Consider the following 144,179-nt stretch of genomic DNA (forward strand, 5'->3'; position numbering starts at 1 on the left):
ATAAATTCCGCAACAATTTAAGATATTATGTCGATTTTTGTGAGATATTGTTTTGTTAATATCGATTTGTAATATATTATGTTGAATTGTCGTATATAAATTTGTAAGATATTATGTGTTTTCTAGTGTCGATTACTGGAATATTGTTTTGGTTGTTAATATCGATTTGTAATATATTATGTTGAATTGCCGTATATCAATTTGTAAGACATTATGCTGAAATGTCGTATACCGATTTGTAATATATTATGTTGAATTGTTGTATATCGATTTGTAAGATTATATGTGTTTTCTAGTATCGATTTGTGAGATATGATGTTTTTGTTAACATCGATTTATGTATAAGTGTAGCAGACAAATGCCACTAAACAAATTGTTGTAATGATAGGCATTCAAAAATAAAAATCAAACAAGCATTTAGCGTTTTATAGCGTGAAAATGCCACTAATTTGCTTTTATGAGCTGTGTTCCTATCGCGATTTACATAATGATATATAAAAGTCTAACGATTTGCACAAACATTGATCGTATAATTTTACCGTAATTTGTACTCATGCACAATGCAATTTTTATTCAGATGTGGCCGACATAGACGTCATTGTGTAAATTGTTATACCATTGTGATTTAGACAATGACGTCTGTCTTTTAGACAATGAGCTTTGTCTAATTGAAAGACACATACCATCGTGATTTACATAATGATGTATGAAGGCTACGTTCTATCGCGATTTGCTTTTACGGGCTATGCCTATGCCAACGATATTTTCTAATCCCTTTTACGGGCTATGTCTATGTCAACGAAGGGCGAACATTACAATCCTTTGTTCACTGCATACATTGCTAATCCCTTTTGTGATTTTCAGTCACGTAGGGTGAGCATCACAACGATTTATAAACAGTACAAGTCTCTAATCGCTTATTGGATTTTCATTGACAAAGGGCGAACATTACAAGCCTTTATACAACGCATACATCACTAATCCCTTTTGTGATTTGTAAGATATTATGTGTTTTCGAGTATCAATTTGTGAGATATGGTTTTGTTTGTCAATATCGATTTGTAAGCTATTATGTTGAATTTTCATATATCGATTTGTATTATATTATACTCAATTGATGTATATCGATGTGTAAGATATTATATGTTTTCTAGTGTTGATTTTTATCATATTTGTAGTATGATTTTTATTGTAGAATTACAACAAAGAATTATAATATTACAACACAAAATTATCTATTTACAATAAAGAATTATAGAATTACAACAAAGAATTAGCGATTTACAACAAAGAATTATAGAATGCTAAATATTACAAGGATTTGTAAGATATGAAAGTTAAATGCTATAATTATTTTGAAGTTGAAGAATCCACACGCCATTCTTGTGTTGTGTTGCTCGCTTTTGAATTGAACAAAGCCTGTCATAAAATAGAACAATATCAAACACTACATTAAGTTCAACAAGAAATGATAACATCCTCCCAAAATTGTTACATACCAAAAGATTTGTCATACTCATGTCATTGTTTCACTCAAACAGGTCGGGTGGATTGCAGGTTCTAACATTGTAGTGCACGTCTGTATGATATTGTTGCATGTTGAAAATTATACAAGATATTGATATGTTGCACGTAATACAATTTATATGGAAAGCAATATACTGTATTACATACCTGTTCATGCGAAGAGGTTGGTTGTTTCTTAGACATTTTCTTGCCAACCAATTCTAGTGCACCATTTATCCTCCAACGACTACGATCAGAGGCAAGTTTCCTTTTGATACCCTTTGCTAGGTGAATATTTTCATCATAATCTACAACATTTATTGTTGACTTATTGAAGATGATGTTTACGCTTTGGCATAACTTCTCACAAGGGTCAGGGGAAGCGTGATTTTCACCTATGTTGTTCGATCTCATTTTCTTAGATTGGTCTTCACGAGCTACAACAGACTCATGGTAAATTAACTACACTTTTTCAAATAATTTTCTTGACACATTTCTCATACATGCATAGGCTTCTTCGCTTTTCGATGTCAAATCTGCAACATGCATAAGTGACCTACATAGTTGTTGGTAATGGGAGGCTATCTGGCACTTCTCATCAATACTAGATGGACTGACTTTATTTGTCTCTATCAGTTCAATCTTTACTTGTCTCGTCCATCTTCGCATTATATATGACTCAGATATTTTTTGTATCTTCTCTTGATCAAGTGCCTTTAATGCATGACGACATAAAATACCTTTGAATTCAAACATTTTGCACGTACATTCAACTGTTATGTTGTCAACATTGTACGTAACATGTGCTTCTTGCCATTTTTTGATACTCTTCGTCATCCTATACAATATGGTATTTGTGCATATTTTCATATTACATATGTCCTTCTATGTTGCAATTCATGACCTGTATAACCTCCTTCTTAGTCCATTCAAATACAGTTAGTTATACAGATCTGCAGGTCGCGTCAATATTTTCATGCCCAAAGTTATAGGGTGGGTGTTGAAGTATTTCACATCTTGTTCAAGCTCATTCTATCTAAGACCATCTATAAATAATTCATATTGTTCCATGAAATGAAACATTATTAAACATAAATACAATATTTTTTTCAGTGTGGCATACATAGATTCAGCTTTTTGTGTGTTTATCATACCTACACAAAAGTATTGTCTTCCATAAGCCAATGCCCACTTCTCTTTGTCTGCATATAAATATTATAACCACACACAGTCTTCAAGGTCGTACATCTGAATCATTTGCTTCCAATCAGACATAAAGGTGACCTCATCTATGCTCTCAAGTACACATTGTCTAAACTTTTTATCAAACTCTGTCTTCTGATTAAAAATGTGTTATATGTTCTTTGCTGCATTTTGAAAGATATGCTACAAACATAGGCGATGATGTGCATATGGCCATACATGAGACACTGTAGCTGCAATTACATGATCACCATCTGTAAGTACAACTTCAGGGTGCTTCCCATTCATTGTTTGTGTAAATACTCTGAACAACCACTCAAAGGTTTTCTTGGTCTGGTCATACAAAAAAATGTTGCCTAATATGCAACTCTGTGAGTGATGGTTTACTCCAACAAACTGCGCAAATGGCCATTGTTCTGTATTAATCTTCACTATCCTATCAAAAACAAGTGCATCATTGAAGCATTCATAATCCACTCTTGACTTTGAATCCGCCCAAAACATATTCACAGCATACCCATCTTCGTCCAGTTACATTGCACTAAAGAAACCAGGGTTAATATTTGTTTTTTTCTGTAGGTAATCAACCAAAGAACATATTCTCTCATTCTTCATGTTTTCTGACATCTTCTTTTTTAAGTGGTTTCTTAGATCCATAGGTGTGAATGGTACATTCTTGCGACCACCATCTACGTACGCGTAGAAATGATATGTCTTCCTTGGTGCAATGTTGGCGGTATCAGCTATTTCAGCAATTGCAGCATGCGCTTCAGTTACTTTATGATGTAACCTTAACATAGGAGTCATAAATGAAGCGGTTAAATCATGGTTATGATCACTGATTAAAGTACGAACTACATATTTCCCATTCAAAAGTCTTTTTAACACCATTCTCGCTGGACAGTCGCATCTTGAATCTGGCTTGCTTCTTGTTGGATTTTCACTTTACTTCTTTCAACCTTGCTTAGAACAAACATATGTCTTTCTCACCACGACACCCTGTGCATTTTTTGCCCAAGAATACCTTTTAACACTGAAGCCAAGTTTTAAGGCATAATCATTGTAAAATTTGTATGCAGCTTCCTCATTATTAAACTGCATTCCCTCTACAGGAACAGAGTCAAGTGTACTATCATATAAACTTGAGGTGTCTACGCCTTTGTTAAGTGCACTGTCATGATCGTCTACCTCATTATCGACTTGTATTTCGTCTTCTGGAATATTCAAGTCAAGAGTGAATCCAATGCCTGCACTCTTCTTATCATGTGCATCATTAGTGCACATATTCAATTCTTCAGGTGCGTCAATAGTACTGATGTTCATTGCTTCATGACTTCCCAATGATTGAGATATGTCATCTTCACTGCAACTAGCTGATATGCTGAACACTGTCATGTACAAAATATCAATTTGTGTTAGCCAGCGCATACGTTTACTATGATTTATTCAAGATGCATATAACAACAACTACTGATTAGTTAAGCATAATAGCTTACAAATCGATATTAACAAACAACACCATATCTAACAAATTGATACTCAAAAACACATAATATCTTACAAATCGATATACGACAATTCAGTATAATATATTACAAATCGATAGTAACAAACAAAACAATATCTCACAAATCGACAGTAAAAAACACATAATATCTTACAAATCGATATACGATAATTCAGCATAATATATTACAAATCGATATTAACAAAAAAAAAACAATATCTCACAAATTGACAATAGAAAACACATAATATCTTACAAATCGATATACGACAATTCAGTATAATGTATTATAAATCGATATTAACAAACAAAACAATATCTCACAAATTGTCACTATAAAACACATAATAGCTTACAAATCGATATATGGCAATTGAGCATAATATTACAAATCGATATCAACAAACAAAATAATAATTCACAAATCGACACTAGAAAACACATAATATCTTACAAATCGATATACGGTAATTCAACATAATATATTACAAATTAAATAATATCTCACAAATCGATATACGTGTTACTACAACCACAATTTGTGTTATATTGCATATACTGACTAAATAGACGATACCAAATGGGGTAGAGGCCCTTGCTCGCATCTGTAACCAAGCATTCTTGTCAACAGGTCCCAGCGTCTTACAAATGTCTTCAAGTTTCCAACCGTTGAAATCATAAAATCTACCTAGAATAACAGAACAATGCCTTAATGACACTCACGATGACATATGTTCTTCAACAATAGCATGATGACATGGAAAGGTACTCACAACGCTTTAATGGCAGTTGTTGGAATGTTTGTGCTTCATTGTTTTTTTTTCATACTGCCTAACGAAAATGAAGAAGAGAAGACTGTAAAAAGAGATGGCCAACAAATCTCTCTTTAACGCCCACCAATGATCGAACCAATTGTTCGATTTATAGTTTTCTCCACGAGGTAGGAACGAACCAAAAAAAGTTTTCTATCTAAAACAAGGCAAGAACGAGAAGGTGGCCATGTGTTGTAGCACAAGCTAAAAATAAAGACGGAACGTGCAAATCTATATACGGGGAGCGGGAGGACATTTTCGTTCAACGCATATCTATCTTACGGAAGGACATTTTCATCAAAAGCATATATACCTTTTTTATATGTTATTTTATTATAAAGTCATTGTGGGCAACATTGGCATATGAATTATCATGGGTCCCAAGATATTCCTTCGTACACATAGGAACACTTGAATTTGTGTTTCGGGGAGAACACACAACACCCTCCCATGCCCAACTCTCTCTCTCTCTCTCTCTCTCTCTCTCTCTCTCTCTCTCTCTCCTATGTAGCGACCAGAGGGGCGGTGCTCTCTCTTCTCTCTCAGTGGTGGATGGTGAAGGGTTGCCGGCCAGATCGAGGGACGAGCTTTTTCTGGGTGGTGTCCGACAGAGGGGTGGAGGCGAGGCCGCCGACCCTTTCTGTGTTGTTCTTCTTATTCTTTTCATTCAGTTTCTTCTTTCTTTTTTCTTGTTGATTAGGGCTTTTTTTTTCTTTGATTTTTTTTTTCTTCTTCTCTTCTTATTCTTCTTCTTCTCTTCTTCGCTTTTTTTTTTTCTTCTTGATTAGGGCTTTCAAGAATCTCCATTGAAGCCCGTTTGGAAGAAGAATTTCATCAGACGGGTTCTTATGGCATGCTCATTGTGTTATTATTTCAAGTCTGGTCATGCCAATTGTTTGTGCCTTCACTTTCAGGTGCTTTTGGTATTATCCAATCTAAATTGTTTTGTTCATCATTTATTGGTCAGAATCAGACTTTATCAGCAACCACAAAAGTGGTAGTTTGTCTTCTATTGGTTGTTTCATCACATGATGACATATGTCAAATACTGTGTTAGTTTTTGATGATTTGCATGGATAAATATATTATTTTTGTGGTTCTTTTGAACTTATACAAGGATTTGTGGATTCTATTCTGTTTTGTTGGTTGTTCGGTTCTTTGTTTTCATGGATGGCATAAGAGTAGGGCTTGAAGATGGAACCACTACTTGACTTTACAGGGGGACCTTTACAGGGTCCCCGGTTAATGGCCATCCTCAGACTCAGAGACAATGAATTAAAAAATACTTTGGATCACCCCTTCACGATGTACTCAGAGACACTGAATTAAGAGATGCGAGAAGTTGGTGCTTTCTTTAGAAGGCAGCAAGCTATTTTTTGTGTGTGACACTTGTGAATTGATTATTTGTCTGCAAAAGATGGTTATTGACAATGGTGGCTCTTTACAATGCGACGTAGTAAAGGTTTTCCATTTATACATCAAAAAACATCATTTTAGTTGGCATGTTCAACATGAAATTCAGATGAAACTCATATTCCATTCATTTTGTTTATGCGAAAGTTTTTTTTTTATATATGCTTTGTATCATAAATATTCATCAATTGAAGAGGTTAATGTTTACTCTTTTGCGTCTAAACTTGTGCCCATTCCTATCAAAACGTTGCTAGATTTTGAACCTGCTTAGAGCCTGCAACTTTTTGCAATTTGTATATTAGGACTAGCTTTGCTGGTTTCTGTTACTCGATCTGAAAATCAAAGTATATTAAACTAAAGCCTACATCTTGAATTTGATTGTTGAATCCGTTAAGAATCTTAAATTTGATTGTTGGATCTGTAAAGTTGCATTGTTTGAATCATGTCTAGGGCACTTGCCTATCAAATAATGATAGTTGCAGCAACATGTTTTTTCTTTACATAGATGAGAATTTTATTTTTCTACTAATTTTTTTCAGCATCTCACTTAAAGTATGTGATTTAGTGTTGAAGAATAATCAACTCCAACCTAAGTAGATCTAATAATTTCAGCTTGGTTGTGAAGGCCTCTATGATCTTATTAGTGTGATACTGTTGTCTAATATAAGCTTATACATAAGAGGGTTTGCTTATGGTCTGAAACTTATAAGTATGATTTTAAACATATGTTTGTATTTGGATTCATATCTGATATCAATTATAACATCAAGATATCAAAAAAAAATCTTGTGTAGTTGTTTTACATACGCTAAAGCATACTTTTCATCAAAAAGCATCATTTTAGATTCATATTTGGGGTAAAAAATCATATTCAAGGCAAAAAATCCATCAATTTAGTCATGCTTCTGTAATTGGATCCATATATGTGCCAAAAATCCATAATAAACTCATCAAAACATATAAAATGGTGAATGGATCGGGTCATACGATCCAAAATGAAGTAATCTAATCCATTATCCATGACTGTCCATGTTATCAAGCAACGGATATTTGAAACACAACATCTGAGTACGATCCAAGCAAACGTTGAACTTGGTACAGTTGTTATGGAACGAACAAAACAATGTTTTGTTCCATCTTTTTTGTTCATTTTGTCCAAACCTAGACAAACTGTCAAACATTCCCTTAAGGTCCCCTTGCCAAATGGGGAGTACACCCAGCTTCGACCTTCCAGCAAGGGACGCCACCCATGGGTTTTGAACTTGTACGCCCTGTCAACTTGGTGGTGACATTCACAAGTCGCCCCTACCTTTCACCCCTTTCACAATAACTTTGTAAGCAGCATTTTTACCTGTCCAGGACTGGGTTGTCAGACATTTAAAAGGTTTGGGTTCAGGTACTGATTGTATCGTGGATTTGGGTTTTAGTCGGTTCGGGTATAGATTGCATAGAACTGTTTGCACCAGGTATCAAAAACAGGTCAGGTGCAAACAGATTTGGTTTTATATCCTTCACAATAACTTTGTAAACAGCGTTTTACATAATATATGCACACGGTAATGATGTAACAAGCCTTAACGAAAATTACCATAAATGTATCAAGTGTTGCTGAACATAATCCTTGGAATTCTTTGGTGGACATCGGGTCACCCCAGCCTAGCTTGACCAAGCCTTGTTATGGCTTGACAGACCTGACCCGGGCTCACGTTCGCAAAAGACTACCAGACTCTTGTAAGGTTTGAGATGCGCCCAGGACTTATTGGGATGACAGTCCAAATAATCAATGGGTCAGGTTTGGTTGGACCTCCAGCCTGATTCTAACATCGTATGGAGATCATGCAACAACAGCCAATCTATGGATCAGATTCATTCTTATCTGTGATCAGACTTTGTGTGTTTGAGACAACATTTTCAGTACGTGTGTTGAACAAGTTCTCTCTTTCCCATCAAATTCGTAGAGTTCAAACCATCTACGGATCCAATATATACGAAAAGAGATACCAATCCAACACATCATCGGATTAGGGGTGCATATCAGATCCACGATAAAATCAGAATCCAACCAATTGTCAACTCTTTGATCAAAAGCAAGAAAATGGAACTGATAAAAATTTAATATTAGTAAACTAATAAAAAGGATAACCTACTAAAAAATTAAATTTGAAAATTGGTAGGGGTGCGCCAGGCCCATGTAGCAGTGCAACGCAAGGGCGACGCTCGAGGGACCCAGTAGCAAGCTACTGTGGGTGGCACCCTCCCCCAAAAGAAATTAATTTAATATCGTGTGGTCACATGGACCATATTAAACTGATAAGAACAGATACTACACTTGATCTTAGCCAAAAGGCCGAGAAAGGTATGAGTGTTTTTACCCCTCTCAACCCCATTTTGTACACCCTTCACCTCACTCACTTTGCTTTCCTCAGCGATATGGGACTAAAAACGAGGCTTCATTTTCTACCACCAAGCACTGACACCCACCCACCCATGGTTTTCCTCGCTTCGGAAACGATTGCTCATCATAAAAAACATGATGATGATATGTGCGTGTAAAACAAGCATCTATCAATATCATCAGGATCGCAGACAATTGCCAAGGAGACAAAAAAAATGATGTTGTACCAGTGACTATTGATGATGATGGCCTTGAACCAAGGCCCCATGGTGCGATTCACGATGATGACAACGGTGTGCTCATATTTCAGACGTCCCAAGATGGTGAGCCATCTCAACAGCGGTCCCAAGATAGTGAGCAACTTGACCCAACGTCTCAAATAGGCGAGCAACTTGCTATACAACAAGACCAAGTCGAGCATTATTTTCATCTTGTTAATTTAACACATCCTGTGTTAAGTCCAAGGCACCAACATAGTCACATATAAAAATCGAACAAGAACAAAATAAATTTGGTTATTTTTATATTTCATAATTTTTCAATAAAAGAGTTAAATTTTTGTTAAAATCTAACAATAATGGTTACCAATTTAGAGAAAGTACATGAAAAGTAAGTGAAAGCGTGAGAGAAAATACATGAAAAACATGAAAAAAAAAAACATGAGAAAAACATATAAGAAACAAATACCATGTGTGTGAGAAGCATAGAAGAAATAAGAGAGAATCAAGATTCCCATGAAGTTTTGGAAGTGAGGACTATCAGGCTTTCGAAGCCTGAGAGGTGCACTTTCCACCTACCTAAGAAGCTTCTGGTAACTCTTATGAATTTGCCAAAAAAAAAAAAGAGTTAAAGTTTTCATTAGGGGTTTAAAACCTAGCAAATTATCACTTTAAGATCAAAACCTAGAGATCTAAGGGATTTGAACACACTTTTAGTGCTTGAAGAACCCCATCCCCATTAAGGATACAATTGACAACTCCAGGCTCAGATTAACCTTTTTTCTGTAACATATCCATAGGAAAAAATGTTACTAGTTTTATCCAGTCAGCTATATTTCATGATGGTAGTATTGAAACAAAATATTTTTTTGTTGATACATGTGATTCGTTGGACATAGACCCAAAATTTTCCTTCCTAAGTTTTCTCCTTTGATCCCTTAACCATTTTTTCTCACTCATGGTGGTATCAAGATACTTATATGTTTTTTCAGGAAAATGGATACTTCTATAAAAGATTTTCAGTTCAATAATTTTTTTTTTACTCAAGCTACGTGAAGCATGCAACCAACCTAGTCTAAACTATAATGTTGGCAATCTTTTGGAAATATTACAATTTTATCTCAATATCTTCAAAACCCTACACAATCCCGAAAAGAAATAATACTATTTTTAAAATATCAATATTTTTTGAAAAAATTATGTTTTATTGTCATGATACTGTACATTATTAACATTATATATATATATATATATATATAATGTTTATTCTATGTTGTATTTACATATATATATTCTTGAATTTGAAATATACTGGTATTTTTTTGTAAAACAAGTTTACTAAGATATTGAAAGTTATTCCTTGATGAGAAAATCCGTAGCCATGATTTGTGACTATGATCTCTTGGTTGACATCAGATAAAATTGGAACGTTTTGTGACTATGATCTGAACTAATTTAGTCTTACATGTAAAAGAAAAATAACACCTTCAACCTATTGTGAGTTAAGAAAATAAAATGATTTAATGGGTGTTTTCTGCCATGTGAAAATATAAAAAATCCAATATTTTTTGTTTGGCTCATTCCAACACGATTTTGCAATTGGCAGCATGTTAAAATAAGAACTTGTTGATGCTCGTTTGGTAGGAGCAACTTGTGAACATGACCAAGCCGAAGGAATGTCAAGAGTTTGAAGCCTATGGGTGCACGTTCCTTTTGTACTCCTTGTTGGGCAAGGAGGATTTGGAGTTTTCGAATCAATGAGCTTGTAACCAATGGGCAGGAGAGTTGGTGCCATGTGTTGAGAGGTTTCAAGTTCGAATTCTAATGGTATATGATTGTATAACTGGCAGGGGTATACCTAACTCCAGCTTTCTCTGTCAAAAGAAAAGAAAAAGCTTAAAATTATGATTTTTTTTTGGAGAAAATATTGACTGCTCTCTAGGGCACGGTACCCTCTAGCTGAATTTCATAGGTGTGAGCTTTATCTGGCCCATTTAACTCTGGGACAGTGTTCACGATTCACGTGATTTATTTTTTAGGAAATGCACTTTATTGTGTGATTTGATGTAAAAACATAGTTTTCTTAATAACAAATTTGTGATGCATTATATACTGTTGAAATTTGTAGCCCTTAAAAAATCATCTTCTACAACATGGTCTGTAAAATATGTTTCTAACTAAACGAATAATATTAGATCATATAGATCATCATGTTGTTAGGGCTTGATGTACACAAAAATCAAGAAAACGTGAAAGAAACGGGTGGCTTATTGATGTAAATCCATCGTTGGATTTAAGAAGAAGCTACCCAACTATGATTATCTCTACTAATTACCTAAGAAAGGCATGAAATGGAGGGAAAATGCAGGAAATAAAGAGGAAAACAGGAAACTAAAGGAAAAGAGAATAATTGATTTATCTCATTCAATTGTTCATCTATAGAGATCCCTCATCTATAAATAGATGAGATTTCACCTAAATCTAATTAAAGCAAATTACTCAATTTGATAAACTACTAAAAATATAAGATTTATCCTAAAGATATGGATCCAATATAGTGATCCAAACACAATAACCAAAATAAAAATTAATCCAAATTAATCCTTATGCACTCGGGTCTTCTGCTCCGCTCTTGCATCATTCTCCTCGGGTTGGAGAAGACTTGCCGGTTCGTTCAGACTCTATGGCCAAACTTTTAAGAAAAGTCATTTTTTATGGTTTGCACCAAAAAAATCTGCTTAATAGATATATCACGTCTTAGTTGTATAGGTCAAACAAGTTCTCTCATGATCGGAGCCCAATGATTGAATCGCTACTTCCATTCGACCGGTAAGATCCTCTAGGAAAAGTAAATTTGCTTCTTTCTATGCTAATTCAATGGTGACTGAAGATGGAATCGCATCTGAACCGTTGACCTATGCCCTGACTGACCATTGGTCATATACTTTAGGGGCCTCTGGTGTCGGTACCCTGTGGCAATTGGTTAAATAGGATTACTTAGGTTGTTCTCTTGCTCTTTGAGTTAATCAAGGAATAAGGCAGCAAAGCAATTGTTAAAGAAAGAATACAACTGAGGGAGCAAAGCAAACGAGCGGTACAAATTTAACTTTGTAGCGAACCATTGCCTAAGTGAGAGAGGTTGGGTCCAGACTCTCTCACGTTAGTGCATATACACAATGTATTTCATGTATCTATGTTAAGAAAATATGTCCATGACCCGTCACACATTATCCGATATGAGGATACAAATATTTGAGAATATCTGTCTATGCAAGAAAGACCAATAAAAAACATGGATTAAAGAGATCATGTACTTAGAACGAAGACCATTTTTCTTATCAAAGTAAGATGACAACATCATGGGATCAAGAATTGTACATGAGAACCTGAATCAAGTATAGAGAGAAATACCCCAAGTTGTTCTAGTAAGACCTAGAATCAGAATTTTGCGGCCGAAATTCTTTTAAGAGGAGGTAGATTGTAATAACCGCACTTTTTATACCCTTTTTATGATAAAATAAATAAAGAAATGCTTCTTAGTTAAATTTTATAAACCATGTTCCGTACAAGGAACAAAAGGGTTAAGGAAAAAATTGAAATTTTAAATATCTATTTTTTAAGTTTTGAAATTGTGGTTGTATTTGTATCAAAAAATCGAGAAAGGTGATCTTTATTTTGTTAAAAAACATAGTTGAAATGGATTTAGGACTTGTCTGGCAAAGTTCAGGGGTAAAATGATCATTTTGAGAAGTTTAGGGTCATTTTTTACCTAAGGATCATAATGGTCTAGTTCAGTGTTGACCGACTTAGGGGCATACATGTCATTACATTTGACTTAGGGACATGTTAAAAAATCTTTATTTTTGTTAGGAAGTAACTAAACTAAATAAACTAGTTGAGACTTAGTTACCTTAACTAGAGTGAGATCTAGTTAAAGTAACTAAGTATCCTAACTATATTTAGTACAGTTTGGATCTGGATGGGGTCACATGAGACCTAACCCAAACCCAAAACCCACCATTCATAAGCCATAACATGGACTTAAAGTGTTTGACTTTAACACTTGGTGAATAAGACTTACCAAGATTTCAACACTTGTCATCTCACTCCTCTACTCTCCCCGTCTATAAGTACTACCCATCCCCTTTATTTTCCCTCACTAAGCCCATACAAGCTCTCTCACTCTCCTTCTCTAGTCCTCTCTCACTTTCTCTTAAAATATCTCACTCCCTCTCTTGTTGTTTCTCTTAGCCACTAATTTTAGCCACCTCTAGTGGCTGCCATTTCTACCAACCACCACATCCAAGTGGTTGTCATTACCCTTTCTACCTTCTTGCACAACAATCTCAGTGCACAAACCCAAGTGTTAGCAGGAGCTTTAAGGAAACCGCAAGCAATCACCCTCATTTACGCTTATTCAAGGTAGATTTTTATAATGAATGCTCATAAAATTGCATGTTATTTTACAAACTGAGTTTCTAAATTTTCATTTATGCAAAATAGTTAGACTTTGCCTTGCTTGGAGGTCGACTCATGCACTGAGTTGACTCCCTGCTTGCAACAAGGGTCGACCCCTGCTTCTTTCTTTCTTTATCACCTATAGGGATAAGTCGACTCCCCTAGTTTTTGTTAGCTTCTAGCAAGGTCGGTCCTTACTCTGCAAAGAGTCGACCCTTGCATTCCCTCCTGGTTTTGACAGGGTTAACCCATGCTCTACAGGAGTCAAACCTTGAAATTATGGCAAGGGTCAACCCTTGCAGTTGTGACATCTGGAGGGTCAACTTTCACCACAACAAAGCAGTAGATTAGCGACAACCATATTCCGTTGCTAACAGGCTTAGCGACGACGAGGCGACGGTATGCTTACGTCACGAATTTTTCGACGCTAACTGACGACGGAATAAATCCGTCACCAGGTTCGTCGCTAATTGCGATGGACTAACGAGCGCTTTATTCCGTCGGTACTAAACGACGACCTCGGCTTGGCGATGGATTTACGTCCATCGCTAAGACGTCGCTAGATATATATACATACCGACGGATGTTTCCGTCGCAAAAACGAAAAAAAATTAAAAAAAAAATATTTGAAAATTAAATATCAAGAACGGTACAATTTATATTTCCTGTACAATTTATATTTTATGTAAATAAAAAACAAACTACACTAAAAAATTCCATATAAAAGGAATCTACAACAATTAATTGTTCCACCTTAAAATTAACAAGTTTAATTATTTATAATTCAACAATTATAATTAGGAAACATAAAAAAATAGAACTTTTTCAACATAGTTCTCTAATCATTGCCAAGATTTTGTGCGTCTTCTTGTTCATTGCCTTTATCTGTCCCTTCAGCATCGCTACGCTGATTATCGCTAGCAGCCTACACAAGAAAAGAACAGTCAATATTGATAAACAAAATATAATGAAATAAATTACACACTATATGTGATTCTATTATGTGCTCATGTGTGTTCTAAGGCAATAAAAAAACTCTATATGTGATTCTATCATGCTCACTAAAATAGTTCATTCGAATAACTCATAGGTCACACCCCTACATCGTCTCTAGGGCAACCCTGAGGTCTACCACTTCAAGGCTCATATGTGTGTAATATGTTTACCATTTTCAATTACCAGATATACCCTGTCACCTGACCTGGCTTAGCTGTGAGCCTGTGTATGCATGCATTTCATGGCTTATTACAATAATACACTCTCCGACTCACACATCATAATGCATGAAATTTAAACCCACATAACACGAACCACACACTTATGCAGCCAACTCATTTATGCATTGCACCCACATGGTTCATCAACGTGCCTAAACTCTCCGACCAAACAGGGTTGGCACTGCTCAAGGAGGGTTGTTTGAGAATGGATGATGAAAATTTGGGGTGTTTAAAGTTAACTAACCTAGGTTAAGTAAGTAATATATATATAGGGGTGGCAAAACTTGACACGACCCGCCAACCCGCCTCTTAGGCGGGTTCGGGTTTGGCTTAAACCATCCCATTTAATAAACGGGTCGACCCGCCTAACCCATTTATTAAACGGGTCGAGTTCGTGTTAGGGGTATACCAACCCTCCAACCCGTTTAATAAACAGGTTAGGTCGGTGGGTCGACCCGCCAACTCGTTTACCCGACCCAACTCGTTTATTAAAAGGGTTGGCAGGTCATGTCGGGTTACCCGTTAAATAAACGGGCCGGGTTCATGTTTGTCAAAGCCGACCCGTTTAATAAACGGGTCGGGTTTGGGTTGAGGTATGTTGACCCGCTAACCCGACCCGATTGCCACCCCTATATATATATATATATATATATATATATATATATATATATATATATATATATATATATATATATATATATAGAGAGAGAGAGAGAGAGAGAGAGAGAGAGAGAGAAATAAATAAATACATTCTTAAAGAAAAATTAGAAAAGTAAAAAGAAAGGAGGTAGGAGTTCTAAATCAAGGATTGAGATTAAATCTCAACACCTTAAACTAGGATAGGTTCTATAAAAGAGAAGGAGGGGCTCACGCCCCCCCCCCCTATTTAGAAATTTTTCCTCTTTTTCTCTTTTCTTCCTCCTCCTTCTTTCTTCTTCATCTTCTCCCTATTTTCTTGATTTTTTCCCTCCTTTACATCACAAAGAGGCACATTGGAGGGGGTTGAGCATTGGGCTTCAACCATCACATGAAAAGGAGGAGGCGATTCAAATAGAAAATTGGGGTTTTCGGTGAGCAAAATTGTTTTTATCGAAAAAAGTTAGGGATTTTAATTATTTGCCCATAGATTAGAACTCGTATGCATGAGTTTATTCTAAATAGATGTACCCTGTACTGAACCACCCATGTGAAGATTTAGTGTTGGATTTATTATATTTAGAAGAGAGACGGTTTTTGGATCAAAAACTCTTTCAAAAATCGATTTCTACTAAATCAGTTTTTAGGGAGTTTTAAATATATTTGAGTATGGTACACATATTTGTGTATACACTCTGAGTCAAACGTGTGTGTGTATATGTCGTTGCACTATATCTGAATATGGGCAAATCGGGCATAGTCAATTAGCCCGGATTCGCGGCATGACGAAAACCCTTCATGGATCCTAAAATATGCTAATTAAGCAGGGACTGGTCATATTTTCTAGTGGGGGTCAGTTCAATCCCTAGAAAAAAAATTGATTTAAGTGCCTAAGATTTTGTGCCAACTGGGTTTTCTCATAAACAAAATTGGTTTTTGAATGCAATAGGGAGATATGTAATTGATTTTTTTGTATAAAATTCAGTTAGTGTACTTGATTTAATTCTCTTATCCATGTTGTATGTTGTGAGTGTAGAAAAAATGAAAATAGGTCATGTTACTGTAAAAAAATATAGATATATACATGAAATTAAGAAAAATACCAAAAACTTTCTTTATAAAATAGTATTCAGAAAGGCAGATTGATTTTCTAGTTTAATGGCTGTGAAAATGAGATTTGTCTGTAAAAAAATATGTATTATTATGATTTGAGATCTTTAAAATAATGGATGAAGTTTTGTTATTGAGAATCTATAATCTATTCGGTAAATCATTTGTATCTCTCTCATCCAGAGGAGTTTTTATGAATGGTTTGTTGTGTTGAAAATCTAATAAAATTTCACACAATCTATGAAATTTTGGGCTATGTTCTTAGATTGTGCACTCAACATTGATAGTCAGATTAGAAAAATATACATGAATACTAAACAGACCATATCTTCCTCATACGAAATAATTTTTATGAATGATTTGTGGCATCAAAAAACTGACAGAATTTTCTATAATCGGTTAGAAATTTAGCTTTGGCTGTATAATATACATATTTTTGTGATAGTCATAAGAGTCAGATAGTTTAGGGGTCCAATGGATCTCGGTGTGACTAAGAATCAGGTTATGAATGTATGCAATACCTCGTCTATATTCAAATGTGATTTTTATTTTAAAATAAATGATATTGCATGTGTAATGCTATATTGATTTTATGTAGTGATTGAATGTCCAATTAGGGCCACAATTTGAATAAGGTGATTATTGCACTATTTAGCTTTTGTCGCCAATTGCTATTGAACTGAACGAATTATGCATGGAATGTGATTAAATACGGATGTCTCTATTTATTTATGATCATTGTTTATTCATGAATGAATGTTAAAGTCAAAATTGTATAACAATGCATTGATGCATGACTATTAATTTACATTTGAACCATGTGCATCCTCAAGCCTGAAAGGGGCCCAAATATTTTAATTTGATTCAAATTATGAGTTGCATGAAATCAATGAATTAAAAAGGTTAACCATGTAACACTAAATATTGATGCTTAATAGGAAAGAGTAAGTAGTACTTCTGACTTTGTGGATATTGTTTGTGAGCACAAAATGTTGCACCTCCCCAACTACGAAGATAAGGGAACCCTTTACATTAGACTACATCGTGGATGATAGAAACTCATGAGTGAAAGTCTGATAAATCAGAATAAAGGGGTTGGGAGTGGTCTCTCGATACAGTCATCCCTCACCCGAGACTAGTGAATGGTGCTCGGTTAGGCCAAAGCCACAATTGTATGAATTCTATGTCATGACCCTGATCTAGGTTACTGCTTATGTTAGTATCCACAGGGCTACGAAGTGAAACCTAAATTGATTGCGCATTTAGTTAGTCATAGTATACATCATTTTAAAAAAAAAATCTAATTAAGGATAATAAATTCATTCATGCATAAATGGATGATCGCTCTGTAAGGGTAAGTGCATGCATTATTAACTGCTTATGCATGTTTAAATATTTATAAATATGTAATTGCTTCTAATTGAAAGAATTATGCAAGTGTGAATGATTGAAAATCATGTAAAGCATTGCATTGTATGTATCCTTTAAGTATTGATTGATATCTGCATATGTGAGCATGAGATTATGCCTGTGCATGTTTATTTTAATTTATACAAATTGAATAGTATTTTTCTATTGAGTACTTGTTAAGTTTGATCCTATTATGAAAACTTTTTTCAGGTAATGAATAGATGACCAATGCGATGGGACCCGAGTCAATTTTTTTCACTTATGCTAGTGTTTTGTATTGTGAATATTTACGTTTCTTTTATGGACTTTGAATAAGACTCAGATATTATTGATTAAAATTTTACAACTTTTATTAAATATAGAGTTTAATTTTAAATTGAGATGTGAATGATGTAATGAATTTGTAACTCGATCAAAACTTTTATCCAATTTCAAATTTTCACTATGATTTATAAAAATAATTTAAAAAAAAATCATGATTTGGGGGATAAAAAATTGGGGTGTTACATGGTTGGCCTTGTAACAACCCCAACTAACCCTCATAAAAATAGTGGATTTTTTTTTTTACAGTTGCAAAAACCAACCCAAGGATCCAGGGCCTCACAAATTTAATATACCAAACCACAAACCAAACTGTGCATTGAATTAATAGTTTAGACATAAAAATCATCTATCTTAGTAGAGCCACTCTACCAAGAACCAGAAACCAATCATAAGGCTCACAGTCACCCACCAACTAGTTAGGACTTCATTGAGCATCTGTTCCTGTAAAACAATTTTAAGAAAATGGGTAAGAACCAAAGTCCTTTGTATGAATTTTGGTAAAAATCCAAATAATAAAGAAATAACATAAACTAAATTCATGCATAAATTTAAGAGAAATATCACAACAATAATTAGAGCAACATGTGCTCCTGGCTTACACGGCCCGCAGTGGTTAACATTTGACCACCAACTCATCTCAAAAGTAATTTATTCATCTTTGCAAAATTTCAGTGAACATGTAACACACTCATTGTTTCAAAACAAGTTCATAATGCACATTCAAACACATAAATTAATGCACATGAAACCAAACACATACGCATGCCAATCGATACTCGCAAAACACATTAACATAATCAATTCCCTGCATAAATAATCAAACATGCATATGATTATATTTATGCAAACATCAAATAAATTTCAGATTCATGCGTATGATATGCACAACTGTAACTCAAACAAATCAAAATCATGTTTATATATTATTTCAGAAAAATGCATACATCAATCTTAAACATGTACATGGTCAAATTCATATACTAAATAAAATATACAAAAAAATTTATCAAGCCCACAATCGGGGCTGATCTAAATTCACAAATCGAATAATCATCTATTTGGTAGATCTGGACCAGATTTGCCTAATGCGTACACTCGATAGTTTTGATCCATAACAGTGCACCCAAACTTGGCAAAACTAATCAGATTTGCATATAAACAAAATTTGGCAAGTCTGATTAGAATTGCATACATGCCAAACTCGACAAGTCTGATCAGATTTGCTTACACAAAAAAAATTGGCAAGTCTGATAAGATTCGTACACAAATAAAACTTGACAAGTCTGATTAGATTTGTACACAAATAAAACTTGGCAAGTCTGATCAGATTTGCACACATGCAAAACTCGACAAGTCTGATCAGATTTGCTTATAGATAAAAATCAACAAGTCTGATCAGATTTGCACACAAATAAAACTTGGCAAGTCTGATCAGATTTACACACATATAAAATTTGGCAAGTTTGATCAAATTACACACATACAAAACTTGGCAAATTCTAAAATAAGAAAATATTTTCAGCAACAGGAATAATAAAAATAAAAAAATTTAGCATAACAAAACATGATCAGTTGTATGTGTGTGAGCTCGATCAATTGAATATTATCTGAAGTTATATATATATATATATAGTGTATTTCCATACTTAGTTGAATTCATAAACTGTTGAAATTTTGGCTGTGTTGTATATATATCGGTAAAACACCCAATGTTAGGTTATGATATTTGAGTCTGGGCTTAGCCTAGGTCTCACTGACAAGACCTAAATGAGCCAAATAAGGAATGATAAATTTTTTTTTATCTTTAAATTCAAGCAAAAATTAAGTAATTTTTGAGTTAAATGTAGGCAAAATTTGGAGGCAAAAATCAAATTATATATTGTTAGATGCGCCTCGAAATTCTGAGTTCAATGGTATTTGATTTTTCTACATTTGGGTTACGGTTGGCCCAAAAATCACATTTTTTAAAAAAAGGCTCACTTCGATAAGATCGGGTCTACATTGGATCAGACTGGATCCAATCCATATGGTTCAAATTAATATGGATCTAGACTCAGTCCAAGACCCATATTAATTGGGATCTTGTCTAGCTTAAGACCTAAATAGATTTTGGATATGGATTTAGATATTGGATCTAAATCCAAATCAAAAATCTAAATCCAATAAAAATAAAGCTTTAGAATTAAAATACAAGTTTAAATTAAGGGAATGTAAGGTTTAAAAGATTGCCAGTGGGATAAAGTACCCTTTTGAGTTTTTTGAGAATTTAATAAATAATAAATAATTATTATTTAATTATTTTAATATTAAAATTAATAAATTTCAAATTTAATGGAAAAAGAGCAACTAGGGTTTCTAGAGGGGGCGCCACCCTCTAGAAGAATACAAGGTTACTATGTGATAAAAAAGATGTAAAATAAACAAAAAGGTAAAAAGTAAGGAAAAAGGAAAGGAGTTTAAAAAGTCAAACTCAAATTTAATGAGATTATGAAAGAGAGTTGGAGATAGCCTCCCATATGGGAAGCTCTATCTCCAACCCCTATTAGAAAACCTTAGAAGGGGGGGGGGGGGGTGCACCACCCTCTAGGGGTCCCCATTATATAAACTCAAAAGAGAGAGAGAGAGAAAAAACCGTGGAGGAGGAGGGGAGGAAAGGAAAAGAAGAAAAAGGAAGGAGAAGATCCATCTCCTTCTTTAGTCATCCAACGTTTTCTCCAATCTTTTCGAACTCCAAACAAGATATGAGTTCTTTCTCATAATTTGAATGGGGAAGAAATAACACAAATTAGTTTCATGTGATGTTTTTGGTGAAAAAAGATTAAATGAGTAAGGTAAACAAAAGAGGAAAAAAATGTTCCTGTGGGTTCAAATCATATTTGTTTTGGACTTGACCAAGAATAGTTTTTTGGAGGTTTGTGTACAAATTTGTTTTTCTTTTCTAGGAATTTAATCTTATTATTTTCTTAATACACGTTGGGTCTGGAATGGATTTATTAAACACGAAGTTTTAAGTACACGTTAAATCTGAAATTTAATACCTAGAACTGAGTTATTGTTAAGTATGTTTTGAATCTGAAATTAATTCACTCAATTTGAGTTTTTGTTAAACATGTATATATATATATATATATATATATATGTGTGTGTGTGTGTGTGTGTGTGTGTGTGTGTGTGTGTAAAGTTAAAGGGGCTTTATTGAGCCCAGCCGTCTGCAGGTCGGCTGGGCAAATTTGTAAATCGTTGAGCCCAACTGACCTGCAATCGATTGGGCAGATTCTTAAGCTGATAAACCAAGTCAATTGTATCAACTCGGCATAATCAGGAAAAAAAAAAGAGCTGGTGCAATTCTGGGTAGTTGCGTAAACTGTTATAACCCATTCGACTATATCGGCTGAGCAGAATCATGTTTAGAAAAAAAAAAGACAGTGAGCCCAGTCGACTGTCTCGGTTGAGCAGTTACTTGTCTGTCAAAGTCCAGCTGACTGTCGATTGGGCAGAATCAAATAGACAAAAAAAAACTAAACATATATGTATATTCAGATTAAACATATGTTTTGATTTACATGTTATTTCCAGATTTACCATTTTATATAGCTCCAGATTTTCATATGTAAAATGCTCATGTTTATGTCCAAATTCATATATAAGAAAAGTTTAGATTTTACACATGTTAAATATTTAGATTCATACATGTGTAATATTCAGATTTATGTGTCTATTCATGTTCAAATTTTGTATTTTTATTATTGGATTATTATGCAAGTTTGCATATGAGCATCGGGAATACTATCATGTGACTACCAGTGTTGTCCTGTGTGCGGGCAGTATGGCTTGGACTCTAGGGGTCCCCATTATATAAACTCAAAAGAGAGAGAGAGAGAGAGAGAAAACCGTGGAGGAGGAGGGGAGGAAAGGAAAAGAAGAAGAAGGAAGGAGAAGATCCATCTCCTTCTTTAGTCATCCAACGTTTTCTCCAATCTTTCCGAACTCCAAACAAGATATGAGTTCTTTCTCATAATTTGAATGGGGAAGAAATAACACAAATTAGTTTCATGTGATGTTTTTGGTGAAAAAAGATTAAATGAGTAAGGTAAACAAAAGAGGAAAAAAATGTTCCTGTGGGTTCAAATCATATTTGTTTTGGACTTGACCAAGAATAGTTTTTTGGAGGTTTGTGTACAAATTTGTTTTTCTTTTCTAGGAATTTAATCTTATTATCTTCTTAATACACGTTGGGTCTGGAATGAATTTATTAAACACGAACTTTTAAGTACACGTTAAATCTGAAATTTATCACCTAGAACTGAGTTATTGTTAAGTATGTTTTGAATATGAAATTAATTCACTCAATTTGAGTTTTTGTTAAACATGTATACATATATAAAGTTAAAGGGGCTTTATTGAGCCCAGACGTTTGCAGGTCGGCTGGGCAAATTTGTAAATTGTTGAGCCCAACTGACCTGCAATCGATTGGGCAGATTCTTAAGCTGATAAACCAAGTCAATTGTATCAACTCGGCAGAATCAGGAAAAAAATAAAAAAGCTGGTGCAATTTTGGGTAGTTACGTAAACTGTTATAGCCCATTCGATTGTATCGGCTGAGCAGAATCATGTTTAGAAAAAAAAAAGATAGTGAGCCCAGTCGACTGTCTCGGCTGAGCAGTTACTTGTCTGTCAAAGTCCAGCGGACTGTCGATTGGGCAGAATCAAATAGACAAAAAAAAAAACTAAACATATATGTATGTTCAGATTACACATATGTTTTGATTTACATGTTATTTCCATATTTACCATTTTATATAGCTCCAGATTTTCATATGTAAAACGCTCATGTTTATGTCCAAATTCACATATAAGAAAAGTTTAGATTTTACACATGTTAAATATTTAGATTCATACATGTGTAATATTCTGATTTATGTGTCTATTCATGTTCAAATTATGTATTTTTATTATTGGATTATTATGCAAGTTTGCATATGAGCATCGGGAATACTATCATGTGACTACCAGTGTTGTCCTGTGTGCGGGCAGTATGGCTTGGACTCTAGGGGTCCCCATTATATAAACTCAAAAGAGAGAGAGAGAGAGAGAAAACCGTGGAGGAGGAGGGGAGGAAAGGAAAAGAAGAAGAAGAAAGGAGATGATCCATCTCCTTCTTTAGTCATCCAACGTTTTCTCCAATCTTTTCGAACTCCAAACAAGATATGAGTTTTTTCTCATAATTCGAATGGGGAAGAAATAACATAAATTAGTTTCATGTGATGTTTTTGGTGAAAAAAGATTAAATGAGTAAGGTAAACAAAAGAGGGAAAAATTGTTGTTGTGGGTTCAAATTATATTTGTTTTGGACTTGACCAAGAATAGTTTTTTGGAGGTTTGTGTACAAATTTGTTTTTCTTTTATGGGAATTTAATCTTATTATCTTCTTAATACACGTTGGGTCTGGAATGGATTTATTAAACACGAAGTTTTAAGTACACGTTAAATCTGAAATTTAATACCTAGAACTGAGTTATTGTTAAGTATGTTTTGAATATGAAATTAATTCACTCAATTTGAGTTTTTGTTAAACATGTATACATATATAAAGTCAAAGGGGCTTTATTGAGCCCAGACGTCTGCAGGTCGGCTGGGCAAATTTGTAAATTATTGAGCCCAAGTGACCTGCAATCGATTGGGCAAATTCTTAAGCTGATAAACCAAGTCAATTGTATCAACTTGGCAGAATCAAGAAAAAAAATAAAGAGCTGGTGCAATTATGGGTAGTTGTGTAAACTGTTATAGCCCATTCGACTGTATCGGCTTAGCAGAATCATGTTTAGAAAAAAAAAAAGACAGTGAGCCCAGTTGACTGTCTCGGCTGGGCAGGTACTTGTCTGTCAAAGTCCAGCTGACTGTCGATTGGGCAGAATCAAATAGACAAAAAAAAAACTAAACATATATGTATGTTCAGATTACACATATGTTTTGATTTACATGTTATTTCTAGATTTACCATTTTATATAGCTCTAGATTTTCATATGTAAAATGCTCATGTTTATGTCCAAATTCACATATATGAAAAGTTTAGATTTTATACGTGTTAAATATTTAGATTCATACATGTGTAATATTCAGATTTATGTGTCTATTCATGTCCAGATTATGTATTCTTATTATTGGATTATTATGCAAGTTTGTATATGAGCATCGGGAATACTATCATGTGACTACCAGTGTTGTCCCGTGTGCGAGTAGTATGGCTTGGACTCGATGGGTATGTGTTGTATCCCGAGCTTGCCCAAAGTGACAGAAAGAATTATGAACTTCACATGCTTATAAAATTTAATGTTATTTATATACATATATATGTAATGAACACGTGAATCCTGAAATTTACGTCATTGTTGTACTTGCATGATCACATGCATGTTGCATATTATGCATGAGATGAATCATGAAAGTAAATATCTATTTTGCAAGCATGTGCTCATATGCATATGTGAAATGGTTATACATGTACATTCTTATTATGTTTGCGTGAATGTGTATTTGTGAACATGAATGGATAATGGTGTGATCACATGTTCATATTGGTTTTTGCATAAGGTGCATTAGTGGTCAAATGTGAACCATTGTAGGTCGTGTGGGCCACGAGCATGTGTTACTCTATGTTTTGTTATATGCATCACAAAAATCAACTTGATATTTATTGAATTCCTAAACAAATTACACTATTGAATATTGTAACGAGCTACGGTCCAGTGTTGTGTTTTGCATGTTGATTTGCAAAATGAATATTTTTGTTGGGTTTTGCATGCTGATTTGCAAAATGAATAATGTATAAAGAGTTTGTCGTTTGATAAAAAGATAAAATGAACAAAATAGTATAATTAATGTTTTTTTCTGGATGTTCCTTCTATAGTGTGAGAATCCTATATAACAATTTTGGGGAACCACGAGGATACTAAAACTTCGTGTGCGATTGTGCCTCTGAGCTCAACTAGGTGGTTTACCTCCCGCCACAGTTTTAAAGAGATTCTGCCACTTTGCATGAGGGTAGTGTGTAAACACAATTGTTGTTACTGGTATACCAAGAAAGTAACAATAATGGATGTTGATTTTTCTAGTGTCCCGACATTAGATGCTGAATTCTAATGTTCTGATGGATGGTGCTAATTTTTTATATCGGTCGAGGGTCAAGTGTAGAATCTAGTAATAAAATACAAAATTATATGTTAAGCTATAACTGAGAACCTAACTTGAACTCAGGAATTTGTTGTGCTCATTTTTTAGTATCCGTGGATTTTAATGGAAAGTGAAATTAAAACTGTGTGTATATAATAAGGACATGCATATAAAAGAAAACTCTAATAAAAGATAATAGGTTACTCATACATATTCCTGTTCTGCATTAGATCGTGCATCTTTACTTGTTCTCTTAACTGTGATATAGCATTGTTGCATAATAAATGTTCGCTAATGTATGAATTGTGACTTGAATACTAAAATTTGTTGTAGTTGTATTCCTCTAAAAATGTTGCATGAGTTTGATTTATGTTCTTCTTACTTATTTGAATTATTAGAGAAATTCGTACGCAGAATCTATGATTCTGACACTGCATACTTAATGTTTTTCATAGCCTCTGAAGCTCAGTGATGAGACCAACTGCTATTCAGAACTACAAGGACTGTGTGACTGCTTTGATATCTTATTTTAAGACAGAGTGGCTTTGTTTTATTTTATTGATATTCATTTGCTTATTGTTTTCAGACTTTAATCATTGATGAATAAAGTTATTTGGTTGGAATGATGGTGGTGTAAGATCTCTTGTGGCTTCAGAATGTGTTGTGTTTGTAAGGCTTCGGGTCTCTAGGTTTGTTTTTTGCAATTGTTTTAAAATAAATAAATAAATAAATAATTAAATAAATTTCTACTTTTCAACGGGGATGAGTTGAGGTCGTTACAATATATATATATATATATATATATATAGCTACGTATATTCGTTAAGCTAAAATCGATAAAAAATGAATATATATCTATATATACATATATATACTTTGTATGCATAAGCACAAAAACATCATGCACATGTATTACATGCATATACAGTTAAAAAAAAATCAAGAAAATCGACATCTAAAGAATTAAATCATACATATTTTTAAGATTTGATACTCTAGGAAAATTGTCAATGTCAAGAAATAATCATATATATGTATATATATGAAATTGTCACTTTATATATATATATTCTTTTGAATTATTTATTTTTCATCTAAAACTTATATATAAAAATCAGATTTATACATATTTCTTCTCATCAAAACATAGAAAGAAACCCGTACCTTGGTCGTAGCATAGAAAAATATTAGAAAAAATGATGCATGTATGAAAAAACTTATTTTGTCTTCCTTTTCTTCTCGTTCTTTTCTTTTCTCTTTTTTTTCTTCCTCTCTCCCCTCACACAATTTCTGAGGTTTCTTCCTTTCTTTTTTCTCTAGCTTACTCTCTCTAACTCTCACTCTCTAGAACATGAGTTCTAGAGAGAGGGAGAGATCAACCCCTCTTATATTGGTTTTTTATATTGTATTTTATTATTTTTAATTTGACTTAATCGAGAAGGGGGTGACATTCCCTCTGGATGGCATAATTAAGTAGAGTTCTACTTCATATATAACTCTACATTATCCTCTAGATTATCTTTTTATTTATTTAATTAATTTAATTATTTCATTCAATTTAATATCTAAACAATATTCCAAAGGGTGTTGCCCCCATCTGAAAGTCTCTGTGGCGTAGAGTTCTACCTCATCCTCTTTTAAATTAAAGTTACTTTTAAAGTTTTAAATAGACCATGGATAGATTTTAGATCCATATCAGAATTTAAGATTCAAATCCATATGGATCTTACTTGAACCAGATTCTAGTTAATATGGATCATAGATTGAGTCTAGATCAATATTAACTTGGATTAAACAGAGTAGATCTAGTCCGATCCAATTGAAAGAAAGTAAAAAATAGTGGCGGGTCATTTTTGAAAAATGCAATTTTCGGGCCAACCATAATCTGTTTTCGAAAAAACCGGCTGCCAACACGATAAGTATATTGAGGCACATCTAACGGTGTACAAACTTGATTTTTGCCTTCAAATTTTGCCTAAATTTAACTTGTATTTTGCTTGATCTTCACTTGAATTTAAATGTTAAAAATGAAAATTTTCTCAAACTATAATTAGCTCAATTAGATTTTGTCAGTGGCATCTGGGCCACACCCCGACTAAGCTAACGTCACCTATAAAAAGCTATATTTTCTCATAATTTTATTACTTTAATTAAATATATAATTAAAAAATTATAAAAAAACACACAATATTACATGCCTTCCTCCGATCATATATATCTTGCGACAAAGAAGAAGAGGGAGCAAATGGGGTGAGAGGATAGTCGGGGACGTCGGCAGGTGGGTAAGTGCTCCTCCAGCCTAACGTGGCCCGTGATCGATCGACGATCATGTGATGGCCAATTTCATCGCCCTGCATGCTGGATCTTGGTATAGGGAAGGCAGGTAGCCGACCAGAAACCATGAGTCACTCTAGCGTGGCACGAGCAAGGTGTGACTGACGAACATTTGATGGGTCGCAGTAGGGATGAAGACCGACAAACTGAAATGAGGGAATGTCGGTGATGGTTGTTGAAAGTGTTATCCACCTGGTCAAAGGGCAGTTGTGACTGTGATCAGGGGTCAGCATGGTCATGCGCGATCCACGATCGTCTGATGGGTGACCATTGTAACTTGGTGTCGTGATGAGTCATGTAGCCATGCAATATTGTTTGTTGCCAACCAAAGTCGTTTTCAATCTGAAGAATATGTGAAAACGTGATACGTCCGGTCCAGATCAAAATTTGCTTCCAGTTGAATACTTGAAGATATTGAAAATCCAACACGATTGTCCCTCAATTGGAATTGAGGTGATAATTTCTTGCTCTGCTACCAAATTGATGCAAACTCGTTGTCGAATTTAAGAAGAAGCTACAAAACTACGATTATCTCTATTAATTACTTAAGAAAAACGCAAAATAAAGGAAAAAATGCAGGAAATAAAGTGAAAAACAAGAAACTAAATGAAAAGAGAATTAATTGATTTATCTCAGCTGTTCATCTAGAGAGACCCCTCGTCTATAATATCTGAGATTTTACCTAATTCTAATTAAAATAAATTATTTAATATGTTAAACTTCTAAACAGATAAAATTTATCCTAAAGATATGGATCCGATATAGTGATCCAAACACAATAACCAAAATAAAAATTTTAAATGAAAATAAATCCAAATTAATCCTTATGAACCGACTGCTCCGCTCATGCATACAGTCGAGGGTACCCAATATTTTCTCTTCGTTTTCTCCTTTGCTCAAGTACAACGACTGTAAAGACAAGGTTTTCATGTTTTGTTTGGTACTTGCATCAATAAATTCAAGGAGATTAATCATCGATCGACTCCTAATTATGGAAGATTTAGAAAATCGGCCTCCTTCCCGCGTGCACGAGTCACCCTCCCCCGAATAAATTGCCAGAGGACTTCGAGCAATTGCTGCACACCAAACCCCGAGAGCCCAAATAAATTAGAGTTCCTTCTCAGCATGTCTTTGCAGTAATTTCACTGGGCGCTGCTATTTCTACTAATCACGCGTTCCTTTTCAGCATCCGTTTCTTGGAGCCCGCTTAAACCCCCCCTTCTTCGGTCACTCCAAAACCCCTCTTTAGGTCTCGGAGAACTCGCTTATCCTCTCCAATCCCGTCGAGTTTGGCTTGTTTTCGACATACCCATCTTTTGGTTTTGTGGGTTTTCGGGTTTTGTCGGGGTAATTGAAGGTGGTGTCTCTTGGTCCGCAGGAATGTGAAGAGTTGGAGGAATCATGGGTGCCACCGTTCCTTATTTCCCCCCTTGGATTCCTGAGGACGATCTTTTGCTGAAGAATGCGGTTGAGGTAACGCCATGCATTTGAATTCTTAGTTTGTTTGTTGTTATGAGTGTTATATGGTCTTTGTGGCGATGAAGATGTTTGATTTTTGTAGCTTTTGGTTGGTTTCTACTTTGCCTTACAACTCTGGGTGTTCTTGGAGTTCGTTCTTGCGCGGTTATGGGAATCAATTCATTGTTTTGGAATCGTGCCATGCGTGTGTATTGTGGTTGTTTCGAGTTTTTGTTACTGTGGTTATGGTGATGAAGATGATTATTTTTGTTCCTTCATGTATCATTCCTGTTTTCCTAACAGTTTTTGCTGTTTTGGAACTTCTTTCTGGCATGCTCATACCATCAAGAGTTTGTGTTATTATTTGAGTTCTAATACGCGGATTAGTTTCAACCTACTATACTCTTTTGTATGCTTAGTAGTTTGGTGCACCCTAGGAGTCTTCTAATATTAGTACTGGGTTTTTATGATGGAAGCATGGAATTGCTGAAGATGCAAATGGAATTCGTGACTTATTCAGCAAGGTGGAAGAGGGCGAAATTGGTTTCTCTCTACGTGAAGCTTTGGGGATGACGTGCGATTTGTGTTTGGTATTCAAGGTGGTTGTTTCGTTAGGTTCACATTGTTCGCTGGAGGAGCATAATGGATGGTTTTCCTTTTCAGTTGTTACTTCAAAGAGGAGTCTATGACCTCTCTCACTGTGCTTATGTTGCAGCAAGTGCAAAATTTTGGTGTATGCAAAGGGCATTACAGATGAAGCTGAATGATTGAGATGGGTGGTTCACATTCATGCAAATAGAATACTGTTTTGAGATAAACATTGTTTCTGTCTCCAAAGTTCTTCTTTTCTACTATCCATAATTAAGAAGAATTTCATTATTTTGCAAGATTTAGAAAGCTTCACATGCTCGTTAGGTGTTTGGATGCACTCACTTGCCCAGAGAAGACGGACATGCTGGGATGTTGTACTGTACTTGAAAGTGCAATATCTCATCCCCTCCTTCCTTTGTGCATGAGTTGATGCTGCCTGACACCCCCTTAAGATTTACTCTATTCTCTATTGTTAAAAAATAAAAACCCTTAAATGTGGGTGAAGTTTTTATGACAATTTTGTCCTTGATTCCATTCTGAAAGGCCACGTTACCTACTAGAATCCTAGCTTCTCTGGTCGTTATTTATTCCAATATAAAACCTTCTGCTGCTGATAGTTTTATACACATCTACAGGGACCTTGTTTGTGTCACTAAGGTTGGCTACTTAGCTTAGAAATGTGTATCTTTTTGGCCATATTTCTTTTCTTTAAAACTGATGAAATTGATAAAGGTGGTCGTTAACATCGGGATCCTTGTCAACATGTACGTTTTGATTGAAGTTTTACACCCCTATGTGAAACCTTTGCATGCCTTACATTGCTGGAAAGTGTTGACTGGGCTTCTAAAGAAAGATGTGTTTAATTTTTAAGCGACTCTTTTTTGGCTTTTTGAACCCTGAAATTCTTGAGTCTTTCTAACTTATCTGCATTGGATGCCACAATGTGCACGGGGAACCTTCAACAAATTGTTTGTTGATGTAGAAGTGTCTAATAATTTTCCATATCTTAGTTATTTGAATTAATCATAACTTCGTAAGGGCACATTTTCATGTTTAATGTATATGTTATTTTTAGTATTTTTGAATATTTATTCTATGCACATATAGGAGAATTTGATCATAGCTGCTGCCGTGTGCATGTAACAAGCCATGCTTTGTGATTAGCTGAACTTGTTTTCTTTCAAATCTATTACCATCACTGTTTATTTTTTTCCTTTTTGTTGGATAAAACCCTTCATTTTTTTTACTTTATCAGTTTATGTCTTATTATTTGAATGTTCTAATTAGTTTTTTGCCAGTATTGGAACATAAATTAAGCATTTGTAGTGTGCAAAGCATCGATTTAATCATAATTTGAGTGGTTCTCTACATTCACAAATTTGACAATTCCTATGTCACATGGATATGGATGTGGGAGCGGGGCATGATTTGGATTCACTTGGTGCAATTCAGTAATGAAAGTAGATTGAAATCAAGATTTTATGTAATTGATGACAGATTTTAAAAGAAAAAGAATTCAACTGAATATGAAATAAGTACATAAGATCATGAAAGAAAATAGATAAAGTTAATGGCACAATGTTGACTGTGTGAAACTGGTTCAACTGTGCCCATGAAGTGTCGTGCCATGTCCATGAAGTGTTGTATTGTGTCAATATGGGATACACATGCTAAGTGAAGTGTCCGTGTGACATAGGACAATTCATAGAATAATATTTTTTTATTTAAGTTAGATATCCACCTTTGTTTGAATGTGAGAATATAACTTAAAAAGGCCATCTCTCTCATTAAACTGGGTCTTGAGAAAGAGTTATTTCCATAATGAGGGGAAAAGAACAATGAAGGATTGATGTGTGGAAATGTGCTAATGGTTTCCTCTCAAGTTTAGTAGGTAGAGACCTGGTTCTAATTTGCTCTTCTTAAAAGCTCATTTAGTGGCAAATTGGGAATCACTGTTTAATGAAGAATCCTGACATTTAGAAGAACCCATGAATTCAGTTTATGAATCCTGTAAAATATTCTGGCATGTCCAAAGGAATGTGTTGTCTCTTTTATCGATACATCTCTGGCACAATTCACACCACTTGTTTCGCATAATCTAATAGCTTAAATCATCACCCATGAGATAAGTTTGTAATATTTCATGTTATTTGATTTTTTCTGTGCTTTATCTTGTGTGTAGTTTTGCCTTTCATTCTTTGGCTTTCACTTTCTTTCCTGTTTGATGCTTCTGGTAAGGAGTTATACGATCTTTCCTTTTCGCAGGCTGGTGCATCCCTAGAGTCACTTGCAAAGGGTGCTGTGCAGTTTTCTCGTAGATTTTCTATCAAAGAACTTCGTGATCGCTGGCATGCTCTTCTTTATGACCCTGAAATTTCAGCAGAAGCTGCTGCTCGCATGGTAAAACTGGAACTATCTGCTTCCAATGTTCCAAAGTCCAACAAATTGTGTAAATTTAAAGGACAAGAACTTATTCCTGAGAAAAGGAAAGTGGACAATGTTCGTAATCACTATTATGCTATGAGAAAGCGAATATGCAATGAGTCTGTTGATTTTGTTGATCCAAGTTATCATATTCCACAAGATGGTCATGTAGGATTTATGGGGAATGAAGGCAATCAGTGCCAGGAACAGATAATCAAACTTGGTGGTGGGAAGTGCATGGAAGGTGCACCTATTGGTGATAATTTTAGGGTCACAGAAGCAGGTTTTGTTATTGGAAGTCAAGATTTTCCTCAGCTGGAGTGTGTTGGTTCTGTTGTGCATGGGTTTCATACAACTGATGCTACTTCCCTTACCAATGATATTCATGATGGAATTATGACAAGTGGTTGTTTATATGGATTTGCAGGAGATAATATATCCTCCATTCAGGTTGAAAATGCTGTTGGAATTGGCATCACACCATTTACTCAAGAAAACTTAGAAAAAGATCTCTCTCAAATTCTTGTTGAGAATCCAGTTAACTTCCAGAATAGATTGGAAATTCAAGAAACAAGCATGCAACAATCAATGCAAATGAGTGACATATTTACTGATCATGATTTAGAGATAAAATCTTTACCAGTGTATGATGCTATGGATAGGAAAAATGGCATTGTTCTTCCTGGCTTTGGAGAAGATCAAGCATTCAGTTCAACAGCTGCAAACTGTAAGTCTCCATTTGAAGACTCAAGGTACTCCACTCCTCAACATAGTGAACCTATTTGGAGAATGATTGGAGTACTTTCGCCATCATCGATGCCAAGTGAAGGAAATTGTGGAGACAGAGAACAAAATAGGGACACTTTCTTGAAATCCTCTGTAGGTGGTATGAAGAAAATCAGCTCACCAGAACTTGTTGGTATGATCACGGAGTTTAATGATGCAGTAGTGACTTCTGGTGCCGTAAATGATTCATTTTCTATTTCCCAAAGCGAGTTCATGGATCTTTCAAACTCTCTTTTGAATTATGTCAATGAAGAAGATCTACTCTACATGAATGTGGATGAAAAAGACACAGACGGGGCTTGCCTTGATGGCCCTAGCTCAATGTTGCTTAATTGTCCTAGAGATGTACATCAAGATGATTCATCAAGATTGATTGAACCTACAGAATCAACATCAAAAACCTGTCTTCAGGCTGTTGATAGAGGATGTTCTAGAGAAGAAGGTGCTAACCAACTATTTGATTCTGGTCCTGCTGGCCAACCTCATGTTTATGATTCAGAAGTTAACATCTCATGTATTTCCACCCACAATTTTTGTTTACCTGAAAGTCTGGGGACTACGAACTGTGTACTCAACACAGAGGATCCTGAGATACCATGTAACAATGATATCTTTCCTTCAAAATCTGTTTTACAACCATGTTTCCCCAAAGTTATCCCACATAATCCCGATCAAACTGCTACCTCAAATTCCTATTGTGATAAAGAGATGCGCAACCATCAAATAGTGAGTGAATCAAGTTTAGCTATTATTCAGGCAGACACTGAAACTCCTGGTCAGTTGCGCACGGGTCCTTATGTTCCTGGAGCCTCTACTCTGTTAGAAATTGGTTCAAAGGATGTAGGCCATGGTGAAAGGGTAAAAATTGAGAATCCTGGATCTGATTTGCCATCTGGAAGCTCCATGTATGCAGGTGTTGGAGCAGAGGACTCCAAGGTTTGCAACATAGCATCTTCAACTTCAAAAACTGCCAAGGGTCTTAGTTTACTGGAACAGACCACGACACCTCAATCAGGAAAAGGTGACTTTTGCTATTCTATAGACACATTTCCTCTGGAGGACTCTGCTACTCATGGTAAAAGCTATCCATTTAATATGGTTAATGGCTCAAAGCATGAATCAGACTCACCATTTGCAGTTGCAAAACATGAAACCCAGTTAGCTCTTGTGGTGCAAGGTACTGGAGACATTCCTGTGAATAATACAAGTGAAATGGATTGTTTAGAACAAGTAGCCAAATTTTCAACTTCTGACAAGGAGGAGCAACCTTGTGAGAGTGAAGATGATGTGCCATATTTTTCAGACATTGAAACAATGGTGAGACTAATGCTTGATTGCTGCTTATATGTGAGGGACTTTATGTGATGGTTCGATCCCTTTTCTCCAGGAATATTATCGGATTGTTTTTGCGAAACCTGTTATCATCATTTCATTTTTTCTCATTTGCCTCTCTTTTTTACTGCAGATATTAGATATGGACTTGCCCCCAAGTGATCACGATGTATTCTTCGCTCAAGAAGGTCTGCTATAACTTATTTATAATTATTTATGTTTTTTTCCTGTTCTTCTAACTATTCATTTACTTTTCAATTCGAAATTACATAATTATTTGTAATCATGATTGGAAATAATTTTTTTTACAAAAACACCTAACTTTTGACCTATTTACAAAGACATGCGTAATTAACAAAATAATGCTCAAAGACCTGCCTTTCCTAACTCAGGTGGGTTTACAATGGTCAGTCCTTGGTTAGGCTCAATGAAATTACATTATGACCCTCTTGTATTTCCCTTACCATGAAAATAGTTTTAGTGAACCCCCATTTTCAAACTGAAGGTTCCCCTCTCCCCACCTTTGGAACTTGCCTAATGTATGTTGGAATCCAGCCAAAGTAATATGTTTCACCTCTTTCTCTCTCCATCCATTCTTCTACTCTTTCATCTGTCCTCATTTGTCTTCCACTCTCCTTTATTTTACTCCTCTATCCGTCCTCTCTCCCTCCAATCCTCTTCCAATCTTTTATCTTCTACTCCTCCATGTGTCCTCTCTGTAATGAAATAAGAACAAAAGCAAACAAGAGCCTCTTATGGGCTTACAAGAACACAACCAACTCACAATGAACACCTTATGGATCAATCCACACCACCCACACAAGGGTCAAGAGAGTAAAAATAAATGCTTTTGTATTACACGAATGCTTAAGAAAGCATTGGAGGATAGAAGGGGAGAACCCCTATTTATAACAAGTGAGGGAGAGTGGGGGCAGCCCAACTAGCTGTTGGGCTAGGCCCCCCCCAATGGTCACATTTGTGACCGTTGGGGGTAGCTCCAACAGCTAGTTGGAGCCTGTTGGAGCTGTCCCATCGACACTTAATTTCAAGGCAAAAAATAAGATACAAAAGGAATAAAAATAAAAGGACAAAGTCAGCCCCTAATGGGCTGACTACTATTACAATGTAAAAAGACCAAAATACCCCTGATGGGTATTTCAGTTTACATACATTTAAATACACATATATATTTATTAATACATATATATATATATACATATAAATACATATATATTCGGTACATAATCTTAGCCCTCTCTCCCTCCATTCCTCTTCCAATCTCCATCCTTGTACTCCTCCATGTGTTCTCCCTCCTCCATTCCTCTTCAAATTTGATTCTACTGTACATAAGATTTTAACTGATATGTCTTGAGGAACGATTCTGCATCACATCCGACCCATGTGGAAACCCACTTCGGGATTCATGCTTTGCTAGAAGGGATCAACTGCATGGTAAGTTTCTGAGAGAGAGAGAGATTCATTTCAACACAAACTCACCATTAAGAACACCTTTCATTTTTCATAGTACAAAACATAGGGTAGGGTAATTATGTAATTTCTCAAGTCTAACCATGGTAAACCCAATTGAGTTAAGGGAGTGGGTCTTTGAGAATTATTTTGTTAACTAGACATAAATCAAAAGTTAGGCAGTTTTTTATAATTTTTTCTTGGAAATACTATCTAACTGTTAAAATATAGTTTGCGTATGGATCTGGATCCAGATCTATACGCATGTTAAATGAAACACATGCACAATACAATTTCATTAATGGCATTCTTGTAATACCTCTGAAATTAAAAGACTCATTGTATATCTGTTCTTTTTTATAAAGCCTAGGGTTTGGAGGTCGAGCCTGAGTGCACCGCCCCAGCCATTGTGCATCTCCTTCTCTCTCTCTCTACTTTCCTGTGCAAGTTGAACCACACACACACCCATACGAAATCTCATATGGTATCAGAGCTGCAGGTTGCGGAATCCTATCAGAGGCGTGTTCAGTGAGATATAAAGAAACATGTTTTGGTTCATCTTTCCCCTTTTTTATTCTCCTCTCCGAACCCTTCTATGCAACTCATTCTTTTCTGCTAGTTCTCGTTCATCATCTGTCTATCTTCTTAACGTGATACCAATCCCATCTTCGTCTCGGTCCCAGAACTAAACAGGTTCGTAAACTTCTGCTACTCATTTTTTTTTTCTTGATCCTCGTTCATCAACAACTGTCAGCCACATTGCAGCCATCATTTCTTGATTCTCGTTCATCAACGACTGTCAGCCACATCAACGACTGCAACCATCAATGACTGTCAGCCACATTGCAGCCATCATTTCTTAATTCTCGTTCATCAACTCTTAACGTTTGTCACTCTTTCCTCGACATCAACGACTGCAACCACATTGCAGTCATCATTTCTAAGTGTTCTCCTCTCTGATTGCAGTCCGTTTGATTCATTTTTTATTATAGTCTCCTCTTTGATTGCAAACAATCTCTTTGATTCCAGAAATTTTTCCTTTCCTTTATTGCTATTTTAGTGTTCCTTGTGCAACGCCTATAGGCAAATTATAACAGTTTACAATCTCGATTTTGAATCTGCAAAAAAAAAAAGGAATTCTCTTTCAAGATATTGGTAGCACAAGTACATACCTTGTTGAAGTTCTAGTGATTGATTAAGTGATCTCAAACCTGTTTGTTTCTTTCCATTCGTTTTGTTTGCTTATTCATTGTCCTATTGATATGGATTACTCCTCGTCATCCATATCAATGCTATGAGATGGTCAAAACAAAGTTTGCTTGTGATATTGTGCATTTACAATATGATGGTGGAGGAGAGTATTCATCGAACGAGTTTATTGCCTTTCTTCGGGATAAAGGAATAAGTCGACAGGGTTCTTGCCTTCATACTCCTCAACAAAATGGGGTTGCAGAGAGGAAACACATGCATATTGTCGAGAGCGCGATGAGCATGTTACATGATAGCAGTGTGCCCGTTAGTCTCTGGACAGAAGTTTTTCACACATCTGTTCATATCATAAATCGTCTTCCTATGACACTTCTGGATCGAAAATCTCCCTATTATATTTTATTTGGGCAGCATCCCTCTTACGATGAGCCGTGTGTTTTTGGTTGTGTATGTTATGTACATATTGATTCATCTCTGCGAAATAAGTTTCAGGACAAGGCCGTCAAGTGCAGATTTGTTGGGTATGCAGATGAATACAAAGGTTATCGATGTTATGACACTACTACAAAACGTATTAGGACCTCCAGAAATGTTGTTTTTGATGAACAAAATTTTCAGAACAATGACTCTGCGGCGTTGCCATCTCGAGAATTAGAGGTATATGATCCATGGATGAGCGCAAATCTTTTTGCTAATACAGGAGAAACATGTCAGACATATTGTCCTTCCTTCGGCTTGAGTAGGGAGTTGAATGACTCACAGATGCATGTTGAATTATCTCCAGTTGAGCCACTCCCAGTAGAACGCTTCTCTGGACAGATATACACTAGATAGGACAAAAATACAGAGCCGAGGAATGTGAAAAGCATCGCCAATGATCCGGCTCAAAGGCCGTCACACATTAGGCATCCTATTCAACGATGGATGAGTTATGAGACCTTTTCCCTTGATTTCCATTTGTTTATGTCTCATCTCACAAAACAGGATGAACCCACTTGTTTTAATCAAGCTCTTCAATCCCGTCATTGGTCTGAAGCTATGAATGAAGAAATGAAAGCACTTCATGAATGCCAGACTTGGGAAATAGTTCCTCGGCCAGAAGGAAAGAATGTAGTTGACTCAAAATGGGTTTATAAAACAAAGTATAAGCCTGAAGGAAGTATTGACAGATATAAGGCGCGACTTGTTGCTCGAGGATTCACACAACAATATGGTGAGGACTACGATGAAACTTTTAGTCCGGTAGTCAAAATGGGTACTATTCGTGTCATCATATCCCTAGCAGTCGATCGGGGATGCAACCTTAGCCAGATGAATGTTAAAAATGCATTTTTGCATGAAACTTTAAAGGAAAAAATTTATATGGAGCAACCTCCTGGTTATGCCGAGAAGGATCCTACTGCTTGGGTGTGCAAACTAAAGAAATCTCTGTATGGGTTGAAACATGCGTCCCGTTCTTGGTTTGAAAGTTTCTCTATGCAAATTCAAAGTTATGGTTTTAGAAGATGCTCTTTGGATCACTCACTTTTTATTTACCAAAAGACATACATTGTTATACTTCTTATATATGTTGATGACATTGTGATCACTGGGAGGTCAGATAATCATGTGCAAGCCGTGAAACAGTTTTTAATGAAAACTTTCAAGATAAAAGATTTAGGGGAGTTGAGGTACTTTCTTGGTGTGGAAGTTGACAAACAACAAGACACATTGACACTCATGCAACAAAAATACACTTTTGACCTTCTGGAAAGAGCCAGAATGACGAATTGCAAACCAGTCATCACTCCTAATGTATTACATCAAAGACTGAGCTCTGACGATGGTGATCTTTGTGTCAACCCTACAACATATAGAAGTCTCGTGGGGATGTTACAATACTTGACCTTTACCATACCTGATATAGTTTATGCTGTCAATCAGGTATCCCGATTTATGCATGCTCCAACGGAGGGTCATATGGAAGCTGTGAAGCGCATTCTACGCTATTTAAAAGGAACTATAGGAGACAGACTTGTTTATTGCAAGAACGATAATCTGCATAGAGGACATGAACTCATCACTTATACAGATGCAGGTTGGGCAGGGGATCCAGATGAGAGACGATCTGTCTCTGGATATTGTGTATATATTGGACACAATTTAGTATCCTGGAGCAGCAAAAAACAAAAGGCAGTGGCACGATCGAATACAGAGGCTGAATACAGGTCGATGGCTGCAGGCACGACAGAAGCTACATGGATTAGACACTTATTGAGTGATCTTGGGGAGACAATCATTCGATCATTTCTTCTATGTGACAATAAAAGCGCAATAAACATTGCATGTAATCCTATCCAGCATAGCAGAACGAAGCACATTGAGATTGATCAACATTTTATACGGCAAAAAGTCGAGATGAAGGAGATAGAACTACGTCATGTTCGAACAGAAGATCAAGTGGCAGACCTGTTTACCAAGGGGTTAACAGGACGTCAATTTTGGCTATTGAAGAGCAAGTTGTACATGCTCCAAAATCACGTACAACTTGAGGGAGGGTGTTAAAATATAGTTTGCGTATGGATCTGGATCCAGATCCATACGCATGTTAAATGAAACATATGCACAATACAATTTCATTAATGGCATTCTTGTAATACCTCTGAAATTAAAAGACTCATTGTATATTTGTTCTTTTTTATAAGGCTTAGGGTTTGGAGGTCGAGCCTGAGTGCACCGCCCCAGCCACTGTGCATCTCCTTCTCTCTCTCTCTCTACTTTCCTGTGCAAGCTGAACCACACACACACCCATACGAAATCTCATACTAACAACATATGACTGTGCCCCTTAACTATTTACGTTATCTGGCTTATAGACACCAAATTATATCACAAAATTATGTGATTATGGGGAAACACATTACTTACACATGTTTTTCTGAATCAAGGTGGTTGCATAATTTAGCATTTTTGTGAGGATTATTGTCACAAATATTGTTCTTGGAATATTCTCAGCAAGGGAATATTATTTTTGTGAGGACTATTGTCACAAACTCTTTGCTTACACATACTCTCACATGGTGTCCTGCAAACGTTGGCTTTGATACCACTTTGTTATGGATCTTGCTACTAGGGTCGGATTCAACTTGAGATCAATGTGATCACGGGTTAATTCTACAGTCAATTTGGGGATATGATCCAACAAAAAGGAATCCAAATTTGGGATGATGGGGGAAACTGCAGAAGGAAATCTGGCTAAAAAGGGATCTAGGTCCGGTTGAGGTTATAGAGATGATGGAACAGAGAGGGAAAGTGGTTGGAGAGAGAAGGGAGGCACCAATCCTAAGTAGGACCTTATTAGAGAGAGAGAGAGAGAGAGAGAGAGAGAGAGAGAGAGAGAGAGAGATTGGCATAGGGTATCACGTATCAGGCGAAACTTGTTTCGGAAATCTTAAATACAAGTATCAAATGTTTAAGAAACTCATCTCAATTTCTTGAGAAATACATACCATCTCCGGGGTAGTGGTGCCGTGACAAATATTATCTCCATGTGTGTTATTCTTTCACCTATCCATACAATTTTTTCTCTCTCTCTGATTTTTGTCAAGTGTTACAAAATATCTGCACATTCGCACCCTTGAAGTGTACCTTGGTACATATAAGGTTTACATATTACCTGCATCATAAAAGAATGCTTTTATTAGTGTTTAAAATTTCGAATTTTTCTTTTCTATTTAATTCAGAACTTAGGTATCAATATGGGAACAACAGGCAGGAAATCATGAGATTGGAAAAGGCTGCCACTTCCTATATTCAAAGGGCTGCTACTCAACGGGGTGCCTTTGCTGTTTTTTATGGACGTCATATGAAGCATTATATTAGGAAACCAGAGGTAATTTTTTTTTCACTTTTCCAAACATTTTATTATTTTGCTAGGTTCACGTGGTTTACTCTGCTTTCAGAAATATTTAGTATTGATATATAAGTGTGTCTTACATGTCATTTATCATGTCTAAAAATTTGATTAGACTTTGTTCTGCAGTCTTTCCATAGTCTCATTGTGTGTGCCTTGTATATGCCTATGCCTTGTGGTGGATGTTAACAGCGTCACCAACCTGAATTTTTTTTAACAAATTTTGAGGTTTGACTATACCATTGTCTTGGATAGCACCAAGGATATTTTAGATTTACAGAAGTTAAAATTGAATTTTGCATTGATTAAAACATATTGTTTGAGAGAAGGAATCTTATGTATATTCTTATCAATTTTGTCAACAACCATGGCTTATAACAATAGCAGGCTAGGACTTGCATTAAGGGAACAAGCACTTGCTGCAATGGATTGGGTTGGGCTGTGTTCATGTTGGACCTCCAAGGGTTGTAAGACCTAGAGAAAAGGTAGGCTCGACCAAGTCCAGTAGAATCTTTCTGGCTCGAGCCTAGGCCCTGTTCCAATTGGACATGGGTGAAAAAGCCACACTTGATATCATATCACGTGTTAATCTTATCATTGGATGCCCTGCTCTTCCAGAATGGAAGATTCTTGAGCCCCTTGTGGAAGTGAGGCCACAACCGGAAATAGTCTGAGGGTCCAGCTAATCACAGAAGATTGGCGTACCTTGACGGTAACAGGAGGAATAAATAAATAGTCAAGCTTTTTTGGACATCAGGCTTTTTTAGTATTAAATCGTTATGTGCAAAATAGCCCATGCATTTGAGTCCCTTCGAACCATTCCTCTAGCATAATATGGAGTGAAATTCACCAACCATGTGACCTACTTAATTAATGGCAATGTCAAGATACAATAACACTTACCTAATTTCTATGATCAACAAAATTGACAGCATCGCCTCGTGATCCTAAAAACATTACTTCCTAGATTGGATGTTTATGTGAGGCCAATTTCCATTAACCATGATGGTATGACTAAAGGCTGGCTGGCATTGATGGTGTCTTAAAGGGTTATCCCTTGTGGACAAACTATGATTAAAGCAGCATACACAACTGCAAAGGAAGATGTCAGTGAAGGGCAAAGACTAAATCTCTTACATAATCTTCTTACACATATAAGTGTCAACCTCTTTGCTAAGATCCTTCTTTACAAAGTGGACCAAAATGCCCTTATTCAAGACATTATTTGGCATGGAATAGAAAGCCAAGTTAAAAATACCCCTAAAAATAAAAAAACAACACAACTGCCTCAATGCTATATCTAAGCTATGTCACATAGATGCGGATGCGGGTGTGGATATGGGTGCGGTGATGCAACACTTTAAAAAACTTGGTTGCGAGGAGGGTATATATATATATACTTTAATAGTTTAAAGTTAGCATTACTAATAAAATAAAAACAATTATCATATCATAAAACAATTATCATATCATCAATTCATCATGCATAAATTCACACAATAAATCGAATTAACTACAAAGTACAAGTCAAGTCAACCAAATTGCATACCAATCAAACAAGTCAAGCAGAAAAGAAGCAAATAAATTAAGCAAAAAATAAGCAAATTATACTAAAAAAAGAAGCAAACAATGGTTAATTGCATACCAAAAGTATGTCATACACAATGTATATGATGATGAGGTAATGATCTTAATAATTTTCTTCTTCTTCATCAATTTCATCATAAGAATAGAAGAGCAGACTTAGTTACGTGAATGTTTGCAGTGTTGAAATCATGCTTCCCCTCCAAGTCACACTCATTTGAGTTTACATATCAAAATTTGGATGATACTTGTCTGTATTACAATTAAAATTTAAAAATGTTAAATACATGCATATTTAAATGAAGTAACTATGAAATAATCAAATAACTAAGAGAGAAATTAAAAAATAGTATCTGTATTAATTGGTCCATGAAAGTAATCGAAGATTTGAATGAACAAAGACTAAATCCTCTGCACGTTTGCTGGTGAGCTTGTTTTTCTTGATATGGATTTGGGCATATGTGTTCCAATTTCTTTCACAACATGATGATGTGGTAGGCTGAGATAACAATCTCAATAAAAGATGTTGGAGAAAAGGTGTTTCTGATCCATATGTTGACCACCATGTGATAGAATCTGTATCCTTCTCTTCTCTTGCTAGTAATGCTTGTGCATATAACCTTTTAGAGAAAAAAATTTCAGACTCTTGTGTGACTTGCTTTATAATATGCGATTGTCGATGAAGTCTTGCCGTACTCATATTTTTATGCCTTGATAGCTCTGAGTCAAAATTTGGAGAGACATGATCAATACCACCTTCCTTCCACTTCTTTGCATAATATTTGAGATTGAGAGAATGTGCCATGAAATGCAAATGAGTGTTGCTCTTATCCTATCTTTTATCTAACATTAAATGTATATAATTAAAAAATTCAGAATCATCCGGTGTAGGATCTTTTTCTTCATACTTGAAAACCGCAACGTGAATTCTTTCAATTATATTATCCCATATTTCACAAACTTTGTGAAGCATAGGCTCGTCCTTGTCAACTTCTTTCATCATTTCTCAAATAGGTTACGTAAATTCAAAAAAGTACAAGACTATCCCAAAATTCATCATTAATAATGCATTTCTTAATTTCTTGGGCCTTGATAACATTATCAATTATCATCAATCACCATGTTAGTCAAAGCATTTTTGACTTCCTTGATTCTTTTCACCATTACAAATGTTCCCTTGCGACTTACATTGTAAAGTTGTGCTTAGAGTCTGTTTTGCTTTTGTTGAGTCTGTTGTAAGCTGCCCGGTTCAGGTGAATCAATACCCCGAAGGGGCAACCCGTATGCTTGAACTGTAATAGCCCTTGGGAAAAATTGTGAATGAATTAAATGCGTTGAACTTTCTTTTGTTCATCCTCGTTGTGATTGCTTCTTGTGATTGCAATTCTTCTTCCTCTATTCTCTCTTGCTTTCTTGCACTTTGATTACAAGCTTTAACGACTGACAAGTGAGCTGACAAGTAGGCTTGCAGCGGTAAGGAAGAACCGTCGCGCCATGCTTGCCCATTGAAGGAAATAGGCCTGTGACAAGTGGTACCAGAGCCCATTCTCGTGCTGGGAAAGGGACTCCGAAGTCTGTGTCGACAGACACGTCGACAAACTGCGATTTGTGAGCAAGACATCGTGGTGCCTTATCAAAATCTGCGCAACACCAAAGGAAAGACAGTTGCCGAAGCTGAGGAGATGAGTTCACCTCAGGGCCAAGAAGAGATGACTGCAACTGTCAACAAGCTGGTGAAAGATGTGACTTCGCACGAGGAATCAATTTCGTGCGCAGTTGAATCATTCGGTGGACTGAATGATATGGTGGCGAGCCTGCAAGAGCAGGTGAACTTACAGATGGGGCAGATCACTTCGTTGACGACAACAGTGGCTGACATGCAGACTGAAGTAGGGGAGTTTCAGTTGAAAAACTGCACATTGCAACGGCTAGTGACCTTAAATGGCGAAAATGGTGAGAGGCCATCAAGGATTGATGTGCCAAGACCCGCAAAGTTCAATGGTTCTCGAGACAGAAAGGCCATTGAGAACTTTTTGTTCCAAGTAGAAGACTATTTGGATATTCAAAATGTGACACTTGAAGATCTCCGGATTAAGGCTGCAACAACGTTATTGGATGGGGATGCTATCGCTTGATGGAGGCGAAAGCGCAACGACATGGAGAGGGGTTAATGCATGATAGACACCTTTGACGACTTCAAAATAGAGTTGCGCAACTACTTTATGTCAAGGAATGCGCAGAGGCAGGCATACCGGATGGTTCATGAGCTTAAACATACTGGTTCGTTACAAGACTATGTCAGAACGTTCCGGAAGCTTATGCTGGAGTTGCCTAACATGCTAGAAGAGGATAAACTCAACTGGTTTATTGTGGGATTTCAACCATCGGCACAGTCTGAAGTGGAAAGGAGCAACTGTGAACACCCCAAATTTTTCAAAAAATTTGTAAAAATAACCTTTTTGCCCCTGGTTGTATTTTATGAGAAAAACAAAGCTAAATTTTGATCATTCTTCAGATTTTCTGAATTAAAATCCATATAAATCAACTCCGGATCCGAATCCAGTACTTCAAATCCATACTTCCTCAAAATCCGGATCCAAATACATTTTTTGAAGAAATTTTCTCAAAATAGCTTTTTAATTCTCGGAAAAATTCCTTTTTGTAAATATTTTTATAAAAACGCAAAAAAATTAGTTTTAATCTTTGGTTTCTCGTAAAAATTTTAGGATTTTTCTAAAAATACAAAAAATAGAAAAATAACATAAAAACCAAAAAAATCGAGAAAAGCTACAAAGAAAAACGGATGATTTTCAAGCTTTTGAAGCCATTTTTACCAAAAACCTCATTCCTTAACCATTTTTCAGGAAATTCTTAAAAGGGGAACCACCTTTTTGAAAACTTGGAAAAACTTTAACGAACTCTTCCCGCGCCTTCTTCCTTCTCCTCTCCATCGTCCGATTTGCAACAGTGGGCCTGTTCCTCCATCCTCCATCTCCAACGACTCTCGTTCACGAACCTTCTCCTTCATCTATAAAAAAAGAGGAACAAGGGAAAGAGGGGATCATCCGACATCAATCTTCTTCCTTGCTAATCATCCTTTTGTTTTTCATTGACTCTTTGCTGGCATCCATTTTCCCTTGCGAATACTGATCTTCATCACTGAGTTTTTCTCTGCAAAAAGCCATTATAATCCATTCTTTTTGTGCCGATCATCCATCCCTCTCTTAGCATTGCATACAACAATCCACCATTTCTCCCCTTTTACTCTCCTCTTCCGGAATCCCTGCAAGCAAGGTGAAGCCACCAGATTTCTCTCTGGTTCCCTTTGAAGAAGAATCAACCTCTTCCGGAATCCCTGCAAGCAAAGTAAGAGTCATCAGACTCCTCATTGGTTCCCTCTGAAGAAGAATCGACCCCTTCCTTCCTTCAGAAACTCTTGCGAACGAAGAATCGGTTCGGCTTTCTCCTTCAAAATTTCAGCAACCCTCAAATCACAGGAGTCAATCTCACCTGGCAGTAACATACAATAGCCGCCGACATTCCTCCTTCTCAGTAACAAGCAATTAAATCCCCTATAATTACAGGTGAGCAGCCGTCTATCTCCCTTCTCCTACTTTTTTTTTATCATTTCCCTTTATTATCCTCTAGTATTTCTCTGTTTTGGTTTCCTTCTACTCTTCTTCATCTCCATCATTCGCATTATAAAAGCACCAATGGTGAGGTCGACCTGCATTTAGCAGGAACGACCCACCTGCTGCTACATTAACATGGGAATAATCTCATTCCAGACATCCCTAGTAGCCCCTTTTTTTTTTTTGCGTTTTCATGATAACAGATGCCTCGCTTGGTTTGGTTTGAATATACATATGTATCATCTTGCTTAAACCTTTATCTCAGATAAATGGTTCAGTCATTCAGCGTTCTTATAGTTATATTTTATCCTACATTTTTATGGATTTTTGCTCCTTTTCCTGAAGTATTGCTCTTCATTCTCTTGTATATACTTATCATTTTTTTTTTATATAGTGGATCATACTATCAATAATTTGCAGTTCTTTTACAAAAGGTTCTCTGTTTTACCTTGGATTCATGATATTTCAGAGGCTTTCGGTTCAGCTTATTTATTTTAATTGTCTTCTTTAAAATTTAGTTGATCCAGACATTTAAGGATCTCTCCAGCTTCACTTAATTCAGGTCATTACGTTCCATAGTCTGGATCATTGACTGTTTTTTTGTGCGATGCCTGTGTTTCATCGCCCCACCCCCATCCGTGTCTGATGCCCACAGCTTCTTCTTTTTTTTTTTCACTTTTTCACAGAACTCTATTTCTATAGCAGTTTTCATAACATGCTATCTTCATAAAAACTCACGTCCACAGCATGACATTTCATTCTCTTACTTCATTTGCATTAGTCTATCCATTTTCGCATCTTATTCCTGTCAAAACTGATTTCCATTTTTTTTTATTATTGTTACAATTTTCCTTTTTTTATGTTATTTGTTCTTGGCTGGCCTCAGCTTTCATAATATGCTGTCCCAATGACCCTTTATGTTTTATTTATATATCAGCTGTTTCTGATCTTTACTTTAGTAATTTTTTTTTATTATTTGTTGTTCTTTTGAAATTCTGAATGGACGCTGCAGTACCTTATCTGAGTTTTAATAGATGCATTCAAATACATCTGTCTATTACAGCATGCCTTCAGTGTTGGGTCTTACTCTAGGATGGTTTTTTTTTTTTTGGGGCTACTTCTTGAAGTGGTTTGGTTTAGTCATTTTTTTTTATTATTCCTCCGCATGCTTTTCAATCGTATGTCTTACAAGATCGAGGGTGTTCATTTCCTGTTGCAACAGATCTGCTGATGATCTTACCCCTTTGTATGTCTGCCTTTAGGGGTTTAGTCTCTTATCTTATTCACATTTTGAGTATTTTCTGCAGGAAACACTGCAAAGAATCTGCGCACATCCTGTGTGTGTGTGGTTTCGATCATCATATATTGAAACAATGCGTCTCTGGGGTGGGCTTTATCAGTTTGGCCTATCATGCGTTCTAAATATGTCCCACAAGCATATAGATCTGTGATTTCTATCCAGACGTGGTCATTTTGGATGATGGGGTTGGCACTTTTATCACATCTTTTTAAGACATTTGGCCTCAAAAATCAAACCAACTTTTGTGCTTAGATTTTTTTTCTTTTTTCTTCCTTCCCCTTTACTTGAGTTGCCGTATTGAATGTCATTGGGCTTTTGCCTAACCTGGAGGTCTATGGTGAAAGGATGCCTTTGGTGGGAGTGATGGCTTGGGAGTGATCTATGAAAACAAAATTCTACAGCATTACTCCCTGTAAGATACAATTCTTTAGGATACATACTTGATGTTGCTGAGAATCAGCAAATTTGTCAATCTCTTCAGAAAATCTTCGATGAGAGAATCTCCCAAAGAGTTGGGATAATGTTCAAATTACCTGTCATACTTACCCCTTTGGAGATTATTTGTCGCAAAAGTTGTTATACATCTGTATTGAACTGCAGGTAACTCAATATGTTCATGTGGTCACAACAAAATTTAAAGAACTCGCCGGCATCTCATTGAACATATTTGACACATGGCAGCTAAAAACTGATGGAAATTCTCAGAACATCACAAACTACTCATCACATTTTTTTTCCTTCTCCCTTTTACACTCTGTGTATCATATTTGATCAGTTCAGTGTGTTTTCTTTGCATCTACAGCCATATCGCATACTGCTGTGAATTCTTTTTCATTGAGTATTTGTTATAAAAACATGTTACCAACACATTTTTTTTTTTTGGCTTACTCTAAATCATTTTTGTTTCAAAGCATGTTCTACTGAGTTATGAATCACTTGGGATATCTTCTACAACTGTGCATATCTTGGCGTATGGCATCCTACCTGTACATCCACTGAATTCCTGCTACTGCTGCAATATATTCCTGTTAGCTGCCCTGTTCACCATTATACATTATTGCTGCCCATTACATTCACTCTGCCACTACATATTTATATATTCTGTTACATCACCAAATCCCTCAAACCTTGTATCCAGCCTCCCCTCATGTATAACTCGCTATTAGCACTGTTATACCTACACAGCCCCTTCACACTCAGCATCTTCCACTATATACCAGTCCCCACACACCTGCTGTAAGTACCTCTTCAGTATATGAAAGCCAAACAGCTGAAAGCTCGGACTGGGTCTCAAATTTTTTTTTTCTGAAGTTGATAAAACCTCATACAGTATTGCATGTCATTATTAAATCTATAATCCATCAACAGGCCGCCACATTGGCATGACCTGAAGCTTGATCCTATTTGTGAAAATCACCCTATTAGTGCTGGCCTTCTCTCGCATACCAAACCTTCACTTGGCTGTGAGCTCTTCATAGTGGCTCATGATGGCTGTAGCTCATGTCACCCATCTTTCATAAACCATGGTGTTTATCACAGTATAAAGGTTGATCAATCTGGTACCTCTTCCACTTAACCCCCATGGCATTCACTTATTTTTAGCCCAGCTGCATACCTCAATGTTCATGGCACTGCACATCTTGTTCAGCCACCCATGTATAGTGCTGTCTTCACCTTCATACCATTATTGCAACACTTGCAGTGGTGCTCCCTGTTCCAGCTTGTCATCGGTGTACCCTCCTGCTGTGGTAATTTTACCCAGCTCATTACCCCAGCCCACTCACTCACAGCAGTGTTTAAACATTGCTGTAATTTCCACACACTCATAGTAGTGGTCACTGCAGTAAGAATTTCACTGGTTCACAACAGTGTTTGACATTGTTGTGATGTTCCACTACTACTATCATCCAGCTCCACCATTTGCAAACCATCAACTCATTTCTCAAGCCATATGTATCCATATATATAGATGCATATATATACCTATATAACATATACATGTATATATATATATGTATGTATGAGTATATGTATCATTCTCTCTGTCTTGTCATTATTCATATGAACATTTTGTAGATATCCACATGAGATGTGTAAAATTTTCTTCCTTTCTCATTAATAACCCAGTTGTTTTGTAGGAAATATGGAAAAGATATCATTACTTGGGGTTGTACATCTGATTTCATCTATTGTAATAGTTAGATTGGAATGAGAATTTACATTTCCTGCTTTAGGTAGAATGGATGAGCATTATAAACATCATAAATTGCTTGTTTTCATGCATTTTTCCCTTCATTCCTCGAATTCTCACAATGGTGAAACACGAATGACACGTGCACCATTTCGTAAGAGGTAATTGATACTAAGTTGATGATCCACATCAATGGCCATAGTCAGGGTGTGGACAAAACTTAGTATTTTTATGTTTTACAAAATAACACTGGATCCACACTGGATCCATTTTCAAAATTCATCATATTCTCCTTAAATATTTTCCTCTTATATCAGAATTTAACTTAAAATTAACTCAAAATATATACCAATGGCCATAGTCAGGGTATATTGAGGGTTCATTTCATTTTAAATTCTATAAAAGCACCAAAATGTATTTCACTCTTCTCTTGAATTTAAATGTGGTTATTATATAATACATTCAATGACCATAGTCAGGAATGTATTATGTCTTCAATCTCATTTTTAAATTCACTTGAAGAATGAAATATGGTTTTCAAATCCAATTTCAAACTTATTCAAATTCATTCATCATATAGGATAGAATTGCATCATACTTTCAAAATTTCCTTTTCAAAATTCCAAGTGATTCTTCTTCTTCCTTTTCTCAGATCAAATCTTATTCAAATCCAATTCTATCTCATTTCAATATTCAAAAACTTAATTTTAGAGTCCAATTTGACTTTGAAATTCCAAAATCATTTTATATTCAAACTTCCAATTTCCAACTCAATTCAAAATTCAATTTCAAAGTTCAGTTTAACTTTGAAGTTATCTTCTGATTTCAAAACCAAGTTCACCCCCTTATCTTCAATCAGGGTTTGGATTTGAATCTCAAAACTTAAATTTAAATCTGGGTTTCTAAAACCCAGATCCATCTTTAAAGGTCCTATTTGGACTTTTCATAACCCGAATCCAAAGTTAAATCCTAGTCTCAACTTGGATCCAGATTTCCAAGTATCAACTCAATTCCCCTTTTAGGATCTCAGATTACAGATCCAAATTCCATTTAGGATCCAGATCCTCATTTCACTTTGGATCTCAGATTACAGATCCAAATTCTATTTTAGGATCCAGAATCCAATTCTACTTTGGATCTCAAATTACAGATCCAAATTCCATATAGGATCCAGAACCCCATTTTACTTTGGATCTCAGACTTCAGATCCAATTTCATTTTGGATCCAAAAATCCAGACTTCTATTTTGGATTTCAGATTACAGATCCAAATTCCATTTAAGATCCAGAACCCAATCCTACATTGGATCTCAGAGTTCAGATCCAAATCCATTCTAGGATCCAGAATCTAATTCTACTTTGGATCTCAGACTTCAGATCCAATTCCATCTTAGGATCCAAAGTTCAACCCTATCTTGGATCTCAGATTTCAGATCCAAATACCATCTTGGATTCCAAATCTTGAATCCAATTCCATTTAAAATTCCAAATCCAAATTCCACTTTAATTCCAATTCTTAAAACCAATTCCATTCCATTCCAGATTTCAAATCAAGTCCCCATTTTAGATCCTAAATTCAAAATTCACCTTTGAACTTTATTCAGAATTCAGATCTTGGATTCAGATTTCATCTTGAAACTCCAACTTTTAAATCAATTCCATTTCTCAATTTTATTCAGATTTCCCAATTCTATCTTTCCTTCTGATTCAATTTTATTTTCATTTCTATTCTGATTCAAAGTCCATTTATGATTTTGAAAATTCCTTTCTTCTTCTTTTATCTCAAAACTTCAAAATCATTTTCCAAAATCCAGATTTATTTTCCCAAGCTCTTGATTATTCTAAAAACTTAAAACTTCAAATTTTAAGTTCTAAGTTTGAAATCATTTCTTCACTTTATCAGATCCATCTCAGAAACACTTGGGAATTCTTCAAAACATTTTCAAAAAGAGCATACATCTTTGCACTGCACATGCATGATTCTTTGTGCATTTGACTTAGAATAATTTCTTAGATAATTTCTTAGCAAAGCAAAAAGACATTAATTCGACCCTTGGTTCGATTACCCCTGGTAAAGGCGCCAGGAACGGTCGAACCTCGTACCGATGAGCGGATCCCGTCTCCCAGTTTTCCCGCAAACATTTCAAAAACGGAGGTGAGTTATTTCAAATATTTCAAAATTAAGCTCAAGTGAGACCCGCAAAAGAATTCCTCTTCTCCTCCTTTTCTTTTCTTTTCTCTTCTCTCTTTCTTTCCGTCTTTTATTTTCTCTCTTCAAAAAGGAGGAAATAGAGGTTGGAAGGGAAAGAGAAGGAAGAGAGAGGATATCACGAGAGGAAAAATTTTGCGATGATCACAGCAACCCTCGTATTTTGAAAGATGCATATGTGGCGACCGAGCGCTTAGTTGACACTTAGCACAAACCTTTCACCCCATCAACCAAAGTCGGGAAGAAGCCTGACCACGGAGGAAAGAAGGATGAGCGGTGCGACAACAAAGGTGAGGCATCAACACACCATTAATTCGACAAGAAACATAACTACAAAAATCATAACAACAATAAGGGTACAATTATGACATGCTGGTTCTGTGGCGATAGGCATCGTAAAGGACGACGGGCAAACCAATGCAATGCAGTGATACTTAGACCATGCAACTGCAGATGTGAACCATGCAGTCGATCCATGCAGCTAGAAGTTGCGCAGTTGAGAACAAGCAGGTTAACAAAGAATTAATGTATCTCAAAGTCATTACGAATGGAAAGTCTACTTCACCTATGGTAGACTCCGGGGCCACACACAACTTTGTCTCGCGGGAAGAGGCAAAGCGGTTGGGCTTGAAGCCCGGGCCAAAGCAGAGGATCATCAAAACGGTAAACTCTGAGGCCAAGCCCATCCTTGGTGAAGCAAGAGACTTGGCTATCCAAGTGGGGAGTTGGGCCGGCAAAGCCAACTTCTCTGTGGTGCCCCTGGACGATTTCAAGATGATTCTGGTTTTGGAGTTTCCGCGAAGCCAGAATGTTATGATGCTCCCAAAGTTTAACACGTTGACGATTATGGAGCCAAACCTGTCCCACACAGTGCAGTGCCTTACACAGAAAGGCAAGTCTTCAGTGTTATCGGCGATGCAGCTAAAAAATGGTGTCAAGCATGGGGAACATACATTCTTAGTTGTTGTGCGTACATAAGAAGGGAAGGTAGAAGCAACAGTGTTGCCGACCCTAGCCTTATTGTTGGAGGAGTTTCAGGGGGTGATGCCTCCGGAATTGCCAAAGCGTCTTCTACCAAGATGTGAGGTCGACCATAAGATTGAGTTGACCCCGGGAGCGAAGCCTCCTGCAATGGTTTCATACCGTATGAGGCCAACTGAGTTTAAGGAACTGCGCATGTAGTTAGACGAGATGTTGGACACATGCATCGTTCGTCCATCGAAAGCCCCATTTGGTATAAAACCCGTAATAGTTAAGGATTATTAATAAATGAAGAACTCATTTTTTTTATCTTCAAATTAGAAATGTGTTTCTAGCTTTTGAATTTTATTTATTTATTTATTACATATTCATTTATTCATTCAAGCCAATCAGGGTATAATTTGCATTTATAGAACTATTTTGGGCTATAAATCACTATATATATTATATTTAAATATATTTTTGATGGAGTTTATAAATTATTGGAGTGTATTTGTGTGTTATTTGACTCTTGGTAATGATTTATACGGTAATTTGCTATTTTTGGTTAATCTTGTTATAATTGACATTTTTTGAGTTTTTGGCATTTGCGATCGTAGACGAAGGGTTCGTTGTATTGCTTGGGTAGCGGTCTTTGTGGACTTCGAAACTCCTCGGTCTTTTGAGTTTCAATTCATTGTTCTTCACATTATTAAGGTAACATACGTTAACTGAACTTGTAGATAGCATGTTTAGGCACTAACTGTGTAAGCATGATGTTGTTGCACTGCATATTTAAATGAATTGCAAATATAAGTTATGCTCACACACTTCACTTAGCTATGGATATCTAGGAATCTTGTGATTGTAATTCGGAGATCATGCTTGTCATGATTGTAGTTAGCGGAATATGGAGTGTGTTTGCTGCAGATACACCTGTGTGTGGGTTTGAATGCCCGTGCACTTATGAATGTATAATATATACGCAATGTGTGTCATCATACTTTGATTTGCCCATACTATGTTGCTTTGTGTGTTTGTATGAATTTAATACATGGTGCACATATAACTACTATGAATATGTATAAGTCGTGTTCGATGCATAATGTTAATATTATATATATATTGTCTTGTCATATGATGAACTCATTTATTCTTATATGGATGAATGCATGTGAATGTTATAAATTATTTTGAACTTGTATGTCTTGTTTGATTGAGAAATATATGCGTATGATGGTCAATGAAAATTTGACCAACCCTTACACAATTATATCTAAGGTGATATATCGATTCATGTGGTGAAAAATGCATGACCTTTATCGTGTGTGCAAATCTCGAACTACGTAAGAGTTATGTATGTTGAGGTTTAGTTGCTTTGTATTATGAAATGTGCATGTTCACGTATGCATGTATAGAACTCATGTTTTGTTTACGTATGCTTCGATGTTCAATTTACAAAGTGCAATGTTCTTTGTGGCTATGCTATGATGCGTAGAATAATATGCTTCTATATGATATGATTTAAATGTCACGTGAAATGAAATTATGAATGCATGCGATACATGTTTAAGTTCAATAGTGAACTTTGGTTCATGAAACCTTATTGGTTAAATGTGTGATTTTATAATTTTAATGTCATATGAAGTGATGTATGATGCGATGCTTTGATTGCATACATGCTTATGCCCGTATTGATGGCTATCGACCCTGAGAGTGGTTAATTGTATTGATGCATGTATCACAATAGTTTTCACTGGATGTGGTACCCGTTGAGGAACTGTTCAAAAATGATTCTCTATGAGGGTGTGCATGACCTTATCAGGTAATCCGGCTAGAGCAGTAAGTCTTTGTGAGGAAGTGCATTGTCCAAGAGCGGGTAGCCCGTGAAGACAGTATATTCCTATGAGCAAGTGCATTATCCAAGACCAGGCAGACCATCCGTCTAGGGCGGTAACTCCTTGTGAGGTTGTACATTTCCCAAGCTAGGTGATCCGGTGTGGATTTTGTAAATCTTTATTATGAATAAATAAAATGTTATGATGATCTTCTGAGTTGATTGAGATAGCCAGTTATGAATCTATAGATTTGGCTTTTCTATTATAACATGATTATATATTGAACTCATATATGATAATCAGATCCTTATTGATTTTAGATCTTGACATGAGGTTATGATTGTGACACTTATGTTAGCGTATAGGTGAATGACACATCACGCCTACAAATGACTAGTTTTGACTTATTAAGTGAATGATACATCACGCCTATATAGTTTTATTGCAAATGATTGCATTATGATTGTCTGAGTAAATATATCACACCTATGTATCATGATTGATGTGTATCATGAATATCTAGCTAAATTACTTATAAGGTATGTGTGTGTGTTTCACGTTGGAATGACAAATGTAATTTGACTTATTGTTTATAAGAAGTATGAATGCATATGAAAATGATGCAATGATCTGAATGTTTTATATATATATATATATATATATATATATATATATATATATTTATGCGATGACTTGTATGACTTGAATGTATATAAATATTGCTTTATTACGTGAGTTAAGGTTGGATATAATATTAAGTGATGAAATGCTTTTAAATGCTTTATCTTCGAATGCTTGAAATGAATGACTCATAGGACGTTGTTTCCTTGTCTATCACTTGACGATGGATGAATAATATATCTTTACCTTTAAATGCTTGATATGTTTTCTTTAAGTTTGAGTTTGAGTTGCTTTACCAGACTTTACCGAGTCTGACCCCGTTTTATGGGGGACAGATAATGCAAGTAAAGTATGATGAGTAGTTGGAGCGAAGGGTTGGTCAAGCTGCATCCTCGAGGGTCTACTCTTACCTTACGATCTTGGTATTCATGATCTTTTCGTTTTAAGTACTTGATCATGTAGAGACTAAGTATTTTTTCATACTTTAATTTGAAATGAAATTATAACTCTTCATATTTCATTCTTATATTGTACGTGGTTTGAAATGTGTATATCCCATACATTTTGATTTGATTGTTATCTTTAGTGTAACCGCGCCCAAAGTCTTAACCATTTTTAAAAATCGTTTTCGCATTATAAGATCTGATTTACTTATATTTATCAAAAAAAAAAAATTTGGTCTCGAAATTTCAATATTTGAACTATAATTAAGGTTAAAATTTTTGGAGCGTTACATTTGGCACCCCAGTTCTTTTTAAGATGAAACATGACCGCTCCAAACGGTTATGTGTGGATTACCGTGCTTTGAACAAGGTCACGGTAAAGAACAAGTATCCATTGCCATTGATAGCAGACTTGTTCGATCAGCTAGGCAGTGCTCGTATCTTTTCCAAGTTAGATCTTCGATCGGGTTATTGACATGTGAGGATTGCTGAAGGTGATGAGCCGAAGACAACTTGCGTCACTCGCTATGGTGCTTACGAATTCTTAGTAATGCCATTCGGGTTGACAAATGCTCTAGCCACGTTCACGACTTTAATGAAACAGATCTTCTACCCTTACTTAGACAAGTTCGTGGTAGTCTACCTGGATGATATCGTGATCTACAACAACAACATAGAGGAACATGTCAGGTACTTGTAAACAGTGTTTCAGGTGTTGAAGGAGAATGACCTCTGTGTCAAACGAGAGAAGTGTCTTTTCGGGCAGGAGGAAATCAACTTCCTTGGCCACGTTGTGGGGCGTGGTGTGTTGCGTATGAATGAGCAAAAGATAAGGGCCATCCAGGAATGGGTTCCGCCAAGCAAAGTGCCAGAATTGCGGTCATTCTTTGGTTTGACAAATTATTATCAGCGTTTCATCAAAGGTTATTCCCTCATTGCTGCGCTTCTCACAGATTTGTTAAATAAGAATCGGGTATGACTCTAGACAGGAGCGTGCCAAGATGCCTTTGATGGCTTGAAGAAAGCTTTAGTGAGGGAGCCAGTGTTGCAACTGCCTGATCACTCAAAACCAGGGTTACCGGAAGCGCCTAGCTAAAAGGGGAAGCGCGCTTCCCCGAAGCGCGAAACGTCGCGCTTCCGAAGCGTGGGGGGAAGCGTCCCCCTTTTTTGGGAAGCGCGCTTCCCTTTAATGGGGGACACATTTCCCTTTAATGGGGGATGCACTTCCCTTTAATGGGAAGCGCGCTTCCCATCACGCTTCCCCCTCGCTTCCCTTGTTTTTTTTCAATTTTTTGTATTTTTTTTTTATTTTTTTTGCTTCCCCCTCGCTTCTGAGACGCTTCCTAGGTCGCTTTCGAGACGCTTCCTAGGTCGCTTCGAGACACTTCCCGAATCGGTCCTAAGTGGTCCCACGCTTCCCCGCTTCCTAAAATTTTGAAAGTGCCTCGCTTTCCGCTCCCGCTTCCCGCTTCTTCAACTGGCAACCATGCTCAAAACCCTTTGAGGTCCACACAGAAGCTTCAGACTTTGTCATTGGCGGAGTTATTACGCAGGAGGGTCATCCGATTGCATATGAGAGTTAGAAGCTGAAGGATGCAGAGAGGCGTTACACGGTGCATGAACGTGAGATGATCGCCATCGTGTATTGCCTCAGGACTTGGCGGCACTACCTTCTGGATGTCGAGTTTGTCGTCAAGACGGACAATGTGGCCACAAGCTATTTTCAGACACAGAAGAAGCTGACGCCTAAACAAGCTCGGTGACAAATGTTTTTGGCTGAGTTCGACGTTGCCTTAGAGTACAAGGTTGGAAAGACCAATTTTGTTGCGGATGCCCTAAGCCGCAGGGCTGAACTGGCAGTTGCGTGCGCGGAGCCTTCTGAAGTGCATTTGGAGGGCACATTGTTGAGCCGCATACGCGAAGGGACACAACAGGATCCGACAACACAACACCTTGTTTCTCTGGCGCAGGCAGGGGAGACTCGATGATTTTGGCTACAAGATGACCTCCTCATGACAAAATGGGGACGCATCTTCGTGCCATAGTGGGGAAGCCTCCGTCGAGAACTGCTTAAGGAGTACCATGATACACTATGGGCTGACCATCCTAGTCAGGAGCGGACTTTAGCACTCCTTGAGCGCGGCTACTATTGGCCGCAAACGAGGGACGACGTTGAGGAGTATGTGCGGACATGCCTCATCTGTGAGCAAGATAAGGGGATAAACCAAAAGGCTGCTGGTCTCCTTGAGCCTCTGCCAATTTCAGAACGTCCTTGGGATAATATCTCCATGGACTTCATTGTTAGTCTGCCAAAGGTAGATGGTCTCAGTTCTATTTTGGTTGTGGTGGATTGTTTCTCAAAGTATGCCACCTTCATCCAAGCTTCTAAGGAGTGCCCTGCAGAAAAGACTCCAGAGTTGTTCGTAAAGCATGTGGTGAAGCACTGGGCATACCAAAGAACATTGTGAGTGATCGCGATGCTCGCTTCACGGGCAAGTTCTGACGTGAAGTATTTCAACTACTTAGCTCTGATTTGCTATTTTCAACAAGCTTCCATCCGCGGACAGATGTGTAGACAGAACACATCAACAGGATACTTGAGCAGAACCTTAGGCACTTTGTTAGTGCCAATCAGAAAAATTGGGTGAAGCTTCTTGACGGGGCACAATTTTGTTACAATCTACAAAAGAGCGAGTCTTCAGGCCACAACCCGTTTGAGATAGCCACGTGGCAGCAGCCACTGACCCCGCACACTCTTGCCGCACAAGAAAAGGGAAGGCCATCCTTCGCCTATCAGTTTGTTCGTGACTGACACGAGCAGAATGAGTTGGCAAAGGCATTCTTACACAAAACAACAAAGAGAATTAAAAAGTGGGTGGACAAGCATCGTCGGCCCGCTGGGTTTCAAGTTGGGGACCAAGTGTTGGTGAAGTTATATCCTGGGTGCACAGGCATCTTCCGCGGACGGCACCGCATACTGCTCAGAAAGTATGAACCCTTCACCATCACAAAGAAGGTGGGCAAGTTGGCGTATAAGCTGGAGTTGCCCCCATACATCAAGGTGCACCCAGTGTTCCACGTGTGTAACCTCAAGCAGTTCCATTCAGACGATGGAGATCCAGAACGCTGCGTGCCACAACGCGCTCTCATCATACGGAGGGCCTCGACAACACAACGGGCCAAGAAGCGCCTCAGTAAGATCTTTCGTCACAAGGTCAACTACTTTGGCGAAGCGAAAAAATATCTAGTGTAGTGGGAGGAAACGACGGAACCAACGTGGGAGCCTGCATTCTGAATGAACTGCCGTTACCCAGTTGAAGTCAGGGCTTACCATGAAACAGATGGCGCCGAGGACGACGCATGATTTGAAGGGGGGAACATGTTCTCTTGCGACTTACATTGTAAAGTTATGCTTAGAGTCTGTTTTGCTTTTGTTGAGTCTGATGTAAGCTGCTCGGTTCAGGTGAATCAATACCCCGAAGGGGCAACCCGTATGCTTGAACTGTAATAGCTCTCGGGCAAAATTGTGAATGAATTAAATGCGTTGAACTTTCTTTTGTTCACCCTCGTTGTGATTGCTTCTTGTGATTGCAATTATTCTCCCTCTATTCTCACTTGCTCTCTTGCACTTTGATTATAAGCTTTCGCGACTCGCAAGCGAGCTGACACGTAGGCTTGCGGCGGTAAGGAAGGACCGTCGCGCCGTGCTGGCCCATTGAAGGAAATAGGCCCGTGACAACAACGATGGATGCAAAATGTGTTTCAACAACCTTCAACAATTTTAGATCTGAATGCCTATTAAATATGACATTAGCATGATGATGGTTGACACCAAAATTTATAATATTTTTGACATTTTTTTTCAATTTCTTAATCCATGAACATAGAACATACGTAGGTGAATCTTCTTCCTCTTTTGGGTTGCAAATGGTCTTGAAGGTCAGATTGAAGCTATGTGCTACACAGGGAGTACAAAAAATGTAAGGATACTCTCCAAACTCAATGTTGCACTTCTACAAATACCTATTACCTCTCTCTCCCTCACTCATGCGATAATGGTGACAACCCTCTCTCTCTCACTCCCTCAGGCGACGACGATGATGACCCTCTCTCTCGCTCTCTCCCGCCCTCAGACGACGATGGCAACCATCTCTCGCTCTCTCTCTCTCCCTCGCTCAGGCGATGACTGAAGCCCTCTCTGTCTCAGGCGACAACAATGCAGTCTCTTAGGCGACAGATCATGTCAGTTTTCTCCTCTCTTTCTCTCTCTTTATATCCTTCTCTTTCCCAGATTTCGCCTTTGGATTTCTCCACCAGGTGACCCCTAAAACTCTACAATGCCAGAAAAGGAAGTGATCCCTTCTTCGCCTTCTCCGATGACTCCAAGGATCGATCGACCCCAACTAACTAGCGCTCCCTGGCGATCGGGTCCCTCTGCCTCATCCTATGAGGAAGACCTGAATTTTGGGTGGTTCCACATAGACCAAGAATCTGGGTGTTTCAGAAAACCCTAGACTTTGGGGATTCAGAGCCCCCAAGGTTCTTCAAATTTCAGGAGCAACCAGATTCAGACCTAGAATAAGGTGCTTCGGGATATACACTAGAATTTGGAGGGTTCTGGCTGTTTTTCTTTCTTTGAGCCACAGGGTAAAACCAGATTTTGAGTTTTTACAATAAGACATTATGGGTGCTTCAGAAATCCCAGATTTTGGGGCTTTTAGAGAAACCCAAAACGTGTGTTCTAGGTAAATCTTAGAATTTGAACGTTCCTCAAAACCCAAGTCTTTGGCAGATTTAGAAAGCCCAAGTATTGGGGGTTTCAACTTCTTGATATTTAGTTTCATTTTACTGTTGCTTTTATTTCTCCTTTTTGTTTTTCTGACTGTTTTTGAACTCCATGAGTATTTGTGGTTGTTGTTTGATTAGCCATAAGTGGCAATGCTAGTTAGCTGTATTTGTTCTTATTGTTAGGTTATATTCTACTTGGTGGTTTTAGATCAGTCCGTTTCTTTATGGTGTTGCATATTCATTTTTGCATTGTTCTATTGGATTTAGTTGTATCATGATTGCTTTTGAAGAAGGAATGATCTTGGTTCTAATAGGTCCTAAAACTTTGCAACGCGTACCAGTAAGTAAATGTGGTTTGATGCATAGGTCCCAAACCATGATGAAAGTAAAAGAGCTTCATACTCTGTACATCAAACTGATGAACAATACCATAGTCAACACTCAATAGCAATATCATATAATTTTTCCTTTCAAAAAACAATGGTAGATATTTCACGATCACTTCAGGACAGGTTCTTGAATTTGCAAGATTCAACAAACACTACCCAAATAATATACCTTCACATAACCGTTTTTCCTGAAGCCATGATACCTAAAACAGCAAAAAAATTCTTTTTACGCTCTGGGCAATTTCTTGAAGATGAAATAAAGATGTAAGTTAAAAAAAAGAAATAAACATACCTTTTTTTTATGCTCTTGGCAATTTCTTTTATCATGTCCCGTCTTATTGCAAACATGACATAATCTTGCGGGTTTAACAACATCCTTGCAAGAGCAAAAAATTAAATAGGAATAACGAATTTATTGTTCTAAAAAAATAGAAATGCAATTATAGATAATTACCCTGATCCTATGTTATAAGAGCATGTACGGGCATAGTTGGCAAACCTGGTCAGCCGACTCAGGAATCACCCAAGTCGACCCGGATCGGACCTATTAAAAAATTTTTTTTATCATGTATTTTATTATTTTAATGCATAATTCTTATATAAAGTTACTTGTTATGAAGAATCTAATATTGTTCAATGAAAGAAGTTAATACAACAACAACAACAACTACTACGCCTTCATCCCAAAACAATTGGGGTCGGCGATATGAACCAACAAAGAAAATCATTCTGGATCTTCCACATGAATCCTTCTCCTCCAATCATTTCTATCCAATGCCATGTCTTCAGTGAGGTTCAAAGCATTCATATCCTTTCCTATCATCTCCATCCAAGTCTTTCTAGGCTTACCCCGACCTCTTTTAACTAATATATTTTCCCATTTCTCCATCCTTCTAACTGGAGCATCATTAGGCCTTCGCCGAATATGTCCAAACCACCGTAAACGATTCTCTCTCATCTTATTTTCAATGGGTGCAATGCCTACCTTCTTACGTATCTCTTCGTTCTGAATCTTATCTTTTATTGTATTTCCACACATCCATCTAAGCATACGCATCTCAGCTACCCTCATTTTTTGAATATGATGTCTCTTGGCAGCCCAACATTCCGTACCATATAGTAAAGCGGGCCTAATAGTTGTCCTATAAAACTTTCCCTTCAACCGCAATAGCATTCTACGATCGCACAACACTCCAGTTGCACTTTTCTATTTCATCCACCCAACCTTTATTCTATGATTTACATCTCCATCAATTTCTCCATACGTTTGAATGATAGATCCCAAATATTTGAAACAATCATCCACCAATATTTCTTGCTCACCAAGCTTCACTACACTCCCATCACTACTTCGTTGCTTACTAAACCGACATTCCATATATTCTGTCTTACTCCTAACTTAAAACCTCTTGCTTCCAATGTTTGTCTCCATAATTCTAACTTAGCATTAACCCCAGCTCTAGACTCATCAATCAAAACAATATCATCAACAAACAACATACACCACAACACATTTTCTTGAATTGATCTCGTAAGCTCATCCATCACTATAGCAAATAGGAAAGGGCTTAAAGCAGATCCTTGATGTAACCCAACCGTTATAGGAAAATTGGTTGTCACCCCTCCACAAGTGCGGACATTGGTTACTACTCCTTCATACATATCCTTAATTATACTAATGTACTTGAGAGAAACACCTTTCTTCATCATTGTCCACCAGAGAACGTCCCTAGGTACTCTATCGTATGCCTTCTCCAAATCAATAAAAACCATATGCAAATCTTTGTTTCTCTCTCTATTTCTTTCAATAAGTTGTCTAAGAAGATGTATAGCTTCCATAGTTGATCTTTCAGGCATAAAACCAAATTGATTCTTCGATATCATGATAACCTTCTTCAACCTAGACTCAATGACCCTCTCCCAAAGTTTCATAGTATGACTCATGAGTTTTATAGCATGATAGTTTTGTGCAATCTTGTATATCACCCTTATACTTATATAGAGACACTAAAGTACTCTTCCTCCACTCATTAGGCATCTTATTTGTCCGCCAAATCTTGTTAAAAAGATTTGTCAACCATTCTAAACCTTTTTCTTCCAAGCATTTTCAAGCCTCGATAGGTATACCATCTGGGTCAACTGCCTTTTTTGATTTCATTTTATTCAAAGCCTCTGCAATTTCTTTATTTTGAATCTTGCGCATGAAGTCACGATTCATCTCATGAAAAGGAATAGATAAGTCTCCAAGATCTTGAGCATGATTTCTATGAAAGAAGTTAATAATCATGTATAATAATATGTTTTTGTAACTTAGCTATTGACATATTAGCTTGAAGTTTAGTTATTTTCATGTCTTATTCATGTGCTTACACTATAAAATATAGAGTCCTGACTTGGTGACTCAGCAGGGGTCCGATCTAAGACCGAGTCACGAGTTTGCCAATTGTGTACGAGAATCATGTTTATCCCTGCCACAACTGGCACATCTAATAGTGTAATGACCTCATCATTTATATTCAACTCACGTTGCATATTTGCATTTTCATACTCATCGCTATCCATGTGCCTCCATATTTGCATATTGTCATCAGTTTTCTAAACATATCCAACCTTCTTGCCACATTTAAATTTGTAGAATTTTGACTTGCATCCATATCTGAAGTACAAAACAAAATATAAAAATGTAAACTATTAGAACCAAGATCATTTCTTCTTCAAAAGCAATATACAACTAAATCCAATAGAACAATGCAAAAATTAATATGCAACACCATATAGAAACTAAGTGATCTAAAACCACCAAGAAAAATATAACCTAACAATATGAACAAATACAACTAACTAGCATTGCCACTTATCGCTAATCAAACAACAACCACAAATACTCCTGGAGATTTCAAAGAATACATCCAAGCCACATCACAAGGTATTAGAACAAAGTTCGAAAACAGTCAGAAAAACAAAAAGGCGATATTAAAGCAACAGTAAAATGAAACTAAATATCAAGGAGTTGAAACCCCCCACCCCTGAGTTTTCTAAATCTACCAAAGCCTTGGGTTTTGAGGAACGTTCAAATTCTAGGATTTACCTAGAACACCCACATTTTGGGTTTCTCTAAAAGCCCCAAAATCTAGGATTTCTGAAGCACCCATAATCTGTCTTCTTGTAAAAACTCAAAATCTGGTTTTACCCCGTGGCTCAAAGAATGAAGTGTTAAAATATATGTAATCATATATACATATATGTATATATACACATATATTTGTATTTATCTCATCATACCCGATAAAGGGTATTTTTGTAATTCTGTCCATTAGGGGCATTTTAGTCTTTTTACATTTTTTACAAGTATTTTATTTTACATTTTCTTTTTCCTTTTTATTTTTCATTTATTGTAAAATGCATTTAATACATTGCATTGGGGGTCCCAACCAAAGGAGTCGTTGGACCCCCAACGGTCACAAATGTGACCGTTGGGGGCCCAACGAGTCCCCTTTTAGGCCTCCCAATGTTCTCTCTCTCTCACTCTTTCTCTCACTCTTTTGTGTATAAATAGAGGTGTATTCCCCCATGTAAGGTATGGCCTTTTAGGCCCTCATTCAATAAAGCATATGCAACTTATGCCTCTTCGTAGGCTTATTGTGGTGTTCCTTAGTGGACCATTTTGTTATTCCCCATTGTGGGGTTGTGTTTGTCCAATGTTGGACCTTATGAATGCATTATGCATTATTGTAATTCATTTTCACATACTTTCTAACATGGTATCAGAGCACGGTTATAATCAAGCTAGTCCTTCGGTGTATCGGAAAGTGTGATGTACAAAAAATCGAAAAAGTGGTGAAGTTTTTGTTACCTCTTTTCTTTCTCTATGTTTTGATGAAGCGTTTGTTATCTCTTGTCTCTCTTCCTTCTACTTGTGTTTACTTGGCATGTATTCTTACATTTTTCAAGTATTTAGCCCATGCATTACACATGAGAAAAACACTTATTTTTTTTCTACCATTGAATATATATATATATATATAGTATGTTTTGAAAGGAAATGTATGGTTTTTTCTAAAATAGTATTTTAACCATCATTGAACTTATTTAAGGAAACTAGATATATGTAGTATGTTTTGAATCTTGAAGCCTTTTTTTGAAAATAACTCTAATATATATATATATACATATGCATATATATATATGTATATATATATATATATATATATATATATATATATAACCATGAATTATTTATTCTAGATGTTTCGTCAATCATTGTCTTATCTTAATGATTTGATAATGATGTCTTATTTTATAAAATATAAACTTGTTTTTCACACACACACACACACACACACACACACACATATATATATATATATATATATATGATAATCGTCAAAATACAATTTGTATTTCATCCTTGATAGACATGCGTATTCATGTTTGAAATTCTCGATTCGTTACATGCTTAAAAATGTAAAATTTTATATAATCATTTGCATATATGCTTAAACTTGATTGAAAGCATGTTTATTTTATGGGACATATGGCTTTAATTATTGCATGAGTGCGTTTTCTATGAGAATGCATGCACTTAGTCTCTCATATTGTTTCTTTTATCTATGCATATGCCTTGGTTCCTTGTTAAAACTCTCTTGTGTCATCTTTTGAAAATATGTATTTTTGTATTACAATTGATAGCATTAAGATGTTCTCAATGTTTGAGAATGGTTCTAGATTTTTCATCTCTAGATTGTCGTGAACAAGGTTGTTAAATGCGATGAGGCGAAGCGAGGCATTGAGCCTGCGCTTCGCCTCTGAGGCGTACGCCTCTCAAGTATCCGTGGTGTATCTAAAATATCGTAAAAATATGTGGCATTTTTGTAGGGATGTTAATGGATTGAATTTAATGCGTATTCGACTGCATCAGAAGTTCAGAACGACCTTTGTTTAATGCTCATAATCATATTTTTTTTATATTTACCTTAGGCGTATCACTGCAACGCCTCAGTACCTTGAGCGTGCGCTTCGCCTCTGAGGCGTACGCTTCAGGTATTGAGGCGTACACCTCTCACAACACTGGTCGTGAATACATTTTGATAACCGTTTTGTAATGCTTTTTAAGCATTCTTTTACATAAATAAAATTGTTTATTCATGTGTGTTGTTCTTCTTTTACCCTTTTTATGGGTTTTGCTTAAAGTGTCTTTTAGACACCTCCTATTGAGTGTTCGAAGAACATTTGTGGAAGACCACCTTGCTTCATCACATGATAACTCAATGTTTTCTAAAATATGATTGCATTATGATAAATGATTTCATAACCTTCTTTTGGCTTCATCCCTTAGTGGGTGTGTGTACTCGCACTTTATGTGCATGTTTATTGGTTCATTATTAAACCTATTGCATTCAAAATCATCTTCTTGTGTGAGCTCTATCCCACTTTAATAAGATATTTTCTCTATTTTATGTATGCCTTTTTTAGCATGTTGTATTATGAGAGCTTTCGTGAGCTTCCTCTTCTTACATGATATATAAATTTCATATGCATTATTTGCTTAATGTTTCATGGTAAGTCTTTTTTCGTATAAATTAAAGAATTGATCATGATTAAGCATAATTCGTGTTTACGCAAAATTGTTGTTATGAGACATATTGTTGTGATTGATTATATTAGATCTTTGATTCGATTTTTAATCGGTCCTCTTTGTAAAAACTTCTATTTGGAAAATGATTCCCTTAAGTGTTTATTGCCTTTTTATGGCATTTATATTTGTCCATCACATGTTGTTATTTAATGCTTCATTTGTTTGGCCTTATTATTGTTATATTAGAGATGTTTGTTGAGGTGAGTTATGTGCACCTCATGTTATGTCATTTTAGATTGTCAACTTGTAGTTTGACTCTAAAATGACTTGTTATGTGATTTCTAATTATGAGTGTGTCACTCGTTTATTTTGGCCATTGATTTTGTTATGGATGCTCTTAATTACGTATACATGTGATGGATGTCTAAAGTTTGAAACCATAAGTGTTTTAAGATATATTGAAATTGATAATATGTTAAATGTTTGTCATTACAAGTCTTATTGCCTCAAAAGTCTTCTCCTTTTATAACTCTTATCTAAGTGTCAACATATGTAGACAAGATTTTTATTACACCTTTGTGTGTTGGTAGCCCTTTGTTGGCTTTGTTCTCTTGGTCTAGTAGCTGAACACACTTGTCTTGAGTGTTATTATTATGTAGATAAGGCACGTTGATTCACACCATGGTGTGTGATTTTAGTCCATGTTGACATTTGTGTCCTTGTTCTAGTCGCTGAGATGTATGCCCATGGTTGACTTCTTTCACTCATTTCAAGTGCCATTTTATGTAGACAAGAGATGTATTTGTTTTAGCCCATGGTTGGCTTGATATTCTTGTTCTAGTAGCTGAATATACTTGATTTTGAGTGTTTTTTTACGAGGACAAGAGATGCTTTTGGTCCATATTAGCGTGTATTTTCTTGTTCTTGTCGTTGATACACTCATTTCAAGTATTATTACATGTAGACAAGAGGTGTTTATACACATTTTTGTGTGTGTATTTCGGCCTTTAATGACATTATGATTATATTCTTGTTCTAGTAGCTTATACACTTGATTTGTGGGTTTTGGAGGACTAATGAGGTAGTTGCTTGTAGTGGATGAACTATTGTTGAAATTTGTGAAATTTCATTCATATTTTTTCTTTTAAAGATACAAGTGAATCATATCATTAATATGCATATTTTAAAATCAAATTGATTTTTTGGCATTTAATCTGCATAGTAAGTGCTTATGGTTTTGACCACCTTTGTATTTGATATGCAAAATGAGTTTTTTGTAATTGCAATCATTTGAGTGAGATGTTCCTAAATGTGTAAGGTTCTCTACTATAATAACACTCATTATTTTGCCTCTTAAGTGGACTTAAATCTTTTTGAAATTTTGTGTTTTATACACTCCTTTTATGCTCTTGACTCTTGGGCAGATGTTTTTTAGATCATATCCTTGCAAGTTCACATATAACATTTGTTTGGCATAGAATTTCCTCTCTCTAAGATGTGAGAGAAATCATTAACTCATCGTTTGTTGATAAAATGTCTCCCTGTTGGTGATCTATGTGTGTTAAACATGCTTTCTTTCGTATGCTCTTGTACACATTCCCTTGGGAGCAATTTGTTCTTAAGTGAACATTGTCTTCTTAGATATATTTCTAATGCATGAAATTTTTTACTTGATCTTAATACAAATTTCATATTTTGTGTTTCTTTGTGCACTTGTGAGTGTTCTCCGTGCACACACTCCTTACTTCCAAATATTGATAAAACCCTTTGTAAGAATGATTTTGGGAGCCTTAGTGCTCACCTATTCTAAGAAATTCAATCTTTTGCATTTGTGAGTGTCCCCTTTGTACCTTTGGGTACTTTTATTCAAGTGTTCTTGGTGTGTCTTTGCACACATATTCCTTTATGGTGTTGGTGCTTGAAGTGCACATCTTTGAAGGCATTTTTACATGGTTCTTGGAGATATTTTTGGTCAAATGTTCTTAGTGTGGCCTTTGTGCACTTATCTTTCTTCAAGAACTTAGTGTGTTTTAACAATGTTTAAGGTTAATTCATGTTTTGCATAAATACTCAATCAAAATGCATAAAATATTTTTTGAATCATTGTCCTTAATCAATGTTATGGTCTATTATCCATTTTTTTGATCTCTTATTTGATTAAGATACGAAGGTACTTTTTACTTGGAGTTCTTTTGGCTTATTCCACAAGATCTTCAAGATGGGATGAATGAAGCATCTATGATAAATCGTGAAAGGAGCTTGGGGATGATCATTAAAGACAGTTAAAGGTTGACAGATGCAAAGTTCTTTCATGTGCTATAATGTTGATGACTTCCATTGAATATTTTTTTGAAGACTGAAACCCTCTTTTTGTATCTTCAAACTTCTCGTTATCCCCACGCAAAGTTTGAGGGGGGGGGGGGGTGTAAAATATATGTAATCATATATAATATATATGTATATATACATATATATGTATTTATCTCATCATACCCGATAAAGGGTATTTTTGTAATTCTGCCCATTAGGGGCATTTTAGTCTTTTTACATTTTTTTACATGTATTTTATTTTACATTTTCTTTTTCCTTTTTATTTTTCATTTATTGTAAAATGCATTTAATACATTGCATTGGGGGTCCCAACCAAAGGAGTCGTTGGACCCCCAACGGTCACAAATGTGACCGTTGGGGGCCCAACGAGTCCCCTTTTGGGCCTCCCAATGTTCTCTCTCTCTCACTCTTTCTCTCACTCCTTTGTGTATAAATAGAGGGGTATTCCTCCATGTAAGGTATGGCCTTTTAGGCCCTCATTCAATAAAGCATATGCAACTTATGCCTCTTCGTAGGCTTATCGTGGTGTTCCTTAGTGGACCATTTTGTTATTCCCCATTGTGGGGTTGTGTTTGTCCAATGTTGGACCTTATGAATGCATTATTGTAATTCATTTTCGCATACTTTCTAACATGAAGATCTGTCGGAACCCTCCAAATTCTACTGTATATCCCAAAACACCTTATTCTGGGTCTTCAGGGAACACCAAAAATCCGGTTGGTCCTGAAATTTGAAAAACCTTGAGGTCTCTGAATCCCCAAAGTCTAGGCTTTTCTGAAACACCCAGATTCTTGTCTATGTGGAACCACCCAAAATTTGGGTCTTCCTCATGGGATGAGGCAGAGGAACCCGATCGCCATGGAGCGCTAGTTAGTTGGGGCCGATCGGGTCCTTGGAGTCATCGAAGAAGGCGGAGAAGGGATCACTTCCTTTCCCGAAGTTGTAGGCATTGCAGAGTTTTAGGGGTCGCCTGGTGGAGAAATCCGGAGGCGAATCCAGGAGAGAGAGGGATATAAATAGAGAGAGAGGAGAAAACTGACATGATCCGTCGCCTGAGAGACTGCACCATCGTCGCCTGAGAGATAGAGGGCTTTAGTCATCTCCTGAGGGAGGGAGGGAGGGAGGGAGAGCGAGCGAGAGAGAGGTTGTCATCGCCTGAGGGAGGGAGAGAGAACTCTGGTGCTAGAGAGAGAGAGAGAGAGAGAGGACGGGCCAGACACTGTTCAATTTGAAATTTGAGAACCAGTCAGCACTGGTCTTCACCGTTGGATCAAATCTGATCTGATGGTGAAAACCAGTTCTGACTGGTTCTCACATTCTTCAGTTCTCATATTCTAGGGACTATATATATTATATACGTACATTACAATCTTTTAACAATGTCAACCCATCATATTATGCCTGACAAAAATCTCTAAGTTTAGCTTGAAGATCAACCTCTGTTCTTCCTTTATCTAGTTTCTGGTGTTGATTTCGATCCCTCCTAGTGTCTCAACCAAGCTTTGATACCATATATGCAGCTGCAAAGAGTGGATGTCAGTGGAGGGGAAAAGGATTAGTCTCTTACATTAGGGCTAATCCTCTTATATGTATAAGTACTGACTGTTAAATTATGTACATAATCATATAATGTAATATATATATTTTATATATATATGGTAATACATATACATATATTAATATATATGTATATGTATCTACTCAAATATATATATAAAATATATATATTTCTATTTGTTTTGTCATAAGGGTAGTTTAGTCTTTTCCCTATTTTTGCGCACATTCACTTTTTGGATGTGACTGTAATTATTTTCCTTTTATTTTTATTTTTCTTTTTGTTCTTTTTATTTCTTTTTGGATGAATACCAAAAAGGTACCTTGGGGGGCCCACCAACATAGTCGTTGGGCCCTCTCCAACGGTCACATTTGTGACCGTTGGAGGGGCTCCAACGACTATGGGTGGAGCCCCTCCAAGGCCCCCTTTAGTGATGTTATAAATAGGGGTTCTCCCCTTTGTATTTTCTTATGGCTTTGAGTCAAAGCCCAAGTTCTCAATAAATTGATTCCATTATTTTATGCCTTTGTGCATTTGTGAGTTATTTGTGGGTTGTGCTTTTTGTGCACAAGTGTTCTAAAGTGTTCTTATTGTGCTTTCGTGGTGGGTTCAATATCAAGAATATTAAGGTCTTGATATTAGTATCTTGTTGGAGATACTTTCACACTGACCTCTTTGTTAAGGCCCTTCTTTACAAACTGGACCAAAGTGCCTTTCATCAGCACATTATTTGACAGGAAATAAAAGGACATGACAAAAGTAAAAATGACCCTGAAAATAATAAAAACAATACAATTGCCCATATAGTACAAATATGTCCACGGGCACTAGTATCCATTACATGCTATCACACAAAGATGACTAGGTGCTTGTCAAATTCACCAGATGGAGCATCAAATGGTGCATCCTTCCTAGTGTTATGCACAACATAAGCACCTATAAGACCAGTGAAGAAGTGAAACCCCTTGTTAGGCTTTAGAGCATGGTCACAGTGCCAAAGGTTGCCAGATAATTGAGGTTGGTCCAAGTGAGTGTAGGTTTGTTTGCTCCAGGTCTCCTTGAAATTGGTGGTGAGCCACACGAACATGATCACTTTGCAGTTCATGGTTATTACCATGGAGATGGACTACTATGGGGTGAAAAGACGTCCTCATTTACGACTGGGCCTGGATCTCAGGATCCAGACCCAATTTGTTTTCTTTATTTAAAGTTTTAAACACATGCTCATTAATGGCATGTTGTAATTTTAGTATATTATGTAATGGGTATTTTCGTACCTTAATTTCGGTACGTGTGTATACTTAATGTAAAGCAAGAACAACAAACCCTATTGGGTTTTCTTCGGCAGCCATCAGAGCCTCTCTCTCCTCTCTTGCCATTTTCTGACATGGTATCAGAGCCGTGTTCCTATCTAAGGTCTTCTTTCAAGGTATTCCTCTTTTCCTTTCTCTTGAATCTCTCATATTCCTTTGCAGCATCTTCTAGTTTAATTTCCAGCAGATTTCTTTCATCAGTTTGCCTCTGTATCTCCTTCTCTAAATCATCTATCCTTGATTCAGCAACAACAGAGGCTCTTCTTGAAATTTCAGTTGGGTCTACTTTAATGCCCACTTCTTTCTCTCACCAGGAAAAAATATCCTTCTCACCCCGAAGTTTCTCCAACAGTGCCTGGTGTCAATCTATTTCGTTAATCTCTTTCTATTTCTAAAGTCTGAATCTGCATCTATTTCTTACTCGTTATCCTATTTAGTCTTTTCACATCTAATCTCATACTGTTTGACGTGATTTCATTTTCTTTTCACATCACGTCCATATTGTTACTCATTTTCTTTAGAAAAATAAGGTCAGATTTAGATTTGAGTAAAATATCATATCCCTCCTTTTCTTTTTATTCCTCTTTGCATTAAAAAAACACGTTATATTCAAATAACGTGTTTCTGTTTTGCATTTCATTGACTGATCTTTATTCAGATCAGTTTATTACATAACCTTGGTTTCTGTCTCGGGTTGGTCTGCAAAAAAAAAAGGTAGTCGAGTTCTCTGAAACTTCGTCTTGGTTCTGACTTTTATTTGTTGCTCTTTTACTTCTTTTGTTCCTTGTTTCTCATTCTGTCTTGCTTTCCCCTTCAATTGCCTATGGATTCTTTTTTTGCTTCTCAATCTGGCCTTTCTTCCAACTTTCGTAGCCAACTTGTATCTAAAAAACTAAACAACTCTAATTTTCTCACCTGGAAAAGACAAATCATCCCATTCATAAGAAGTTAGGATCTTTCTGGACATCTAAATGACTCTGTTTCTGTTCCTCCAGAGTTCATATCACAAGATGGCAAGACTGGGGAGGGTGACACTTCCATTACTTTTGTCAGAAATCCAGAATATATATCCTGGATGAAGCGAGATCAGGCTTTGGTTGCCTACATCACTTCCACCCTGTCACAGGAAGTGCTTGTGGCAATCCCAGATGATTGCACAACTATGCAGTTATGGGATCGTCTTGTTTAGACATTCTCAAGTTTCTCAGGCTAGAGTTTTATTTTCAAAGAAAGAATTTCATATGCTGAGAAAGGATTCCATGACTGTCATGGAGTATTTAAACAAAATGAAAACTATCGCAGATCAGTTGACTATTGTAGGTTGCACGGTCGGTGACAAAGATATGGTGCAACAAACTTTGAGTGGCTGAGATCCGATTATCATATGATGGTTACTTCATTGCTGTGTTTGCCAGACTTGCCTACATTTGAAGATCTTCGTGCTAAGCTCTTACAATATGAGATGACTTTGAAAGGATTTTCTGAAGGTAATCACAACCCCATTGGAGCACACAATGTTCTTGCCACAGGAGTTAACTATGGTCGAGGATGTAGCAGGTATGAATCTCGAGAAAGGGGAGGTCAAGAGAGGAATGGATAAGGAGCTCGTGGAATATTACCTACTCCCAGTATGCCTCCTAATCTGCAAAGGCAAAGAATCATACCTACTTGCTTTCTTTGCAACAAAAAGGGACACATAAAGGCAAATTGCTGGTTTAATCCGCAAAATAGAGGAAAGCAATTGGAGACAAGGAAGGGAACAAATACATTGAAGAATAGTGGAGAAGTCAAAGAACTGTTATTATCTGCCTTGGCTGAATTGAATATCAAACAGAATGATCAAGGCACTTGGTATGTTGATTCTGGTGTAGCGACTCATGTCACTGGTGATGTTGGTAAGCTCCTAAATCTTGTTCCTTATGTTGGTAGAAATAATATAGTCACTGGAGATGGGTCTCACCACCATATTTCGCACATTGGAAATTCTGTAATTCCTATGTCCAACTCTTCTCTTGCTCTTTCAAATGTCATTCATGCTCCTAATATCAAGAAAAATATTATTTCTGTCTCTAAGCTTGTAGATGACATTAATGCTTCAGTTGAGTTTAATCCTTTTTCTGTTTGTGTTAAGGACCTTCACACGAGGGAAACGTTCGCTGAAGGAAAACATCAAGGGAATATGTATGTGTTCCAAAAGAATCCTTCCTCACGTGTTCAGCCTGCTGACTCCATCTTGAAGCTCACATCATCATCTTCAATTCCTCCTGACAATGTTCTTAATCTTTCTGAATGTATTGAGCCAAATCTTTGGCATGGTCGTCTGGGTCATTGTATTAATCGTTTTATTGATAAACTTATTTCAAGTAGTCTTATTCCCAAGTCAAGTCTGGATTTAAGTGTCAATAACAAAAAATGTTCTAGTTGTCTTCAGTGTAAGAGTCATGTTCTTCCATTTCATTCTATTAATAAAAGAGCTTTAAGACCATTTGAAATTATATGTTTTGATGTTTGGGGTCCGGCTCCAGTTTCTTCAGTGTCTGGCACTAGATATTATCTGATTTTTGTTGATAGCTACTCTCGATATACATGGATATTCTTTATGAAAAGTAAATCTGAAACCTTCAAGGTATTTCAGAATTTTCATTCCTTTGTTCAAAATCAATTTTCTGAGAATATCATTTGTTTCCAATGTGATAGAGGGGGTGAATTCTCTTCAAATGACTTTATTAGTTTCCTCCAGACAAATGAGATAAGTAGAGAGGTGTCTTGCCCTCATACACCTCAACAAAATGGAATTGTTGAACGAAAGCATCACCATATTGTCAAGAGTGCAATGAGCATGATGCATGATAGTAATATTCCAATTACCTTTTGGGCAGATGCTTTTTATATAACAGTCTATGTCATAAATCGATTGCCCATGAACATCTTGAAAAACAAATCACCCTATTTCTCTTTGCATGGTTTGCATCCAAACTATCATGATTTGTGTGTATTCGGGTGTGTCTGTTATGTTCATGTTGACAGTTCAATGCAACACAAGTTTCAGGATAAGGCCTTAAAGTGCAGATTTGTTGGGTATGCTGATGATTACAAAGGCTACAGATGCTATGATCCCGTGAGCTTGTGTTTGACGAATCAAATTTTGGTCATAATGCTAACACTCCTCCAGAAATTGAAGTTATCATCCTTGGTTGAACTCAGATATCTTTTCTAGTATTGATGATGTTTGTTCTTCTGAATGTAATCAAAGAGATGAGGGAAACATATCTACTGCTGTGCAAAGAACTCAGGAAAGCATGATTTCTGAACCACTGTCGGCCCCCAAAAGGTATAAAGGCATTGTTTATTCTAGACGTGAGAAGGAGATACCTCTCAACTCTAATCAAGAGCAGAATTTTCCTTCTGTTTTCATTCAATCACCTGTTCACAGAAGGTCTACCCGATCTTGACATCCAATTGATAGGTGGATTAGTTATGAGAACTTCACGATGGATTTTCAACTCTTCTTAGCCTCTTTGGGGAAGGAAGATCAACCCACAACATTTTATCAAGCAATAAATTCTAAGAGATGGATTAAAGCCATAAACGAAGAAATAGAGGAGGCTCTTCATGAATGTGGCACTTGGAATATAGTTCCGAGACCACACAATCGAAATGTGGTTGGGTCAAAGTGGGTGTATAAGATAAAGTATAAGCCAAATGGTACTATCGAGCGATACAAGGCTAGACTGGTTGCCAAAGGCTTCACACAGGAGCAAGGACAAGACTATGATGAGACCTTCAGTCCAGTCGTGAAAATGGGCACTATCCGTATCATACTATCATTGGCTGTTGAACATCAGTGGACTCTCAGCCAACTGTATGTGAAAAATACCTTTCTACTTGGAACTCTGAAGGAGGAAGCATACATGAAGCAACCCACTGGGTATGCAGAAGAGAACTCTAAAGAATACGTGTGCAAGTTAAAGAGAGCTATATATGGTCTGAAGCAGGCTTCTCGATCTTGGTTTGACAATTTTTCACTTGAAGTTGAAAAATATGGCTTTAGTCGGTTTCTTCTTGACCACTCTCTTTTCATATTCAAATGCAAATATATAGTTACCTGTTATTGATATATGTTGATGACATTATCATTACATGCAACTCTAATGAACATATTGAACATGTTAAAGAACTTCTGAACCATAGATTCAAGATGAAAGATCTTGGTAAGCTGCGATACTTTCTTGGAGTAGAAGTTGACAGGACTCCCGAAGGCATGACACTTACTCAACACAAGTATACCGTTGATGTTCTTAGCAAGGCAGGTACGACAGATTGCAAGCCTCTAAGCACACCCAGTGTACTTCATCAGAAATTCAGTTTCCAAGATGGAGATTTGTATGAGGACCCACAAGATATCGCAGGATAGTAGGAATGCTTCAGTATCTTACCTTCACTCGGCCTTACATTGTCTATTCTGTCAATCAGGTATCTCAGTTCATGCATGAACCACATATTGGGCATATGGAAGCTGTTAAACGCATTCTTCGATATTTGAAGAAAACTATTAGAGATGATCTTTTGTACAGAAAGAGTATGCATGGCCATCACATACATGTACTTCTTACTTACACAGATGCAGATTCGGCAGGAGATTCAGATGATCGTAGGTCAGTCTCAGGATACTGTGTTTTCATTGGCTTAAATCTTGTCTCCTAGAATAGTAGGAAACAAAAGGCCATAGCCAGGTCAAGCACAGAAGCTGAATATAGATCAATGGCAGCTGCTACAGCCGAAGTAATATGGATCAGACACCTGTTGACAGAAGTAGGAGAATCGATTTCTAAATGTGTTCTCTTGTGTGACAATCAAAGTGCTATCAACATGTCATTCAATCCTATCTACCACAGTCGTGCTAAGCATATTGAAATTGATCAACATTTTGTAAGACAGAAGGTCGAAGAAAAAGAAATTGAACCAAAATACGTTCGGACTGCTGATCAAGTTGCTGACTTGTTTACAAAAGGACTAATCAAGGACAAATTTTGGATGTTAAAAGGCAAGTTCATGATTCAAAACCATGTACAACTTGAGGGAGGGTGAAAAGACATCCTCATTTACGACTGGGCCTGGATCTCAGGATCCAGAGTCCAGACCCAATTTATTTTCTTTATTTAAACACATGTTCATTAATGGCATGTTGTAATTTTAGTATATTATGTGATGGGTATTTTCGTACCCTAATTTCTGTACGTGTGTATACTTAATGTAAAGCAAGAACTGCAGACCCAATTGGGTTTTCTTCAGCAGCCATCAGAGCCTCTCTCTCCTCTCTCGTCATTTTCTGACACGGGGATGCCACCTGAAGTATGACAGTCACAATGCTTTGTTCCCATGAAAGTATGTGATTGGCTAGAAGGTGATCTCATGTTTTATAAGTAGGTATGGCCTATGGCGTCAGTCTTTGATTGTGGGTCTGGAGACAGTTGCATTTTCTAGAGATGTGCCATGATCGCGGTGCTAGGTGAGTCTCTATGGAATTTCTCTTAGTCAAAAGATAAAGTATTGTTAATAAAGAAAAATCAAATTCAACTACATTAGAAAAACCATTAAATTGTTTGGTACTTGATGGCTAGGACAAGCACATGCAGTGTTGGTAAGCACTGATGCAGAAACTAGCTAAACTGGCTGTCATTTATTGGTGTAAAGGTCAGTTCTCCACTCCAGGATTCATTGTGACAGGAAAATAATCATCTTCAAAGCAAACAGTGAATGGTATCTTATTGATTCTGTTAAACATATCTTTTCGAGAACTGCATATGGAATATTTTACTAGGGCTAAATAAATGTACTGCAAATATATTTATCTTGCTATGGGGATCTTGACATCTGATTAATGAATTTGTATCGAGTTTTATTTTTTTAGTTTCTCCTTGAGTTTGAGAAGGAAAAAGAAAAAGCCATGAGCTCTTCTTGCCATCTATTCCTTTGTTACATAGAAGTTTCTGGCGTGCTGTAAAAGTGGTAGGTCTAGTAGATCAATCTTGGTCTATCATTTCCCTCCTGCATAATATGGGAAGTTGGTAACTAGGAGGATGGGGAGGTTTTCAGTGTAGTAACTTTTATGACTTGAGTATATTATTTAAAAAAGATTTCATATTGATTAAGAATTTGAATAGTTTTTCAAAAGAATAATGACAGCTGAGGTCAAAGGGAATGCATGCCTAAGGTCCTGAGTATTTGGGTTTCCATGTGCTTTATGAATATTTTAATAAGATTTTCATAGTGATTAATAATTTGAATGGTTGCCTATTAAAAAACAGAATTTGAATGGTTTTTTTCAGAAAAAAGAATAATGAATGGTTTCCACATACTTTATTGGAGTTTTTAAGCATCTTTTTGGAAAACCAGTCTTGTGCTTGACTTTTTGGACATCAATGGGGAACTACGAGCTTGTTAGCTCTTCCATAGTTGTTTTTCTTCTTTTTGGTACTTATGTGAATTTAGCTGAATTATTCTAATCTTTCTCTCTCTCTCTCTCTATATATATATATATATATATATCTCCAAAATTCAACACTTTTCTATTTTAAAGTGGACAAATCCCGTTCTAGTAGATTGCTATTGTTGTCTAATCTTGGTCTACTGCTATGTTGTTTTATTTCTTGAGATGTAATGGTTGAGTTGAAGTAGATTACACTGTTGTGTATTAGTTTTATTGCTAGAGAAGTGATGTTGAGTTGAAAATTAACTTTAACAGCATTGACACTTGGTACATTAGTAAACAAGTGGGTGCGCTTAGACAAAAATCAGAGTTTTGCTTTCTTTACACACTTTGTTAGCTCTTTTGCTGATACAAGTTTTGCAGTATCTAAGACAAAAAGTTTTGTGGCTTGACTGGGGGACAAATGGTGCTGAATTTGTAGGTATCTTTGGGCAGAGCAACAGGAGATATTACTGTGGACATTGACTTGAGAAGAGAAGGCCCTGCAACTAAAATATCACGGCGACAGGTAAAATGTTGAACTGGTAGATTTTTTGAAAAGTGAGTTCACCACCATAATGCCCCAAAGTGAGCTCGCCACCATAATTATTAAAAGATTTCATTTTGTAGGAAGTTAGCTGGACAATAAAAGTGTTCTGGCTTAGTAGTGTAATACATTCTACTTCTGTTTCTCACTCTTCCTCATGTACGGAGTTGTTAGCTTCCACCATAATGCCCCAAAGCGAGCTCGCCACCATAATTATTAAAATATTTCATTTTTTAGGAAGTTAGCTGGACAATAAAGGTGTTCTGGCTTAATAGTGTAATACATTGTACTTCTGTTTCTCACTCTTCCTCATATACAGAGTTAGCTTCCACAACCTTTCATGAACGTTAATAAGTTCACCACAGATTTTTGCCCCTGACAAATTCAAAATTCACTTTGGTGGTTTCATGCATTAATTATCACTGCCATGTGCATTATTATGATTTTATAAAGATAAATGACACATTTATTAGTTTTACTTTTGGAAATTCTTGGTAGGGATGTCTGGTAAGATACACCTTAACAGAGTCCGATTTGGATTTGGAGTCAAACATAGGAACACCCTAACAAAATCTAAATCTGTTTCATAAAGTAAAATTCAAGTCCAACCTGAAATCTGGTAAGACAGAGGAACTCAGTCGATTTGTCTTGATAATTAATGATTACCTTTGAAAAAGTATTGACTGCCTTGCACTGTTCCCTGTTTTTATCAAAGGATTCGAAAAGCTGCCTTTTTACTTTATGGAACCAATTTTGAAAGGCATTACCTAGGGATGCACACAAGCCGGTTGTCATGGTCTTTTTGCTGAGGACCGTGCAACGCCTAGGATGCAGACTAGCAAGCTTGTACAACGGAAGCAGCGTGCTGGAGCAACGTGAGGCGGTGCGTCGAGAGGCGGCACCGAGGAGCGAAAGTGAAGTGTGGGCGACAACTCTTCAAGGCTACCGTGTAAGTGCGGATGCCCAATTAGTGCTCACAGCACTTGGGAGGAAGCTATCGAGGCTAGAGGCTCGTGGGCCAGCAACAACCCAGGAGGGACGACCACACGTGAAGCCATAAAGGCAAGCAGTGTCGCAGGCAATCACCAATGGGCACGAGCAACCTGCAAGCAAACAAACAAGTACACAAGGTGGTGTGACAAGACACCGAGCAAGCAACCGAAAGGGCGAAAGCACAATGTCCAAGAAATACAACTTCTATTCATAAGTTGGCCAAGCGGCACTTACAGACGCGACATGCGAGGAGACACAGAGACTCACTGTGGGACGGTCTTGGAGAATGGGCCTTCGAGGGGAGTATCAGATTTCGTATGTTCAGCTTCACAGAAAAGTATATATATATATATATATATATAGAGAGAGAGAGAGAGAGAGAGAGAGAGGAGTTGCAGAATCGGCTGGGGCGGCACATCATGGCTCGACCTCCAAGCCCTAGCCTTTATAAAACAAAAAGGATATACAATGATCCTTGTAATATCAGAGATATATTACAAGGATGCCATTAATGAAGCAATATTTAGCATGTGTCATTTAACATGCCATGCGTATGGATCTGGATCCAGATCCATACGCAAAACTATATTTTAACACCCTCCCTCAAGTTGTACGTGATTTTGGAGCATGTACAACTTGCTCTTCAATAGCCAAAATTGACGTCCTGTTAACCCCTTGGTAAACAGGTCTGCCACTTAATCTTCTGTTCGAACATGGCGTAGTTCTATCTCCTTCATCTCGACTTTCTGCCGTATGAAATGTTGATCAATCTCAATGTGCTTCGTTCTGCTATGCTGGATAGGATTACATGCAATGTTTATTGCGCTTTGATTGTCACATAAAAGAAATGATCCAATAATTGTCTCTCCAAGGTCACTCAATAAGTGTCTAATCCATGTGGCTTCTGCCGTGCCTGCAGCCATCGATCTGTATTCAGCCTCTGTACTCGATCGTGCAACTGCCTTTTGTTTTCTGCTGCTCCAGGACACTAAATTGTGTCCAATATATACACAATATCCAGAGACAGATCGTCTCTCATCTGGATCCCCTGCCCAATCTGCGTCTGTATAAGTGATGAGTTCATGTCCTTTATGCAGATTATCGTTCTTGCGATAAACAAGTCTGTCTCCTATAGTTCCTTTTAAATAGCGTAGAATGCGCTTCACAGCTTCCATATGACCCTCCGTTGGAGCATGCATAAACTGGGATACCTGATTGACAGCATAAACTATATCAGGTCTGGTGAAGGTCAAGTACTGTAACATCCCCACGAGGCTTCTATACGTTGTAGGGTTGACACAAAGATGACCATCTTCAGAGCTCAGCCTTTGATGCAATACACTAGTAGTACTGACTGGTTTGCAATTCGTCATCCCGGCTCTTTCCAGAAGGTCAAGAGTGTATTTTTGTTGCATGAGTGTCAATGTGTCTTGTTGTCTGTCAACTTCCACACCAAGAAAATACCTCAACTCCCCAAATCTTTCATCTTGAAAGTTTTCATTAAAAACTGCTTCACGTCTTGCACATGATTATCTGAGCTCCCAGTGATCACAATGTCATCAACATATATAAGAAGAAGCATAACAATGTCTGCCTTTTGGTAAATAAAGAGTGAGTTATCCAGAGAGCATCTTCTAAAACCATAACTCTGAATTTGCATAGAGAAACTTTCAAACCAGGAACGGGACGTCTGTTTCAATCCATACAGAGATTTCCTTAGTTTGCACACCCAGGCAGTAGGATCCTTCTCGGCATAACCAGGAGGTTGCTCCATATACACTTCTTCTTCCATGCAAAAATGCATTTTTAACATCCATCTGGCTAAGGCTCCAACCTCGATCGACTGCTAGGGATATGATGACACGAATAGTACCCATTTTGACTACCGGACTAAAAGTGTCATCGTAGTCTTCACCATATTGTTGTGTGAATCCTCGAGCAACAAGTCGCGCCTTATATCTGTCAATACTTCCTTCAGGCTTATACTTTGTTTTATAAACCCATTTTGAGCCAACTACATTCTTTCCTTCTGGCCGAGGGACTATTTCCCAAGTCTGGCATTCATGAAGAGCTTCCATTTCTTCATTCATAGCTTCAGTCCAATGACGGGATTGAAGAGCTTGATTAAAACAAGTGGGTTCATCCTCTTTTGTGAGCTGAGACATAAACAACTGGAAATCAAGGGTGATGGTCTCATAACTCACCCATCGTTGAATAGGATGCTTAATGCGTGACGGCCTTTGAGCCGGATCATTGGCGATGCTTTCCACATTCCTCGGCTCTGTATTTTTGTCCCGTCTAGTGTATATCTGTCCAGAGAAGCGGTCTACTGGGGGTGGCACAACTGGAGATAATTCAACATGCATCTGTGAGTCATTCAATTCCCTACTCAAGCCGAAGGAAGGACAATTTGTCTGACATGTTTCTCCTGTATTAGCAAAAAGATCGGCGCTCATCCATGGATCATATACTTCTAATTCTCGAGATGGCAACGCTGCAGAGTCATTAACCTGAAAATTTCGTTCGTCAAAAACAACATTTCTGGAGGTCCTAATACGTTTTGTAGTAGGATCATAGCATCGATAACCTTTGTATTCATCTGCATACCCAACAAATCTACACTTGACAGCCTTGTCCTGAAACTTATTTCGCAGAGATGAATCAATATGTACATAACATACACAACCAAAAACACGCAGTTCATCGTAAGAGGGATGTTGCCCAAATAAAGTATAATAGGGAGATTTCCGATCCAAAAGTGCCATAGGAAGACGATTTATGATATGAATAGATGTGTGAAAAACTTCTGTCCAGAGACTAACGGGCACATTGCTATCATGTAACATGCTCATCGCGCTCTCGACAATATGCCTGTGTTTCCTCTCTGCAACCCCATTTTGTTGAGGAGTATGAGGGCAAGAAACCTGTCGACTTATTCCTTTATCCCGAAGAAAGGCAATAAACTCGTTCGATGAATACTCTCCTCCACCATCACATTGTAAATGCACAATATCACAAGCAAACTTGGTTTTGACCATTGAATGTAATTCCCGAAATATTTGAAAAACTTCATGCTTGTGTTTTAAGAAATATATCCAAGTATAACGGGAATAGGAATCAATAAAGACAACATAGTAACGACTCCCAGAAAGAGAAGGAATAGGTACGGGTCCCCAAACATCGGAACAAATAATCTCAAATGGCTTTGAAGCTCTTTTATTTATAATATGAAAAGGAAGAACATGGCTTTTGCAGAGTTCGCATAAAGAACATTTATTATTATTAGCAAAAAATGAACATAAACTAGACTCTGGAAGGAGACCATCAGATACAAGATTTTCAACGAAACCCCGACTACAATGTCCCAAACGACTATGCCAAATATCTGGCTTATTACAATAAGATGAATTAAAAACTTCTAATGAAGGGAAAAACAAAGACTCTGAAGGCGAAGACACTGAAGGATGCTTGGACGACTTCAACTGGAGGACTGGGACTGAAGACGAAGACACTGAAGGAATCTCCTTGAAGACGTACATGTTTCCTTGTCGCTCCCCCTTAGCGAACGTCTCCTTCGTTCGTAGATGCTTAACATAAACAGAAGAGGGAGTAAATTCGACAGAAGAATTCATATCGTCAACAAGTTTAGCTACAGAAACAATGTTCTTTTTAATATTAGGAGCAAGAAGGACATTGGACAAGTGAAGTGAGGACTTTGACATAGGGATATGTGCATTGCCAGTATGACTAATGGAGTGATAAGTTCCATCTCCCGTAACTATACTACCTTTTTCAAAATAAGGCAATAAGTGAGATAACTTACCCGCATTACCCGTAACATGCGTGGCGGCACCTGAATCAACATACCATTCGCCTTGTTCATTTTGCTTGATCGTCATCTGTGACAATGCTGATAACAAAAGTTGTTGCACATCTGTGGATGGCCCTTTTGTGTCCACAGCAGTGGCGGATTTATTTTCAATTTTGTTTATTTTTCCTCTATTCTGTAGATTGAATCAACAATCAGCTTTCACATGTCCTCTTTTGTTACATAAGAAACAAGTGGGCACTCTCCTCTGATTCCTTGTGTTAAAACCCCCTGAAAGATTAGGTATAGGCAAGATACCACGTCCTCCCTGCCCAAAACGTCCGCGGCCTCTGCCTCCTTGATGCCCGCCATTCCATCGTCCAAAACCTACAGAAGTGTCCATGGCCAAAACTGAATGAGGACGAGCTGATTCATTTCCTTCTGCCCTTTGCTTCATAATCATCTCATGCTGGAGAAGTTTCGGGACAAGGCTGTCAAGTGTAGATTTGTTGGGTATGCAGATGAATACAAAGGTTATCGATGCTATGATCCTACTACAAAACGTATTAGGACCTCCAGAAATGTTGTTTTCCATGACTGTCATGGAGCCTTTCTTCAAACTTTGAAATTCATTTTTTAAGAACATAACTCGGGATTCTGATATCTGAGAGTAAGTCTGTGACAGCTTACTCCACAGATCCGCCGCAGTGCAATCATCTGAAATAGTAACCAACACTTCTTGAGAGAGTGTTGACGTAATATAAGCAACTAAAGACTGATCCCGCTTCCTCCAAACTGTATACTCTGGATTCTTAATGGAAATGGTAATTGTGTCACCTTTCTCATCCTTGGTTTCCTGCAAAATAAGCCGTGGTGGTATAGGAACTAAACCATCCAAATGTTCATCGAGATCCTGACTCCGTATAAAAGGTAGGATTTGCCTCTTCCAAGTCAAAAAATTAGAATGAGTAAGTTTTTCTGTAACGAGCTGACTCAAGAAATTTGCAGAGGGACCGGATGACGATGAGTAATCCATATCAATGGGACAATGAATAAGCAAACAAAACGAATGAAAGAAACGAACAGGTAATCAGGAGAACTTCAGTTTTTTTTTTTGCAGGATTCAGAATCGAGATTGCAAACTGTTACAATCTGCCTATAGGCGTTATACAGGGAACACTAGAATAGCAATAAAGGAAAGGAGAAAAAAAATCTGGAAGCAAAGAGATTGCAAACTGTTTGCAATTAAAGGATGAATAAAAATGGTGACTACAATAAAAAATTGAATCAAACAGGCTGCAATCAGATAGGAGAACAATTTGCAATGTTGACTGCAGTCCTTGATAAACGAGAAAAAAAAATTGCGTAGCAGACGATGAGATGGATATCACGTTAAGAATCAAACAGGCTGTTTATGAGTAGCAGACTAGCAGGATAAAAAAAAATGGCATAGAAGGATATCACAGAGAGGATAAAAAGGGGAACGAGAACTAGCAGATTGGGTAGAAAGATTGGAGAGGAGAAAGAAAGATTGGAGAGGAGAATAAAAGATGGATGACGAGCCAAAACCTGTTTCTTCAGTTGGCTGGCTCAGATCTCGCTGAACAAAACTTTCTCGAGAAAATGAAAAACCCTGTTTCTTCAGTTGGCTGGCTCAGATCTCGCTGAAGACGCCTCTAATAGGATTTCGCAACCCTGTGCTTTGATACCATATCAGATTTCGTATGTTCAGCTTCACAGAAAAGTATAGAGAGAGAGAGAGAGAGAGAGAGGAGTTGCAGAATCGGCTGGGGCGGCACATCATGGCTCGACCTCCAAGCCCTAGCCTTTATAAAACAAAAAGGATATACAATGATCCTTGTAATATCAGAGATATTACAAGGATGCCATTAATGAAGCAATATTTAGCATGTGTCATTTAACATGCCATGCGTATGGATCTGGATCCAGATCCATACGCAAAACTATATTTTAACAGGGAGCTCTACCTATCGAGTATCCTTCTAAAGGTGTTATGGGTGCTGACTCCCCAAGGACAGGAGGAACCCCAAAAACACTTGGGGAACCATAAAAATTTCAAGAGGTTCTTTTAGCCATGGAGAGGCAACATGGGCACGCATTGGCATAGAGCTCATGGCAGTGCTTCTCCCCTTAAGCTATTGGCCCATTGAGCCACGTAGGGCTATAGGTAGGATTGTACAGGGATAAATAAGCGGAAAAGAGTACCTAGTTATGCCATGACACACATGTATCATGGTTGTGCACGTGGGGCATGGCATTCTCCCTGACTGAAAACGTCGTCGTCCTCAATGACTATTGCAGCCGATCGAGGTACTCAGCGATCTTTGCTTGAAATTGGGAGAGCTTCCTGGTGTCCTCCCAGCTTCAGGAAGGTCCTTCCGAGCCGATCTTGAACAACCTAGCATACAATTTGTATTTTAATTACTGGGTTCTACATTTGTTCCTCGATCAATATCAGGAATCAACACCATTAATCAAAACATTAGAAATCAACACCTAATGTCGAAACATCAGGGAAATCAACATCCACTGACACCACTTTCTTGGCATACCAATAACTACAGTTGAGTCAACAACATCACTCATAGGAAAAGTGGCCGAAAGCTCTCTAAAATCGTGGTTGGGAAGTAAACCACACATCGGGTTTTGGAACACAATTGCACACAGAGTTTTAGTATCCTCACGGTCCCTCGTAACTGTCATTCAAGATTCCTACACTGTGGAAGGGACATCAAAGAAGATATTAATTGCACTGTTTTGGTCTTTTTTATCAATTAAATCAATTTCAAGTTCTTTATATAAGAACCGTTTTGCAAATCAACATGCAATAACAACTTCGGGTCTTGATCCTCACAATAACAATGTAATTAAATTTGGAAAACCAATAATTTCCATAAGTTATTTTGCAATGCATAAACAAATCAATAGCATTGGAGCAACATATGCTAGTGTGCAATTGTTAGGACTCTAATAACCATTGCATCAACTAAAAAATGGCCTATATATATCAATTAGATGCTAAAAATGCTTTTCTTAATGGAGAAGTAAACGAAGAAGTTTATATGGATCCTTTGTTGAGATTTGATATTGAGAAAGAAAAATCTCTTAAACTCTTAAAAGCTTTGTATGGTCTTAAACATGCCCTCAAGGTCTGATATGATAAATTCAGTAATGTTATGATTAATTTGGGTTTTCATTTATGCTATACTGACAACGTTTTCTTCGTGAAAAGTATATGTACTGGCATGGTTATCCTTCTACTTTACGTAGATGATATGATTATAACAAGAAAGAACAAAAAGGAAGTTAATAATGTTAAAAATGTTTTAAAAGATAATTTTGATATGTCAGACCTAAGATTCTTAATATATTTTTTAGGAATTGAAGTTGCATACTCTCTCAGAAGGTGCATACTTTCTCAAATAAAACTTGCTGCGCATATATGTACTAAATCTGATATTTTAGATGATAAAAAAGTGAAAACTTCTGAAGTGGTGAATGCTAAATTAAGAGTTAAAAATGTGACTCTTCTTGAAGACCCCATACTCTTTCTATCCTAATCCTTATTTTTAGATTTATTTGCTTATACTGATGCTGATTGAAGAAAAAATCCTAATGATAGAATATCAACTACTGTTTTTTGTGTTTTTCTAGGAGATTTTTTTATTGTCTGGAGATGCAAGAAACAGCGAAATGTCTCATTATCCTCTGCTGAAGCAGAATACAAAGCTATGACAACTACAACTATGAAACTTGTATGGTTAAGAAATCTTGTCAGAGATACGGGCATTGACATCTCCAAACCTTCGAAGATGTGTTGTAATAATAAAAGTGTAATTTATATTGCCAACAACTACACTTTCCATGAGCGCACGAAGCACATCAAGATGGACTGTCATTATGTTTGTGATGAATTCTTGAGAGGAATTATTGAATTGCATTTTGTCACTTCAAAATTTCAACTTGTGGACTTCTTTACTAAAGTTCTTGTTGCTGCATGCTTTTTTTTCCTTAACAAACTTTCAGTGTTTACACTGTAAGTTTGAAGGAGGTAGTGTTAAAATAGTGTATATATATATATACTATTTATGATATGTAATTTGCTTTTTGAGTGAGGGGTATTTTGATCTTTTTTCCTTGTAATAAAACAATCTTTAGGGACTTGCGTGTAGCCCTTTTTTTTTCTTTTTCTTTTTTGTCCTTTACCAAAAGGTGAAGGCTTTTTGGTATTTGACCAAAGAGCTCTTGGGAGGCTGCCCAACAACGCTTTATAGCTCCCAAGTGGTCTCCCCTCAAAGGGGGTTTTTGTGTATAAATGGGGGTCGACCCCCTCTTGTTTTTTCAATGTTTGTATTAAGCATTTGATCAATAGAGACTTATATTTTTACATTATTGTTTATTTTCTTTTTGCCTTATTGATCTTTGTATGGTCCCATATAGTAGACTTGTGCATGTGCACTTTTATGATTGTAATCTTGTAAGCCCTTAGTGACTAGTGTTTCATGCTTCCACATATTTCATTACATATCAATGATGGTGTCGGTCAACATTTGTTATTCTCAGTAAGTAACCTAATTAGCCTATACATGAACATACAACTTTTGATGTTAGAGTGAATGCAGGCGAGTCTCTGCCTCAAGTCCAGGATGAGAATGGAGGGAAAAGGAAAAGAAAGTGGAATGATGACCCCCAGGATTAGATTGTAAGGAGTGGTATTCTGTAAGCTTTATTTTCTGAGAACCCGATTAGAGTAATATTACAGGAAGCTTTATGGAGGCACTAATGAAAAATGTGTAATGAGATATTGCGGAAATATAAAGAGTGCTTATAAGCACTTACAATAATGAATAAAAGAGACAATATCACAAGTCCACTAAGGGACAACACAAGCACAAGCCTTTAAGAAGGCAACAATATAAAAAACCTCTTATTGAGAAGAGAGAAATCTCTCAAGAATGAAAAATATACAAGGGTTCACCCCTATTTATACAAGAGGGAGAGGAGAGAAAGGAAGGCCAAGGGCCTCAAAAGGAGAGCCCAAAAGGGGGCTCCCATAGAGTCGTTGGGAGCCCCCAATGGTCACATTTGTGACCGTTGGGGGCTCCAACGACTCTATGGTTGGAGCCCCCTTTTGGTCCTCAAAAAATACAAAAAACAAAAATAAAAAATAAAAAAGAAAGTTACATTTTATCAAAACTGGAAAATAGCTGTTTTCTAAAACAACTATGTGAAATTACAAAAATACCCCTATCGAGTATTGATGTAATATATATATATATATATATATATATATATATATATATATATATATATATATATATATATATATATATATATATATAAGAGGTACATTTTAACACCCCCCCTCAAACTTTACGGGGCAATGACAGAAAGTTTACCAAGAAGAAACATGAAGCGAGGAGCCGGAAGAGCTTTAGTGAAGAAGTCCGCCAACTGATATTCTGAAGTGACATACGGTAGAGCAATGGTTCATCGTAAGAATTCGTCACGAACATAGTGACAATCCATTTCGATATGTTTTGTACGCTCATGGAAGGTATAATTGCTCGCAATATAGATGGCACTCTTGTTGTCGCCTCATAATTTTGAGGCTTCGGTAATATCAACCCCCATGTCTTTAAGCAGACTGCGAAGCCATACAAGTTCCATTGTGGTGGTTGCCATAGCTCGATACTCAGCTTCAGTAGATGATAGTGAAACTTTCTGTTGCTTCTTGCATCGCCAGGCAATCAAAGAGTCCCCTAAAAAGACACAAAAACCAGTAGTTGAGACTCGATCATTGGGATTACCTCCTCAATTTGCATCAGTATAAGCAAGAAGATTCAAGGGAGAAGAGGAGGATAGAAATAACCCTTTATTGATGGTATTCCGAATGTAGCGAATGATTCGGAGAACAACACTCATATGCACAGTGGTAGGAGCATGCTGAAATTGGCTAACTGAATGAACCGCATGGGCGATATCTGGTCTGGTGATGGTTAAATAGGTGAGAGACCCAATGAGTTGTCTGTAGGGTGTGGGGTCTTCCAGAAGAACCCCATCCTCCAACCGTAATTTGGCATTAATAACCTCGGGAGTCTTTACTTTCTTGTCATCAGAAATCCCAGACTTAGAACAGATATCTGCAACAAGCTTTATCTGTGACAAAATATATCCTCGAGAAGAATATGCAACTTCAATTCCGAGAAAATATCTAAGAAAACCTAAATCAGACATATCAAAATTATTTTTTAACATATTTTTAACATCAATAATACTATTTTGATCATTCCCAGTGATAATCATATCATCAACATAAAGCAACAATATTACGATACTAGTACCTGCATTTTTGACAAAAAAAGCAGTGTCAGTATAACAAGAGTGAAATCCTAATTTTATCATGATATCATTGAAACAATCATACCAAGCCTTAGGAGTTTGTTTAAGACCATACAATGCTTTCAAAAGCCGAAGTGTTTGACCTTGCTTAATATTAATTCCGGGTGGCGGACCCATGTAAACTTCTTCACTTAAACTTCATTTAAAAAAGCATTTTTACGTCAAGTTGATAAATAGGCCATTTTTTGGTTGATGCGACAGCTATTAGGGTCCTGACACTAGTCATTCGAGCTACGGGAGTGAATGTTTCTTCATAATCAATGTCATATTCTTGGGAGTATCCCTTAGCGACTAATCTAGCTTTACATCGTTCCAAAGAGCCATCTTTTAGTTTTAACTTTGAAGACCCATCGACACCCAATAGGTTTTTTGTGTGAGGATAAATTAACTATTTCCCAAGTATTAGCCTTTTTTAATGCATTTAGTTCAACTTGCATTGCTTCAACCCAATGTGGTATAGATTTAGCTTGATTATAGTGAGTGGGTTCAAAATAAGAATGTAGGGTTATTAAACACGCCCGATAGTTGGGGGTTAAAGAATCATAGGATACAAACCTATTTGGGGGTATTGATATTCTAGAAGAATGTCTAACTTGAGGTTCCTCAGAAGATTCAGAAATTTGAGAGTATTTTTTGAGGGCACTAATAGGTTTTTCTTGATTTCTTCTTGAGTAAACATTTATATTTGTATCACTATCATTTGAGGGTGTTATATCAAGATAGGACACCTCACGTGTATCTTCTATGTTTTCAAGAAAATCATCTTGTATGTCATCGATAAGATCATGTAAGAATATATAATCAATTTCATTTGTTTCTTCTATTTTATCAAAACCGTTCTCTTCTTCTAGGATTGTTATATCTTTTGAAACATATAGTTTATCATTCTTAAAATCATAACATCTATACCCTTTTTTATTTTCACCATATCCCAAAAAAACACATTCAATTGCTTTTGGAGACAACTTATCTCTCTTATGTAATAGGACAAAACATTTGCAACTAAAAATACGAAGATGATTGAAATCGGGTGAAATTTTAAAGAGCTTTTCATAGGGAGAAGCATTTTTTAATTTAGAAGAAGGCATTCTATTGATTAGATAAGTGGAAGTTAGAACGACTTCGGCCCAAAACTTCTTTGGAATATTCCTAGAAACAAGTAATGTTCTAGCGGTTTCTATAATGTGCCTATGTTTCCTTTCCGCTAGGCCATTTTGTTGAGGAGTCCTAGGACGTGACTTTTGATGGAAAATTCCATTTTGGGTTAGATAGTTTTGAAATTCATGAGATAAGTATTCGCCACCGGAATCAGATCTTAAAATAGATATATCATTTTGGAATTGATTTTGAATATTTTTATGAAAATCTTTAAAGAAAGTGAATACTTCCGATTTATGACTAAGAAAGTAAATCCAAACATACCGAATAAAGTCATCAATAAAAGTAACATAATACGAATAACCCCCTTTAGACATAACCGGAGAAGGCCCCCAAACATCCGAATGCACCAATTCAAAAGGTCTTGATGAAAGAAAAGTTCTAGTTGGAAATGGAATAGACTTCATTTTTCCAAAAATGCAATCTTTGCAATTAATTTCTTTTTCCTTACAAAATTTGTTTCCAAAAGGAAAGAGATACATTTTGGAATAACTTGGATGACCAAGTCTTTTATGCCAAGTTTCCATGTTTTTTTCTTGGACATAAGAACAAAAATGATTTGAAGGGAGATCGAGATGGTCCATATAATAGAAGGTCTCCCTTTCTATGGCCTTGCCCAATCCGCTTCCCGGACCGGAGATCCTGCACAAAGCAACCATTAGATGAGAAAGATATTTTACATCCATGGTCGGCAATTTGAGAGACCGAAAAAAGGTTTAGATCTAGTTTGGGAACAACTCTTACTTTTGGAACACAAAAATTTTGAGAATCTTTAAAAGATCCAATACTTGAAATTTTTAAAAAGGTTCCATCGGCCGTAGAGACACAAAAGTCCTTTGAATTGGTGCAAACATCAATAAGTGCATTTTCATGGGGGGTCATATGAAAAGAGGCTTCGGAGTCAAGGATCCAAGAATACGTACCGGGTGATGATGTCGAATCAATAGCCGCACCCGATGTGGAGGAAGAAACTTTTAGAATTTGTTGGAGTGCCATAAATATTTGTCCAAGAGTTTCTTTGAGATCATTGTTCTTGCCTTCATCTTCTTTGGTGGTAGTTTCTTCAAGAGATGACACCTTAGGCTTGAAAGTTCCATTAAGCTTTGGGCAAGCGAGTTTAATGTGAACCGGCTCATAGCAATGATGACAAACAATCATTTTTCTTCTTCCATTGTAGTTTCCTTGTTTCTCAAAATGAGGAGGTTTATAAGTTCTAACATTGTTACCCGGTTTTGATACGACAAGTACTTCATCAACATGTTTATTCATGCCAAACCTTGTCTCCTCTTGAGTGATTTCGGCAATAACATCCTCAATAGGAGGAAAAATAGATCTATGGAGAAGTGAGGATCTCACTTGCTTAAATTCGGGACGAAGCCCAAAAAGGAATTGAAACAATCGTTCTTGTTCCATTTGTTTTTGTCTTAAATCAATATCTTCTATAGAAACCCATTTTGGCTCCAAAAGAGCCAATTCATCCCATAGTGGGTTTAGGGCACTATAATAGTCTTGAATGCTAGAATCACCTTGTTTGGTGGTTCTAATCTTTTCTTGCAAGAAATATGCTCTTGCAAGATCCTTTTAGGTATACATACCCTTCATAAAGGACCGAGCCTCATTGGCTCTACGAAATTTAGTTATGTTAGCACATACCTTAAGCTCAACATTGTTCATAAACCACGCAAGGATTTTTGCGTGATTGCTTTCTCAATCTTCCACTTCTTTTTGATGATTTTCAATGGCCTTGAGGCGAGCATCTCCTTCAAGAGCCTTTTCTTGACCTTTTTCGTCCTTTGTGAGCATAAGCTTAGGTTCCGGAACGGTCCCCATGACAAAACCTCAAAGTTTCTTACCTTTGAGGTTATTTTTCATTGCCGATGCCCACATCATATAATTCTTTCCATTGAGCTTGAAGGATAAGTCAATCTTTGCCTCCATGATGTTGCTAAGAAGTGAGAAGAGATCCACCAAATATGAAATACACAAACCACACCTTTCCTTCAAGAATCGAGTGGCTCTGATACCATGTAATGAGATATTGCGGAAATATAAAGAGTGCTTATAAGCACTTGCAACAATGAATAAAAGAGACAATATCACAAGTCCACTAAGGGACAACACAAGCACAAGCCTTTAAGAAGGCAACAATATAAAAAGCCTCTTATTGAGAAGAGAGAGATCTCTCAAGAATGAAAACTATACAAGGGTTCACCCCTATTTATACAATAGGGAGAGGAGAGAAAGGAAGGCCAAGGGCCTCAAAAGGAGATCCCAAAAGGGGGCTCCCATAGAGTCATTGGGATCCCCCAACGGTCACATTTGTGACCGTTGGGGGTTCCAACGACTCTATGGTTGGAGCCCCTTTTGGTCCTCAAAAAATACAAAAAACAAAAACAAAAAATAAAAAATAAAAAAGAAAGTTACATTTTATCAAAACTGGAAAATAGCTGTTTTCTAAAACAGCTATGTGAAATTACAAAAATACCCCTATCGGGTATTGATGTAATATATATTATATATATATATATATATATATATATATATATATATAATAGGTACATTTTAACAAAATGTACTGTTAAGAACAAAAGATAAAAAAACATGCATATTGTGTACAAAATTATGATAGACTCTGGATGGCTAAGATGTATACATGACAAATGATAAAATGTCCTCTGGATGGCTAAGATATATACGTGATAAATGACAAAATGTCCTCAAATCATATTCAAGGTCATAAAAGATGTAGGGGAGGTAATGCACTAACAAAAATAATGGATAACTGTATATAGTTGGACAGGTTGCTCGTTCGATGTAATGTGTTTTATGATTAACCATCTCTTATATCATTTGAAAGCCAACTTGTAACATTTTTAAACCTACACTTAAAAATGGTTAATATTGGTAAGATATTAATAAAAAAATGTTTACCTCTTCAGGTCAATCGGTTATGTTACAAATTCTTCTGATTATTTCTCTAAATATTTCATTGTAGGAGCTCTTCAAACTGGTATTATCGACCCATTTTGGGTACATGCATCATCATTTATTATGGGTAATTCATTTTAGGTCTACTCTACTGTTAATCTTAGGGAGGTGATTTTTTTTCCAGGCAATTATAAAAATGGAAGAAGATGGCGCTTTTTATTTGACAAACCTTGGAAGGCATGTTATCTCAGTTAACAACAAGGAGATAGCAAATGGTCACCGCCTATGTCTCGGGTCTGGTTCTGTGATCGAGGTATAAGTTGATACTCTTAAGTAGCTCCCATTTACTTGATATATTTTTTTTTACTTTAAATATTCTTGTGACCAAGCTTACTTTTTCATTTATAACATTTGAATAGAGAATAGTGGAACACTCCGACCTATGTCATAATGACATGCCTAAATGGCCTCGTGTCACAGATGACACACAGAATGAAGTCTGACACATTTTGGTGCATGACACACTAGTGACTGTAATGAAATGGTATTCAAAAGAGAAAAGCTCAAATGCCACTTATGGGCAAGAACACAAGTGCAACAAAGCACTCATAATAGGCACACAAAAGAGCACACTCACAATATAAAAAATAATATTTTATTAACTTGAAAATGCATCAAGAATAATGCATTGAAGAGAGAATGGGGAGATCCCATTATATATACAAGAGGGGCAAAACGCTAGCCGTTAGACTAGTCTAACAGCTAGTCTACTCTAGCTATTTTGAAGATACAAAAAGAAAAATAAAGAAATAAAAATACATTTATACTTAAAGAAATATGTATATACATACATACACAATATATGTATATACATATTATATGTATATATAATACAATATTTAACAGTCTATCAGACTTACGGTATCACTACCAAAAGTTTGCTTAAGAAAAAATAAAATCTAGGAGAAGAAAGAACCTTGGTGAAGAAATCTGCCAATTGGTGCTTTAAATTCACATAGGGTATAAAAATTGTCTTCTTCAAGAACTCTTCACGAATATAATGACAAACCATTTTTATATGTTTTGTTCTTTCATGAAATGTATGATTGCTTTCGATGTAGATCACACTCTTGTTGTCGCAACACAACTTAAATGGTTCCATCAAATGAACTCTGGTCCTCTAATAATTGTCTCCGCCACACGAACTCCAAAATGGTAGATGCCATAGCTTGATACTTTGCTTTGGTTGATGATAGAAACACCTTTTGTTGCTTTTTACACTTCTACAAAATTAAGGAATCACCTACAAAAATACAAAACCAGTGATTGAGCGACGATTATTTGGGTCACATCTCCTATCTAAATCAATATATGTTATTAAATTTAAAGTTTTGGTAGAGGATAAGAAAATCCCTTTGTTGATGAAATTTTTTATGTATTTCGCTATACGCAACACTGCACCCATTTAAACAAAAGGCGATGCATGTTGAAACTGACTTTGTATTAATTGCATGTGTTATATCAAGTCTGGTGATCAACAAGTATGCGAGAACTCCAGCTAACTGTTAATAAGGAGTAGGATTTTTCAATGGTTCTCCATTATCACTCCTCGTTTAGGCATTTATCATCTCTAGTCTCTGCCACTTTATCATCCGTTATTTCATACCTTATAAATATCCATGCAGCAAAAAACAACCTTAATACCTAAGAAATAGCACAAATAATCCAAGTCAGACATTTCAAAACTTTTTATAAGAATTAATTTAATATCCCTTGTCTTCTCCAATAATGATCATGTCATCCACATGCAATAACAAAATAACATTACCTAAATTGGAGTTCTTAACAAACAAGGCAATGTCATTAAAACATGATTTAAATCCAAGCTTTATCATCAAGTCGCTAAATTTATCATACCTTGCTTTTGGTGCTTGTTTCAAACCATACAATGCCTTATGCAAGTGAAAACTCTTACTCTTAGAGACATTAAAATCTGGTGGAACCTCCATGTGAACCTTCTCATTTAAATTACCATTTGGTAATGCATTTTTAACATCTATTTGGTAAATAGGCCAATTTTTAATTGATACTATGCCTTCTAAGGTTCGAACAACTGTCATACGAGCTACGGAGGAAAAGGTTTCCTTATAATCTACCTCACTCTTGAGAAAATCTCTTAGCTACCAACATAGCTTTATATCTCTATAGGGTTCTATCACTCTTAGTTTTTACTTTGTATACCTACGTACATCCTATATTTTTTTCGCTTGGAGGTAAGTCTTGGATTTCTCATGTCTTGGCCTTTTCTAGGGCTTTTAATTTAGTTATCGTGACCTCTATCTATTCCGAGTATTCTTTATATTGAGTGTATTTGTTGGGTTCAATGTAGGGGTGAATCAAGGCAAAACAAGCTTTGTATTTGGGTGAAAAGGATTCATAGGAAACAAAATTTTTAGGTGGTTTGTGTTAAAAATAAAATTATATTCAAATACTTGATAAGGGTATTTCTGCCTTTTATTATACAGTACAGTCCACTAGGGACTGAAATGTAATTTAGCATTGTAATAAATAACCTGCCCAACAACCATATTATGATTGTTGAGAGGCAGTTCAACTAGACGTTGGATTGCCACCCAACAGTCATAATAATGACTGTTGGAAGGCAGTCCAAAGAGCTGGACTGCCTCCCATGTGCTGGTAGAGCCTCACTCGTTATTCCTCAATGCTCTTAGAAGCATTTGAGGGTTTTCTCTCAAGGTTTTTTCCCCATCTTATAGGCTTGTATGCCTCTTGTGTTGTTTGATATTTTTATCTCTTTTGAGATTGTATTTGGTCCATTAGTGGCCAACCTTAAGTGAGTTTATTAAAGCCCTTTGTTGGCATTGTGTTTGTTTCACTATTGTTTCATTGTACCTTGTTTCATTACATATATCAGAGCTAGGCTCTTGAAAGAAGGAGAATCTCGTGAAGGAAGTGTTCTTCGATCATTGATCATTTCCTATCTCCTCTATTCTAAACTCAAGTATTCATTATGGGAGAAAGAGAGTCCACCACCGTCATTACCTACAAACTCAATGAAAACAACTACTTGATGTGGGCGACGACTATGGAGAATCATATCAAAGGAAAAAAATTATGGGGTTTTGTTAGTGGTTCTACTAGTGAACCACGACTCAAATTGACTAGAAGAGAAGGGAATCAAGTCAAAGCCTTGTCCGAAGAAGAAAAAGAAAAAGCCTTGGAAGAATGCCAAAATAAATTGGAAGATTGGGGGACAAGCAATGCACAAATACTCTCATGGTTTATGAATACCATGGAGTTTAAGATCGCCACCAATATCATCAAATTCAAGAAGGCATGTGACGCATGGTGCTTTCTAAGAAGTACCTTTATCCAAAAGGATATGGCTAGACTTTATTATCTCCAAGACAAGGTACACAATTTAAAACAAGGAGATAAAAGTGTAAGAGATTTTTACGGTATTTTATCTCCTATTTGGGATGAATTAGCCATGTTGGAACCAAAATGGTAAGGTTCGGCTATTGATATGATAAGGACCCAAATCGAAAGAAAAAATCTTTTCTCCTTTCTTTATGGTCTTCGACCAGAATTTGAGCAAGTAAGATCTTCCTTACTTCATAGGACCACTTCTCCTTCCATAAGTGAGGCCCTTACTCAAATTTGTCAAGAAGAGACAAGACTTGGAATGCACAAGTCTAATGATGAGGTCCTTGCCATGGCAAGATTCAGAAATTTTGTGAAAACATATAAACCACCTCACTTTGAGAAGAAGTTCAATGGAGAAGGACACAATGGAGGAGGATACAAAGGAAAAATTATTTGTCATCATTGTAAGGAACCCAGACATATAAGATCGGAATGTCCCAAATTTAAAAAGGTGGCCGCCTTAAGTGAAGAACCTCAAGAATCAAGAAAAGGGGGCAATTCAATGAATTAAATCTTGCTCAAATAGCAGAAGCCGTCTCACAACTTCTTAAGGCTACACCTTCTACATTCGGGGCTGTCATCTCTTCCTCGTCTCCTCTAGGTAAGACCTCTTGGATTCTAGATTCGGGTGCTTCTTTCCACATGACTCATAATGAGCCTCTATTATCCGATTGCACTAAATCATATTTCTCATGTGTGTCAACTGCCGATGGTACCTCTTTAAAAGTCAAAAGCTTAGGAAACCTTGATGATATTTCAAAAAAAAATATTTTTTTCAAAAGTGAGTCATTCCCAAACTGAATTTAAATCTTTTTTTGGTCTCTCAAATTGCTGACTATGGTTGTAAAGTATTCTTCTCATCTAAGGCGTGTTGGGTGCAGGATCTTCAGTCAAGGAAGCTGATTGGGCAAGGCCATAGACGAGGAGACCTTTACTACATGGTTTCCTGTGTTTACCAAAATACTCGTTTTGTAATCATGTCAAAGAAATTAATATAGATCTTTGGCATAAAAGATTAAGACACCCAAGTATATCCAAATTATCTCTTTTTTCATTTTTGGATTTTTTTTTAAGATAAAATTTTTGTATGTGAAGATTGTATACTTGGAAAAATGCTCTGATACCATGTAATGAAACAAGGTACAATGAAACAATAGTGAAACACACACAATGCCAAAAAAGGGCTTTAATAAACTCACTTAAGGTTGGTCACTAATGGACCAAATACAATCTCAAAAGAGATAAAAATATCAAACAGCACAAGAGGCATACAAGCCTATAAGATGGAGAAAAAAACTCTAAAGAAAACCCTCAAATGCTTCTAAGAGCATTGAGGAATACAAATCCTTCTTACGGAACTACATGGTATGTTTTTTAGCCATTCATTCCTATCATGAACCATCCAACTATAACGAGGCAAAAAATATAAACGAATGGGTTGAAGCCATGAAAATTGAATTAGATGCATTACACAAGGCTCACTTGGGCAATTCAACCTCTTCTTATCGAAAAGAAAACAATAGGGTGTAAATGAGTGTTTAAAATTAAAACAAAAAGTGACAGGTCTCTTGAGAGATATAAAGCAAGACTTGTTGCAAAAGGATATTCTCAAGAATACAATATAGATTATGAAGAGACTTTTGCCCCAGTAGCTCGTATGACTACAGTTAGAACTCTGTTATAGCATCCATTCGAAAATGGCCGATATATCAGTTAGATGCTAAAAATGCATTCTTGAATGAAAACTTAAATGAAGAAGTATACATGGATCCTCTCCCTGATCTGTCTATTGAAAAAGGCATGGTCCTTCGTCTTCAAAAAGCCCTATATGGGCTTAAACAAGCTCCTAAGGCATGGTATGATCGGTTTAGTGGTACGATATTAAAACTTGGATTTAAATCTTGTTACACTGACACTGTTCTTTTTGTGAGATCTGTAGGTGCCTCATTGATTATTCTTCTTTTGTATGTTGATGATATGATCATCACAGGGAATGATAAAAAATAAATTGAAGATATTAAAATTTTGCTTAAAAATCCTTTGATATGACTGATCTTGGTTTTTTGAGATACTTTTTAGGAATTGAAGTAGCCTACTCACCAAGAGGATACATTTTATCTCAAATCAAGTTTGCAGCTGATATTGTTGAGCGTTCAAGAATCACTGACACAAAATATGTTGATACTCCTGAAGTAATAAATGCGAAAATGCGAGCTGAAGATGGAGTATTATTAAATGATCCAACCTCTTATCGACAACTTATTGGATCGTTGATGTACCTGTCCCTTATAAGGCCAAATATTGCGCATGCCGTACATTCTGCAAGTCAATTTCAACATGCGCCCACAGTCGTCAACATGAGTGCAGTATTAAGAATAGTTCGATACATCAAGAAAACTATATCTAAAGGACTATTCTTATCCTCTTTCTCATCCTTAAGTCTTATTTCTTACACTGATTCTGACTGGGGAGGAGATCACAATAACCGTCACTCAACTACTGGTTTTTGTGTGTTTTTAGATGATTCTCTAATTTCTTGGCGATGTAAAAAACAACAGAAAGTTTCTTTATCCTCTATGGAAGTCGAGTACAGGGCAATGGCTACCACAACCACTGAAGTGTGTAATGAAATATGCGGAAAAGAAATGTATGTCCTACAATGGACATTCACACATAGAAATCAAAGAACAAGTCCAAAGGAGGACATACACAAAAGCCAATAATGGCTAGAAAGCATAAAATCTTATAAATGCACTAAAGGGCTTGAAGAAGCCACACATTACAAAGGGGGAGACCCCACTTATTTATAGGCAAGAGAGGAGTGAGAGAGGGTTTAGAGAAAAGAGAGAAAAGGCACCATTGGGAGACCCAACAAGGTGTCGTTGGGCTCCCAACGGTCACAATTGTGACCATTGGGGGCCCAACGACTCCTTGTTGGGCCCCCCAATGAAGGTGCATTTAATGCACAAAAAAGAAAAAGAAAAAATAAGGAAAAAGGAGAAAAAGAAAAAAGAAAAGAAAAAGTAAAAAAAGGAAAAAGACTATACTGCCCCTATTGGGCGATTTTACAGAAATACCCCTTATCGGGTATGGGTGAATATATTTATATATATATTTATATATATATATATATATAAATATATTGATTACATGTATATTTTAACACCCCCCCTCAAGCTTTACGGGGATACAACCGAAAGCTTGTTGAGAAGAAACATGAAACGAGGAGTAGCAAGAGCTTTAGTGAAGAAGTCCGCCAACTGGTACTCGGATGTGACGTAGGGCAGTGCTATGGTTCCTTTTAAGTATTCATCTCGAACATAGTGGCAATCAATCTCTATGTGTTTAGTCCGCTCATGGAAGGTGTGATTGCTTGCAATGTAAATGGCGCTTTTGTTATCACAACACATCTTCGAAGGAGTGGAGATGATTACGCCCATATCATTGAGGAGACTTCTAAGCCATACAAGCTCCATGGTTGTAGTAGCCATTGCACGATATTCCGCTTCAGTTGAGGATAATGACACCTTTTGCTGCTTCTTGCATCTCCAAGAGATCATAGAGTCACCTAGGAAAACACAAAAACCTGTAGTTGAGACTCTATCATTAGGGTTTCCTCCCCAATCAGCATCAGTATAAGCAATTAAATCAAGAGATGATGAAGAGGAAAGAAAAACTCCCTTAGTTATGGTGTTTTTAATGTATCTGACTATTCTTAAGACTGCACTCATGTGCACAGATGTAGGTGCATGTTGAAACTGACTGACTGAGTGAACTGCATGAGCTATGTCTGGCCGAGAGATGGATAAGTAGGTCAGGGCCCCAACAAGTTGCCGGTAGGGAGTAGGATTCTCGAGTAGTGTTCCATCTTCCAACCTTAACTTTGCATTGATGACCTTAGGGGTGTCTGCCTTCTTATCATCGAAAATTCCAGATTTGGAACAAATGTCAGCAGCAAGTTTTATCTGAGAGAGAATATACCCTCGGGGAGAGTAGGCAACTTCAATACCTAAAAAATATCTTAAGAAACCAAGGTCAGACATATCAAAATTTTCTTTTAAAACTTTCTTAATATCATGGATTCCTTGTTCATCACTTCCAGTGATGATCATATCATCAACATATAGTAGTAGAATCACTACTGAAGATCCTGCACTTTTCACAAACAACGCAGTGTCAGTATAACATGAACGAAAATTCAAACTAGTCATTACACTGCTAAATCTGTCATGCCAAGCTTTCGGAGCTTGTTTTAACCCATATAGTGCCTTTTTTAGTTTAAAAATTTTGTTTTCACCAATAGATACTCCCGGTGGAGGATCCATATAGACCTCTTCACTTAATTCGCCATTAAGAAATGCGTTCTTAACATCCAATTGATAGATAGGCCATTTTTTAACGGATGCAACTGCAATAAGAGTCCTAACACTAGTCATTCTAGCTACGGGAGCGAAGGTTTCTTCATAATCTATTCCGTACTCTTGAGCATACCCTTTGGCTACCAACCTAGCTTTATAACGTTCTAATGACCCATCACTTTTAGTTTTAATTTTGAAGACCCATCTACATCCAATAGACTTCTTTCCAGTGGGTAATGAAGTTATTTCCCAAGTTTTAGCCTTTTCAAGGGCACTAAGTTCTAGTTTCATGGCTTCAACCCATTGAGGAATGTTTTTGGCTTCATTATAGTGTGATGGTTCATGATAAGAGTGTAATGCAATTAGGCATGCCCTATATTTAGGTGTTAGGGACTCATAGGAAACAAACCTATTTGGTGGATTGGAGATCCGGCTAGATCTCCTTAAAGAGGTTTCTTCTATGTTGGAACTTTGAGAATATTTTTCTAACGCACTAATGGGAGTTTCTTGACCACGCCTAGCATAGGTTTGAATTGACCTATTTTCAACATCATTACTTCCATTTTCAACATTACTAAGAGGAGTATCCTCTAAATCATTAGAAACATCCTCAATGTGGGGAGTCACATCTTCTTGAGAGAGAAGATCAAATAAGAAAGCATATTCGCTTTCATCAATATCTTTATTTTTCTCAAAACCGTTCTCATTTTCTAAAAAGGTAACATCTTTGGATACATATAGTTTGTTGCTTTTGGGATCGAAGCACCTAAAACCCTTTTGATTTTCTCCGTATCCTAAGAACACACATTCGATAGCTTTGGGAGATAACTTATCTCTTTTATGTGTAAGGACAAAACACTTACACCAAAAAATTCTTAATCTATTAAAATCGGGTGTTCTTTCAAAAAGTTTTTCATATGGAGATATATTTTGTAGAGATGAGGATATCATCCTATTTATCAAATAAGTAGAGGTTAAGGCGGCTTCGGCCCAATAGCATTTTGGAATTTCTTTGGAAATGAGAAGAGTCCTAGAGGTTTCCAAGATATGTCTATGCTTTCTTTCGGCTAGACCGTTTTGTTGGGGAGTCCTAGGACATGACCTTTGATGACAAATTCCATTGGTTTCCAAATATTCTTGAAATTCATTTGATAGATATTCTCCACCGGAATCGGATCGAAGAATGGAGATATTAGTTGAAAATTGATTTTTGACAATCATATGAAATTTTTTAAAAAAGTTAAAAACTTCGGATTTTAGATTGAGAAAATATATCCACACATATCGAGTGAAATCATCAATGAAAGTAACATAATATGAGTATCCTCCTTTTGATATGACCGGAGAAGGACCCCAAACATCCGAATGAACTAGTTCAAAGGGTCTTTTTGACACAAATGTTCTCTTTGGAAAGGGAGTGGATTTCATTTTTCCAAAAATACAACTCTTACAAACAAAATGTTTCTCATTACAAAATTTCTTTCCAAAAGGAAAGGAGTACATTTTTGAGAAGCTTGGATGTCCAAGTCTTTGATGCCAAGTTTCTATATTTTTATCTTGGACATGATTACAAAATGAGTTAGTAGGAAGTTTCAAATTGGTCATGTAGTAGAGATCTCCCCTCCTATGGCCTTGCCCAATCCGCTTCCCGGACTGGAGATCCTGTATAGAGCAATCTTGGGTTGAGAAGGAGATTTCACATCCATGATCACATATTTGAGAGACAGATAAAAGATTTAAATTAAGTTGAGGTACTACTCTTACATTTGGCACAAAAAAATCTTTTGAAAAATCTAAGGTTCCAAAACTTTTAACTTGTAAAGAGGTACCATCGGCGGTGGAAACATAGGAATTTTTGGAGTTGCTACATACATTGGATAGTCCATTTTCAATAGGGGTCATATGAAAAGATGCTCCAGAGTCAAGAATCCAAGAAGGCATACCTGGAGGAGAAGAAGAGGCAATGGCGGCTCCCGAAGTTGATGGTGACTTGAGTAGGATTTGAAGTGCTTCGGATAGTTGAGCAAGGGAGAAGGACTCTTTCCCTTTCATTGGCTCCTCCTTCTTTTGCGGGATTTCTTCAATAATAGCAACTTTACCTTTTGGAGGTTCATTTATCTTTGGACAATTAGGTCTTATATGACCCGGTTCTTGGCAATGATGGCAAATGGCTTTCCTATAATTGCCATTATAGTTATTTTGCCTCCCAAAGTGTGGAGGCTTGTAGGTTTTCATATGATTGCCGGGTTTAGTCACGGCAAGAACTTCATCTCCTCCTTTAATCATACCAAGACGTGTTTCCTCTTGGCATATTTCGGCTATTGCATCTTCCAAAGGAAGTGGTTTGGATCTATGAAGGAGGGAGGACCTCACTTGTTCATATTCGGGCCTAAGCCCATGTAAAAATTGGAAAAAGTGTTCTTTCTCCATTTGTTCTCTTCGCATTTCCACATCTTCACTTGATACCCATTTAGGTTCAAGAAGAGATAACTCATCCCACAAAGGGCCAAGAGTGCTATAGTAATCTCTTACACTCATTTCACCTTGCTTAATGGTACGAATTTTCTCTTGGATAAAGAATTGACGAGCAAGGTCTTTTTGGGTATACATACCTTTCATAAAGAACCATGCTTCATTTGCTAGGCGGAATTTAGCAATGTTGGCGCAAATCTTTAGCTCCACGTTGTTCATGAACCATGCAAGAATTTTTGCATGCTTACTTTCCCAATCTTCAACCTTGGATTGGTGATCTTCAATAGCCTTCATGCGAGCATTTCCTTCTAGGGCTTTTTCTTGATCACCATCTATTTTCGTAAGTTGAAGTTGAGGTTCCCTAATGGTGCCCATAACGTATCCCCAAAGCTTTTTACCTTTGAGGTTGTTCTCCATGGCGGCGGCCCACATCATGTAGTTAGTACCATTGAGCTTGAAGGAGAGATCAATCTTTTGTTCTCCTTCCATTATATAATCAACAATGAAGGACAAGCAAAGAGAGATAGAACAAGACAACTAGCAATATGAATCAAGAGCACAACCAAGGCTCTGATACCATGTAATGAAATATGCGGAAAAGAAATGTATGTCCTACAATGGACATTCACACATAGAAATCAAAGAACAAGTCCAAAAGAGGACATACACAAAAGCCAATAATGGCTAGAAAGCATAAAATCTTATAAATGCACTAAAGGGCTTGAAGAAGCCACACATTACAAAGGGGGAGACCCCACTTATTTATAGGCAAGAGAGGAGTGAGAGAGGGTTTAGAGAAAAGAGAGAAAAGGCACCATTGGGAGACCCAACAAGGTGTCGTTGGGCTCCCAACGGTCACAATTGTGACCGTTGGGGGCCCAACAACTCCTTGTTGGGGCCCCCAATGAAGGTGCATTTAATGCACAAAAAAGAAAAAGAAAAAATAAGGAAAAAGGAGAAAAAGGAAAAAGAAAAGAAAAAGGAAAAAAAAAGGAAAAAGACTATACTGCCCCTATTGGGCGATTTTACAGAAATACCCCTTATCGGGTATGGGTGAATATATTTATATATATATTTATATATATATATAAATATATTGATTACATGTATATTTTAACAAAGTGTGGATGAGAACACTACTTTCCGATATAGTTGTTGATGTCTCAGAACCTTCAAAGCTATGCTGTGATAATAAAATTTCCATCTATATAGCCAACAATCACACATTTCACGAGCAAACAAAACACATTATGATGGATTGTCACTATGTTCGCGAAGAATATTTGAAGGGGACTATTACATTGCCATATGTCCAGTCTTTATTTTAGATTGCAGACTTCTTCACCAAAGCTCTTCCACTGCCTCAATTTTTGTATCTTCTTAGCAAACTTTTGGTGATTTCTCTACAAGTTTGAGGAGTGTTAAAAATAAAATTGTATTCAAATACCCGATAAGAATATTTTTGTCTTTTATCATATAGTACAATCCACTAGAGACTGAAATGTAATTTAGCATTATAATAAATAACTTGCCCAACAGCCATATTATGACTGTTAGGCACAATAGTCATAGGGCACAACAGTCAAAATATGATTGTTGGGAGGCAGTCCAACTAGATGTTGGACTGTCACCCAACAATCATAATAATGACTGTTGGAAAGCAGTCCAAAGAGCTGGACTGCCCCCATGTGCTGGAGTGAGGCTCCCTTGTTATTCCTCAATGCTCTTAGAAGCATTTGAGGGTTTTCTCTAGAGTTTTTTTCCCCATCTTATCGGTTGTATGCCTCTTGTGTTTGATATTTTTATCTCTTTTGAGATTGTATTTGGTCTATTAGTGACCAACCTTAAGTGAGTTTATTAAAGCCCTTTGTTGTCATTGTGTTTGTTTCACTATTGTTTCATTGTATCTTGTTTCATTACAGTTTGGTGATCCTAGAAGAGTGTCTAACACTATTACCTTCTCTAGATTTGTTGTTCATATATTTTTCCAAGGCACATAGAGGTTTTTCAGGACCACATCTAGTATATTACAAGCATCTTGAGATTCAACACCAACCTCGTCATTATTGATATTTTTAATAATAAAATCATCAACATATCAATATCTATACATTCATCACAAACATTAGGATCAATATTTTTAGACGAGATAAAAAAGAAAATGCTTAGTTTATGTCTTAAGCTTTTCCAAATCGTAATAATGTTTTTCAATGAAAGTGACATTTCTAGACTTAATTTATCAGTTTTGGGATCAAAACATCTAGGGAGAGTTTGATTTTCAGCATAGCCTAAGAAAACACATGTTTTAACTTTTGGGGAGAGTTTGTCACCTTTGTAATATAAAACAAGACATTTACAACTAAATGTTCTAAGTCTATGGCTATGTCACACAGACTCTTCTAACAGGGCACCGCACCCGTGTCGCACCCGCACCCGTGTCGCACCCGCACCCAGGCGGGTGTGACACTTAGACACAAATTCTTTTGTGTTAGGTGAAGTCAACCACACTGAGGTCCATTTCTATCCAAAAGTAGATTCAGTTAACCCTAATCAAGTCCATTTTTATCTATATTGTATATATAAATACATAAATGCACACAAATACACGTAGTGTTAACTTAAAACTGTTATATATATATATATATATATATATATATATATATATATATATATATATACACACACACACACTCGCACCCAAGTTTTTTTAAAGTGCCGCATCCACACCCGCACCCGCACCTTTGTGACATAGGTCTATGGTAATCTAGGGTTATTTTGAAAAGCTTTTCAATAGGTGAAATATTTTTTAGAGAAGTTGAGGGCATTCTATTAATGTGATAAACAACGACCAATGTGTCTTCGATAAAAAAAAATTGTACATTGTTTGACATGAGTAATGCCCTTTTGGTTTCAATAATATGTCTATGTTTTCGTTCTGCAAATCCATTTTCTTGAGGCATGTGTGTGCAAAATCTTTGGTTAGTAATCCCATTTGAGTCCAATTTTTTTTTAAATTCATTTGATAAAAAATTCTCCCCTTGAATCTGAGCGAAGATACAGATGTTGTTTTCGAACATATTCTTTACAAGGTTATAAAGGTGTTAAAAACATCTGATTTATGCCTATGAAAGTAAATTCAAGTATATCTATGTAACATAATAAGCATATCCAACCTTAAATACTACTGACGCCACACCTCAAACATACGAATGTATCAATTCAAGATATTTAAAAGACAAGGTCTTTTGCCCAAAAGGTAAATATTTTATTTTTCCAAGAATGCAATCAATACAATAGAAATCAACATTACAAAAAAATTTCAAACTAGGAAAGTGAGGAAGCTTTGACACACTTGGATGTCCTAAACATTTGTGCCACAAATTTACATCAAAATTTTGGGCATTACAACAAAATACATTCTTTGGTAAATGAAGAAAATCCATGATGTAGAGGCCTCCTTTTCTATGACCTTCCCCAATTAGCGTCTCTGACTGGCGATCCTGCACTTAACAACCATGTGATGAGAATGTGACCTTACAATCACAATCATGGTCACTTATTTGTAAAACGAAAAGTAAGTTTAGGTTTAATTTTGAAATAAATCTGACATTAAACACTTGAAAACCATGGGTATTTTCAAAAAATTTTATCCCTTTGATACTAAGGCTTGTCCCATTGGCAATTGAAATAAAAAAGCTCTTGAATCACTATGATATTGATAAAGAAAAACAATATTTAGAGTCATAAAATATCAGAATCTAAAAGCCAAGAAAACATACCCAGAGGTGATGAGGAAGAAATAGCTGCCTCGGTAAGACAAGATGATCCTTTAAGTAATGGTTGGAGAGTTTCCACAAGTTGTTGAAGAGACATGTTCCCAATAGACATATTTGTTCCACTCACTTCTCACCTGAGACTCTGAGATGTTCCACCCATAGCCACTTTCTCTACTTTTTTCTTTAATTTGGGACAATAAGGTTAATGTGCCTCGGTTCCTGACAATGATGACACAATCTTCTTCTTGACTTCATACTGGTTGCCTTGCTTGAAGAAGTGAAGGGGTTTGTAGGTTTTGGTGTTGGAGCCCTTCATAGATACTGCTAGAACAGAATCTCTTCCACTCTTGGAAGATCCAAAATTCTTTAATCTATTTTTTTTCATGGTTAACTCCTCCAATGGCTCACTAATGGATGAAATGCTCTCTCTATGTAATAAAGATGCCTTCACTTGATCAAATTCTGATTGAAGGCCGTTAATAAATTAGATAACATTGCTCTGCTTTAATTTGCTTTTAACAAAATTCTATATCAAGTAAGCAATGCCATTGAGGCTCCAACATTGAAAATTCATCCTAAAGTTGGGAGAAGGCATCATAGTATTCCCTTATGGTCATCTCCTCTTGTTCCATGATTTGACCCTTGTTTTGAAGATGACATTTGTGGGCAATATCTCTCAAGGAGAACATCCTTTTGAAAAAATCCCATGCTTGTTTGGCATAATCAAATTGTGCACCTAATAAATTTTTTCTTTATTGATGTAAAATTTCTCAGTGATCATCACTAACTCTGTTACTAGTTCTAGTTAGTTTTCATCATTTGCTAATATTGACATTCATTCCCCCCCCCCCCCCCCCCCCCCCCCATTTTCTTTACTGAAAACACCTTGTGTTGATTGCTTTCTGCCTTGTTTTGGCTGTTTTGTTTATGAGTATATTTCAAGTTAAAAAATTTTTTGTCATTGTTTTTGTTTATGGTATAGCATTAGTTGTCTCCTTATTCTTTCGAATCCTTTAGAGCATTGAAAGGATTGTGAGAGTATTTGGTTATGGAATCTCACATGCCCCTGTATTAATATCGGTCAGTAACAGTAATGAAATTTATGCATGTACGTTAGCCTTTAGACTGATCAATATGAACATAGATAAACGCTGTTAGATCTGTATGATTCAAATGGATCAATGATACATATAAACAGAACTTGGCTATGATTACAATTTATGTATCATACCTCTTGACAATATATGACCAATGATATTTGCAGATCAGGGGCTTGTGGTTCATTTTCGAGACAAATCCAAAGCTTGTGAAGCAGTACATAGCTAACATTATGGAAAAGAAGGTCCAAAACCAATGTACGGATGACAATATAAATCAATCAGTTTGATTTCACATTACTATGTGCCGTATTGTTGTTCAAGGGGGTGAAATTGTATCTACCACTCTTGCACCACCTCTTGGAGGCAGTATTGTGTGGTTGCCATGTTACAGCTTTAGGTGTATCAAATGAATTCTGACTGTTTATATTCTTTCTGTGTGTGTGTGTGCGGCCCGGTGTCTTTACAGACAGAGAGCAGTATAAGCTCCAATCGATTTCCTGATTCTGTAGGCCAGGCGATTGTGAATTGTGATGAATGCATCCTTGCTATTTAGAATATGTTCTAACTAGTAAATTGCACTATGCTTTCAGAAGGATATGGCCTCTCCTACCTATTGGAAAAGCGGGCCCACCTGGACTATCTTGCAAGCCAGAGGAAACGGACTCAAGCTACTCTTTCTCTTTAAATCGAGTCCTAGATGGTGTCAAGCAGTGTCTGACATTTTAAACTTTGGTGACGGACAATGGTTCGTGGAGGTTAGAGCTGCACACAAGCCGAACTTGAACAGAGCCTGGATTGTTCGAGCTTGGCTTGTTGAAAAAGAAAATGTCCAAGCTTGGCTCGAGCTTGAGCTGGGCTAGCTCAGGCATTTAAACTAAGTGCAAAGAAAAGGGAAAAGCAAAGGTGGGAGCGGCAGGATTTGAACCTGCTACCTCCCTTACAAAAGCACAATTTGACTTTTGAATAATTTTGTAACAAGACTTGTATATAAACAACTGTCACGAACGAGCACGATGGCTGTTGATGAAGCTCAGTTCATTTACACAAACAGGCCTGAGGCTCGAGCTTGGCTCATTTATCTGAACAGATTTGTCCTAGCTCGGCTCATTGTGCAACCCTATTGGAGGATGGACTTCTAGTTGAGCAGTCAGTGTACATTATGTTAACCATTGAAATTTTGTCCATGTGGGTGATCTTCAATGATGTATTAGATACACCTTGATACGCATAGCATCCATTATTTGATACATGGTTGAATTATCAGAAGATTGATGCTTCTTAACCGATGCGATAATCGTATAATGTTCTATTCAGGTACTGTATGAATGCTTGGACAGTTGTTTCTAACATAGCAAGGATAGGGATAAAGGGGAGCCATACTTTTAAACCTAGGCAGTCGTGTGTTAGTGCCTTGCACATGGTATGCTAAAAGGGAAAAAGAGAAAATAAATGAAACATCAATTGAACGTACAGTGAAAGGTCAAGACTATTTTTTTCCTAAAGGTCATAACTTCATCCTCAGAGATAAAAGACAAATGAAGCTTTTGAGGATGCCCGTTTGTTTCACAGGAATTTCTATGAAAGGGAAAGACCTTTCATGGGAAGAGGCATTAATTTCTAAAAAAAATCCTGCCAGCTCAGCCTTCTCACGAGGCATGAATGGATTCACCCATAAAAAGTGGTAGGTGGTAAGAAAAAACTAAAAGTCATTTGTGATACTTTTCCATCATGATGATGTGATGTTTGTTTCATTGTAAGAGAAAAATAAAGGATTGCCAGCTCAGCACTTTCTCATAAAATTTGCATGAAACTATAGAGCCCATGTCAGTCTGAGACGTGATTGAAACATATCCAGTTACACCGGTAATGCTTACCATTCCCTTGGTTAAACTATATGGATGTAAATGCTGGTTTTCCATGGCCTTATACTACCACAATTTTGGCCATGTATTAATGCTTAGTTTAAGAAGTAATTATAATAAGGGTTGTTAAACAAGCTGAACAAACCAAACATTAGGTTTTCAAGATTGGTTAGTTTTTTATGCTGAGTCAATCCTAGTTCGGGCTTATGGTGAGAACGAATTAAACAAGCCAATCACAAGCTGACTCATTTTAAGATAAAATGTACTTTTAAAATTAATAGACTAGTGGAAGTTGCTGACTTATTGGTCGTCATGGACGTACCTTAGATTGCAGAGGGAACTACGTAAATTGTTGTGTGCTGTTTTTGTTTCTGCTATTGGTTTACCTTTCTTCCACTGCCATCGTTGTATTGCTTCCATCGATTCATACTTGTGAGAAAGTCTCGGTTCGTTCATTTTTCTCAACATATGATATTAGAACTTTGGTTTCTCTAGTCTCAGTTCGTTATATTTGTGTGTGAAGTCACGAAGAACAACGTCGGTTGTATGATCAGTTTGAATGACACAAACTGAATGACTTGGAAAATAAAAATAGAAGACCTTTTGGTTTGTAAAGATTTGGATGAACCCATAGAGGGTGCCAGCGGCAAACCAGAAGAGATGAAAGATGACGAATGAAGAAAGCTAAACCGAAAGGCGGTCGGTTTCATTCGGCAATGGATAGATGATAATGTCTTTCATCATGTATCCACAGAAACTTCGACACATGGTCTTTAGACCAAACTAAAAAGCCTTTATGATATGAAGACGACAATGAATAAGGCCTTTCTATTTCAAAAGCTTGTGAACCTCAAATATAAAGAGACAGCTCTATTGCAGAACATTTAAATGAGATAAAAAACATTGTGAATCAATTGGCCACAATGAAAATCACTTTTGATGATGAGTTACAAGCCTTGTTGATCCTTAGTTCCCTTCTTGAGAGTTGGGAAACCTTGGTGGTCACAGTCAGTAACTCTTTACCTGATGAAACAATAATGATGAGCCAAGTTACCAGTAGTCTGTTGAATGAAGAGATCATGAGAAAGTCATCAGGTCCTTCTACTTTCGAGGCACTTGTGATTAAAAATCAGGGGAGAAGCAAGAGTAAGAGCAAGACTCTGCACTACCATGGCAAATCCAGAGGTCACTTACACTCAAGTTCAAAAAAAGACGTCGAGTGCTATTATTGCTACACGAAAGGGCACATGAAGCGGGAGTGCAAGAAGCTTAAGTTCAAGGAGCAGAACAAAAAGAAAAGCAGAGTGCCACAACTGCAGTCACAGATGAAGAGCTCATAGTTATTTGTGATGGTACTAGTATCAATTTGATCGGTCAAGAGACTGATTGGGTAATTGATTCTGGAGCTTCATTTCATGTTACCTCGCAGTCTGATTTCTTCACTTCCTACTCGCAAGGAGATTTCATGAATGTCTGAATGAAAAATGAAGATGTGTCAAAGATTGTTGGCATAGGCGACATTTGCTTGGAAACAAACGTTGGCTGCAAATTGTTGCTGAAAGATGTAAGTCAAGAAAGAGCTCCTAACAGGGGTAGAAGGTATATCTTTGGAACCATGTGTTCATTACTTCTATGGTAAACACATTAAAGTTTCTTTTCATAGAAGCATTGCATTTAGAAAATCTCATGTTCTAGATCTTGTACATTTTGATGTGTGTGGACCTTTGAAGGTCAAAACACTTGCTGGTGCATTGTATTTTATGACTTTCATAGATGATCACTCTAGAAAAGTCTGGGCTTATACACTGAGAACGAAAGACCAAGTTCTAGATGTATTCAAGCATTTTCAGGCCATGGCTGAAAGAGAAACTGACAGACAATTGAAGTGTGTTCATTCGGATAATGGTGACAAATACATTGGGCCATTTGATCAGTATTGCACAAATCATGACATCAAGCATAAAAGGACCACGAGGATGACACCTCAATAGAATGGGGTTGCTGAGAGAATGAATCACATCATTTTTTAGAGAGTCAGATGTTTGTTGTCACACTCTAAATTGCCAAGATCTTTCTGGGGTGAGGCAATGATGACAACAGTTAATCTTATCAACTTGTCTCTTTCTATTTTCTTGAAGGGATATGTTCTAGAGAAAGTTTGGATAGGGAAATAACCTTCCTATGGATACTTAAGAGTGTTCGGCTGCAGAGCTTTTGTTCATCTTCCGAAGGAAGAGAGGTCCAAGCTTGATCCAAAGGCCAGGCAATGCATATTCCTTGGATATGGACATGAAGAATTTGACTACAAACTGTATGACCCTATTGATAAGAAGATGGTCACAAGTCGAGATGTTGTCTTCTTGGACGATCAGACCATTGAAGACATTGGTAAGTCTGAGCCATCAGAGTCTAGTAAAGGTGATTTTGTTGACTTAGATCCCCTTGATGTATCGACTATTCATGATTTCATGGAGGGGATGCCACCTCCTCATAATGATGCAAAGGAAGGAAGTGTTGAGATATAAATTGAGGGGAGCTAACACCCCAAGAGCCACTTCCTCAGACTTCGGTAAGGTGGTTCACTAGAGAGAAACAACCATCCAAAAAATACTCATCAAATGAGTATGTGATGATTACAGATCAAGGTGAGCCATAAACTTTTGAAGAAGTTTTGGAGAATGAAAACAAGTCTGAATGGCTCAAGGCAATGAAAGAGAAAATGAATTCATTGCATGAGAATCACACATTTGATCTGGTAAAGACACATGAAGGAAAGAAGGTGTTGAAGAACAAATTGGTCTTCAGGCAGAAGACTGATGGGAACGACTCTCAACCTAGATTCAAGGCACGACTTGTCATGAAAGATTTTGGTCAGAAAAAGGGAGTTGACTTTGATAAGATCTTCTCACTAGTTGTGAAGATGTCCTCTATCTGAACTGTACTCGATATAGCTGCTAGCATGAATTTAGAAGTTGAGCAGCTTGATGTAAAGACTGCATTTCTGTATGGTGACTTGGAAGAAGAATTTTATATAGAGCAACCTGAAGGTTTTATTGACAAGGGCAAAGAACACCTAGTCTGCAAGCTGAAGAAGAGCTTGTATGGATTGAAGAAAGCACCAAGGCAGTGGTATAAGAAGTTTGATTCTTTTATAACTGAGCATGAATATTCAAAAACCTCCACAGACCATTGTGTGTTTGTGAAAAAAAATTAGATGAAAATTTTACCATTCTCTTGCTTTATGTGGATGATATGCTGATTGTGGGCCAAGCCATCAGCAGGATAAGCATGCTAAAGTTGGAGTTGAGTGAAACCTTTGCCATAAAGGATTTAGGTCCAGCAAAGCAGATTCTTGGGATGAGAATCGTTCATGATAGATCACATGAGCTGATTTAGTTATCTCAAGAGAAGTATATCAAAAAGGTTCTTGAGAGGTTCAACATGAACAAAGCAAAGCCTGTTAATTGTCATCTTGCAGGACATTTCAAAGTTAACTCAAGTCAATGTCCTTTAAATGATGAAGAAAGAATCGAGATGCAGAAAATTCTCTATGCTTCGGCAGTATGTTCGTTGATGTATGCTATGGTCTTTACTCAACCAGACATAGCTTATGCTGTTGAAGTTGTTAGTCGATTTCTGTCAAATCTAGGGAAGGAATACTGGGCAGCAGTGAAATGAATCATGAGGTATCTTCAGGGCACTTCGAAGTTGAGTCTGTGTTTTGGAAAGGGTGAACCTATTCTTGATGGGTTCACAGATTCTGATATGGTTGGTGATGTAGACAGTAGAAAGTCTACTTCTGGGTATCTGATTACTTTTGCAGGGGGAGCAGTTGCATGACAGTCAAAATTACAGAAATGTGTAGCTCTCTCCACTACAGAAACTGTGTCCATCGCCATTACAAAAGCCAATAAAGAATTGCTATGGGTGAAGAAATTCTTGCAAGAGTTGGGCTTGAAGCAAGAAAGGTATCTTCTTCACTGTGATAGCCAGAGTGCAATTCACTTGAGTAAGAAATTTTCATTTCATTCAAGATCAAAACATATTGATGTTCGATACCACTGGATTTAAGATGTCTTGAATGACAAATTACTGCAACTTGAGAAAGTGCACACTGATGATAATACATCAGACATGTTGACTAAGGCATTGCCCAAGGACAAGCATGAGAAGTGTCGATTACTAGCAGAAATGGTAGAAGCCTCCTCATAAGTCAAGAAGGGGGAGAATTGTTGGGTTTCCCTCCTTATGGGACCCATCATTCTTGGAAATAGATCGCCTAATAGCAGATCATTTATGGCATGATCAGTAGTTCAATGCAATTCATTATCATGGCAGAATTTCCAAGTACGATGCTTGATCTTCTCGAGGATGATTTGGAGTATTCGCTGGATAGCGATTTGTAGAAGTCCTCATAGCTTAATGACAATTCAGCTGTTCAGAGTTTGAGAATCAACGATTTGTCGATGACGATTTGTGGTTAGTGCTTTAAGCTGCATAGCGATTTGTGATCTTAGCTGGATAGCGATTTGTTTCAGTATTCACTGGATAACGATTTGTTTCAGTACTTGCTGGATAACGATTTGTGGTTTCGCTGGATAGCGATTTGTGGTTTCGCTGGATAGCGATTTATGATAAGGCGATTCAGGCGCATTATAAGTTGTGCAAGATGTTTAGTCTTCCATATTAAATGCGGGTCTCGTCCTCTATTTAAGGGATGGATGAGAGAGAGAAATGTGAGATCTGAAAAAGCAGGAAGAAAGTGTGAGAATCACTTTTTAGGGCATCGAAAGGGTGTGAAGAGAACAAAGCAATAAGTGCTGCTACACTTCTTTCAAGACAACTTCGTGAGGTTGGTTCTTTAGAACATTCGTTCTTTGTTCTTCAATGAGGTATATCCTCTTTGTTTATTTCGTTACACCGTGTGTGTTTGTAAGACTTATGCCTTTTGGCCACTTTGTAATCTTTGTTTGAAGACAGTAGAAGTTGCTAACCTATTGGTCGTCGTGGACATACCTTAGATTGTATAGGAAACCACGTAAATCATTGTGTGATATTTTTGTTTTCGCTATTGGTTTACCTTTCCTCCACTGTCATCATTGTATTGCTTCCATCGATTCACACTTGTGGGAAAGTCTCGGTCCGTCCGTTTTTCCCAACAAAATGTACTTTTAAAATTAATAGAATTTAAACTCTAAATTTATTGATTAAAACTCATATTGGCTTATTTACAAAATAGCTGAATTATTTTAAAATGGTAAGCAACAGAATTTAAACTCTAAGCTAATTGCTTGCAAGTTAAGTACTTCAACCATATGCACTCTATGGTATAACGTATATTTGTTAGTATTTAACAAGCCAAGCTGACACCCAACTTTTTTAAAGGCAAGCTGGGGTTAGGCAGACCCCTACCAGATATTTCTTAAGCCCCATGTGGCAGAGGGATTCAAACATGGGCCTTCAACTTGGCACAGGACCCCGCTTACCACATGGGATACCACCTCGGTGGTGCAGCCACCCATTGTTTGTGTTCAACTTGCGAGTCTAATTTCATGAGTTTGAACAAGCACTTTACAAGTATAACAAAAGTGGAGCTATGAGCAACTCATCTTATTTCCAGTCCTAATTATAATGCTCAAATTATTAGAGTTAAGGGTGTGAGCAATGATAAAAGTCACTCTAGTAGAAACAACATATTCCATCACATTTTCTTGATTTTTTTTGTGAATCAACCTCTACGAATATTATTTATGGAAATGACTGTACTATATGCCAAAAATGATGCATTTTTCAAAATGCCCTATAATTTTTTAAGTCATTCCAATGTCCAAATTTATAATTTTTTTGCTATAAAAGAACTTTTTTACCTTTTAGACAAGCAAATTTTTCATATATATGAATTTTCTCTCAAATATCTAAACATGCAAATTTTCTCCCACATATGTGAATTTTATTCTAAATATGTGAATTTTCTCTCAAATATATGAATTTTCATCCAAATATGCAATTTTTTACTAAAATATGAGAATATGTGAATTTTCTCCCAAATATATGAATTTTGTCATAAAGGCTTTAGCGACACCGTTTTAGCGGTGCTTTTGAAACATCATTAAAAGCTTTAACCATGCTTTTAAAACTCTATTAAAGGTTTTTTTTACTTTTAACTATACTTTTGCAAATACCAAACATAATGCCTTTTGCCTGACATTCGCAAATACAATACGACATTAACAACCATGAGTTGCAAAGGTATCCAAAATACACAAACTCCTTTTACTAAAATCACATAAAGGATATAGGCATGAGAATGTTTACAAAATGTGTGACAATATTCACATGCGAAGGTCAGGAGATTCATAAATGCAAGAGTATTTAGTTAAAAAAGGTGTACACATTTTGAGGACCTTTCGTTACTCTTTTTTTTGTTGGTTAAGAACATTCATATAGCGGGACAACACATCGAAGAGCATAGTGAGCGGCTATTAGGTTCCACAGCTTTAGGAGCCTTTCAAGAAAATAGAATAGCGTCACGGCAAGCACTTTCTTTCTAGTAGTTGCTTCGCTTTAGGAGCAATTTGGTTCCTTTGCTGTAGAACCGCTTGCTCCAAAGCTGCAAAATTGGGATAAAGTTGAGCCAAAAGATCCCTTTCACGTTCTTCCTTTCGTTTTCGGGAAGGAAAGATTAGGGAAATCCTATTGATTGCTGCTTTTTCCAGACCTCCGAAAAAAGCATGAAAAAAAATGCTTGAATGGTACGATTCCTTCATCACCCCTTTCATTTTCTTAAAGTTCCATTTTCTAGGAAACTTTGTTTTAGATGTATACACAGAGAAAGCCGTGTGCAATGAAAAATGGCTCTTGATAGATTTACCAAAGAAGAAAATGATTTATTTGTTATTATGGATGACTGGCTACCGAGGGACCATTTCATTTTTATAGGTTGGTTCCATCTATTGTTTTGGGATGAAGGCGTAGTTGTTGTTGTTGTAGGTTGGTTCCGTCTATTGCTCTTTCCTTGTGCCTATTTCTCTTTAGGAAGGTGATTGTAGAATTTCATGTCACTTCACCTTTCTCAGGGATTTCTTCTGTAAAAATGGCTGATGGTTATCTCCTTCCAATATCTAAAAAGGGGCCCTAGGTTTCCTGCGAATAAGAGACGGACGGAAGGTCATGGAGGAGGAACAGGGTTGCGGAATGGAGAGTCATGGGTGGAGAGGGAAATGAATCCGTATGGAAAGGTGGTTCATCCCTTCCATTTCAGGGTTTGGGGATCGTGGGTGAGCGAACAACGAGGTAAATGCATCATCTAATCCAGGGGAGTCATGGGTGGAGAATCCAACCTTTGAATCACCTCATCCCTGTCCCACCTAACCCAGGTTGTAGTAAAAAAAAATTCTTTCTTTCTATTAGTAGCCATTTGAGCCGGCAGCATCGAGGACAAAGAGCTGTGGGATTAAAAGAGAGTGATAGGTGGATCCTAAGAAATGGAAGACACCATAGATAAAAAAAAGAATCAAACCTTTAAATCACCAAAGTTCTCCACTCCCCTCATGAAAAATGACGTTTATGCTTCCGGTCTCTTTTCCTGTTCTTTGTTGTTGTTGGAAACTCCTTACAGCGGTAGCTTGCTTCGTCTGGTTGCAAATATTATCAAAATATGCAGGCCTCCTTTTAATAAAATCACACAAGGGACACAGGCAGGAGGACATTCACAAATATATGTGAGGAAATTCTTATATTTAAAATGAAATTCACATATTTGGATATATGAGAGAAAGTTCGTACATCTGAAGGAAATTCATTTGAGTACAAATTTCACAGTTCAATTCGTAGGTTTACATTGAAACTAATAAGTAAAAGTGCATTCCCTAGTAAAAAGGCCATGCTGAATGCATCTTTGAGGTCAAATTTTTGGAATAAAATGCGCACACATAAGTTTTAGCTTGAGAGTACGGCATTCCACAGTGTAGACAATATTTTCCCATATTAGAATATCTTAAGAACTTCATGGGAAATGAATTACTGACTTGAACTTTTGTCAGTAGTTCTTCACATGGATGATATAACACTGCCATCCTCGTTCAGATGAGTAAAGAACTGCAAATGGGCAGAGCACAAATACAAGCATGCAAGTACAAGCACGAGGACAGACGCACCTGCATGATTGTGCTCATGTGGAGCACAAAAGCATTCAAGCATCAAGCATCAAGCATCACGGGTGTCAATGGTTCGGCTATGACCCGATCCCGACCTGTAGCGGATCCTATGGGGTCAAGGTTTTGTAACAAGGAAGGGGCCCCATTAACTATTCGGGTTGGATGCTGGTACTGGATCTGGACCTGTGTCCTATTAGGTCCCCTACAAGAAAGACCAGACCTAAGTCTTATAAAGATTACATGAGCGAGATCCAGTCCATACCCAACAAAATAGTATTTTTTTATCTTTTTAATATGTGAAATTTTCAAATGCACCCCAAAAGTTTTGTATCTAATTCATGCTCACACCAAAAGTTTGAGAGTTTGCAAATTCGCACCAAAGCTTTTACTTGGGTTGATCAAATTTTCTCAATATGTTGGATTGTTTTTGGGTTTAACAATAATTGATGCTTTAAATTTTACCCTTGTAACTTGTAAGATGAATTACTAATTTAGCCATATTCTAGAATTCAGAACAAAGTTTGAGCTTAGGGTGGTCAACAAAATGTATTTAATGTAAAAAGAAGTTTATTGATTGCAATGATACTCTAACTCTTGACCTTACCAATATAAAACAAAACACTAACCACTATGTTAAATAATTATTAGTTAAAAAAAAAATTAGGAAAAAAATATAACCATGTTTAAATTCGAACAAGCCAACCAATCCAATAATAACTCAACCCACTGATATCACAACCGGGTCCATGTTTGGTACACATGAAATATCAAATTTTCAAACGCGGACTTAGTGGGACAGGTCATTGTTATGTTGTTTGGCTTTAGGGATGTCAACTGGTTGGCTACCCGACCTATTACCTTAACTTGACTAAATAATAAATTTTTGGTTTCATGTTTTGTTGGGTCACGAAAATGGCATCCCAAACTCAGACTTTAATAAATTCATATATTTATATTAAAAATACATGCAGAATACTGGGGTCAGGTTGGGTACCTGAAAAAAATCATGTCCCAAACCCAGGCTGCATATTGCTTAGGTCAGGTTCCGGTTGGCTTGAATATTTTTTGGGTTGACACTTTTCATGCTTATACCCAAGAATTTGGGTTTGGGCTTGGGTTGGGTCGAGTATAGATTGACTTGCTAGAATTTAAACATGGTTATATAAAGTTTTTTTTTTTAAATTATTAATGACTAGTTATTTGATGTAGTGGTTAATATTTTATTTTATATTGAGGCTGTTAAGAGTTCAAGTATCCTTATAATCATCGAGACAGCCGTACAGTCAAACTTTGTTAGATTAGAGTAAATTAGTAATTCATCTCATGAGTTATAAAGATGAAATGATAACTTTAAAATATGAGTTAGTTTTAACCCAAAATAAACCCAACATTGATTCATTATTGGAAAATTTTGATTAACCTAAGTAAAATTTGGTGTGAATTTGCAAAGTCTTAAACTTTTGGTGCATGCATGAATTTGACCCAAAATTATGGAGGGTATTTGAAAATTTCTCTTTTAATATTGACAAATCACTAGTTCTAAACAAAACTCGGGTCAGGCTTGGGTCTGGTATGAAATTGCTTTTTTGAGAAGCGGCCTGGTATGAAATTTCACAAACCATACAGGCTCCATATGGCCGACCTCAATTATTTTGGGACGAAGGTGTAGTTGTTGTTGTATACAGGCTCCATATAGGATCCTTTGGGTCTGACCCAGTTTTTAATCAAACCTTTTTTTGTCACCAAACCATGACCCTATAGGGGGTTTGGTACAGATCGGGTTTGGGTTAAACCCGGCCCATTGACACCCGTAATTAGTGGTGCAAGTGCTCCTTATGCATCATGCTGTGATTTAACATGCTACTAGTGGAAAAGGTTTTGTATTTTGTGTTTGGAAGGCCTTTGGATAGTTTGTTATTGATGAAAACTTTTGACATGGGTCCCACTGTCACCATCAAATGCCCTATTTTTTTTTTCTCCACAGCTAAGTAACTTAGTAAAAACAGGAGAAAAAGTGAAAGAAAGGACTCTGACGTTTTCTTCCTGATTTTTTTTTTCTTTCAAAGACAGGAAACCCACTTTCGGGATCAGAGACCTAGTCGTGCTCGCTAAGCCTGCCGTACTTATGGTCACCGATGACCCCCCCCCCCAAAGGAGAGCAAGGGATAAGGGCTTACCAGTTACCCCAAGACTTTTATCCCTTGCTCTCATCAATTCCAGGGATTTAGCACTTATGTGAATGCATCCCTGACCACCTAGCCCCCTCTAGTTAGGGGTGGCAATCGGGTCGGGTTGGCGGGTTGGCGTGTCTGCATACCTCAACCCAAACCCGACCCGTTTATTAAACGGGTCGGCTGTGGCAAACACGAACCCGACCCGTTTAATAAACGGGTAACCCGACACGACCCACCAACCCATTTAATAAATGGGTTGGGTCGGGTAAACGGGTTTTCAGGTTTGCGGGTCAGGTTGGTGGGTCGGGTTGACGGATCGGGTTGGCAGGTTGGCGGGTCGGGTTGGCGGGTTGGCAGACGGGTTGGCGGGTTGACCCACCCACGTAACCCGTTTATTAAACGGGTCAGCCGGGTTGGCGGGTTGGCATACCCCCAACCCGAACCCGACCTGTTTAATAAACGGGTTACACGGGTCGACCCGTTTATTAAACGGGTTGGCTTAAGCCCAACCCGAACCCGCCTAAGAGGCGGGTTGGCGGGTCGTGTCAGAAATTGCCACCCCTACCTCTAGTGGCTAAGGCAACTTCCACTCCGCCAAACCCCTTTGGACTTTTTATTTTTTTTTTAGACTTTATATATTGGCCATCAAACATATAATAAAAGCAAATTGAGAGAGAGAGAGAGAGAGCTCACTATGAAGAGAGTCGTAGGAGACAGGAAATGAGTAGTGACGGATTATAATATTTCTATTCTACCTGCCCATGCATTAGTCTCCATTGCCTCCTCGACTGGATCAGCTAGTTATGGAAACCATCAAATTTTGAAAGAGGAAGAAAGGATGTTGGTGGAGAGTCGGTAAGTTGAGGGGAAAACATGAATAAATGAGAGAAGTCCGACATTTTAATGGAGGTAATTTGCAATGTTGGGTAGAAGTTGGAAAACAATGTTGAGGGTCGTTACTTATTATATTTAAAATCTTAATTCAACTGTTTTTATTGTGGCAAGTTTTTAGCTCTGATTTTTGATAGGATTATATATATATATATATATGAGTAATGGGTAGGTGTGCTATATGAAACATGCTAAATGAGTTTTTCAGGTTTTTTCGTTTTATTTTTAAATTCGGACTGATTTTATAGTGATCAGCTTGAAGCGTTTGATTCCTGACACTTGGGTGGGTTTTTATAACGTTCAAAATATCAATGGTCCAAAATCTTTGTAAATTTTCAAGGCTCCAAATGCCATTTTTTCCATCGAAAACACATGATCCAGGTATGTATTTCTCATAAATCGATCATGCCCAACACATTTATGGGGTCGGAACTGCAAAAAAAATACAGAAAACTCATTTAGCAGGTACCCATTTTTCTTTTTCTCTCTCTCTCTCTCTCTGAACCCACCGCCACCATTCCCAAACCCTAAGCCCCATCGCCGGTCACCACCATCACCATCTCCAGCCCTTACCCTACCGCCTCTCTTCTCCAACCTTGCCCCCTCCCTCTGCCTCTGATCGACGGAGACAGTCGAACAATGGCCGTTCACGCTCGTCCTCCTCCTCAGGTCTCTCTCTCTCTCTCAACATTCCCAAACCCTAGGCCCCATCATCGGTCACCACCATCACCATCACCGGCCCTCTCTCTCCGGCCACCTCCACCACCGGCCTTCTCTATCAGTCTAGCCCTTGCCCCCATTGTCGGCCCTCTCTCTCCGAACGGCAAGCCATCGAGTCCACCTCCAACCTTCTGCACCTCATGCAACAATCCTCTCCTTCAACATTCTTGTTGTCCATCCCCATTCCCAGAACTAACATGACCCGAGGGATTGAGGCGACGATACTGATTGGGGGCCGACGTTGCGTTGGCTGACAGTGAGGCCTTCCCCCTACCCCCAATCCCTCTTCTCTCCTCTCCTTCGTCTGCCCCTCCTCTCCCTTCTCTGCTGCCTTTGTTGCCCCTGCTATCATTGATTCACCCACTATTGTTGTTGTTCTCACCTCGCCTTCCTTTACAAAAACCCTCACCAAACCCAACATCACCCTATGTCAACGGAAGTCACCTACGTAGCAGTTGTAGAAGGAGGAGACAGGCTGTCGATCATGGTTTTGGCGTCGGATCTGACGGTGGACTCTCGCACCTTCCTGGAACGAACGCACGCGATCATTTAGCAGAAGGGGGAGTGGTTTGACTGCCGCTCGTCCATCCTCGGCGATGACTTCTCCGACCTCGACCAGCTCCAGGCCCTGCACCTTGAGGGCTTCGACAAGCAGAGCCATCTGAACCTCAGGATCATCGATAAATACTTCCTTGGTACTCTCTCTCTCTCGACAAGCGAAGCCATTCACATTTCTTTGCTCTCATGGCTATTCTGTGCCATGAAACTGCCTTTGGGGTTTTGGTGGAGGGAAACACTTTAATGGTGCTTCTGCTTCTGCTTCAGATTGATCATACCCATCTTGAGAATCAAAGGGATTTCGCAGAGGAATTCGTGAACATGAGGGCGACAACGACGATGAAACTCCAAAAGCCTCTCTTCATGTCTTCCTCACCATGTTTCTTCTGTGGTATCGGCTCCAACCATCCTCTGCATGTCAACCAGCAAGCCCTTCTATCTATTCAGGATGCTTTAAATGACTTGGGTGTTGCTTTTGCTCTACGATGATAGGGTTTTGATGTTTCCCTCCTGTTCCGTCTATCATTAAAGCTATTCTCATCTCTTTCGGTCATGTTGTCTTTTTGTCTGGCCTCCGACTCGCTCCTCCCCCTGGATATCTGGTACTTCATCCATGCCGTCAGGAGGGAGCCTCTTCAGAGTTGCTCGACGGGAGCTTTGTTGTACGAGCCATTTTCCTTTCGGGTTTCTCCTTGTAGGGGCAATGCTCAGGGTTGGCAGGATGTTAAGCCCTCCTTGTAGGGGCAATGCTCAGGGTTGGCAGGATCTTTCTCAGGTGTTCTCTCTCGAGCCGAGCTGCACCGCGCGAAGCCTGGCGACTGGTGGTGTGTCGAGTGTTTCTTCCTTAACTTTTGAAAGTGCGCCGCCTGTCACCGTTGTGCCTCTTCTTTCCTCTCCCGATGACATTCTATTTGAAAGCGTCATCGTGCCAATAGTCCTCCCTCTCTCTCCTTGCGATAAAAGCTGATATTCAACCAGGGTCTTGGGCGTTCTCAGAAGCCTCGGCGTTGCGCCTTTTTTTCGCCTTAGGTGCAGGTTGGCAAGTTGCTTGAACTCAAGTCATCCTTTTTTGCTATCAAAATCGATTCTTTCTAGGTTTCGACCACCCAGTCGCCTGCTTTGCCAATGTCGTTCACCAAAAAATCCTTCGTGTGGTCTTCGACGGGTCCTTCTCCATCAACAGCTCTTTTCAGTGGCAGCTCCCGCTTGCCTGGTAGTCTCCTTGGTTCCTGCTCCTCTCAACCGCCATCTCTATCTCGGAGTGATTCTCCCAAGTGCATTGAAATTTCATTCGTCGATGATTGCTTTTTTGGGAAGCTGTCCTCTCTCCTTTCATCTCCCAATGCTCGTGGTTTGCAAGGGATCTCTTGGCATCCTCAATCCTCTTCGCATTTATCTCATGCCGCCCCTTCTCGAGGTGCTCTGGTGACTCATAGTGTAATTGGTGGTATTCTCGGTTTCCATTTGCTTTGGTTTCAGCCATCGCTCTTTTTTTCGCTCTAGAGGTTTCTTGGTTATCGCTCCTCTCAGCCGCCAAGAGCCTCCGCAGTTGGCATTCATGAGGCTTTTGGGTTCCCGCCCTTTGATGATGGTTGTTGCTCAGCAGTCTGCCACCTGCTCGCTCCCCTAGGCTCAAGTCTCATTATTCCCCCCTCTCAGAGCCGTAGGGCCATCATTAGCTCGTGCTCTCCCCCAGGCCACCATTTTGCAAGGTTTTTCAGTTGCTTCTAGAGTCGTGTGCAGCCTTCGTAAGTCTCAGTGTGGGGATTCACTCCTGATCCTTTCTCCATGCAGGCATTTTGATGACCCTTCGGTTCATGTGATGATTTTCAATACCATTTCTTGTCACGCCTCCCTTAGCATGGTTATCTCCATGCAGGTTCTTCTCACTCCCCCTCCCCCTTGCGGTTTTCGTTTTTTGTTGCCCTTCTTCGTTTATGTCGATCGACCAAGGTTCACCTTGCGAGCCCGACATCGCTTCCTCTGGCATTTTTTCCCCTGCGGGTACCCACCCACCTGTAGGGCTCAATCATCCCTCCTCTCCACTGGGCATCAACACAGATGGTGTTGCCTGACTGCTCAAAGTCTCTCTTCCTCATCTGCAACTCCTTCATATTTCTAACATCATGCTAGCTTCTATTGTTGTGATCTCTGACCTTCTGCCTTTCTATGTGGCTCTCCAAGCGGAGACTGTTCTTGGTCGCCCAACTGCCTCCTCGTCCCCTTTACCAGGTGCTGAAGCTATTTTCTCCCTGAGGCACTGTTGTTCTGCCCGCCGTGGGCGTCGTCGCTTCCCGCAATGCTCAACCTTTGTTGCCGATTTTTTGCCTAGGTGTTATGCGAGAACTTGCACCCCTTAGAGTTTTGCTAGCTTCCAGCTATGAAGGTGTTGTGCTGGAATATCAGGAGTCTGAACTGTCCCGACAAGCGTCTGTTATTGGAAAGCTGGATTCGCCAAGAAAAAACAGATCTCATTGCTCTATGCAAAACCAAAATGGCAGCGGTTTCTCGCTCTGTTGTTTTCAAAATTTGGAGAGGGGCTGATTTTTTTTTAAGCCCGCGGTCCACTACGCTGGTGGTCTTCTTATCCTCGGTAAGCCTTCTTTGGGTATCTCCCAAGTTGCCGAAGGCATGTTCTCCCTATCGTTTGCTCTCGCCTTGAAAGCGGGGGTCTCCCATGCTGTGGTCACTTTTGTCTACGGTCTCAACCATCCCTACCTTTGCTTTGCTTTTTAAACTGATTTGAGCAGGGTTCTTAATTTTTTTGGGGAGCTACACCTTCTTATGGAAAACTTTAACTGCTTGTTGTTCATTCATGATTCCAACTTTTTCGTCTCTCCATCAACATCTATGCGGGGTTTCAAGGATTTTGTCCAATTGCACCAGCTCTACCCTGTTCCTCCCGCCGGTGAGGCTTTCTCGTGGTCTAATAGACGATCTTGTCTGTGCTGCAGACTGCTAGACCGTGTGCTCGTCTCCTCAGATCTTCTGGTGATCCTTCACAACATCACCTATTTTCTTGTTCATCCTTCTGTCTCTGACCATAGTAAGGCCATTACTCGTTGGGGGGGGGGGGGGGGTCCTTTACTAGATCTTTCGTCTTTGAACAGTGGTGGCTGAAGGAGCCAAATTTAGAATTTGTGGTCTTTTGTTCATGGAGCAGGCCTTCTAATGCGGTTAGAGCTGCCGCCCGTTGCCTTGTGAAGCTCTTTCGCCTGTCCCGTGACATAAAAGCTTGGCTTCGGTCTAATAGCATCAACAAATTCCAGCACCTGGACGCCTGAGAATAAGAGCTATTTGTCGTTCATCACTCTTTGTCATTCCCGGACTCCCTTTCTGATTCCTCTATTCAAAGCTTAAAATCCAAATCTACTGAGCTTTCTCTACTTTTGCAATCATGGCAGATCAATGATGAAATTCAATGGAAGCAACGATTGAGAGTGCATTGGCTTGCCGCTGGTGACAACAACACCAATTTTTTTCACTCCTTCGCTTCGCACTGGCATAGGAGGCACATTATCCCTTCTATCTCCATTGAGGGAGTAACCTATTCTGCCGACAATGTCATCCCCGCGGTTTCTCTCTACTCCAAGGCCCTTTATGCAACCCAACCCTCCGTCGATGACTCTATTGGTTCTCTCCTCGTTCGGACTATTGACGTAGCCCAATCCAGATCCATGCAATCTCCGTTCGCTGACAATGAGATCTTTTCGATTATTAAGGACTTGTCAGGTTGGAAAGCTTTTGGCTTCAATGGCTTTCTCGTGTACTTCTTCCGTATCTTTTGGTCCTGCACTAAGAATGATGTTATCAAAGTTTTCGCAGAGTTTTATCGCAATTATCGGTTGTCGGTTCACACGCACTTAGCCATTGTCTCTCTCAACTCTAAAGACGTGGCATCCTTTGATATCTCAAGATTCTGTCCTATTTCGATTTTGGAGGGGTTCTACCATATTATTGCTAAGGTTTTGGCTAACAGGCTCAGAGCCATCACTTCTCGGATTCTCAGTTCACTTTTATCCCCCTTAGGCAGATTCATCACTCCTTCATCCTGGCCTCGGAAGTCCTACACTCTTTGGATATCAGCGACCAACCTTTTTTCTCTCTCAAGCTCGACTTTCATAAAGCCTTTGACTCGGTTCTTTGGCCTTTCTTATTCCATATGCTTGACAACTTTAGTATCGGTCGTCGTTTCTCTCGATGGGTGCACGAGCTGGTTTCAAATGCTCATTCTATGATTAAGATCAATGGAGTTAGAGACTCACAGTTCAAGCTTAGGTGCGGTATTCGGCAATGCTGTCATCTTTCCCCTTTGTTATTTAAAGCCGTTGCTGAGGGCCTTGTGATTTTGTTTAAGAGGGTTGCAAATTTTGGCTTTATTGATCTCCTCGGCATCCAGGAATTCTTTCATCATATTCTCACCTACGCTGACAATATGATCCTCTTCGGCCATGCCTCCATGCAACAAATGTTGAGATTCAAGATCATCCTTCAGTTTTTCATCTCTCTATCGGGTTTATCTCTGAACGACAGTAATTGTTGCATGTCCATGTTCAATGCCCCCCTTCCTTGATGGCCATCGGGCAGCAGATGTTTGGCTGCACTACTACGAATCCTCCAATTTCCTATCTAGGTCACCCTTTACAATTAACGCATATCCTCTTAGCCGCTTGGAATGCTACTCTTCAAAAAGTCTAGCCCAAAATTTTCTTCTGAAAGACTTTCTACCTTTCCATCGCAAGTATACTTACCCTCATCAAGCACATCTTATCCTCTATCCTGGTATTCCTTATGTCTATGTTCTTGATGCCCTCGAGCATGGAGAAGAAATTCTCTCGTTTGATGGCAGATTTCCTTTGGTCTGGCTACCATCCTCAGACTAAGCGCCATCTAGTGGGTTAAAATTATCTGCTTCTCCCTAGGTGTATGGCGGGTCTGGGGATTCTTGCTCTGAGACTTAGAAGTATTGCTCTCGTCGTGAAGCAATGCTGGATGGTTCATCATCCTGGCAATTCGTGTGCTCCCTTACTGCAGGCTAAATATGGCTTCTTTGAGTCATTCTTTTTTTATCGTCATCATCACAGGCTTCCTACTTCGCACCTGCATCACATATGGCTTAAAGTCATGTCTTTCATCCTTATAAATGAGGGTGATCTCGACCCTGCTGCCCAACTTTTGCATCGGGCAATTGCGCCTAGCGGCGCTTTCTACACCAAATCTCTTTATCAGTCTCTTCTTCCTCCTGGAGCTGAGTGGCTACTTGAGCATTTGTTATGGGCTAAAGGCCCAACTCCGCGTTCTCGGTTCTTAGCTTGGTTGATTCTACATGATTGGGTTCAGACAGACTTCTTCCTCAAAAGAGTGGGTTTTCAGCTTTCGAGTCGGTGCATCCTATGCAATGCGGTGAAAGAATCCACCTATCATCTGTTTTGGGTCTGCCCCATCTTTGTGGATCTCTGCAAGAGTACGTAGAACAAACCTGATGTCAACGTGCGACAAGATTCCTTCACGCTCAACCTTCTGTGGGACCCACCGCAGTTGCAAGAGATGGCAGTTGATCTGGAGAACTTCGCTCCTCACTACCTGGTGGGTTGTTTGGATGACCCACAACAATGCGATATTCCGTCAAACTCCGGTTGTTTTCAATAAGCTTGTGCATTGCATCTTGGCTGATGTGTACGCAATTTTGCGCCTCTGCTGCTCTGGTCTTCACCGCCTCAGCCGCCCTCTCTTCCTCCTGGCCTTGACTGAATTTGTCGAATTTTCGTTCTTTTTTTGGACTTCTGTCCTTATGTTTTTTCTGTTTGCTTTCATGTTTTCGGCTCTTGGTTTAGCTTTGTTGTTTGTTTGCTCGCGGGCTCAACGTTTGTTGACCCGTTGTCTTAGTAATGTTGATGTTTAGTTTGAATCTCTCCTGGCGGGCTCAACGTTTGATGTTGATGTTTAGTTCGGCTCTCTCTCTCTTTATATATATATATATATATATATATATATATATATATATATATATATATATATATATATATATATATATGAATGATACATAGGTACCGTAACTACGTTCAAGGAGTGCTTAAAAAATATATTTCAAAAACATTACAATGTGCTTCTTGAAAATAGTTGCAACGGGTTGTTATTATGCCATTCTATATAAAAGAGATGATAAAAAGTCACCACGTGTTATATTTTCTTGCACGTCTGTACTTTAGCCTAAACTATTATGTTTACATTGATTTGTACAATGTTTCACCATTAGCTCATCAGACCCATCCATAAATATATCAACATAGCTCACAGGGTGTGGCTTTTCTAGATAGGGAGGGCAATGGTTTATCACTAACATGAGGCGGCCATGGTTCGAAACCCACATTTGATGTCCCTGGCCACAAGATCGAAACTAGTTGTATTCTTTAGTGGGTGGGGGAGGACCTTAAGTGTTTACCAAACAGAGACCTGACAATGTGCGCTGAGTGATTTTGCAGAGAATAAGGGGAGGGTTTTGGTGAAAAAAAGAGAATTGCAAAATAAGAGGCAAAATTTTCTCTAATGCTATGCTCAATTGCCAAATGTGAGGGGATTTTACCTAAGTTCCTCAACCTTACGAGATAGATTCCACTGGAAGTTCCACTCTTTCTCATTGATAGTAGCATCAGCGAGATTTTTTTTTTTACTTCATTCTTATAAGGTTCTTATTTTTTACCCATATAGCATTATTAACTCTCTGAATTTACAAATTCACAAAATGGGTACCATCATGTCTGATGAATTAGATATATTGGCACTCTAGGCTTCAAGTTATTTTACAGAGACCCTATCCGGGAGAGAATCCAGGTCTTCTTAAGGGGTGTTTGATTCGCTGACCGGAGATGACAAGGACACGATGTCTTGTCCTATCCTGTCTACGGACAGCCCAGGATGAGTGGACACTGGCAGTGCATGCAATTTTTTTCTTCAAAAGGTGACCATGCTGTCCCGTCCTCCCTGTTACAGGAGAGAGGGCAGGACAGCAAAACGTATCCCTTTGGGGCTCGCGGGATGAGCGGGCCTCCATTGGTATCTTTTGCTTGAGAATAAAATTGAAAAACTGAAAACACTCTTACTAAAATCTCAATCTGTTAAATTACCCCAATTAGTTTTCCCCAAGTTTTTTATTCAAGGAGTGTAATGGCTTGCACCTTTCAAAATGACTCATCACTGCCTCCATGTGTACACCATTTGCAATTATTCTAGAGTCTTCCGCAAGGGATGGAAAGGAGGGCCCAGCTATAATTCTAGAGTCTTCGGCAAGGGAAAGGAAGGTGTCTGTTGAAAGCATTTCAAGCTTGCTAAAGAGGCATGAAACCAAGCACAAATCTTTTCATAGTTCATAATGTGGTCTGAAGTTTTTTCTGTCTTTTTTTTTTAAAGGAACGAAGAAAGAAATTTATTAAAGATAAGCAGCTAAAATTTTATGTGGGTTATGATGATGAGGTATCCTCACATGAGTGGTACCAATGAATTGCTTATAAAAAGCAAAAAGCTGATCAGGAGAAAGAAAAGAGTCGAATGATAAAGAATAGACCCTTGGAAATCCAAGAAGTTTCAAACTTGAATTTGAGCAATGAATTCCATGCCCAGTTATAGGCCTGAAAAAGTAAGCATTTATGGCTTATGGCTGCCAAGCTCACTCTAGCTTTAGACCTGTCAGAAATGATAGTGGCTCCAAAATTAAATCAATGAAATGAGGTTCCTAATCTGACGACTAACATTATTATCCTTGCCCAGTTCTTAATGTTTGTTATTATTAGTATTATTGCTATTATTACCATTAAACTAGTTCAATAGTATTCTACGTTGGAGTAAAAAACATTGTCATTTTGCTAAGCCCTAATGTTTTGGTTTTTTTTTTTAGTCCAAGCGAACCCCATCCTCCCCATCACCAAGCAGAACATTGGCCAGCCTACCGCTGGTAAAACTGTTGAGGTCACCTTGTTCACCGGGGAGTACACCCAGCTTCAACATCGTGGCAAGTGAAGCTATCCAAGGGTTTCGAACTTGTGACGTCCAGACAACTTAATGACATTCACAAGTCACCCCTATCAGATGAACGGAGCCAGTTTAAGCAACGGTTTCATAGTTAGATACACCTATTCGTAATATGGACAGCCGTTTGTTCTTCACAGAATTCTTATATTTTATTATTTTGAAGGTAACTTTTCCGGAAAAATGTTTGTTATCCTCGTGGGTTATAAACTTTTTAGTGAAAAACTGTAATTTTCTTTTTCTTTTTATTTTTTTGTTACATCTCCACATATGATTTACATGCTTGGTTTAGTAAAAAAGCAGGTCCTTATATTATGTTGCACTGATAATTACACGGATTTTTTTCAGAGCTGAAAAACCAACTTATAAATTATTGAGTTTTCAACCTTCAAGAAATTATATTTTAATGTCAAATGCAATGCTGTCAGAATCGATTATCGGGGTTGACTTCAATTCTAAACAGAATCTGCTAATTTTTAACCAGCAGATAACACAATACTAAAAAATATTGTTGTCAATATGGATTCTGAATCATTTTTTTTGCTGATACGATACGAATCAGCCGATTCAGATCGATTAACAATGACACTGACAACAATTAAAAAAAAATATGATCTAAAAAGTCAATGCCTACTATTTTGATTTGTCAAATCAAATAGATTGGTGGATCAGAGTTGGTGAAAAAAAAAGACCTTTCTCTGTGATTTTCAAGTAGGATGTTTGAAACCCATGAGGATAACCAATAATTTTCTTTTTTTCTAGTTTTTATATGATTGTTTTTTTTTTCTTTTCTTTACCCTGATCTCTGAAAAAGAGGTTCTTGGTTCGTAGCTAGACAGAAAAGAAAGCAAACCACTTCATATGATCAACCAGTGAACCAGAGACAGAAAAATAAAAACGCTGCCTGGTTATCTCTTAATCAATCATAAACTTTTTATTCAAAAAGAAAATGACGCCTCATGAAGAACCATGATTACTTGGTTGACCAAGAAAAGTAAGAATTTTTTTAAAAAAAAAGAACAGTACCCAAAACATGTAAAGACTATAAATTGTCACAAACCAGAAGGGTGTGATATGTGAGGCATGAGCTGTCCAGCATATCACGCAAATCAAGTAACACTCTGAGTGATGTCATTCTAAAAGTGAGGCACAGACACTTATGACAGCGCAGAGAGGGAGAGAGAGAGAAAACGAAGGCTCAAGCAAATTCCAGCCAAAGGGAAAATTTCACTCGGGGCTGAACCGTTTGCTTTTAATTGCAAAATGAGCCACAAATTTCTGATAAGCCTCAGATTTTGTGGAAACTGCCAAACAGAGACCTGCCCTTATTACCCAATAACTTTAACATGAATGCCATCTAAATTGAACCAAATGACAATCAACAATTTTCGTAATAAAATATCAAAACATAGTCACAAATATCAGTTTTTTTTTTTTTTAGATTTCATGGTTTTATCATGAGATTTTGAAACTTGATATAATACTGAAAAAGTTTGTTATTTTCAAACATAATTTGAAAATATCATGTTTGCTCATGATATTATTTCATTATTAATGTGATATTTATGTTTTTATATTGTTTAGAATCTAAATGTTATATTTTTCTCAAAAAACAATTTTTTTTTAATTTACCACAAGATTTTGATTTGCCAAGAAAATCCCAATAAAAAGATTTGTAACTATTAACCAAAATACCTGCATATGTCCTTGCCATAAGGGTAAATACATATTTCTCAACTCCAAAAAGTCATTTTTTCCGAGATGTGGGAATTTCCAGATATTCGTTTACTTTTGAGAATTTACTATGGGAATTTCCAGATATTCGTTTACTTTTGAGAATTTACTGTGGCTGTTTTCAAGATCTCCTCCCATACATATCTTTTTCTACCTGTGTGCTTTTCTTGGGGGCTGACATCTAAGTTGGTCCGTACTTGGTCACGTTTACTTGGGAGCTTTTTCTATAGATCTGCATTCAAATGGGGATTCTTTTTCTCACTGCTGCTCGTGACTGTTTGAGCTCTACTTGCAGACCAAACTCCCCTTCCTTCCTTGAAGAATTACATAAGGGCCATCCCTTGTCTCGAATCTGACAGACAAATATTACACTAGGATCAAGGTGTGGCTTCCCCCCGGTACGTGCCTGCTGACGTGTAATCCACATTCAAAATATTTTTTACATTAATGTTAAAGTGAAATATTAAAATGATGCAATTTTTTTCGACTTGAAGTTTCTCAAAATGTGTCAAATTAGGACCTTGCCCAAATTCAAGCTTAATGTTACCCGAAGAGTGTGAGATAGGGACCTTGGGTTAACTTTCCCTAGGGCTGGTAAAAGAATCGAACAGGTCATGTTAGGAGCTCAGCTAGTTTACTAGTGGATTGAGCTTGTGGCTAGGTTCGTGTTTAGCCGAGCAGAGCTCGAGCTCATCCCTGAGTGAGACTAGCCAAACACGAGCTGGCTTATGTAAAAACATTTCATGTTATTTATACATAGTATATATACATTATACTTGAAAATATATATAACTTTTTATAAATTATACTTAATAGTCTATATTATATATATTATACACAAAATATATATTAACCATAAAAATATATATTTTATCTATACTAACACTATTGAGCCAATCCAAGTTGAACACCTTGTGTTCGGGCTCGACTCATTTAAGCTAAAGGAACTGCTCCTGACTCGACTCTGTTAGTTTACCAGTCCTAACTTCTCCAAAAGCAAAAAAAACATGAAGACGTGAGCACTGTTACTTATTTTGGCGCCACTGCACACCTCTAGGTAGGGGTGTCAACGGTCGGGTTTGCCCCGACCTGACCCATACCAAACCCTATCGGATTCAGGTATTGTGATAAATAAGAATATTCGATTATGACCCGAGTTCAGATTTGAAGGTCCGATTAATATATGGATTCGGGTATAGTTTGCAAAATTTTATACCGGACCCGAGTTTCGATTAAGACCCATAATTTTTTGATAAAAAAATGATAAAAGGTATTATTACTTAGTGGGTCTGATTCATGTAGTTGTTATCAGGTCCCGGTATAGTTTTCCTTATGGTGGGTCTGATTAATCTGAGGTTCAGACCCAAAAATCAGGACCAAGTCTGGTTTCACCTGGGTCCAAACCAAACCCTACCCGTTGACACCCATATCTCTAGGGATATGTTAATCAGATTTTATTTGAAATCTGATCGAATTGGATTATGTTTATTTGCATTTGGTAAGCCAAAGCCATATCCAATTATAATTATAGGCAGATATAGTTTTGATTTTTTGATACCGAATCTGACAGATATCTGAACATGTAAATAAGCAGTTCTTGTATGAGCTTTTCACCATCCGAATTCAAAGGCGAATGGGAATCCGCAAGGTTGTTAAATGCAATGAGACGAAGCGAGGCGTTGAGCATGTTATGAAGCAAGGCGTAAGCCTCGAGGCGTTGAAGCGTAAGCTTCATGATCAGAATAATAAAATATATAATATTAATAAAATAAAAAAAAATTTAAATAAGAACTACTAATTTGCTTTTAGTTATTTTAATACAAAATCATAAGAAAATAAAATAAAGATTCATCACCGATCTCTGCGTCCGCCATTAACTGAACACACCAGATCCATATCCAAATCTGACTTTTGTGTACAAGATCCCAACCCAAATCCATATCCAAAATTTGATAAAGGTAGAGTTTAATATGGATCCAAAACATATATGATAATTCTGGAACTTCTGAAATAAGACCAAAATTTATTGTTTTTTACGTGAAAGCTACAAATGGATTAGATTAGACCCAAACTTGAAAACAGATGGGATCAAATCCAAATTTAATCATAATATACTTTTGGATAACAAAGTAATGAATTATTACATTGTATCTCTCATTTATCAGGACCTATAGGATGAGATTCTGGATCTGCCAGGTTCAGGGTAAATTATATAAGATCTCCACCATACCAGAGAATCTCACACAGAATAGTTGTCAGTGGTATGGATCCAATATCTAACTCTCATCTTATACAAACATGATAGAGAATTTACACTCTCCATAAGGGTGCGTATGGAATATAGGATTTCAGTGGAATTTGAATCCATATCCACTTAATTCTCCTTTGTGGCTGGAATGAAGGATTTAGTAGAATTGGATTACAATTCCACTAAATTCCCTAAATCCAAACACATCCTAAGGGAGCCAATATGGTGCAAGAAGAGAAATGTAACTTACATCGCCTCCAATATTTTATTGGTTTGTGCTTGGGAAAAGCAAGAGGATTTTAGATTGATAGCCAAACTAAGTGCACACCATAGTCACAAATACTGACCATTTTTTTAAATATCGTGATTTTATTGTGAGATTTTAAAAAACTGACACAATCTCGAGAAAAATGTGATATTTCAAAATATCACCAATTTTGTAAATATCACATCTTTTATCACAATATTTTCTTGTTATAATGTGATCTTGGCATTTTTATATTTTTTGCCTATATTTTTCTACATAGTTTATCTGATATATATTAAAATTTTAAATATACCAATATTTTTTGAGATTTTCCTAAGGAAAATTAATTTTATAGATTATCATGACATTTTCCTTTGTCAAGAAAATCGCTAATTAGATTTATGACTATGGAATACACACGCATCCAGACGGGTGCATGCTAGCATATCGGTAATCAAGTACACTTTGTTCTTTTTATTATATATGGATTCGAGACATGAGTACATTATATAATTTTTATGCAAGGTCAAACACAGTGATGATATATATTTCTTAAATTTAATATATAACTTTTGATCTTTTTTATTATGAAAATCTACTAAAATATTATACATAGTGTCTTTGTAGGCCTTGTCATGTCTTCAAGACACGCAACCATCGTATCCCTGTGATAGAATTCTAAAAGTATTAGGAGGTCATAAAAGTCATCTTATGAACAAATGAAATATAAAAAGGCTAAAAAAAATATCAACGCTTTAGGAACTGAGTGTGCGCCTCGCTTGTGAGGCGTAGGCTACTGAGGCATACGCCTCTCACAACACTGGGAATCCGTTTAGCCAACATCGGATTAGTTGAATATGGTATTCACCTGATCCGAATTGGAACCTTATACATTCCTGCACATCTCACTTGGTATAAGTGTGTATGAGCCTCACTCTCACACATCCCAAGTGAGGTGTGTGGTTCTCAAGGAAGATGTGCAGTGAAGATTGAACGTGATGGATGATTTATCATATATAATATTAAATATAACCAACAATGGATCATATATAATATCACAGTCATTTCTCTCTTCAGACACACGATGGGGACAATAAGGAAAGAGCGAAGGGTACTTTGTTAATATAGACAACATGGGTTCCTTATTTGGCAATAATGGGAAATAGTAGGTTGTGTAAAGAAATACTAAAAAAGGCTTCGTTTGAAATTATGGGCAGAAACAAGAAAAACAAACGATAATGTTTATAAAAATGAACACTGAATCTCGATTGGCGTTTCTTGAGGCCCAACTTACCAAAGAAGGCTCATTTCTTCACTTGATAGTGCACATTCATTTCATTTCATTTTCATTAGCGCATTTAATTCACGTGTTAATGGATCCATTCTTTGGATACCTCTCTTAATCTTTTAACGCATGTTGCCCACAACTGTCAAATAGAAAAAATGAAAGTTCACGCCTGACAAAAAATATGCAAAATTTGTGCTTTGATATGCATTTTCTCTCTCTACCAAAATGCTAAAATAATCCTCATCTTAGCTGTATTTCGAGAGGGTCGATCCTGTCAATCTCACCCAGCGTTTCAAACCCCACGACTGCTAATCTCACCCAGCGTTTGACAGGATCCTCTCTTGTATCACGAAGAATAATACCAAATCAGTGTTTGTGTTGGCCGTCACTCATCCTGTTCACACCAAAGACCCATGCATACTTTGCCTTGCATACATGCACCTTGCAGTAAAAAAAGGCTTCACTGTATAATCGAAACAAATGTTGAACGTAGTTAAGTAGTTTACAGAACAGACAGAACCATTGTCGTTCGGCCATTGACAAACCCTTAAAGAGACTCCTAAAGTGGGTTCAATCTTGGACAAACCATCAAACAACCCCTTAAAGAGACTCCTAAAACTTAAAAATTTGATACGAAAGTGGGTTCAGCGATTGACATTTAAATAGTTCAGTTTCCATATCTATGGTTGAGATGAAAAGATAACGCTCATGCTGCTCGTTCCTGTACTCCAGACAACACCAGCTATGGTGTCAGCAGTAGCCCAACAGATCAACCAAAATGATTTGGTATTCTCAGAACAGTAGCAAAAATGCTCGATGGTAAGTGGTAACTACAAATGGCACTACCGTAATGTACCTACTTTAAATGTCTAAATCCGTCGAAAGATGATATTCCTTAGGTCATCTGTAAGTGACAAGGAATTACTCAAAGTAGGTGCTTTACACGGACAAATAACAAAAAGACAAAAACAGCCTCAAAGAACGAAAGATTTTTTTTTATTAATTCAGATTTTGGTTATTAATGAACTTACTCCCTCTTTTTCCTTCTGTCCATCTGAGTGTGAGTGGGAAGAAAAGAAGAGCCAAGATGGTGACCCTGTTCTTCCTCCTCCTCTTCCTCTCTTCATCCTTTTTCTTCCCCACATCCAACTGCATCACCTACGCCACTGATAGAGAAGCCCTCAAACAAATCAAGAGCGCCATCGACCCCTCAACTATTCCCCAGGGCTCCTGCCTCAGCTCCTGGGACTTCTCCATCGACCCCTGCGACAACCTCTACGGCCAACTCTTCACCTGCGGTTTCACATGCGGCCAACCGTCTTCCTCCGGCCAGAAAAGGGTCACCGAGATCACCCTCGACAGCGCCGGCTACGCCGGAACGCTCTCTCCCGCCATCGGAAATCTCCAGTTCCTCACCTCCCTCCAGCTCCCCGGAAACTACTTTCAGGGCTCCATCCCTTCTTCCGTCGCCAACCTTCCGTACCTCCAACACCTAACTCTCTCGCGAAACTACTTTTCTGGCACCATCCCTCCAGAGTTGGGCCACATTGTCATGCTTGAGGAACTTTATCTGGATAACAACCAACTTACAGGCCCGGTTCCAGACACTCTCTCCGGGCTCGGGTCTCTTCAGAGACTCGAGCTCCAAGGAAACAATCTCTCCGGCCGGTTCCCCGATCTGAACAGTTTACAAAACCTCAATTTCTTAGATGCGAGTGATAATCAGTTATCAGGAGCCTTTCCGGAGAACCTACCGGCTTCGTTAGTAGAGATTTCTATGCGAAACAATGTACTAGAAGGCAACCTCCCGCAGACGATTGGCGACCTGAAGTACCTCCAGGTGATGGATCTCAGCCAGAACCGGCTGTCGGGGTGGGTGCCGTCGGTCCTGTTCGAGCACCCATCGCTGCAGCAGCTCACCCTCTCCTTCAACCAATTATGGGGAGTGCAGACGCCGGCGAGCTTCGGCACCGAGAGCGAGTTGATAGCGTTGGACCTGAAGAACAACCGGCTGGTGGGGTTCCTGCCGCTGTTCCTGGCGATGATGCCGAAGCTCTCGGCGGTGTCGCTGGAGAACAACATGATCACGGGGATGATACCTCCGACGTACGCCGTGAGGGTGGTGATGGTATCGCCGGGGGAGCTGGGGGTGCAGCCTTTCGCCCGGATGATGCTGGCCGGAAACTACCTGTTCGGGCCTATCCCCATGGGGTTGCTCGACCTGAAGCCCGGGATGGCCGCCGTGAGCCTGGCCGATAATTGCCTCTTCCGGTGTCCCTACATGTTCTTCTTCTGCCAGGGTGCCCGCCAGAAGCCCCTCTCGACGTGCCGGAGCTTCAACCCTGGCATTCCCTCGGTATAACGAGTCCCGCCGCCTCTGTAATTTGATTTTGTTTTTTTATTTCTTTATCCTGCTTAGTGAATCTTGTACATGGTTGTTAACAATGCTAAGGATACCTTCTTTTGCTTTTCTTGCGAGGTTATTTGGTTGGAAGGTTTTTCCTTTTTATTTTTATTTTATTTTAGAAAATATTGGGATGTGGGGTTGCTTCATAGTGCAATATCCTGGCTTATCCCGGTTTTGTAGGATAAGTGGGTGCATCCAGATGGCCTATGAACAATGTTAATGGGGTCGGACTAGTGTTGTGACCGTTTTTTAGGAATAATGTTGGGAACTCTTTGGATTTGCATTGGTGACAATGGTGGCTCAAGAGACGTATTAGTGCTACCAGGTGTCTTTTTTTGTAAATGGAGACGGGTGTTTGATTAGCTCACGAGAACTCTGCACATCTGACTAGGTGAGTCAGCTTGAGCCTCTCAAATTGAAGGAGTTCTACAGTTCGAAACTTGGGGTGCACATACTTTGCTGCAAGTTTAAGACAGACTAGATACCATCTCTTGTGGGCACTGGCAGGAGAGACTAACACGAACTCTGGTTCACAGTCAACGAGACACCTCTCGGAAGGCTTCCAAACTGTAGTATGGCTTCTCCATGCCCCGTTACCCTTTGGTGGTTTTTGCACATCTGTTGAATCAGATTGATGCAAGGTTGGCTCACCTGAGTTCTGTGGGCTCGACCATGTTTTTACTAAGATTTCATTTGAGCGGGAGTAGTGGTGAAGTCATCTCTTTAGGATGGAACGTTGGTTAGGTTGGGTTATTTAGGACTGTTTTTACTTCTGGGCTCGATAAAGCTGAACCAGATGAGTCTTGTGGAAGTCTGATTGGGCAAAGTGGGCCGGTTCTGTCAGCCATAAAGCATTGGAATTCAAAATATTACTAATCTTTGATGAAGACAAAGCTATAATGGTGATGATAGACTTGATAGTGGTCATCGAGGTTTGATGGTGATCTTGATTGGATGATATTTAGGGGACTCTGTGATGCATTTTGTTGGACGACTGGACGAGTGGTGGAGGGATGAGAATCGAGGTATCATAAAATCCAAGATTTTAATGGTACGGTTTTGGGACCGCAGTGGGACAGTTTTCTTCACAATGAAGCAGCCAAAAGCAATAAAATAAAATAAGGTTGCTGTTTTATTGAAGGTTGCTAACCCTAGAGCTCTTTGCAAAACCTCACGAGTTTTGTGTTATTAAATCCCACTTTTATCAATTTCCAAATGTATCAAGAGGGTTAAGCTTGCAAAAGTAGGGTTGGTAATTGTTTAAAGAGCCGAACCAATAAAAATAAATGCATTATTTCAAAGTTTTATGCAATTAAAATTTGAAATCTAAACCTATTGTTTACGAGCCAAACACTTCAAAGATCTACACTCTATGATTCAAAATATATGTAAAATATATTTATTACTAGCCAACTAGCCTATATGAACGTACCCAAGCCTAGAACTTGCTATTGATAAACTTGCCAAGCCTACTTATATCAACAGTTCCAACGAGCTCTTTACAAGCCAAACCATGAGCAGCTGGTTTTGTTTCCCAGCCCTACTTGCAAGACAAATACACTAACCACCCTGATATCTTTGTAGGATCCACTGGGCAAATCTGGGTCTGGTATTGTGAGTCAGACTGTCTCTGCCCAGGTTAATAACTGACCATTTTCAGCCCTAGATGCCAAGCCTGAGCCGTCAGCTTTTAATGAAGCAGCAGTATGGACATGTTCTTTTTAATGACTTTCTCCACTGACTGGGCTTGTAAATAGTGTCACTTGGAATTGCTGGTGGGATGGAGATGATGAAAAGCAGATAAAAATGGATTGGATTGTTGGCAAAATCTATGTCCAGCACTCCATTTTGCTTTCCATAAAGTCCCTGTTATCTAATGCTTAAATGGGTGTTATATCTTCTTATCATCTGCTCTTAGGTAGGGATGGCAGTGGGGCGGGGCGGGGGACAAGGTTTCCACCCCCGCCCCGCCTCAAAATTTTATCCTTCACCCCCGCCTCCGCGGCGGGGATGGATTTTATCCTCCACCCCCGCCTTCATCCCCGTTTCATGTCCTCCACCCCCGCCCCGTCCCCGCTCCGTCCCCGTTTCCGCCTTCATCCCCGTTTCATGTCCTCCACCACGATCGACGCAGTCTGCGTCCGGTATGCCTCCTCGAAGGCGGAGTTGAACCGCCTGAAAGCTCGCCTCGCGCTTTCGGCATCGATCACCACTGGCATCTCCGCCATGGCCGCCACGACCTCGCTCCATGCCATGCGCTCGTAGTTAGCGACGTACTGCCGAAGCTTCTTGGTGTGCATTCGCACCCAAGCGTCGCCGAGGACGAGTAAGAGATCGGAGCTCTGCACCTTAACGATGATGTACTGAAGATTGTTCGTAAGGAAGAGGTAGGAGAGGGGTACGTCTCGGTAGAGCTCCGCCCTCCCGTCGAGCTTGCAGAGGAGGCTGAGTATGAGGGTGGAGGCCTCCCCCTGCGACGGCCCGGCTACAATGATAATGCGGATGGGGAAGGGGAAGAGGCGACGGCCCGGCTCGGCGGCTCCAGGGTTAGGAAATTAAAGAAGGGAGTTAGGGTTAGTAAACAGTAAAAATATAAAGGGTTGGGGGCGGGGATGGGGCGGGGCCGGCACGGGGATGGGGCGGGGCCGGGGCGGGGTGGGGCGGGGCGGGGGAACGCGCCAGTCCATCCCCGCCTCCACCCCCGGACGGGGATGGATTTTAACCTTCGTCCCCGCCTCCATCCCCGTTTCATACCCTTCATCCCCGGTCCAAACGGGGCGAGGCGGGGCGGGGCCCCGCTTTCCCCGGTCCACTGCCATCCCTACTCTTAGGGATGTAAACGGTTTGGATTCAGATCTGATGCCACTAATTCAAATAGGATTTGATTCGGATTCAGAATAAACTAAACTAAACATAATAACATTAAACTTCTTTTGGAAAACTAGGAGCTGGGATAGGAGTTAATGCATTTGGCAAAAACTTGGTCAAATACCTTGTGGTGGTCGTTTGGAAACTGGTACCTGGGATGGGATGGGTGTTTATGCATTTGGGATGGGAAGTGAGGTCCTCTCGTCTCACCTTTGTATTTACACTAAAGAATGGAATCCACAGCTACCACCTCCAAGATTTGGTTGTGAAATCTCAAACCAAATATGGATCCCATTATTAATCGGATTCAGTTTTTCTTACCAAATCAGACTAATTGGAGTCAGATTTGGATTGGATGTTGGAGACTAATTGGAGTTAGATTTGGGTTGGACGTTGGACCTTACCAGCTCTGAACATATCTGTTTCAATTACTGCCCTTAATCTGTACATTGCCATTCGTATACATCCAGGTTTGAGTTTACCCAATCCATATAGCTTAAAGAGTATTAAAAATATGTATTTTCACTTAAAAAATTTATATAAAAAGTTAGTTGTGTCTGGACTTGTCAGATATCTAACAAAAATCATAGCTCAAACCCACCCGGTGATTTGTTAGAAATTCAGAAGTTTTTCTATAGTAATTGATGAGACTGGTGCTTGGAGGTGTGCAACAAAGGTACTTTCTTAAAAAGCGACAGTTGCTCCCATCAAGGTTTAACTTGGGCACAGTAGGCTACATACAACCTCGCTTTTGGGATACAATCAAGCCTGTACCTCACTTGCAATACAGATCACTCCTTGCACTGAGTAGACAGACCACCATGACATGGCTACCCTTGCAACTTCACAGGAAAAACAAAACGTGAAAGTGAGTGTGTGAGAGAGAACATAGGAAGAATGTAACTAGCAGGTGGTTTGACCTGTGGTAGCTGGGGTTTATATAGACACAGTTTGCACAGGTCCATAAAATCCCATTAAGGGTCCAAATGGGTAACATGCACTCATAAAGGCTCAAACGAACTGGCTGCTTGCACCTAATAATGTCCCAATGTCTTGGACACATTGAGGCTAGTCATTAAGGCTAGGTGTCGCTCCCCTAGTAAGGCCACAAATGATCTTTGACCTTCTTTGTCAATCATAAAATCTTATTAAGTGATTTTATGAGGTACAATTTTGTCCAAAAAAGTGATAAAAAGTTTAGTCAAAGTCAAATCATGATCATGACCAAGAACAAATCAGATCAAACTGAATCCAAATCCAAGTCTAAAGTTTAAAGTTTAATTGACGAGCCCAACATCCAAGCCCCTTAAGACTCTTGCCTTCTAAGACAACTCTCCATAGTTTAAACTCAAAGAGTTTTTTCAAAGATGTTTAAGATGGGACTAAACACTTTTTATAAAGTGAGTTTTTTTCCTCCAAAACGAATTCTAAAAAAACTAGGCAAAGAAGATATTTTGCCAAAAACATTAGTTGAAAAAACTAATGTTGTCAATATCGACAGGTATCGGCCTGTATCAACTGATATGTACAGTATTCGCAAAAATCAACATGCTTCATGCTTGAATCACCTAATTTTTAATAAATCAAAATACTTAAATTATTTTTAAATAATTTTAAATATTATTTTAATATCTTTAACGCATGTCATGTTTTGATTGACACATTTAATTATTTTTTGGCTGATTCAGAACTATTCACTTCAGTATCAGTATTAGCCGATTCACCTGAATCATTCACCAAACGATTCAGGGACAATACCGATACTAACAACATTGCAAAAAATATTATAATTTTAAGCCAAATAATAACAATACCATGTGGTTCAAAATTATAATAAGGAAAAAATACGAAGTTGTTCATGAAAGTTATGCATAAATGAATGTATTGTTTGGGTTTGAACCTTCACTTAGCATGAATATGATTC

The 144,179-nt window shown here is 37.7% G+C and overlaps 2 protein-coding genes, 1 non-coding gene and 1 pseudogene across 6 annotated transcripts; 2 read left to right on the top strand and 2 right to left on the bottom strand.

Moving 5' to 3' along the window:
• Positions 1 to 8,612: 8,612 nt before the first annotated feature.
• LOC149832922 (U2 spliceosomal RNA) lies at positions 8,613 to 8,801 on the bottom strand. The gene has a single exon (XR_016433508.1). It is a non-coding gene; the product is annotated as a U2 spliceosomal RNA (small nuclear RNA).
• A 19,862-nt stretch (positions 8,802 to 28,663) lies between these two features.
• Positions 28,664 to 110,357, top strand: LOC149832923 (uncharacterized). Of its 4 annotated transcripts, XM_090012645.1 has the most exons (8): positions 28,664 to 29,187; positions 32,029 to 34,290; positions 34,439 to 34,493; positions 40,704 to 40,852; positions 78,513 to 78,599; positions 94,112 to 94,240; positions 109,245 to 109,335; positions 109,671 to 109,794. In XM_090012645.1, coding segments are annotated over exons 1-8 (2,847 nt in total). In that variant the 5' UTR covers positions 28,664 to 29,115; the 3' UTR covers positions 109,673 to 109,794. The 4 variants fall into 4 exon arrangements, with proteins under 4 accessions (XP_089868771.1, XP_089868768.1, XP_089868770.1 ...); XM_090012642.1 differs by lacking the exon at positions 109,245 to 109,335 and having other exon boundaries at positions 109,671 to 110,357; XM_090012644.1 differs by lacking the exon at positions 109,671 to 109,794 and having other exon boundaries at positions 109,245 to 109,634.
• Positions 110,358 to 138,034: 27,677 nt separating this feature from the next.
• LOC149832924 (uncharacterized) lies at positions 138,035 to 139,451 on the top strand. The gene has a single exon (XM_090012647.1). It carries the CDS (start codon positions 138,068 to 138,070, stop codon positions 139,340 to 139,342), a length of 1,275 nt encoding a protein of 424 aa, XP_089868773.1. The 5' UTR covers positions 138,035 to 138,067; the 3' UTR covers positions 139,343 to 139,451.
• Positions 139,452 to 141,483: 2,032 nt separating this feature from the next.
• Positions 141,484 to 143,083, bottom strand: LOC149832925 (exocyst complex component EXO70H1 pseudogene; annotated as a pseudogene).
• Positions 143,084 to 144,179: the final 1,096 nt, after the last annotated feature.

This window comes from Nuphar pumila, chromosome 7, assembly GCF_984573655.1.
Source record: "Nuphar pumila chromosome 7, dmNupPumi1.hap1.1, whole genome shotgun sequence".
NCBI classification, from domain to species: Eukaryota; Viridiplantae; Streptophyta; class Magnoliopsida; order Nymphaeales; family Nymphaeaceae; genus Nuphar; species Nuphar pumila.

Coding starts and splice junctions, on each gene's coding strand:
- LOC149832923 (XM_090012642.1), top strand. CDS start 29,116: ATGGGTGCCACCGTTCCTTATTTCCCCCCTTGGATTCCTGAGGACGAT. Junction 40,853..78,512: donor ATTATATTAGGAAACCAGAG/GTAATTTTTTTT, acceptor CTGAATTTGTAG/GTATCTTTGGGCAGAGCAAC. Junction 94,241..109,670: donor GGTCTGGTTCTGTGATCGAG/GTATAAGTTGAT, acceptor CTATGCTTTCAG/AAGGATATGGCCTCTCCTAC.
- LOC149832924 (XM_090012647.1), top strand. CDS start 138,068: ATGGTGACCCTGTTCTTCCTCCTCCTCTTCCTCTCTTCATCCTTTTTC.